The sequence below is a fragment of the Melospiza georgiana genome, chromosome 2 (assembly GCF_028018845.1).
Source record: "Melospiza georgiana isolate bMelGeo1 chromosome 2, bMelGeo1.pri, whole genome shotgun sequence".
In the NCBI taxonomy this organism is placed as follows: domain Eukaryota; kingdom Metazoa; phylum Chordata; class Aves; order Passeriformes; family Passerellidae; genus Melospiza; species Melospiza georgiana.
The window spans coordinates 1,484,701-1,625,244 of NC_080431.1; the positions used below are offsets into that span (position 1 = coordinate 1,484,701).

At 49.2% G+C, this 140,544-nt stretch overlaps 1 protein-coding gene and 1 long non-coding RNA gene across 7 annotated transcripts; one reads left to right on the plus strand and one right to left on the minus strand.

Annotated features, from left to right (window-relative positions):
• The first annotated feature begins 221 nt into the window (after positions 1-221).
• Positions 222-99,878, plus strand: GDPD5 (glycerophosphodiester phosphodiesterase domain containing 5). 6 transcript variants are annotated; one of them, XM_058018278.1, is made up of 19 exons: positions 222-334; positions 38,915-39,005; positions 41,513-41,687; positions 71,092-71,195; positions 74,593-74,686; positions 75,059-75,118; positions 77,520-77,618; positions 78,786-78,879; positions 81,234-81,379; positions 86,635-86,717; positions 89,553-89,703; positions 90,105-90,323; positions 90,931-91,088; positions 92,774-92,921; positions 93,865-93,947; positions 95,102-95,116; positions 98,207-98,319; positions 99,605-99,712; positions 99,796-99,878. In XM_058018278.1, exons 3-18 carry the CDS (start codon positions 41,571-41,573, stop codon positions 99,709-99,711), a joined length of 1,791 nt encoding a protein of 596 aa, XP_057874261.1. In that variant the 5' UTR covers positions 222-334; positions 38,915-39,005; positions 41,513-41,570; the 3' UTR covers position 99,712; positions 99,796-99,878. The 6 variants fall into 6 exon arrangements, with proteins under 6 accessions (XP_057874261.1, XP_057874259.1, XP_057874257.1 ...); XM_058018276.1 differs by having other exon boundaries at positions 99,762-99,843; XM_058018274.1 differs by having other exon boundaries at positions 99,605-99,729; positions 99,762-99,831.
• An 8,815-nt stretch (positions 99,879-108,693) lies between these two features.
• LOC131080609 (uncharacterized) lies at positions 108,694-113,567 on the minus strand. The gene is made up of 3 exons (XR_009114175.1): positions 113,513-113,567; positions 111,775-111,849; positions 108,694-108,888 (listed from the first exon to the last, which is right to left on the minus strand). It is a non-coding gene; the product is annotated as an uncharacterized LOC131080609 (long non-coding RNA).
• Positions 113,568-140,544: the final 26,977 nt, after the last annotated feature.

Consider the following 140,544-nt stretch of genomic DNA (forward strand, 5'->3'; position numbering starts at 1 on the left):
TCCCCCAAAATCGGAACTCGTTCTGGACCCACACTTCTGGTGGGGGGTTCGCTCGCAGCCCGAAAGAGAAGAACTCCGCACGCTTGGGTGCAGCTTCCTTTTCTTCTCCTCCTCCTCCTCCTCCTCCTCCTCCTCCCGCGCCGCCCGGGGCGGAGCCGAGCCCGGCCCAGCGCCCGCCCCGCTCCCGAGCCGAGCCGAGCCGAGCCGGGCTGGGCTGCGGGGCCGCGGCAGCGCCGTCCCTGCGCCCTCCGTGCCGGCCCTGGCACTGCCCCGCCGCCGGGGCCGGGCTGCCTTTCCTGGGCTCGGCAAGCCGGCGGATCTGCCGCGGCTGCAGGTACCGGGGAGGGCGGGCAGGGCAGGGCTGGGGGCTGCGGGGATGCTGAGCGGGACAGCGCTGCCGGGCTGGGGGCACCCCCGGGAGCTGCTGCGGGCTCCGGGGCTGCGGTGCTTTACCCCAAAGGTGTGTGCTTTGCCCCCAAAGGTGTGTGCTTTGCCCCAAAGGTGTGTGCTTTGCCCCCCAAAGGTGTGTGCTTTGCCCCCCAAAGGTGTGTGCTTTGCCCCCAAAGGCGTGTGCTTTGCCCCAAAGGCGTGTGCTTTGCCCCCAAAGGTGTGTGCTTTGCCCTAAAGGTGTGTGCTTTGCCCCCAAAGGTGTGTGCTTTACCCCAGAGGTGTGTGCTTTGCCCCCAAAGGTGTGTGCTTTGCCCCAGAGGTGTGTGCTTTACCCTAAAGGTGTGTGCTTTGCCCCAAAGGTGTGTGCTTTACCCTAAAGGTGTGTGCTTTGCCCCCAAAGGTGTTTGTGTTTCCGTGCCCTGCGTGCCCCCTCCCCACCCCGCTCTCAGCATCCCGAGCCGAGCTGGGGATGCGAGCGGCGGCTCCCGGTGCTGGGGATGCGGGATGTGGGATGTGGGATGCGGGATGTGGGATGCGGGATGTGGGATGTGGGATGTGGGTGCGCACCCACCCGGGGCAGCCCCCTCCGGTCCCCGGGACCCCCCAAGTGTCCGGGGTGGATCCGGACGGCGCCGCTCCCCTTGGGGCCCTGCCTGTTTAGCAGGGAGTGCTCCGGTTCCGTGTGAGATGATGGATCTGCAGCGTCCCGCCGTCCAGGGCTCCGCACCGCCGCTGTCCGGAGCTGTAAAATCCTGAGGCAGCACAATCCCGAGAGGGATTTATTTATTTGTTGTTGCTGGTCCAGCTGGAGGAGCGCTCGGCGCCCATCCAGCTCCCTGAGGATGATGCTCAGGGATGTCCTGGATGGCTCTGGAGACATTCCCCGGCAGCTTAAAGACCCCAAATGCCCAGCGAGCACTGAGCAGAGAGGGTGGAAAAAGGTGTATATAAGAGAGTGTCACTTTCTCTTGATGCTTGGCAAAGAAACTAACTCAAAAAAAGAGTAATTGAGGGAAAATAGAGAGGGGAAATCGTCTCGTTGCTGTTTTATTGGAGCTCTCACCCACGTCCTGTCTGTTCCCCGCCCGGAAAACTGGAAAACTGGGCATGGAGGAGTTGCAGTCGGTATGTGAGCCCTGCTCTGGAAAGGGGCTGCTGGAGCAATTCCTGCTGTGGAAGCTGTGAAATTTCACCCCTGGCGAGATGGAAATGGGGATTCTCCAGCCAGGAAAAACCTGGCTGAGTGGAACTCGCCGTGCTCTGGGACTTTAGGGCTGGGTCCTTACAGCCGCCCTTGCTGTGTGTAATCGTGTTGGCTTAAGGGTTATTTTGGGGCTGGAGAGGGATTAGGGATAGATGTCAGAACCAGGCAGAGCCATGCTGCATGTGGAACTTAAAAAATAATGAATTGTGGTTCTCTTTGCTGGCTCCTTGTCCCGGTGGGAAGGAGCCCGTGCAGATTTTTCTCCATTAGAAAGTTGCATTGTACAAGGAGAACATAAATCCCGGGTGCTGGAGTCTCCTCAGGATGCTCCAGCTGCCAGGAAATTTAGATTGCTGCTGGTTAGCAAGTACAAGTCAGAGTGGTGCTGCTTCTTAAAGAGCTTTTTTGGGGGTTTGGATCACCCATGCAGGCTAACAGCCTTCTCCCTTCTTTCCCCCTCACAAATCGCCAGCTTACACTTGGCAGGTGTGGCCGGGGAAAAGCTGAGGTAAATGGATTTCCTGCCTCGCGTTTTGTCTGGCATGTCCATTTTCCTCATCAGCTTGCTATGGAAAATGGTCCATTAATTCATTAGCCAGCCTTTATCCACCTGAGCAGTGATGCATCCTGACTCCTTAAAGCCTGTTGTTTTAACATCTCCTCCTCTGCCAAGCTTTGGAACATCTTCACGCTGCTACCCCGGTAATGTGGAGCTGCAGAATATTTCTCTGTGATTTAGGAGCTGCTTCTTCAGAGGCAAATACAAGCCCTGCTTTGATGGCAGAGTTAATTTTAGAGTGGGTGTCTCTGTCAAGCTGTACTTTTTTTACTAAATGAGCGTGTTCTGCTTGTTACACTTTTCCCTGCCATGAATTCAGCAAAGCACGACCGGTGTTTGTCTTGGAAGGAAAATGAGTCTTGGTCAGATCAATTGATTTGGTGTCACGTTGTACATTCAGAAACTGCTGGCTCAGAATTAATGACAAAGGGTTTGGTTTTTAGCAAGGCAATAAATTCCTTGATAAACCAGGAAGGTTATAACGAGACACAGAACCAGCTGTGAAGGGACAGCCCTTTGTTGTACTTTTACCCATTAACTGTGTACCCTGGTGTATTCGATCTCAAGTAACTGCCTTAAAGTCACCTTGCCAAAATCAGTGTATTTAGGGGTGTTTTTAACACGAGGGTTGCAGTAACTCCCAGGTGCAAGTGCTGTTGTAGTTGGAGGGTAGAGATGCAGGGAGCAGGTGGCTCCTTCACCCTGGTTTGTGTCAGAGGCACTTTGATGCTCACAGGTGGTGGAAGTGAGGTCTGGGTGCCCTTTAACCAGACACACCTGGGGGGAATATTGTCCTTTGCCTTGCTCTGTGAGTCTTCCCGAGGGTGAAGATAAAAGGCAGTGATTGCACCTTTGAAATACTCCTGGTGCAGCTCAGGGCTGGTGGGGAAGGTGGGGCTGGACCTGGAGGGGCACTCAGGGCTTTCCTACAAACACAGCGGGGCAGGAACACGCTTTCCTTGGAGTCTGCACTGCTTTAATCTCCTTTTTCTTGACATGAAGCGCCCACAGAGGCGGTGCTCCTGTTCCTGAGATGCTTTGCACCTTCACAATCATATTTTGTGGGATGGTTTGGGTTGGAAGGGACCTTAAAGCTCCTCCAGTTGCACCCTCTGAGATGAAGAGCTGGGACCCACCTGGCAGCCACTTTGCTTCATTAGGCTGCAGCCGCTGCTAATTAGGCTCCAACGAGCTCAGTACGGGGTGTTTGAGTCTTGTCCTGCACCCCAGCCAGTGCCGGAGCTGCCGTGGGTGAGTGGTGCTTTATTTTATTTATCTGTTGCAGGGCGTTCCAGGGCTGCCCAGAATCCCTGCTGTGGGCAGTGCCCGTGCTCAGGAGAGGGCAGTGTCACCCCAAGGAGCCGTTCCCCGTCCCTGCTGAGCAGCGCAGGAGCTGCCCCCTCCTCACAGGAGCCCAGCACCGGGGTGGCTTTAGGAGCCAGGCTCCTCATCCCCCTCCCTTCTTCCCCAATATCCCCCTCCACCCTGCTCCCGGTGCCCACAGCAGGAACACTCCGAGCACGGTGCTGGGAAAAGGGGTTTAAAAGACTTCATGGCAGCTGCCTTTGCCTGCCAGCCCCTCTATAAACAGTGATTAGATACAGCTACTTTAATGCATGTCGTGACTTTAAAAAAAAAAAATGAAATTGCTGCACATTGGTGTTTGGCTCTGCTGCTTTTTCCTCTTTAGCAAACCACTGTGTTCTCTCCACTTCCTCCAGAAGTACCCACAGATACTGGCAGGGCAACTGCCTGAATATTTGCTGCAATAGTCTGTCGTTGCTCAATAGCCTGACAAACAACAAAAAAAGGTTTTATTTTTTATACGCAATTAAATATTTGTAGAAGATTTCTGCCAAGGAGTGGCTTCAAGGTACAGGGTGTTCAAACAAGGAGCTTCTGGGGTGGCAGCTGGGAAGGGTTTTGTGTCTGTGCCTCTGTGCATTCCATGTTTCACATTTGGAATCCATCTCAGGTCGGGATTGAGCTCTGACTTTTTTGTTGTTCTCCCGGTCCTTGGGCAGGATTGGTCCTGATGATGAAAAGCGAAAATGAAAATGTTTCTTTTTTGGACTGTTTTTTGTGGGTGTGACTCTTGAGCTGGTTTTATTTCTTTTTTTTTTTCTCCCTGCTGGATGAAGGATGAACTGGGGATAGGAGAGGGGTAAATTGCTCCTTTCCTGGGGTGCTGCACAAATCTGGGCCCCATCCCCATATTTGCAGAGCCCTGCTGGTGGATAATCTGTTCCTTGGGAAGAGCCTGGGCTGGTTTTAGTGTAATTCCTTGGTCCTGACAGACGTGAGCCCTCCTGCCCTCCCTGGAGCCCCACTTTCCATGAGGAGCTGGGGCTCCAGGCTGCTGGATCCTGGAGGAGATGGACTGTGAGTTTCTTCTCTTCTTGGCTGGGAATGCTCAGGAGAATCTGTTTCATTTTCAGAGTTTCACCACGTGGTGCTGTGCCACAGCAGCTTTTTCTCTCCCGCTTTCCCCCTTAGATGTCAGCTTGCCTTTGATTTTTTAATTTATTTATTTACTTTAAATCCTGCTGCAACTTGTAAAACCTCTTCATAAATGCCTGGCCCCTGTGTTTTGCTTCCCTTTCCTCCTCGCTGGGGTGAAATGAAACTTTGTCCCTCCCCCAGGCCGAGGTGAAATGCACAGAGCAGAAATATTCTGGTCCTTGGCTGTTTTTAGCTGTGCTGAGTTCCAGGCTCACGTTTGCCCAGGGAAAGCAGCTTGGATGTGACTGAAATAGTCCAAGGTGAAACCCAGAGTTTCCTCTAAGAGGTATTTTTGGGTGTAGCCTTTAAAAAGATGTAATGGACTGGTTGTACCCTCCAGCATCCATCCACGTGTTCTCCTGAGCCACTCTAGCAGATTATATTTGGGCCACTTAGCTGGTATTGATGGATCTCCTGAGCTGACAGTCACCTCATCACAAATCAGGTCTAAAATCAAGTCAGTGTTCTGCAGAGCTGCAGCAAAACAAAATGCATTCCATTTCCTGACTCGGGAATTGGCGCCTGACGGTGCCAGGGGATGCTCAGGGTGTTCCACAGGATTCTTGGGAAGCAGGGCTAACCCTGAGCAGGGCACTTGAGGGCTTGGGGAGGATTTGAGGCTCAAGGCTGGCTTTGAATTGCCCTGGACCCTGCCGGGAGGGAGGGACGTGGCCCTGGGGGTGTCCCTGTGTGTGAGCCCATCTCAGCGCTGTGTGCTGACTGCAGGGCTCCTGTCTGAGTGAGACCTTGGGGAATGGGGATCAAACTGGGATCTGTGTCCTCAGCGCTGCCCCGAGGGACGGGATGGGGCTGGGGGCTTCCCAGGGCACAGCTTAAACCCAGTCCCTGGGATGGACAGAGAGGGCTTGGGTTTGTTTACAGGGATTTACCCCCGTGCTGAGGGCACTCTCTGATACTTGGGTGGGTTTTGTCATCTGGATTGGTGCTTTTTTTGCCCTTTTTTTTTTTTTTTCCAAGTGCTAATTAATGCTTTCCTTGGGATTAAAATATTTCCTGCATTTCCCAGCTGTTGGTGTAGCAAAGAGTCATCCAACCCCTTGACCTTCCTCAGAGGAAGAAAAGGCTCTTTTGGAGAAGGTGTGGAGTGTATGTTCATATCCAGGGTGTCTCTTTCCAACAGCTTTGACCAGCCTAGGCTAGTGGAAGGTGTCCCTGCCCATGGAAAATGATGATTTTTAAGACCCCTTCCTACCCAAACCTTTCTGTGATGATTCTGTAATTCTCCTTTCTTGCACGAAGCAGCCCTGTAAAGAAATTATTCCTCAAGGCTGTCAGGTAGGTGATGGTTTTTAGGCAGTTTCCTGAGCAAGCAGTGATTATTTGCAGATATTGTGGGAATTCTGGTGTCCATCTGCCTAGTAATTATTCAGGAATCTTGTCAGTGAGATTTCAGACTGTCAGTCAGTCCTGTTGCAGTTTGAAGCCCAGCAAAGAGGCAGCTCCTGGGTCCTGTTTTGGGTGTCCAGGTGTGATTTGCTCTGTTTCCCTCAAGCATTTTGGGCTGGGATTTCTCCATCCATGGTTGATCTTAGAGATCTGCCCAGCAATAGTGCCTGAGCAGCCCTTCAGATCTGTGCATTTGGGGATCTGGGAGCCCTGGGATTCATCAAGCCATGAGGTGAGGTGAGACTTTCTCAAACACCTATTTTTAGATGTGTTCCTGTTCACATGCAAATTACACTCATCATCGAGGATTGCTGTGCACTTGGGACACGGGATTTGTAATCCCTGTTTTCCAGCTCTGAGATACCAAAATGCCTGCCAAAAATACAGGTATTGCTGTCTCCTTTTTCCCTGGGCCCTGGAGCTGGGGACTGGGAGCTCCCACCCCCCTTGCTGTGCTGCATTTGGTGCTTTGTGAATACAGAGTGGTGGCAGGCTGTGGTTTTTGGGTTGATTTCCCCTCCCTGCATGGGTTTTGGCATCAGTTGGTGGTGGCTGCAGCTTGCAGGGTCATCTCCTGCTTTCCTGGGTGCTGGGGGGAGGCAGGATCTGCTGTCAGTGAAGCAGCTCAGCTCCTCTTTAGCTGCGAGTTAATCACCCGGAGGCACAGAGCTCGCAGCCCTCATTAGAAGGCTGATTTGAAGTGCAAGGTTGACAGCTCGGCTGGAGATGCTTTCCCTTATCACAACTGGTCCCTAATCTGTCTCCTCTGCACAGGGATGTGTTTGTTTTGGGGTTTTTTTGATTTGGATCTCCAGGCTCCTGCTCTGGGAGAGCTGAGCGCTGAAGGAATGTGCTGTGAGACAGCTGTGGATGCTGAGATGTTGGTGTGGTGGGGACGAAGCTGCTCTGGTGTGCCTGAAGCTGGCAGGGAGAGCCCTCTGTGCCTCACAAGGTCACTGTGATTCCCCAAACACAAACCCTGGCACGGTTCTGCTCTGCCAAGGGAAGTGAATAAAGCTGCCTGTGGGCTTAGAGGGATGGGCAGTGTGGGAGGGGATCGTCCTTCCCTGGCTGTGCACCTGGGCAGGTGTCAGCTCCAGGCCTTGTGCTGGGCTTGGCTGAGCCCCAGCAGCTGCAGGGAATCGTTCTGCAGGGTGCTGGGAAGGGAATCTCTGCCTCAGTGTCCCCTGGGGCAGGGGATGGCTCCTCTGGATGCTCAGGGGCGTCAGGAGGAAGGCTGGCTTGTCCATGGCAAGGACTGGATTGGATTGCATTTGGGAGCTCCTGCTGGGCTGGGAATCCCTCCTGGAGCTGATGTGATGGCCACCCCAGGGTTACAGTGACAATATGGCTCAGGAGAGAAGCCTGGGCGCTTGTTGGGAAGCTCTGACCTGGTGTCCAGGCTTTCAGAGCTGCCCTGTGATGAGCAGGTACAGATCCACTTCTAACAGCACAATAAGCCTTAATTTTTGAGTCCTCTGTGTTTCTCAAAGACTCAGCTCACTCTCATGACAGAAGGGGTTCAACAGAGTCCTTAAATCCAAATTTCTGGGGTAATTGGTTATATTGAGCTGTATTGGACCCGTGAGGAAATCACTTTGCTCTTTTGACTTCTCTCCCAACTCAGGGGAAATACTGGCTCTTCCCTTATTTCCCTGAACTCTGCAGCTCACCTGCAGGGTTCCCTGGCAGGACAGATCCCAAAGCCTGGCTTGGATGCTGCTCTGCTGCTCTCCTGGAGCAGATTTGGGCTTGGATGTGGAGCTGGGGTGAGCACCCAGGGCAGCTGAGGCCGAAGGAGTCACAAACCCCAGCGCGCCCGCTCCACTCTCTGCACCTTCCCAGGCGTTTTGTGCCTGCCCTTATCAGGGCTGATATTTGCAGTGCTGATAAGAGAGGGTCTGTAACAAGTGTGCTGTGCCTCAGATAAAACCTGCAGTGCGTAAGAGCTGTTCCAGCTCGCCCTTATCAGCTCTATTAAACCTGAATATCAGCAGGGCTTCGGGGATGGGGCTGCCCTGGCTCCCTCAGCACAACACAGCCAGGCAGCAACTGTGCTGCTCTGTGAGTCCCCCTCCAGGGTGCCTTTCTTTTATTTTGGTTTTTTGGGGGGGGAGTTTTTTGTTGGTTTTTTGTTTGTTTGTTTTGTTTTTTAGGGGGTTTTTGTTGCTTTTTGGGGGTTTTTTGTTTGGTTTTTTTTGTTTGGTTTATTTTGTTTGGTTTATTTTGTTTGGTGTTTTGGGGGTTTTGGGGGTTTTTTTTGGGTTTTTTTGGTTTTTTTGTTTTGTTTTAGGTTTTTTTGCGGGGGGTTTTGGGGGAGGTTTTGGTTTTTTTGTTTGGTTTTGGGACTTCTGGTGGTTTTTTGTTGGGTTTTTGGGTTTTTTGAGCTTTTTGGGGTTCTTTCCTTTAATTTAAATTTTGACATCAAGGTTTGTGAACTGCAAGGTTTCAAATACAGTTTTGGGATCGAGGTTTGTGAACTGTAATGTTTCAGATCCAGTTTTGGGATCGAGGTTTGTGAAGTGCAGGGCAGCTGGTTGTGCTCTCTGTGTGTGGGTGATGAGGTGGTGGCTGCTCTCAGCATGGATTGAACAGGCTGGATTGGAGGTGTCACATCTCCAAAATGAGGTGCAGGTGTGGCACCTGGGGACTGCAGGTGTGGCACTTGGGGACGTGGTTTATTGCTGGACCCGGCACAATCAGGTTGCTGGTAGGACTCAAAGATCTTAGGGGTGTTTTCCAAACTTAAGGATGCTGTGAGTTAAATTTAGGGATTCTTGCATCTCTCCAGGCTGCTCTTTGTGCAGCCACTAAATACCAGTGCAGGGAGCACAGATTCCCTGCATCACCTTGGTGCTGCCTCGGGGCTCTGACCTCTGCAAGGGTGAGCAAACATTGGATTGAAGCTGCCAAAGGGTGAAGTGGTGGAGAGTTGGACACTGCCAGGGACCCAGGGGCAGCCACAGCTGCTTTCGGCACCCTCACATTCAGGAATTCCTTCCCAAAATCCCATCTGGCCGTGGGAAGCCATTCCCTGTGTGCTGTCCCTCTCAAAGCCAGGCTTTAGGCTGCTGAGCTGGGCTCAGTCTGAGCAGAATCCGCCCTGCCTGGAGCTGCTGAGGAGCTGGGTTTGGGCACAATTGGGAGCCAGTGCTGGTTGCTGTTTCCTGCTGCTGTGCCCAAGGTCAGCCTGACCCTGGAGCTCCCACACTGTTCCCAATTTCCCAGCCAGCCCTTGCTGCTCTCAACCGTGTGAGCAGCTCAGGGGCTTTATCAGCCCCTGGTGCCTCTGCCTGGGCTGTGTCACAGCAGCCTGCAGTGAAAATCCGTGGGGACAGGAGCTCCTGGGGCTGTGCAGCTCCAGTGCCTGACCCAGCAAGGCCATCTGGTGTCTCCCAGACTGGATCTGCTGATGGTTCTGTCTGCACTGACTGTGGAGGTGGGGAGAAGGAGCATCCTTGGTGCTTCTGGCAGCTCCAGCCCCTCAGGACTGAGGCACTGCCACATTTCCCTGGTCTAAAAACCACAGCCAGGAAACACCAAGGGAAGGGGTTGCAGTGACCTCAAATCTCCTTTTAACATGGAGAGCTGCACACTGGACCCCTGACCCAATTCTTCCTTTTTGGAAGGGGTTTTGTGCTTCAAGCTGGAAGTGAAATACAACTGTGGGGCAGCCTGGAGTTTGTCTTCTCCTGCTTGCTTTTGTCTGGCCACCCTAAAACTTCTTGCTGTGTTTCAGCATTGCCTGAAGCTTATGAGATATTCTGCTCCCACATTTGGTGACTGATCCCATATGTTTGATTCCAAAATGCTGTTACATTTTTTCTGTTTTTATGTTGTTTTTTGGTTTTTTTGGTTTTTTTTTTCCTGTGAAGGAAAGGTATGAAATAAATCCTGCCTAAAAGACTTGTGGCTGTCAGCTCTTGGACAGGGCTGTGAGGAAAACCCTGTTGTGTCTCATGCCCCATCGGGTTTAATGCTTGCTAAGTGGCAGAGCTGTGGAGAACAGCTCTGGGGCTGGGATTACCAAAATAAATATTGCTGCAAGTGGCTGAGCTTGGGAGTAAATGGTGCTGGGAGTGGATGTCCAGGGACTGCTTGGGTGTCTGGATTCCCCCCAGGATTGGGAATTTGGGAAGGCAGCCTGTGGGGAAAGTCCTGTGTCCCAGCAGTGATAAATCCTCTCCCTGCTGTGCAACGTGAGGGCTGTATTTATATATTTTTCTTTTATTTTTCTTTTTTTTTCCCTTTTTTTTTTTCTTTTTTCCCTGTTTTTTTTTTTTTTTTTCCCATGGTTTTCTGGTTTTTGGTGTGGTTTTTTTTTTTTGTTGTTTTTTTTTTTTTTTTTTTTTTTTTTTTTTTGGTTTTCTTTTTTTTTGGTTTTTTTTCTTCATGCTTTTTTTTCTGTGGTTTTTTTTTTTTTTGGTTTTTTTTTTTTTTTTGTGTGTGGGGGGGGGCATTTTCTGTGGTTTTTTTTTTTTTCCTGGTTTTTTTCTGTTTTTTTTTTTTTCTTTCCTGTTTGTTTTTTCTTTCCTGTTTTTTCTTTTTCCTGGTTTTTTTTTTTCCCTGTTTTTTTTTCCTGGTTTTTTCATTTGGTTTCTACAAATGGTTTCTAGAGCTGAAACCGTTTTTGGAGTCTGATATTTTCATTTTGCCCATCATTTACAGATGTGACAAAAAAAGAGAGAAAAAAGGGTTTGCCACTTGTCTGGCTTTTAGAGAACTCCAAAGTGATGGAAAATCGAATTAAGACCTGTCTGCCATGGTCATCCTGGAGCTCTGGGGGCTTTGCTCTTGCTTGTGCCATCTCCCTCCTGTTTCCCCATGGGAACAGGGAAGCACTGAGCTTTTTGTCCTGCCTTTTAAATGGAGAAACATTGGAGCGCCACAAAGAAATCATTTATTTGTCCTCAGATAACGTGACATCGCTCAGGGTGATGCTCTGATGATGACACTCAAAGGAAAGGTGTCAGACATTGAAAAGATTTGGGATCATCCCTCTTTTCCTTGGTTTGGCCAAGAAAATAGGTGTATTTTCTAGTTCCTTAGAAAAAAATAAAAATCAAGGGCATGGCAGTGCTTTGGGCAAAGATGGGGGTGTGAACTCTTGGATGCTGTAGAAAGGCAGACATGGAGATTGATTTCTTCCTTGAGGTTTGTTCCTGTTAATCCATCTTTGTGGGTGCTGCTCTTTGCCTTCAGAACCCCTTTGATTGTGATGTTTTTAGAGGGTGGTGCAGGCTGAGGTGGGAGAGAGGGTCTGGAAAATGCTGGGTGGGAGCCTTTGCTTGGCTCCAGCATTTTACCACAGAAATTTTGCTCTGCTTTAATTGTAATCTCAGATAATGTTAATTTTTGCCACGATCACCGGCACAGGCCCTCTGAGGAAATGGAATAATGCAATCTGTGGTGGGTTTCCTCCTTCCTTCCCTTTTCCTTTCCAGCAGTTTTTCCCCAGTGCAAAACCCCGGAGATGAACTCTTGTTCTCTGATTGTTTGTTCTTTATTTCCCTGCTGTGATGGACATTGAGCAGGCACCAGAAACTCCCTCAGCTTTGGCTGAACCTGCCCTGAACAGCTCTGGGGGCTCTGCAGGGGGACGTGTTTGGCACAGGGATCTGGTTTATCCTGAGCCAACATTCCCAGCTCCCAGAGCATCCTGGGGACCACCAGGCTGTGGAGGTGGCAATGGGAGAATTCTGATGCAGCAGTGGCACAGCTTCTCCACCTCTGGGATGCTCACCTGGGCTGTTGTGCAGCTAAAACCCATCCCCTGAGTGTTGTTTGTGTTCATCCTGAGTGAGCTTTGGTGCCCTGGGAGTGGAACAGAGCTCTCCAAACCCGCTCAGCTCCCTGCTTGCAGTGCCTGAGGGCTGTGGAGGAGGCGTTTATCCCATGGATAAATGGGAGAGCAGTAAAATCCCGGTTTTATGGGGCTGGGTGGAGGTGTCTGAGCTGGTTTTGGCCACTTTTCCCTGAGAGCCTTTGGCACATGGAGGTGTCTGGCAGCTGAACCTGCCCCTGCTGCTCCCCCAGCCCTGGTTCCCAAACCCTGGGGGTGCTCTGTGAATGGTTTGGGAGCAGGGGATGTGTTGGATTTCCATCTGGAAGTGGCCCTTTCCTGTGAGAGGGGGATGCTGAGCACAGGAGATCCCAGGAATAACCTCCCTCTGGGGGTGGAACACCAACAGCATCACTCAGCTCTCAAAAAATGTTCTGTTTCACACTGAACATGGGTCTCCTTAGGACAACCTGGGAGCTGTTGTGGGGGAAAAAAGAATAAAGTGAAATTTGGTATGTCAGGACAGAGTTTGAGGCTGCTCTGGGTCCAGTCCCTAAGGGAATATCCAGTGTCCCCAAAGTAATCAGTCCAGCCAGGCTAAAAGGTGAGAATAAAGGAAGTTTCCTCTCGAGATGTCGTTTTCCCTGTGGTGTGGGTTGGTTTGGTGCCAGGCTGGGCACAGCAGTGACAGAACCCTGTGTGTCATTCAGGTTGATGTTCTCCTGGCAGTTCAGGACCTCGCGCTGCTGGCCCAGCGAGTCCTGAGCTCATCCCTGCCCTGTGGCACGGCAGCCATTCCCTGTGTCCTGTCCCTCCGTCCCCTGTCCCCAGCTGCTCTCCTGGACCCCTTTGGGCACAGGGAGGGCTCTGGGCTCTCTTTGGCTCGTTCTCCTCTCCAGGTGCCCAGCCCGTGGGTGGGTGCTGCCCCACAGGGCTGCTGAGAGCATCTCTGGAACTGTCAGTGCTGATTTGGGCTCTGGAGGAGCTGGGGGTGCAGCAGAGCTCCCCACGAGGTGCTGGGACAGGGACAGGGACACGTCACCTCTGAGCTTCAGTGACTCTGCTGCTGGTTTGGGCCGTGGGCAGCCTTGCCTTGCCTTGCCTTGGCTGTCCTTATTTGCCCAGCACAAATGGGTTTGTCACCCAGCTCCTGGTGGTGCTGATTTGTGTCTCTGGATCAGACCCCTGCCTGCCCACCTGCTGTGCTGCTGCTCGGCTTTCTCCGCTCCTCCAGCTCTCCATAAAACCCCTCTGCTTTCAGAAATACTCCTGGAGTCTCTTTCATCCTGCTTCTTGTTGGGTACAGAGATAATGCTGCTGTGGCATTCGCTTCTTATCCTGCTGTTGCACCTCTTGGTGGTTTTTAACAGCTGAATTTAAAACAAGCTCTGAATTAAATCGTGTGGGTGGGATGCTTCTCTGACTCTGCTGAAACTTGTAGAAATTCCACGTGGCAAAAAATGGCTTTGGGAAGAGGCATCTCCTGAGATTTTCCTGTCATGGTTGTGCTTTTCTCCTTGCTCCAGCCTCCCCACTTGCTGATGCTGAGCACTTAAAAAGCACAAAAGCTCTGCCTTGCACCCAGCCCAGAATAAACCCTGAGCTGGGAGCCGTGGCAGCTCAGCACAGCAACCTCAGAGGAGTCCTTATAGTGGTGGGAGCAGATGGAGCTTGACTTGGTGTCAGTTCTGGGCTCAGAATAACTCAGTTTTACAGCAGGGGAGTGGAAAGGTGCAGTGCTGCCCCAGGAGGAACTGAGCTCTGTGCAGAGCCAGTCCCAGGCAGGGAATATTCCCACTCTTGGGAAGCCTGGCCATGAGGAAAAGCTCACTTGGATGTGTTTTGTACAGGTTTTGTCTTGGGAAGGTGCTAACCAAGGTGTCATAAAGCATCCTCTGGTGCCTGCTGGGGAATCCCATTTCCAGAGCACCTCTGGGAGCTTGAGAGCGTGGAAAAGGAGTGGGATCTCTTCTGGTATTGCTGCTGTAGCATTGGAACACAGGATGTTTGTAGGGAAGGGTTTAGAGATAATGGGGCTGGTTGATGATAAGCAGATGTGTCCACTTTGCTTTGGGAAGAGGTGCACAGATTTGGTGTTTCCAGCACTGGAAAAAAGGAAGTGGTGAAGAACTTGGGAGGCTCCTGCAGCGTTTGAGATCCATTAAATCCTCTGCTTTGAGGGACTGGGAATCACGGAATCACAGACTGGTTTAGGTTGAAGGGACCTTGAAATCATCAAGCTGAACAGGTTTCTCCAAGCCCTGTCCAGCCTGGCCTTGGACACTTCCAGGGATGGGACAGCAGTGACCCAAGGTAGGGAAGGAGGCTGGGACAGGGCTGGGATGCAGCAGGGCTGGGCAGCTCTGGGATTAGCACTAAATTCTGGGCACAAAAAGAAGCCTCAGATGCCTTGGATGTCTGGCATTTCAAGGATTTCTCCTCTGGTGAGGTTTTTGCTGAGCCTGCCAGTGAAAATCCCCAGAATGTCACAGTTATTGCATGAGATTTATGCACTAATAGGATTTAATTTCTGCAGAGCTTCTGGTGAGGGGAAGAAGTCCCTCAAAGGAGCACAGGTATTTTGGGAAAGGCTTAAGTGGAGTAAAATTCAGCTGCAATCATGCAGGAGCTTGGAGATGAGTGAGATGGAGCCAGGAGTTTGATCCCCTCCACAGAGGATTGCACAGCCCTGTCTCTCCCAGCTGTCCCTGAGCTCTTCCCTGCTGGAAGGAGAGGGATTGTCTCAGTGAGAAGGGTGTTCTGGATCTGCCTGCTTTGCCATGGAAGCTCCTGCAAGGCTTGCAGAGGTGCTGCTGTCCCAGGTTTGAGTTCCTGGCCCGTGGGGAGCTGCTGCATTCTGCTCCCGTTTCCTTGCCCTCTCAGGGCTCCTGGGGGCTGCAATGAGCAGGGGCTGGAGGGGAAGGGGAGTGTGGAAGGTTTGGTTTCCTTCCTGGGGAAAAGGGCTGCCCATGCAGCTCGGGGGGAAGACAACCAAACAAAGCAGCTTCTCTTCCCTTCTGGCCCAGAGAGGGGTGTGATGTCAAGGTGGAGCTGAGCCTGCCCCAAGACTCTGGGAATGTTTTTCTTTCCTTTTTTTGAGGGATGGGGGATTGGTTTATGTGCTTTTCTGTGAAACCTCTCAAACAATGCTGCTTCCCCTTCCCTGGAGCAATTGTTCCCCACGGCTCCTTCCCCTTCCTCCCCATCGTGGGAAGAGCTCTGTGGTGATGATGGATGGGCTCAGATTGAGTCTCTGCTTTACCTTCCTTTGTCCTGCTCAGCTCTCTCATTTTCCTTTGTTATTTCTGCCCAGATCCTCATCGCAGGGCGGCCAAACCCAGATGTGTTAGTGCTGATGGAGGGAATGAAGTGTCAGAGCAGCTTCTGCCTTCACCTTGAACTTGGCAGGGCTGGGTTAACGACTCCATGGTCCTGGAGGGATTTTCCAGCCTGTGATTCCTGATTCTACAAGTGACTGCAAAGTCTGACAGACTTCCTAGGTTTCATCCCTTGAGGCCATGTAGTCTCTCCTGGGAGAGCCAGTTTCTTCCTTAGAGGGGTAAAAATGCTCTTTTCGTGGCCAGCCTAATCTCAAACCTTTTCAATTGCATCCATTTTGGGAGACAAGGTTAATATTTTTAATTGGTGTCATTTTTCAAGGCCCAAAAATCCCAAGACAGTGGCTGGGCCCTGGCACAGGTTGTCCAGAGAAGCTGTGGCTGCCCCATTCCTGGAAGTCATCAAGAGATCAGATTGGATTTGTCCTTCAGGAGCATTTCCAAGGAAAATCTGTCTTAGCGTTGCATGGGAGAGATGCTGATCTCTCCACTGGGACTTCACTGTGAATTGAAGTCAGAACTGAGCAATTCCATGTGCCACATGCAGGAATGATAAAGCAGTGGATATTCCAGGCTTAAGGATATCAGTAACCACCTGATACTGCAGTAACTCCACTCTGGCCTGTTTCTTTGGGAAAACATCCCCCAGACTCCAGATAAGAACTTGCAGGTCCTTCCAGCTCTATCAGAGGAGCTTCCTGCAGGGAGCTGTTGGTGATCTGTGCCAGGGAGGAAGGGGAAGGGCAGCTGGGTGAATATTCCATGACTGCTTTGGAGGGCTCATGGAAAGGCAGCAGTGCCCTGGGGGGCTCTGCCCTCCCTGCTGAGGTGGAAATCATGTGGTCTGATGAAACAACAGCTGATGAGAGCCTGTTTGAGGGGATTCTGTCATGCCTCAGCAGAGCCAGGACAGTCATGCTGTTGATAAGGCCAACACCCACTGTAAATACAGTAATTAAACACCGTAATTAACAGTCTGAACTTGTGAGAGGTGCTCTGGTGGAAACCTGGCACTTCAGGACAAAATGTGGTGGATATTGAAAGCCTCTTTCCCTTTGGCAGTGGTAAAGGATGTTCTTGCATGGAAATCTGAAATAAAACCTCCTTTCTGTGCCCTTTGCACAGGCTGTGGTTGGGAACTGCAGGTAACCCCCTGAAATGGTTATTGACTGGAGAGCTGCCTGGCAGTGCTGCTGTTTGCTGACTTGACAGATGATAACAGCCTGTCCCAGTGTGATCTGAGCCTCTGTCCAAAGCTGTGTTTTTGGCTGTGTTTAGTGTCCAGACTGTTTGGTGCTGTCCCAGGGGACAGGAGTGGATGAATAAATCACGTTTTGCCCTGAGAGCTCACTGAGGGGAGCACAGGAGTGATGCTGTGGGAGCTGGGACTGTGGTGGCTGCTGCAGCAGAACTGTTGGCTTGTTCTCTGTGATTGCTTAGTGCTGTTTCTAATTACGATAATAAATAAAGAAATTGCTTCTGGGAGCAGTTTTAGAGGAGATCTGGGGGAAGTGGTGAATCTCTCTCCAGCAGGGGTCCAGGCACTGCCGTGTTGAGCTGGTGCTGGCCAGGCAGAGGATCTGGGGCTCTTGGCTGACTTGAGGGAAGCAGGGGGAGATCCCTCCTCCCCTCCACTTGGGACACCATAACTCCCGTGGGGATGTTCCCTTTGGCATTCCTTGCTGGAGGAAAATGCAGAAATTTGGGGCTGTGGACACTGGGCACTCTGCTAAGCCCTGCTGCTTTTGTCTGAGGGATTACAGCACTGGAAATGTCCAGAGATGGCAAATAAATCGGGGCCTGCTTTGGATCAGCAGTGCTCCACAGATCCAGCTGTGGCAGTGGTGATTTTCTGAAGCACTGATCCTCTTCCTTCCGTCCCAGTCCCTCAGGAGAAAACAAACCCATCAGTTCAGGAGCCAGAGCTCGCTGCTGACTCTGCACAAGTTGTTTGCACTTCTCTCGTGCCCCTTTTATTTTCTCGCCCCAGGGAAGGGACCTTTGGAAGGTGTTCAATGCAGGGCTGATTCAGAGGCGTAGGGAGGAGCAGAGTTAACAGATAAACATCCCCATCCCCGGTTGTTTGGAGACCTCTTGCATTGGTGTGTGATTGTGGTGTCCCAAACATAACAAGGGACAGGATGGGAGGAAGTGCTGGGGGAAGTTTAGGTTGGATGTGAGGAGGAATTTCTGCCTCGGAGGAGTAGTCAGGCATCGGGGCAGGCTGACATGGGGAATGGTGCAATCACAGCCCCTGGAAGGGCTCAGGAGTTGTGGGGATTTGTGGCACATGGGGACAACGCTGTGGTGCTGGGTAATAGTTGGACTCAGTCTTAAGAGGCCTTTCCCAACCTTAATGATTCTGTTTCAATACAACTTTATTTCTTATTTATGCAATAAATTGAGGTGGGATCTGCTCTTAAAAGCAGCTACCCATGAAAAATCTAGGAAACTTGGCCTTCCTAGTGAGGGAACCTTTAGGCTTTAAAAGATTATCAACATTTCTGCCTTGGGGCTGTGTGCTGGCTGTGTTGCTCTTGGTGGCACCATGTGAGGGCTCCCGGAGGCTCCTTGGTGGGACCATGTGAGGGCTCCAGGAGGCTCCTTGGTGGGACCATGTGAGGGTTCCTGGAGGCTCCTTGGTGGGACCATGTGAGGGTTCCTGGAGAGAGGCTCCTTGGTGGGACCATGTGAGGGTTCCCGGAGGCTCCTTGGTGGGACCATGTGAGGGTTCCTGGAGAGAGGCTCCTTGGTGGGACCATGTGAGGGTTCCTGGAGAGAGGCTCCTTGGTGGGACCATGTGAGGGCTCCAGCAGGCTCCTTGGTGGGACCATGTGAGGGTTCCTGGAGGCTCCTTGGTGGCACCATGTGAGGGTTCCCGGAGGCTCCTTGGTGGGACCATGTGAGGGTTCCCGGAGGCTCCTTGGTGGGACCATGTGAGGGTTCTCAGAGGCTCCTTGGTGGGACCATGTGAGGGCTCCCAGAGGCTCCTTGCCTCTGGTGGGTTTTGTTCTTGTTTCTGGCTGCTGTCCTGTCCCTGCTGTGGTCCCAGACAGCCATGGCAGAGGTGCCAGCCTTAGCTGGTGCTGCAGGAGAACCCTTGTGTCACATCCTTGGGATGGGCACTGAGCTCCACGGGGCTGCAGGGACTGTGGGCCAGCTCCTGTTTGTTCGGGCTGCCCTTGGCCCTCTGGATAACCCCCTCTAATCCCTGGGCTTACACAAAACCAGTGGCACCAGAGAGTGTCTGAGCGGAGATTAGCCGCGGCCGAATGCGAAAGCGCCCAGGGGAAACCGAAATATTTCTGCTGCTAAAAACGACTCCTACGCTCTTAATTTGTGTTTTGGTTTTCAATTTATTTATTTTTTAGCTTTGTGTTCTGAACCAGAGCTGCTCAATGCCATGGGTCCCTCATGCATCCCCTCCATCCCACACCAGAAGCGTCTCTGTCCCTGCTGTCCCCTGTGTGCTGCTGGCACGAGCCAGGTGCCCTCGAGGTGGCAGCTGGGGGTGGCTCTGTGCTGCTCTGGCTGATCCCCCTAATGCAGTGTTTGGAGAGCCTGGCTTGCTGAGGACAGGCAGCTCTGAGGGAGATAAACACCAGGCTGACCTCAGCTGTGCCCAGCTCGTTTGACCCAAGGGCTTGTGGTGCATCCTCTGGGAGAAATCAGATTTTAAACTGAACTTTTGGAAGGGGAGGGGTGCTTAAGAAGCCCACAGGTGTGCTGGTAGCATCTCTGAAATGTTCACGGAGTACTCTGAATTGGGAGGGACCCGTGATCTGAGCTCAGACAGGCTTGGCTTTGTGCTGGCACAGGCTGGATGGAGCTTGGAGCAATGTGGGACACTGAAGGGTGTCCCTGTCCATGGCACAGATGGGTCTGGCTGGGCTCTGAGGTCCCTTCCAACCCCAGCCATTCCATTTTTCTAAGTCATTTTGCCCCTGAGACCTTCCCAGCCCTGTGGGATGGGTGCCAGGAATGCCCCATGCCACGGGTGGAATGCCCAACCCACCACCACCAGCTCTCATCTGCTCTTCTCAGTGTTTGCAGCTCAAAAAGCAGCCTGGGAACCCTGACTCTGCCTCCTGGTTATGAATTTAACATGAAACAGGGCTTTGCTCATGTTTTAAAAGCTGCCTGCAGAAGGGCTGGGAGGAAAGCTAACACCAGGACAAACTTCCTGGGAGATAGGAGAACATTTGTTTGCTTTTCCTTTGGTGGAGAACCTCAGAGTGTGTTTGTGAAACTACACATTGGTTTATTCACTCCCAGAGGCAGGTACTTCCTGGGCTGGAGGGATCTGTTCTCCTCTGAGGAGTTTAGATGAAAAAGCAAGAAGTAGTCTGGGAATATTACAGCAAGGAAAGGCATTGAGCGAGTGTTTGCCAGGAATAACTTCTGGGGTGCCCTTGTCTCTGTGTTATCTGCTTGTGCCTCTGGAGGAATGCTGTTCCTGGAGCAGCACAAGGTCGCAGTGACACGTGTTGGGCTGCCAGGGCTGGCTGCCTTGCAGGGTGCTGCCTGAGGGAGCCTTTTTGTTCAATATCTCACTGACAGCAGCAGGGCTTTTGTGCCACAGGAAACTTTGGAGAATTTGTGTGAGTGAAGCACCATCTTCTGTGGATCCTGTAACTGGAATTGTTCAGGGATCAGAGGATAACAGGTTGGAATGGGCCTTTAAACATCATCCACCAGTGCTCCCAGTTCCTGCCTTGCAGGCCTCTCCCTGTGTCCGTCCCCAGCAGCTTAGGCTGAGTCTCTCGAGGTGTTTGGGGTGCCACAAGGCTTTAATCCTGCCTTGTTGTCTGGGCCAGGAGCCCTGTGAGCTCTGAGCACTGAGGAGGTTTGTTCCTCTGCTGGGTGGAGGAGCTGGGGCAGGAGTTCAGGGTGCCAAGGGCAGCTGGTGCCACTGCCTGTGTCCCAGCAGGGAGGGCACTGCAGGGACGGTGGCACATGGGCACCCGTGAGGGCACAGCTGAGCTGCCAAGGCCTGCCTGGGCTGTGGGTCAGCTCGGGGCACTGTTTACATCCTGTAATTAACAGCAGCAGTTAATCAGCGCCTGGCACGCCCCCAGACGCTGGGCTGGAGTCACAGTGTCTGCTGTGGCCCTTGGATCCCTGTCCCAGAGGTGACAGCAGGCCAGGAGCACAGATGTGTCAGCTTGGGCTGTTGGTGCTGATTTATCCTCCTGCCCTACCCGGTGTGTGCCTGCAGCACATAAATCACCAACTTTATAAATCACAGCTTTAACTTCTTCCTCTCCTTGGCCTCTTGAAGAACCTGCTTCGTGCAACTGTGCAGTTTTGGGGCTTTTTTTTAGAACACATGGAAAAGTTTGGGTTTGGAGAGACCTTAAAGCTCATCCATTTCCATGGTCAGACACCTTCCACTATCCCAGGATGGTCCAAGCCCCATCCAGCCTGGCCTTGGGCACTGCCAGGGATCCAGGGGCAGCCACAGCTGCTCTGGGCACCCTGTGCCAGGGCCTGCCCACCCTCACAGGGAACAATTCCTTCTGATTATCAACCTCTGGGGCAGATTAAGGAGCACTTAGCAAGGGCAGAGCCTTGAGCACAGCATTTCTGGTCCTTGGTGGGACACAGAGCTGCTCACAGAAGGCCAGCCTGAGACTTTGGTGGGTTTCACAGTATTTCACTGACTCTTGGAAACTTGGGTGTCCTAATTATTGTCCAGTACAAGTGAAAATGTAGTATTTGGCTGGTGAGTGTTCTGGAATATGCTGACAGGCTGCTGGAGGGATTAAAGTGGCAAAACGGGGGATGTTTGTGCTGTGTTGGTTCCCCACTACCTCTGTCTCTTGTTTGGCGAGTGCTGCTCTTTTTGGGGGTGCAGAAAATGGTCATTGGTCCTCCTTGGTTTAATGAAAATTTCAGAGGATGGAATGAGTCTGTCTCAGAAGGATGCAGAATGGGAAATGGGGATGGTGACTTAACATCTCCTCTTCCATTGTGTCCACAGCACAGCATCTTGCTCTAAGCTGTGTGAAATGACTTTAATTCTGAGTCTAACAAGGCTAAAAGTGGAGAGGAACAAAATCCAGCTTTCTTAGTAGATGCAGAAGTGACCTTCTTGTTAAAACCTGAGGCAGTTCAGGTTCCTAAAACTGCCAGGTCTGTAGGAGACACAGTTAATTAACATTGGGGAGTTAATTTCCATCCTTATCTCCCTCAAAATGTTATGGAAGGGTTGATGTGCCTTTGTCTCCCAAGTGGTGAGGGAGGTCAATGTCTTCTCCCAGGTAAAAAATAATAGAATGAGAGGAAACAGCCTCAAGTTCTTCCAGGGGAGGTTTAGTTTGGAGATGAGGAAAATATTCCTCATGGAAAAGATTGTCCAGTCCTGGCACAGGCTGTGGGGAGTCCCAAAGGCAGCCCGTGTGCATTAGTGCCTGAATTCAAATGCAGCAGTGCAAGTTCTTTGGAAAAGGCTGGGAAAAGATCCCAGCTGAGTGGTGGGGAATTTGGAGAAAAGGAAGGATGGTTATGCAGCCTTATTTCCCTGAGAACTGGTCACATTCCCTGGCTGAAGGAAAGTCTGGGATCACATGGAAGAAGGGACAAGTGCCCAGCCTTGTGATGGGCTTGTGGCTCTGATTTCCAGCTCCATTTCTGAATCTGATAGATTGGTGTGCCTGAAATCCTCACTCAGAGCCCACAGCAGCTGCAGAACTCTGCCTTCAGTCCAAGCTCTGCCTTCAGTTGTGGAGAGAAGCTTGAGGACACGACCAGGGCAGAGTGACCCAAAGCTTCTGGCAGTGTTTTGTCCAGCAGGCACAAAATTTCCTGTGGCACAAAAACTGCTGTGTCTTCCCTGGAGCAGCAATTGCCAGGTTTTCATGGAGCAGGATCAGGGTGATCTTGGCCTTGCTGTCTCCCTGGCTGCTTTGAGCTGTGCTGTTGTGCTCCTCTGTCACGTGGTGCTACAAGAAAAGAATTTTTTGGGGGGTGATTGGGGTCTGATTGTCTCTACTTTTTCCTCAGTGGATCTCTTGCCATCTCCTTAGAAATGAAGGTGCTTCACTTTTCATGGAATGCTTTGTTCCCCCCTCCCATTCTTTATACACAAGTTGGGTGTCTTAAACTCCTCCAACCCAAAGAAAATCCACATGGAGTTAAATTTGTTCACTACCCAATGTCTGGTGGGACAGATCTCCTTGGGAACTCTTGCCAGCAACAGGGGCTTAAAGTGCCTGGGGACTCCAGCCTGGAGCTGAGAGCTCCCTTCCTCTTGGGCTGTGTAGGAAATCTGTTCGTGGATTAGGCAGGAAGTTCACCTGGGGAAAAAAAAGGTTTGGAAGTCTCGTGCACATCCCAGGTGCTTGTCCAAACCCTCAGGCTGTTTACAGTCTGGTTTTGGTGGGAAAGATTAGATGCTTTATTTCATATTCTGCTCTTTTTTTCTGTAGGGTGAGGGAGTTTTTTGCAATCTGCATCCCATGGAGCTGGACAGAGTTTCCCTGCCTGCAGTTGTACAGAAAAGGCAGGAACAAGGGAGTTATTCAGGAGGTGTTGGAGTGTTCCAAACCCTAGGGAGAGGCCAGAGGGAAGTGAGGAATCACCTGGCAGGGTGTGCTCTGGGTGTCTCCATAGGTGCTGATGGGCAGGATTTCTTGGATGTTTGGGAGGCTGGAAGAAACCCAACTGCTGTCTGTGTGTTTCTGGTTCATTTAGACATCAGAATTACGCCACACATCTTCCCGAGCCCAGGGTATGGCAGATGTGAATGCTGGAGGAGAATTCTACAGCCTTGTAGTGATTCACCTGCTTTCCTTTAGGATAAATCAAATCTTTCCTTAATCAGTGCTGATAAACAGACTGCAAATTGAAATGATCTTATTCTTTATTATGTTTTTCATTGATTTTTTGATTTTCTTGCAGTACAATCCCTGAACAGCCTTTAAATCTGAACCACGTTTTTCTGCTCCATGCTCCTGTGGTGCTGATAATTCTTCTCTCCTTGTCATTCTTTCATCCCTGGGTATTTATGTGTGTACAAACAGAGAACAACAATTCTGACTTGCCATCCCAGGGCTCTGTGACCATTTCAAACATAAACTCAGCTTACATCTCAGTTCTGCCTTTCCACATAATAAATTACCAGCATTTATTGGTCTTTTGACATACAGGTTTCCTAAGGGAAAAGGAGGAGACTGGCTGAACAAAGCCTTCTCTATAATCTGAGTTTGCAGCAGGCTTTGGGCTGAAATTGCAATTCCCAGCCAGTGCAGCAAGGATTTTATGGCTCTATCTATAATTTCATTTATGCCAAGAGGAGGCTTGGGGGATGCTGGATCCTACGCCTCAGACTGCATCATTAAAAGATGAATGTGTATGATATATTACAGGAATTGCAGGATGAAAACTCAGTGTTTCTATGGAAATCCATCACTGGGGACAGCTTTAGAGCCATGTAGTAATTTGGGTTGGAAGGGACCTTAAAGACCATGGCGTTCCATCCACTCCCTGGCATGGGCAGGGACACCTTCCACTAATCCAGGCTGCTCCAAGATGGTTGTGGTGACACTGATGGCTCCTCTTCTGGGCTGCTTTTATTGTCACCTTGTGCTGCCACAGCTCAGTGCTTTGATAAAACCCTTTTGCAGTGACACATCTTGGATTTTCTGCCCTAAGCTGGGGGTTAACCTGGCCAGCTCCTCTCCTGTGTGAGATCAGATGGGATTTTTTGGCACCTGAAAGAAAATTCTGTAGTGGGAGGAAGACTTAAGGTCAGTGGCTCCTGGGCAGGCAGCTCATGAAGGTGTGGCTGAGGGTTTGGGTAACAAAACTGGGAATCCTCCTCTGCTGGAGGGGCTGCTGGGCCCAAATTCCTTCCCTCTGGAATTTCCCCTGCCCTGGGACAGAGGGTGACCCTCATGGAGACCTTGGCTTCCCGTGCAGCTGGCACTGCATCAGCCCAGGGTGTCCATGGCTTTGGCCCTGTCCCCTTCCCACCCTGGGGGCTGGCTTGGAGGGAGGTTTGGTTTTTGTTTTGTGGGAAGGTTCCAGCCCTCCCAGCTTGTTCCCTGGGCACAAGGATGGATGGTGGCCTTCGCCTTGCAGAAGGGACACGGCTTGGGGAGAGAGGAGCAGTTCTGGCAGGGCTCCTCTCCTGCGCCTGCAGAGCAGCAGGAGCAGCTGCCTCGTGCCCTCTCCCCGTCAGGAGGGAGAAGTAGGTCAGAATTTGCATTCTTTGCCCAGATTCTCCACATAACTTGGACATTTTTTCCCTTTTTTCCCCCCCTCTTTTAAACTCCTTGTTCCTGTGCGTGCGTGTGTTCCTCAGGCTCCCCTGAATCAGAGGGTGAAGGCTCAATTTCAGATGTATAATTGCTCTTTAATATCAGCCTTCCTTTCAAAATCACTTCTGGGAGACTCCTCACATGCTGACAGACCAATCCCAGCATGTAAAACTCTGAGAGAAATGCTTGGGGCAGCGTCTTCATTTTTGGCTGCTGTGTTGTCTGGAGCAGGAGTTGAATTTTCTCCTGTAGTTCTTGTTTTGCATGACAAGAGCGAGTAATTGGGGTGAAATCATCTGTGCTGCAGACTGGCATGGTGAGATTTCTTTTCAGTGCTTCTCTGTATGGTTTTTTTGGGGTTTTTTTTGTCTGTTTTGCAGTGTCTGATTGGGTGGGGGAGGAGAGATGGAGCGCAGAAAGCATTGTGGCAACCACAGAAGCATCCAAGCGTTGCTGCAGGGCAGGCAAGGAAGATTTTGGTGTGGTTTTGTGCAAAAAAAAGAGCTTTGATGTGATGGGACAGGAAAGTTGTGGCTGCCCTGGATCCCTGGCAGTGCCCAAGGTTGGGTATTGGGGCTTGGAGCACCCTGAGACAGTGGAAGTGTCCCTGCCATGGCTGGGGTGGGGCTGGATGGGCTTTAGCATCTCTCCCAACCCAAACAATTCCGTGATGATTCACGTGTGATTCAGCATCTCTGGCAGATTTTTCTCTAGTCTGGCAAAGAAAAATAAGTGAATGTAACATCCTGAGACTGGGTGGTTTTCCTGAGGGTGATGGCAAGGCAGACCTGCTGCACGATTCTGGTCTTTCTCCATCTGTGGAGGTGATTCTTGTGGTTAGATCCTCCAGAGGCTTCATGTGAATAATTGTCAGTCTGAAATGAAGTAAATTGTGTGGTCTGAAGGCAGGTGGATGGGTAAAAGGGGCATAATTGCTGTGACACAATCATTATTTTAATGCATTTTCACTACATTTTTAAAGTCGTATTTTAAAACTATTTTAAATACTTCACTGAGATTTTGCTTTGTGTTTCTTGTAACAAGTGCATGTTTTCAGCCAAAAACTCTCTTTTCCCGAGGAGATTTCAGGCAGTTTCTGCTGTTTCTGCTTCGTGCTGGTGGAGCTGCCACCTGGATGTGTCTGAGGCTTGTGCAAAGAGCAGGAATTGTCATCTCTGCTCCCACTGTGCCCCCTTCAGCTGCCAAAAAGTGTCAGCAGCTCTGCACAGGGATGATCTGCTGGGAGCTGAGCTTTTCCCCGTTCTGCCTTTGCTGTTTGATCTCTTTCCTTGGAGCTTTGGTGTGTTCAAGCCTTGGCAGTCAGAAAGCTGAGCAGAAGTAAACAGAAGGTCGAGTCTTTTTCAAGTTAAATCCAATTTTTTTGGCTTAACTTTTGAGTTAAACACTGCTTTTAAGTTGGATGAACTTTATTGGAGGGTGGATTTGGGAGCTGCAGTGAAATCACTTTTGGTTTCTCAGTTCCCTCCTGTACCTGCTGTTTGCATTAACCCCATGGATGTCCTGCTGTTCCCCTTGGATTTTAGGCCGTAATATTCCTCCTCCACTGTGTATTCCTGCTTTCAGCGACCCAAAGGGGAACTGAGTGTTGTTTTTTGGGAATGTGGGATGTGGCTGGAATCCCTGGATCGTGCTGTGGTCAGACCAGAGTGCTGCAAAGCTCTGGTTACCCTTCCCTCAACATCCCTGTCTCCATGAAGAGCTTTCCTTGGGCTGTGCTGTGCTGACCTGCTCTTCACCTCCAGGTGGGGTTTAAGTAAACCACTTTATCCTCTGGCTTAAACTAAATGTAGACCCCAACCTGCCATCCTCTGCTTGGGTCTGGAATCTCCTCTCTGTGGGTGACAGCAGGCACAATGCTGGGGCTGCTCTGTGGTGCAGCCCTGGCCACCTTGTGAGCAGAATTCCAAAGCCCCACAAGATGAAAATGCACCATGAAACCTTTTCTGTCTCTGGAACCTGACTTTAGCAGGAAATCAATGTGAACTTTGGCTTCCTTGTGCAGTCTTGTCTTGTAAGTGAGGGGATGATGAATGGGTATCAGCTCAGCTCCTGCCAGGCAATAACTGCAGATCCTTTGGACTAATAAACTGTAACTTAAAGCAGAAATTCAGGCTTGTCAGAATACAGAAATGGGGACGATCCTGAACACAATTTATGGATCCTGAAAATGACTCTTGGCTGCCAAGCTAAAAATGAAGAGCTCAGTAGTGAGAAACTCCTGGGGAGAGTGTTTGCCCCATAAAGGAGGAGAAAAGGTGCTGACAGCTCTGGTTTGGGGAGTGCAGTGCTTCACCTCCACAGCTGGTACAAAGCATGAATGTGAAATAAAAAATGAAAAATGAAAATCAGCTGGGATTGCCTGGTGGGTGTGGGCACTGGCTCTGCTGGAGCTGATCCTGTACCTGATGTTATTTTTTTGCTCTTTGAGGTGGTGAAATGGTTTGGGTTTTCACACTTCTCATGATTTGCTGTCTCCTTTTTGCTCTGCTCCTTCCTCCAGTAATATCCCTGGTTTTGGCAAAGGCTTGGAACTGAAGCTCTGAGGTTGTTGCTGTTGGTGTATTTTGCTCATCCTAAAGTGATGTCAATAACAGGAGGAAGCTCTGAAAAGTAGAGAGGTTGGCTCTTCCAAGATGCTTAAGTTTGTAGCCACTTAAAAATAGTAATAATGAAGAAATATAGATAAAAATATGAATATAATCCCAGATCTCCACCCTTCTCTCCTTATCTTGACAAAGAATCCCATTACTCTGCATCTTGTCCTGTTCCTGAAGTCTCTGAGCAGGCAACAGGAGCTGGGGAAGCTGAGGTGGAAGCTGCTGCCACAGGGTTGGGGTTTCCCAGCTGAGGGCCAGCCCAGCCCTTTAGATCTCACTGCAGAAGAAAGGAAAAGCATTTCCCTGGCATCACCACTGGCTGTTCCTGTCTGAAAGCCGAGCAGCCTTTTCCTTCTGGAAACTTTCCCAGAGATCAACCTGGAGCCTGTGGTTCGTGGAGTGGAGAGGCTAAAGCAGGGCTGGAAGCTTTGAACACCTTCATGGAGTGGTTTGGGTTGGAAGGGAGCTTCAGGATCATCCCATTCCACCCCTGCCATGGCAGGGACACCTTCCACTGTCCCAGGCTGCTCCAAGCCTCATCCAGCCTGGCCTTGGACGCTTGCAGGGGCAGCCACAGCTTCTCTGGATACTCTGTGCCTGCCCACCCTCACAGCCAGGAATTCCTTCCCACTATCCCATCCATCCCTGCCCTCTGGCAGTGGGAGCCATTCTCTGTGTTCTGTCCCTCCAGGCCTTGTCCCCAGACCCTCTCCTGGAGCCCCTTCTGGCCCTGGAAGGGCTCTGAGCTCTCCCAGCATGGCTGCAGCCCCTGGAGCATCTCTGTACCTCTTTCCTGGCACCCACCTGTGCTGGAATTCTGGGATTTTGGGGCTTTTTGAGCTTTCTCCAGCACGTGGCAGGGAGCTCCCTGTGCAAGGACTTTGGGATGTGGCCTCCTGCAGCTGTTCTGTGGTGTGGGCTGGATCTGGGGCTGGGATCAGCCACCTTAGCTGAGGAGAGAACATTCAGGAGCTGGTGTCTGAAACGCCTCTGCTGAGCTGAAGGAGGGATCTCAGAGGAATCACGCTCCAGCCCCCACAAAACCTGAGCCACCTGTTGCAGGGAGAGGCCTGTGGGGCTGGGCTGAGCTGTGCCTTCACACCTGGGCGCTGAACAGGTGTTGGGTGGCAAAGGACGCTCTGGTGAGGGGGAGGAGATGTCCTTAAGCTGTGAAGGAGCCTCTTGAGAGACAGAGCCAGACAGAGTCGGAGCCGCCTGCGCGTCCTCGCTCCATCAGCGCTGTGGATCCGGGCCCCCGGGCGTGGGTGGGCTGTGAGGAAAGCACTCGGGCAGCGTCCCTGGAATAGAAACTCAGCCCAGCTGTCTGCCAAAACACAAATGGGAAAGGGTTTTCAGGGCTTCAGGCACTGCGCACGAGCTGGCACCAAAAAAAAAAAAAAAAAAAGAGAAATCTTGAAATTCTCAAGGGCTGAACAGCAAAAAGTCCTTTTGAGAATACCTGGAATCCAAGTGGATTTTACCAGAAATACTGGGACAGTGTGTTTGTTTTTAGCTCAGTGAACGTGTTCTCACCCTCTTTAAAGCGCTGCTGAGGATGAGCCGGGCTGGGGCTGAGGACCTGAACTGCACTCTCACAGGCTCCTCATAGGAAAAATGAACCTTCTTGGAAGGCAGCACGGCCCAAGCCCTCAGCTTGCTGGAGTATGTAAAACTCCTCGAGAACTGAAAGTGAATAGCCAGGGTTAAAGAGGGAGGAGATGATGACTTGCAGCACTTTGGCCAATTGCTGGCATGAGGGGTTTCTGTTGGAAAAAAGAGATTTCCAACCCGAGCAGCCTCGGTCTGTTGGAGTTTAGATATGGGCTGTAAACCTCAGGTTGTCTGAAAACTTGAAAAAAGGCTTAGCTCCTTTACTGGAAGGAGAGGGGTAAAATACAAAATTCCTGCTTAGTCCTCTTCCCAGTCACTTCCTTACATTCCTTGAAGAAAGTGATTGCTGCTTGTAGAAAATCACAGAATAAATAGTTCAGCTTGGGAGGGAGCTCAGCACTCCAACCACCTGCTCAGGTCAGCTCTGGAATTACCTCCAGAGCAAGCTGGTGGAATAACCTTGGCAGCTGGATCCTGTGGATTGCCAGAGCCTGGTGTGATGATGGATGGAGGATGTGCAGGCTGACTCCAGCAGCACTGGATGGAGGATGAGCAGGAACCACCCCAACCTCACTCTGTATCAAAAGAGCGTGAGCCAAGGGGTCTGAGTCTGTGTTATTTTATTTTTAATTTTTAATTTTTGTATTTTTATATTTTAGGTGGCTTTTTTTAGTATTTTAAATTTTATTTTTACTATAGGCAATTTCCAACAAAATTCAGAGAAATACACAAAATTAAATCATGAATTGGTTGAATTAAATCAAGAATTGGTTGGAAAAGGTGCCTTCCAGCAGCTGCATAGTTTTCTCTCCCTTAGAGATAAAAATAGTAAAATCACTGGATTTATTTTTATTCCTTTCCAGCTTTTTATTGATCTGGAAAGGACAGAGAGAACACAGAAAGTTTAATTCATATCTCTCACCTGTGGGCTTAGAGCCAAGGAAGGCAACCAGTTTAACTCAGTTGCCCTTAGCTGGTACAGAGAATAATATTACTTTTTTTCTTTTCCATGAGTTGAGGCATCTTCTGTCTCGTCCATCTTTGGGATTTATTGGTGTGGTTCTTGCTGCCTTGAGGATCCATGGATTTGTTTCTTCTCAGCTTTCTTGGCTGAAGAGCTGCACTGGGCAGAGGCAGACTCTGCCTCAGGTGGTGCCTTTCAGGAGGATCACAGCCTGCCCAGGTAAATGCTGTGACCTAATGCCTCAAATCCTGACTTTGGAAGGTGAAATGTTTGGTTTCTGTCTCTGAAATAGTAAGGCTGGGGTTGGTGAAGGTCTGGCAGAGGTGCTGATGGTGCCAGCATTGAGGTCAGGGAAGAAAGTGCCTCCTTCCCCTTGTGACCCTGCAGGACTCTTACACAACTGTGCTAAACCAGCTTAAGGGAGAGCTGCCGTGGGCAGGAGGGGAAATAAAAACAGCACACCAGGCAAAGATTGCTGATAAGCCCAGAGAGCCCAAAAATAGGATCAGGCTCCAGGGAATGAAGGAGAACCTGCTGGAGGTAATAACCCGGAGATTGACAGAAACTCAGGGGACTCACATGGCCCTGAGCCAGACAAACCCGATCTTGGGTTCTGATCTTGATGTGAGGATACCTGGGGTGTTTATAAATTGTGTCCTGGTTAGGCAGGACAAATAAAAACCTGCTCAAGCTCTGGCCATGCCTCACCTGGACCAGGATGCTCCCGTGCCAAGGGATGCAGGGGGAATTGAGGCCTGGCACTGGCTGCAGTGGTAAAGGAGAATCAATGTTCAGATCCAGAGGATCAAGGAATGGGGTGGGCTGGAAGAGACCTTAAAACCACCTTGTTCCCACCAGTGCCTTTTTTGTGCCTTCAGCTAGACCAGGCTGCTCCAAGTCCATCTTGTCCTTGAAAACTTCCGTGGATTCCTCTTTTCTTTTGAAAATTATTCCTGAAACATGGACAGAGACCTACACTGACAGATTTGGGAACAAAAAAGGGTTCATGACTCCCCCCCTTCCCAATTACTTCCCTTTTTTCCCTTTCCCTATGACAGGTTCACCTGATAATTTGTTGTGCCATTTCCTTCTGCTTTCATGCAGCAAGAAGATTTCTCCTATTTTCTGCACCCAGTTATACTTTGCTAGTCTGGAAATTAACATTTTTCAGGAAATTAACATGTTTTCACTTCTCTACCTTTCATTTTCTTTCTTTCCTGGCCAGCTCTTTTCCTGTGGAATTCTGGTTTATCCAGTCTGGATACTGGTGGCTTTAAACTCTGGTGCTTAAATTTTGAAGTTGATTTTCAGTAATGTGTGATAACCATTCTAGCAAAAAGAAGGGTATTGCTGATGTTCTTTTTTTGTTTCCTTTGGGTTTAGGTGGGGATTTTTTGTTTGTTTGTTTGGGGTTTTTTATTTGTTTGGTTGGTTGGTTGTTGTTTTTTTTGGTTGGTTGGTTGTTGGTTTGATTGTTGGTTTTGTTTGTTTGTTTATGTTTGGGTTTGGTTTTTTTAATTTGCTTCTAGTGCTTATAAAGCTTTATCCTGAAATTTCGTGCTGAAATTTCCATTTCCCAGCCTGAAACTTCTCGCTGAAATTTCCCACTCACAGCAATCATTTTTTTTGGGTGCTTTCTCTTAATTTGATGAACATCCCAGTATTTTTCACTCTGTTTAAAACAGTGGCAGGAGCTGGCTTGGCCAGCAGATTACTGAGTGTGAAGTCAATTATTCAGAGCTCTTGATGTTTTCCTGCTTAACCAAAAAATATTGACTCAAGAGCAAGCCCAGCCTGGTTTCTTTGGGACCTATTTCAAATCTTTAATCTTCCCACTTCCATCCCTTCCCCTTTCCAGCTGTACTTGCTGATTAGTCTGTGACAGCAGCCTGGGCTGGAGCTGCCTTTCCTTTGGGGGAGGTTTATTTGATGTTTTCCCACCCAGCAGCAGCTCTTGGAGAGCATTCCAGCTGGGCTGGAGCTCCAGGGAATCGCTGCCTGGGCAGGGAAGCAAAGGTGGGAGACAGCAAGGAACAGGAACAGAGGCACTTATGCAATCACCCTGTGTTTTGGTAGGGAAATAAGCTGGAAATGAAGATATTTTGGCTGGTGGAAGGAAAAGCTGCTTGTCTCCTACCCAGACAGTAGCTGCTCTCAAGGCAGGATCTTAATCTGATGGGATGGAAACCCAGGGTGGCTTTCTGGAAGTGGGATGAAAGCCATTGAATCCTGGAAATGCTATGTTTGTGTGCAAGTTCCACAGGCTTATTTTCCTGAGAACCTCTTAAATAAATCTGCATGGGACTAATAATAATAATAATAATAGCTTTTCTGTGAGAGTTCTGTGCTCTGGCAAGCTCCTCTCTGCTTCCCTGGGATGTGGCTGCTTTTTGGTCAGTGTTCCAGGGGGGGGAGATGCCTGACCCACCTGGGCAGGGGGTTCTGGTTTCAGAGCAAGTGTAGCCTTGAAAATTTTACTTTTCTCATACTTGCCTAGGGCTGGCTCATCCCAAGATGCGCAGGAAGCCTTTTTATTGAATTCCTTGCTTGAAGATCTGCCCTGGGCAGTGTGCTGGTGCCATGGATGTGTTTCTAGGATGGACAGGGAAGGTCACTGTGGTGAAGAATGGATGTGTCCTTGTGGTCAGTCTCACTGACTGAGGGATGTTTGCACAGCTGGTGTGGAGTGTGTGCTGCTGAGCACCCTGCCCTGCTCCAAATCTCTTGGATATTTGTGTTTATTTTTTGCTCCTCCGATGTCACAAAGCTACTTTTAAAGAAATGGGCTTCTAAATAGGCCTTTTCCTAGAAAGCTTAGAGTGGTGCAGAGAAGGAGAGAGAAATGCTGTTGCACCCTGGCCTCTGGGCTCCCGTGGGATGGAGCTGCTGCAGATGTTTGGATAAACTGCTCTGGGCTGGCAGCAGTTCCCACCAAAGTGCTGTGGGTTAATGGACCCTTGGGGGTCCTGCCTTGAGATCATCTTCTCTGGAGATCATAATAATGCCCTGGAATGAGAGCAGTGCTTTGAGGGGTCCCAGATGGAGAGAGCTTTGTGCCAGCATCTCCAGCCTCATCCTAACCCTCAAAGGGTTTTGAATACCTTGATATCAATCCCAGAATGGTTTGGGTTGGAAAGGACCTTAAAGCTCTCCCAGTACCATGGGCAGGGACACTTTCCACTGTCCCAGGCTGCTCCAAGCCCCATCAGAGCTTGAACAATTCCAAGATTGGGGCAGCCACAGCTTCTCAGGACAGCCCGTAAGAGAACCTGACTACGATGTCTGCAGGTATCCCTGTTTCACTCTAACCCTGATTATATTGAAAACCCCATGGTGCTGATAATGTGCCAGGCTGGAAGAGTGTCACTGGTGCTGGGAAAAGGGCAGCAGGACACAGTGAGTTAATGCTCAGAGAATCAATGCTCATCCTATTAAAAGCTCTCAAAGATGACTGAAAGCACTTGGCCTAATAGGCCTTGGGTTTGCATCACTAAATGAGTTTGTGAATCCCTCATGACTGGGCCTCTCCATAAGGAAAACAAGCTGGGAGCTGATGTAACTGGCAGATGGAGCCTTGTTTTTGTGTTTTTGTTAGAGCAGGAGCTGGACATGCCTGTGAGCCTCCTGTGCTCGCTCTGGGAGTGCCCCTGTGGCTGCAGGGCTGGGTCCCTCCCTGGCCTCACCCTCTGTCCCCGTCCCTCCTGTGTCAGGGTGACCTTAGCCCACGTCTGGAGATGCTTTTTGGAAAGCCAGGAGCATTTCAGACTGATGCAACTCCTTGCCAGGTCAATTGAGAAAATTCCTTCCTCCTGAAAGATTTATGCTGCAGCAAACAGAGTGAAATCCTTTTGCCCTTATTCACATCCTCCTAAAGATCAGCACCAGCTCTTGGCAGGATACAGGAGTCCCGGTCAGGACAGGCATTTACCTGAGCTGCGGGACTCTGGAATGGGGTTGGGGTGGTAACCTGTCTCTGGTTACCCCTTTGTTTCCTTGGATGCAATTTTCCTTTCCCTCACGACAGGGAAGCTCTCCTGTCTGTCTCCTTGCATTGAGCAGAGCCTGATTTGTACAGAGCTGGAAAAACCCCAGTAAGAACTGGGCTGAGGCTTGAGGAACATGAGGCAAACCTCTGCTTCTTGGAACAAAAGAGGGATAAAGTGGATATTAGCCTTTCTCTGGTATAAATTAAATATCTTCTGTGCCACAGGAGTGGAGGAGGGGATGGGGAGCGCATACATCTCATTTTTCCAATATCATTTTTGTTTCCATGTTTCTCGAGCAATCACAAAGCTGTAGTGGAGGTGATGAAAGGCTGACTTTACTTCTTGAACCTCTTCTGGACTTCATCAGTTACTCCATGGACCTCAAAGCCTGCCCAGTTTCACCCCTGCCATGGACAGGGACACCTTCCACTACCCCAGGTTGCTCAGGAAGGCAAAGCAAGTTTTTCTTCTTTATTTATTCAGCTCCTCTGCTACTTGAGAACGTTTATTTTCGTGAGTAATGTCTCCTGCAGCCGTATGGAAGGAATCAATCATAGAAAATAAAGAGCTTGTAATCCATTTAACTAGGACTTTCCACCTCTCATTAAGCCAGAGACATTCATGCCTAATTCTCTGGGTAGCAGTTGCACAGCAGATGTGCAGGGTATCGACTGGAAAATGGCTCTTGCTGGGTTTGTTTTCCTTTTCCTTTCTTTCTTGCCCTCCCTTGCTGTTTCCATTCCAGCGCCTGCAGAGGGTGTGGAGGCACTTGGCTCCCTCTCAGATGAGCCTTGCTGGGGCTGTTGGTGCAGTTTGCTTTCCCTGCTGGTTTTCAGCAGGGAATGTGTGGGACAGGCTCCTGCTCCACTGCTGGCACCATCCGTGGGCAGCTCCTGGGGCTGTGTCTGGAAAGGGAAAACCAGGAGAGGGAGAAATGCTTGTCTGAAGGGGAGGCTGCTTCTCAGGGTGGGCATGTTCAAACCCAGCTCTGTTTCCACTTAATTTCTCAGCAAAAAGGTGAAATTGGGGCAGGCTTCTGGTTTGCAGCTTGGTGAGGATGGCAAAGCTCCTGGAGTCTGTGGAGAGGAAAAGTGTTCTGTAGCGTTTTTCAAGTCTTTAAACACTCTTTAATTCCTTGTTGGTGCATGGCTTTTGTTTAGCATCCAGCTGTTGTCTTCTCATTCTTCCTGTGATGGTTTTTCCTGTCTTTTTCTCACCTGGGCCATCTCTGTGGAGCCCTGCTGATTTTTTTGTCATCACCCCGACCATACCATACCAACATCACAGGATGTTCTCTGCCTGAGGTTCTTCATGGGGTCTCTTCCTCAAGCCACTCCCTTGCCATCCCTGTTCTTTCCTGCCTGTCCCTTGGGGTTTGTGGCTCGGATTCCCTCCCCTTCCCTGCCTTCTGCCAACACCAACAGCCCTGGCAGGCTCCTGGGGGTGTCTCACCTCACCTTTAGCTGCTGTTTTAGATTTTAGCTGTTGAACTGCTGCCTCCTTGCGCTGCTCTGAGTGTCTCTGGAATGCTGTCCCAAGGGGACTCCACCTGACACAGACTTGGAGAGGTGGAAGGGTTTGAATTTCTCTGCCAAAAAATGTAATTTCACGTACTTTGGGCTGCTTCACATTTCTCTTTGCTGCTTCTAAAAGCCAAGAGAATTATTATTAGAATTAAAGATATGAGAAATTCACAAGTTGTTGCCCATCTCTCCAGCAGCCCCCAGAAGATTAAACTCTTTTTTACTCAGGTTGTCAGAAATTCTTTGGCAGAGGGGACCTGAAGTTTTCCATGTTTTCCTCATGTCCCACCTGTGCTTTGCTGCTTGGAGTTACTTCACAACCTGCTTGTGTGGACTCACCTGATATTTTTGGATCTGCAGCAGAATTTGGATTTTCAGAGCTGTGCCAACACCTTGGCCTGCAGGGTTGGTGCAGAAAGCAGCGATTGTGTTTAATTATTGCTCTGCCAGAGGTTTATACAGGTTTTTCCTGTGCCCTGTTCCTCTTCTTCCACCCTTTCAAAGTTGCAGGCACCCAGTCCTGCCTCACTTTGTGGAAAACATTGAGGAGCTCTGTTGCAGAGGGCGTGAGTCCGTCCTGTGCTTATTTATTTAGGGAGATTAAAGTCTAAGTTTTTCTTTTGTAATCCCTTTGAAGTATTTATCTTTTGAAGTCTGAATTTTCATTAACTGGAAGTGCACAACCCCCGAACTACACGCTGCCCTAGTTTCAAAGCTGTAATTTTTTCATTTTGGTAGAAAACATTTAAGAGAAATAAACAACAGGTCAGACTCACAGGGGCTCCACATCAGCCAGATCCTATTTGGGATGTGTCTGTTTGGGTCATCCCTTGCCACTTTGGGGACTCCAAGTGGCTCTGCAGGCTCTCCCTGGGTTGGGATGTGTCCATGGATTTTTGGGATCTCAGGGATGTTCCCCTTCTCAGTGCTCTGCCAGACCAGCACATGGTCTCTAGACCTTTCTTCCATTTTTTATATTTGTTTTCCCTCCCCTCTTATTTTCTGTGATTGAGGCAGCAGCACTCAGCTTTAAGGACAAGGCTCTTGTGCTTTCCTGCCTCAGCTCTCATCCAAAATATTCCATATTTCCATATGCACATGGCAGTGGATACTTTCCTGCAGTTCATCTTTTTTGTTTGTTTGCCAGGGGGAAAAAAAATAGATGCTGACTGGAGTTTTGATAGATCTCTGCTACTTTTGTTTGTGCAGTGTTATCAGTGTAAAAATGAATGCTTTCAGCCTGGAAAAAGTGGGTGGGAAACCTCTGGCCCAACCTGGTTTGGGGAATAACAATGTGTGGGGAAGAATAACCCTGCTGGGCATCCTCCACCCCCAAAATGAATCACCTGAGGCTGTTTTCTGGCTTTGGGGTGTCCCATTCCTGCCTTGAAATGAAATCTTGGATCTTGCAAGCTGAGATGCTTTGGGTTTGTGCCAGCAAAATGTGGAAAATGGTGCTCGGTGTGTGTGTGTGCATCTCAATTTCCTCCCGTGGGAGTGGCCAGAGCAAACAGCCCTCAGTAATAGCTTGTTGTTAAACAGATGTGGATATTGACCCTCTCCCATTTCCATCTTCCACGTTGGGGAAAGTGAAATTGCATTACTTTGGCTTGGATGAGTTCAGTGTATTAATAACAAAATGTGTATGAAAACCAATGGAGAGTGCATTGCAAATCCCAAGAATTTAGATAATGATTTCAGCCCTGGCTGGGCCACAGAGATTTCTCTTCCATTTTTCTTTTTTTGTGTGCAGAGCTGTAGAGTTTGCTCTGGAATAGGTTAATTTTTTAGAAAGCATTTAAGGAAAATCAGGATTTTCCAGTATAATTAGGGAAACGAGTGACAAGCAGCCTTACAAGCATATCAATAGGGCTAATTGATTATCAGGCATGTTCTCACCTAATTGGCAGAGGAAATTATTTGCTTAACAGGGCTTTAAGCATAATTAGATTGATACAAGTTTTAGTAGAGATAGAGATGTTGAATTTACAGAGATTCTTGATAAACAGTGATCCCAGGAGTCACCAACAAGAGGAAAAACACTTCTTTTAATATGGAAATCAGTAGAATCTGCCAAAGCTCCTTTTAAAACGAGTTGACATAAAAAATTAACCTCAAATACCTCTGTATTTTTTCATGTTTATTTCTATTGCAAGTGGGGTGAATTTTGGGAGAAGGGAGCCCGTGTGCTCAGGGCTTGCTTTGGTTTAGAGGCTCTCCAGGTGTGGGGGGAGCAGGTGCTGCTTCCCCTCATCCTCCCCACAGTTTCTCCTCTCTGGAACCTCGTGGAAAGCCAAGGTTTTCCATTGGATGGGCCTTCCCAGCCCTGCCTTGGCAACTGGAGATCCCGTAGGTGTCATCCACATCTGCATGGCTGGTGGGGTTGTTGGAGCAGATTGTGTGTCTGCCTCTCTCCAAATGCTCAGCTCTGCTCCAACATCTCCTGAGGCTTCAGGATTCCGTGGGCTGGTGTGGGCCTGGCAGTGCTGGGCTCGTGGTTGGACTCTGTCACCTTAGGGGGGCTTCCCCAGCCTTAATGATTCCCTGATTTCATTATTTGTAAGCTTCCATTGAAGCATCTTTGTTTATGTTGTGGGTTTTGTTCTGGATGTGCTGATCCAAACCCTCCTGAGCAATGCGTGGTGGGTGTTCAGAGCAGGCCTCTCCGTGGTGTGGCTGGAAGGGCAGGAATGCTGCTTGGCTTTTAAAAACCACAGGACATCCTGGGCTAGAAGGGACCCACAGGGATCACTTCCAACCCCTGGCCCTGCACAGACACCCCAATAATCCCACCCTGGGCATCCCTGGGAGCTCCTGAGCTCTGTGCCCATTCCCTGGCAGTGCCAGCACCTCTGGGGACAGAACCTTTCCCTAAATCCAACCCGACCCTGCCCTGGCACAGCTCCAGCTGTTCCCTGGGTGCTGTCCCTGTCTCATAGAGCAGAGTTCAGTGCCTGCCCCTCCTCTTCCTCCCTGGGCAAGTTGTGCCTGCAGTGAGGTCTCCTCTCAGCCAGCCTGAAGGGGGATCCAAGGGGAGCTGCAAGCCTTGGGAAGGGCTGTTAAACCTGCTCCTCTGGAGCTGCATCCCCACTGTTTACTCAGAGCACTTCAGGACTGGGGCTGTTGCTCTTCCCCTCGCTAAGATGAGGGCCTGAGATGCTTTAGTGGTTGGTCTTGATTGCTGCCTTCCCTCTCCAGTCCAGCTTTCTGAATATTGTCCTGAGACTACAGGGATGGAGCAGTTAACCCAGAGAGACAAAACTCAAAAATTTTTAGGCCAGATCTCCCCAGAGAGCTTCATTTTAAATGTGCAACTCCAATTCTCCCTTCTTTTTTTTTTTTTTTTTTTTTTCCCCTCCAAAGCTGTTTGGAAGGGAATAATGTGTAACCAATACCTCCACTTCAGTATCTCAGAAGTGCAGTGTGTGCTAATTAGGCATCCTGGAGCCTTTGGAAAATGCTCCCTTGTATTTCTAGATGGAATCTGCCCTGCTCCCCCTTTTTGGATAAGTGAGCTGGTTATTCAGCTCTGAGAAGCTCACAGCCATTGGCAGATGATGCATCTTGAAAGTCAAGGTTGAGAGCATGAGTGGGTTTGTGTTTTCTATTTTATTTCTTTCCCCCCTCCTCCCTCCCTCCCTCCTGGTGCACGTTGCTGGATTTGAATAATTAATGCCTGTTGTCTTGCTTCCTGTTTTCATTTCTGTATGTAATGCTAACCAGCAGTGGGCTGAATCATTCATGGGCTGCTCTCTGCCCCTCTGCAGCTGGAGATGGCATGGGAGCAGTGAAACAGTGACTGGGAGGTGCTGCAGGCTTTGTGCTGCTCCCTGGACCCTGGTTCTGGCAGCAGGAGCAGTAAGTATTGAGCCCATGCTCCTGGCCAGGCCAGGCTCTCTGGGCAGATGCTATCAGTGTGGTTTCTCTCCCTGCAGCTCCTGTTACTGCTCAGGTGTCCGTGTGCATGGAGGGGAGGGTGGCTGCTGGGTGCTGTCCTTTCCCACCTGGTTTGGGCTTTGATGGAGCTGGTTGTGATGCTCATGGAGAAGAGGGAGTGATTTTAGGCTTGTTGATTGTGCCTCATGCAATTACACTGTGTTTACGAGTGGATGTTTTAAAACTCATCTTAGGTATTTTTTTTGGTCATTGTGTTTTCCCTGAGTTTTTGTGGAGAGCAGCCTGGAATTCTGGGCTCCTTTGCAATGAGAGGAACCAGGGTGGGAGCTTCACTTACAGAGCCTTGTCATCTGTCTTTTCCCTTGGGCACTGCCAGGGATCCAGGCACAGCCTCAGCTCCTCTGGGCACCCTGTTCCACCCTCCCAGGGAAAGAATTCTCTCCTGTCAAAGTGATCAAATGTAATTAAATTAAAAAAAAACCCAGTGAAAGCTTCTGTGGATGGAGCTGGCCTGTCTGCCCTCCTGCCTTGCATGAGTAAAGCAGGAGAGATGCTGTCCTTTGGAGAGGAATTAGTGCAGGATTACTTGGAACAGCTACAGCCTTCTAGGCTTTCAGGCTGGGAATAAGGGCTTTGGCTGGGGAGTTGTTAACAGGCTGTGAGTGATTTTTACATCTTGCACAGAGCCCTCAGCATCTCGTACATCCCTCCACACTTGGAATCTTCAGGGCAGAGAGCGAGGTTTGGCCCAAGAGCTTTAAGCAGCATCTCCAGTTTTGCCCATCCCCAGTGCCCCACGGTGACAGGTGTTGTGGGGAGGCAGAGGGGAGGCTCGTTTCCTGGGGATGCTCTGGAAGCTGAAGATGGGCAGGCAGCTTGAGCAGGGACTGATGCTTTATGAGCTTTGTGAGCAGCAGGAGGAGAGGGGGGACGCGGGCACCGGGAGGTGACCCCAACACGAGGCCATGGAGGTGGCACAGCAGCACGGGGGGCCGTGAGCAGCAAACAGCTCTGCCAGGCTGGCTGTGCTGTCCCTCTGTCCTGCCTGTCACCCCAGGGGACGAGCAGGGCCACGTGGGGAGCTGGGCTGGCCACACAGGGACCCGTGGGTCGTGCCCACCTCGTGTCAGTGCCCCGAGCAGCGCAGGGAGCTGTGCTGAAAGCACAAAGCTGCCTCTGTGTCTCAGGAGGGCACGGGGCTCTGGGGACAGCCTGGTGACAGCTCTGGAGCCACAACAGCCTCTGGGATGCTGAGTCCTGATTAAAGTGTCAGGGCAAGGCTGCCCTGGGCTGTCAGCACGGAGTGTGAATGGACACAGACAGACAGGGGCTGGGGGGGGTGAGCTCTCTGTGTCCCTGCTGACATTTCCAGACTCCAGCACTGCCTGCAGCATCCCCTGGTGCAGCAGCTGGAGTGACAAATACAGTCAGCCCTGCTTTTGGAGGCTTCTTTCCGTGGGATGTGTCAAGGAAAAGCTTTTAGGTGGCTGGTTTATCTCCATAAGCCCAGCCGTGCTTTCTTGATCCAGTTGCTGCTCAGCTGTCACAGCTTTGCCCCAGACCTGAGCCCTGGGAATCCCACATGTAAGGAGGCAAAGTGTTTCCCCTGGAGAGGGTGGATTTGCACACCCTGCACACAGCCCTGCCCTCTCAGCAAAGGGGAGCAAGCACTGTGCAGGCTCAGCTGCTGCCAAACCCCTCTGCCAGCCTGTGGTGATGCACACAGCAGCTGTGTGGGGCTGTGGGTGCCCACCTGGGCTGCAGGAAGCTGTGGGAAACGTGTGCTGTGGGACCAAGCACAGCATCCAGCTCTGCATCCTGCGAGTGCTTGAGAGGCTTATAAAGGGAGAGGGCAATACCTGTAGCACACATTTTGTGTATACACACTCTGTATTCCATTTTCTTGGGGCTGTCCAGAAGTTTGGTCCTTGCTGGATCCCTTCCAGCTCAGACAGTCCCTGATTCTGTGATGCTCCTTCTGCATGGAAGTGTTTATTCCTCATCTGGGGCTGTTTTGCAGGCTCCATGGGATGCTGACACTAAACTGCTTTAGCTTGGCTCAGCCTCAGCTCTGTGGAGGTCTCTGAATTGATTTTCAGGTGGTTCTTGCAGCAGCTCTGTCTCTTTACACTTCAGTCATTCATAGGAACCCAATCACCTCATCCTGCAGATCCTCATCCTGCTGTTTTTGTCCTCACGTGGCTTTCCCTGATGTGCACTTTGCTTTTGGTGGTGTGGGAGAAGCTGCAGGAAGAAACCAAACCCGCAAACTAATTAAACTTCTTGGTCTCGTTGAGTAACGAGTGGGAGATGTTGGCAGGGCTGGGAACAGATCTGATTCTCATCCCTGCTCCCAGCAGCCAGAGGACACGGTTAATTATTAAATTGCTTGTTAACGTATTGAAATATCGCCGGGGATTTTAATTTCCTTTTTTTTTGTTGTTGTTGTTCCCTCTGCTTTGCCCCAGGGCGCTCCCAGGAGCTGATGGATTAGCGGCAGCAGGCTCGGGAGGGGCTGGAAGGAGCATGGTCAAGCACCAACCCCTGCAGTACTACGAGCCCCAGCTATGTCTGTCCTGTCTGACCGGGATCTACGGCTGCCGCTGGAAACGGTACCAGCGGTCACATGATGACACCACCAAGGTGAGCAGGGACGGGGCTGCTGCCACCCCGTCCCCCTCCCGATGGCCTGCAGCTCTTGCTTGGGGCGATGGAACATCTGGGGTTTTTCCTTATTTATTGGTTTGGATGTTTGATGGGAGCTGTTGGCCACGGCAGCAGGCCGTCCCCACATGGTCGATGGGCACAGTGAGGTTGGTCGTGGTGCTCCAGGGGACTGAAAGTGCCCAAATCTGTTGATATTGTGCTAAAGGAGAATGCTTTCCTTGTGTTTTTTTTTACTCCTGCTGCTGCTTGCAGCACCTTTAGCTGGATATGTAAGTTCTGTGTTTCTGCAGCTTATCTGTCTTCGTTGTGTGGTTTCAGTGGGCCCAGAAGGGACTTGGGGATCTTGGGAGGTCTTATGATTCTGTTCTTGATGGTGCTATTTGGCCCCAGAAGAGATTTGGAGATCTTAGAGGTCTTTTCCAACCTTTATGATCCTGTTTCTGTGTGTGACAGTGAGTTTGTAGGTAGGGGAAAAGGGTGCCCAGAGCTGCCCCTGGATCCCTGGCAGTGTCCAAAGCCAGGTTGGACAGGGTTTGGAGCACCCTGGGACAATGGAAGGTGTCCCTGCCATGGCAGGGGTGGCGCTGGATGATCTTTAAGGTCCCTTTCAGCCCAAACTCTTCTGGGGTCCAGTGAAAGGCAGCAGAAGGTGAGAGCAAGCTGGGGTGGATGGGAAAGCTGTTGGAGCTGCCTCTTCCCTCCCCTGGATAAATACAGATTGTAGGAGCTCTGCCAGAGGGAATCCAGGCTCAACTTGCACCTCCCCTCTTGTTCTGGGCTGGGAGATGAGGTCTTGTGATTTGTTGATAAGGAAAAGCGTGAAAATATTGCTGTCCAAAGCACCCTGTTACATCAGCTGGGTAAGGATTTTGTTTGACTGTTCTCCTGTACTCCCATGTTGCCTGGGATGGATTTTTAAAGTGTGCTTACAAGCTAAATTCGGGGGTTTTTTTCCTTCTTTAAATCCTGCTTCATCTGCAAGTGCTCCCAGGGGACCCTTTGGTTGCCTTTTGAATGCCTAATTTCGCTCTCCTATCGCTTGGCTCCTCTGTTCTGTTTTTAAGCCTACAACCAGGGATCTTCTTGGCTCTGGAGTGCTTTTCCTCTTGCAAAAGCAGCTGTGAAGGAGCAGACAGGGCTGTGTGGCAGATCCTGTGCCAGAAATGCTCCTGGTTGTGAATTGCAGCCGTTGGTGGTGGTGCAGCTGGGCCAGGAGCAGCTCCCCTGTGATGGGAAAGTCACGCCTGGAGTTTGTGCAGCCTAAAAACAATTTTCCTTTTGCGAAGTAGGAATGTTGGTGCTGTTTTCCCTCTGCTTCCAGCTTGGTCTGGGTGACCACTTCAAGCCAGCAGAACATTGCAGTTCTTAGCTAAAAATTTACAGAAAAATTGCCATGAATTTTTCAGTGAAATCTACCTCTGCTTGCATTACCAAAAAGTATCAGTGGCAACTTTCCAAGCCTGCCAGGAATTTCCATTGGTTTTTGCTAGTGCTGGAAAGGAATTCATTGTGTTTAAAGGTAGCTGATCCAGGCTTTAAAATATGTCCAGTGTGAGCTGGTCTTTGTGAAGTCTTTGTGAGGCCTCTGCTTCCACTTTGGTAAAGGGAGATGGAGAAAGCAGCAGGAGTAGGAGAAGAAAGCCTAAAATGAGCTGCAGGCTGTGTTACCTGCTTTCTTGTTAAAACATCAAACTCCCCAGAATAAAAGGCTTTCATCCAAATTTAGATCATGACCCAGCCTTGCCTCCGTATCTTCAGCTGATGCCTGTGAATGTTTGTTGTCTGAATTGTGCTACACCTCAACAGCCAGAATTTTAATGATTCCTCTCTTTTTCCTTCAAATTTATGTACGTCAAGCTTCCTACTCCACGTTAAGAAATTACATGAAAATGAGAATTTTAATTGGACACCTGAGTTCTAGGGGGTTTTTTGAGAGGCAGCTTGCTGGAATTGTCATTATCCTTTGCTTTTCTCTGACCTTTGAGAATGAAGAGAGGGGTTGGAGGCACACAACCAATATACTCTGATCTCCTTTTAAAATTTTGAACATTTGCAAAATTCCTTTTTTCTATTGTGGGCCCTCAGCTTTAATGGCAAGATCCCCTTTCACTTTTTTTTTTTTTAATGTTTTTTTAAGTGAAAGGCAGATGAAGGAGGAGAAATGGTCTTGCTGAGTTTCAGATCATTAAAATCTCTGTAGCTGGTGTGAGGAAGGAATTGGTGATCTAACCACAGCTTGTTCATCACATATTCAAGCAAGGATATTATGAAGTCAGTGCATGGAAGCATATTTTTATTATTATTGTTTCCAAACCCCTGTTGTTTGTACACAGCAAATATCATCCTGGTGGATGATATTGGGAGAGGGGACAAAGATTTCCTCCCAAAGGAAACAGCAATGATAATTTTTTAATCTATCCAGTAAAAAGAAGCCACTTTTATTGACTGGCTGGGCTGAGCTATCAAACATGGTCTTGCTCTCCAACACAAATCTCCTAATCCTCTTCTTAATTGCAAGTTGTCTGAACTGTGAGGATGTGGGAGGGGGAATATCCAATGAAGCCTCTCCCTGCCTTTGTCTGCTGCTGCTCACGTAGCTGCAGATCTATAAATGATATATCAACCCCTTCCTTCCTATGAGTTGGGCAGTCCCTGTCAGGATTTATGCCCCTCAAGTGAAATGTGTGTGATTCCAGATAGTCCATTTGGTTAAATGCATCACATGACCCCCAGCTGAGGCTTCTGAGGGCTTTTTGGGGTCCTTTTGTGCAGAGATAAGCGAGGAGCTGTGATCCATCAGCATAATGAATTGCAGGGCTGTGTCTGGGCTGTGTGTATTAATTCACTCTCTGGTGAAATGCTCTTGTAATTCCCGCTTGGCCAGAGCTGTGAAATGACCTGAACAGATGATCTAAGCCACGGGCTTTGGAGCTGGGACTTTGTCAGGGCCCATTCCCAAATGGCCAGAGGTCACTGGGCACAGAAATTGCTTGCTTTGCTGCAATCTGCTATTAGAGGATGGCTTCATTTGCCCTTCTCCGTGTGATTTTCTATTTGTGAGGGTTTCAGCCCACGGGCCTGAAGGCACAGGAGCTCTTGAGGCAGAGGGGCTCTCTCAAGGTTGTTTGATTTGAGGCTGGGCACTGAAGCATTGGATGTGAGCAGTGACTCAGAGCTGAGTCCCCATGAATGGATGTGTCCAATCCTGTTGGCTTGATGGGCTAAATGCAGGGAAATCCAGTCATTCCATTAAATATCAGTGTGTTTTTTCCTTATTGTTCCTGAAGGTGCCCCCCTCATTAGAGGGGTCTGGATTAGACGATCTTTAAAAGTCCCTTTCAACCCAAACTATTCTGATTCTATGATTCTGTTTATTCCCCACGACGCTTGGAAATGAAAGGCTGTGTTTAGGGTTTTCCACATCACTTAAAGATCCTGTAAAATTCACCTCTGACCCCTTCACTTTACAGGGAGGCTGTGAGGTGGATGATTGTCAAGGGAAGCTGTGACAGCTGAGCCAGGCAGCAATTGCATTTGCTCTGTGTGGTGCCTTCAGACCAGACCTGGCAGGGTGTTACTGGTTTTAACTGGGAAGAGCACATTTTGGCCTTCATGAAGGAGCAAAACCTCTCTTAGACGGGGCAGGATCCTGTGGAGGACTGGCAAGGAGCAAAGAGCTGCTCCAGCCTCAGGAACTGGGATTAACCTGCCAGGACCTTGCTTCTCTTTGATTTCCACACCCTCCTAGAAAGGCTGGGATGAAGCTGCCTGTTCTGTGTCAAAAATGTTCCCCATTTCAGCAAACTGCTTTGGAGGATGGGAAATCCCAAATCCTGGAAACCCCAAAAAGCCACAGGGTTGGAGCCTAATTTAGTGGTGCCCCCCCAAATATTGTCAGGGGAGGATGTGTGACTGATGCTGAATTTGTGGTGCAGAATGCCAGTGGGGGAGAGTCTGCAAAACCCATTGAGTGTGGGGCCTGGGCTGGGATTATGGGCTCAGACTGGTGATTAACAGGCCCTGGGATTTGTAAAGCTTTGGAGTTGTCAAAGGTTTTTCCTGCAGAGCATCTGCAAAACGTGGCTTTGGCTCTGAACAGCCAGCTCTGCACTGAGCTGCAGCTGGACAAAGGGGGGAGAAAAGGGGGCAAGGAGGGATTTTGGGGCCCTTAGAGCCAGCCACGTGTTTTTACAGGGATTTCTTCCCTGGGTACAGCAATGCTCCTCCACTCTGAGGTGCAGCCATTCTCATAAAATCCTGACTGGTTTGAATGTGCTCCATCAACTCCTGGTCTAACCCATATGGGAAGGCCTTTCCAAACTCTCCCTGTGAGTTCCCTGTACTGGTTTTGACTGGGATACAGTTAATTTTCTGCACAGCAGCTGCTGTGGTGCCAGATTTTGGGCTTGTGAATGAAACAATCTTACACCCATTGCTGGAGATTTTTTACACAGCATCAAGGTACAATATTTTCTGAATTCCCTCCAAGAAGGGGAAAAAATTGAGGTGGTTTTTCTGCTTATTTTCCTAAACAAATGTTTTTTTCTCTCAACTGTGTAGTTGTTGTTATAGTTAGACTTTTACAATTGAATTATATAACTCCCTTTTCCAAAGAGGCAATGGGAACCTGTAATCCTGTTAATAATCCCAGGTTAATTAATTGTGTTGGTCTTTACTTAGACATTTAGTCCTTTCCCATGTGTGGAGCCATGAGTGTGAATTTTGAGGAGTGAAAATGAGAAAAGTGAAATGGCATTGACATCATGGAAGTTTGACTTGTGGGAGTCTCCATGTCAGAAGTTCTCTCTCTGTTCTTGACAGAATAGTGAAAAATTGTGGCCCTTTTCCAGAGGAGCCTTGATTTTCCTCACCCAGAGGGAAGTGAATGTGACCTTGCTGCCCTGGAGCTGGGCTCCAGTGATTCACTTTCCATTTGGGGTTGAATTTGCCACTCTCCTCCTTCACCAACTCTGCTTTTCCAGCCTCTCTCGTGAATTCCTAAGTGTCCTGGAATAGATCCAAGCACTGTTGAGCTGTGGCAGAGCAGAAAATGTTGGAGAGCAACTTTGCAGTGTGTCATTGCTGGGTGGTGGATGCACTGGGAGGGTGCAGGGGCCAATGGAAAAAGCTTCTTATCATCCTTTCTTTTTTTCCTATCCAAGTTGAAGGTGGTTTATTTCTGTCTCTCATAAAAGTAGACTTTGTGGAAGTGCCTCAGGGATGCTTGTGGCTCCAAAATGACCACAAAAATGAGCTAGATGAGAAGGCAACCTGGCCCCAGTGGGCGTAAGTGAATGAAATGGAAGGAATAGGAAGGAGCAGGGTTAGTGTGTGGTGGTGATCCTTGAGAAAGTGTGCTGAGGAAAAGGTGGAAGCTGGGGAAGGAACCAGAGTAGACAGGGTTGGGCAGGGAAGGACTTTAAAGATCACCTAATTCCACCTCCCACCATCCCAGGCTGCTCCAAGCCCTGTCCAACCTGGCCTTGGACATTCCAGGGATCCAGGGGCAGCCACAGCTGCTCTGGGCACCTGTGCCAGGGCCTGCCCACCCTCTCAGCCAGGAATTCCTTCCCAATATCCCATCCATCCCTGCCCTCTGCCAGTGTGAAGCCGTTCTCCTGTGTCCTGTTCCTCCAGGCCCTTGCCAAATGCCCCTCTCTGCAATAATGGGTGAAATCTGTGAGGTGTGGCTTTCCTGGCATTGGTCACAGGGCGTTTCAGCATCTGCCAGGCTGTTGTTTTGGAGAGGACTCTGCTGCCTGTGAGGTCTGGGTGGGGATCCAGAGTGCTGGGGTTCCAGGAATGCTTGTGGTTTCAGGAACTGGGAACCTCTGTGCTGCTGACATGTCTCATTAACAAAATTGATTAGCAAAGCTGAAAACTCTAATGACTCTGCTTTGTTGGCTGTGAAGCTGATCTGTGATTTTTGTTCGCTGTCTTGTGTGTTTCTTTGGGAAAGGAAACTTGGATTTAGGAGTGTTTGGTTGCAGATTTAAGCTTTTTCTCCAGGTTGTTTCCAGAAGAAGTGTGGCCAAGTTCCAGAGTGGGATTTCAAGGGTATAACCAGCCATGGCTAGAGGTTTTAATTGTTTTTTGGTTGCTTCTCTTTGTACTCATCTCAGCCTTGAAAATTATTCTAATTTTTTTGCCTTTGTGCCATGTCTACAGTGAGGTGCTAAAAGCAAAGCTGTTGAACTGATCTGGACCCATAATTCCCTCTTGATGTGCAGTTCTGAGCCTTTATTTGGCTGATGCTTGTTTGCAGATGATGTCAGCAAGCACTTGAGAGTCAATTGACTTGAGTGAAGTCAAATGAGGCCCTTTTGCAGGGAGAATTATGGAACAAAAAAAATGAAACAACTGAGGCTTTGTTTGAAGTGTGCACTTGCAGCCTGTGACTCCTAGAAACTGAATCAATTTCCTGGTGAGCTCTCCTGAAGCTGGCTGTGAAATCAAGGTTGACTTTTGGGTGGCAAAAAGCAGTGGCACTGACCAGCAAGTGGAGTTTGTTGTTCAGATCATGCAGCCTGTGCCAAAGATGGCCCTGGGTCCAAGGAGAGCAGCTCTTATCTCCTTGCCCATCAGTCGGGGGTGTCTGAGGCCGCTGGGCAGGCACCAGGCTCTTGGTTTGAGGGTGATGTGAACAGCAGAAGGTTGGAGACTTTAACGTCCCCCTTATGCCAATTGGTGTCCTTCCTGGACTCAAATTCTCAGCCAAATTCCAGTGGGATCAGATCAGCTGGATGCTTAGCAAAGGGAAAGAGACCCCAATCCTTGTCCCTTTCAGCAGAAACCAACCCTTCTCTTGATTGTAATCAAGAAGAGGCCTCAAAAATGAGGTAATTCCAACCTTTCCCTATCCCAGGTTGCTCCAATCCCCATCCAACCTGGCCTTGGATATTTCCAGGGATCCAGGGGCAGCCACAGCTGCTCTGGGAACCTCACAGGGTGGAATTCCTTCCCATATCCCATCTGATGATGCTTGAGGGGGAGAGATGGGTGGTTTTGGTGTTGATGTGTTGGCTCTTTGCTCCTTTCACCACAAAGCTCTTTCATTCTGGCTCACTGCTGCTCCTTTAGGTTTGACATTTTCTCACGTGACTTTTTGTGGCCTTTCTGGAAAAACAGACCTGGTTCCTGTAATTCAGAGCTTGCTGAGGTGCCATGTCTGGTTTGTCACCGCTCAAACCACCCCGCATCCTGGCAAGGCAGCCCTCTGTGGTGGCTGTGCCTCTTGTCTGGGTCCGTTCCTTCCCCAGCACGCTCAGGTTGTGTCACAAGTGGGGGTGTAGCTGAGCAGTGTCTGGAAAGGATCTCTTATTTCACTGCTTTATTTTCCCCATTGAGGTTGATGCAGATTTGTTCTGTGTGTGTTTGCAGGATTTAGTAGCTCTGTACTCAAGTCTGACCAAATTTTTTTTTGCTGCTGCCATCAGGGATTTCTGCTTCTCCAGCCAGGAGGGAAGGATAAACAGCAAAGTGGAACCTGTGATGGACCAGTGGGCTTGAAATATCAAAGTTTTTGTGTGATGAGCCAGCTCCAGCATTTAAATTTGCTCCCAGGATGGCTGATTGTTTATTTCCTTTCCCCAACACTTCACCCTTGAGATTTAAAAAATAGCAATGAATAAATGAGCCAAGCTTCTGCCTGCTCTCCAGAGGGATGCTGCCTTTGGACACTCAGCTGCTGCTGGGCCTTGTGGCTTCATTTGGTTTCCCTCTGGCACTGCACTGAGCCCATTTAAATCTCTCTTAGGGAAAAATAGGTAAATCCCTTCCATATGTCATGTATTAGAAAAAATACATGATTTCTTTGACTTGCACAAAGCATCTCCTTGTCTGGCAGATCCAGGAACAAGTGCACCCTTGTTTCTGGGAAGACAAGCCCTAACCTCAAGCTGGTAAATCTGCCATGTCCACTGTTTCAGGCAGTCTCTGTTGGAGTCAGCTGTGCCTGTGGAAGCTGGGGAAGACCCTGATTGCAGCAATTTTCCCCCGGAAAGAGAGAGGCACTCCAGTTTTGCCTTGCTCTAATTCTTTCTTTATTTGAGGCCTTCAGGTCACTGGGTTGCCACCAGAGCTGGGGCGGAAGGCCTTTGTGTGGCACTTTGGCCCATTGAGCGGCTTTTGCCAGCAGATGTGTCTCTGCCCTCTGGACCATCCTGGGGATCAATGAGGCTGTGTTGGGATGGGGCAGCGCTTTGTGGAGCAGAATGTGAGCGCTCAGGGCCTGCCAGCTTGGTCAGAGTGGGGGTCATGCTGCCCCACGTGCTGTCTGTGCTGCTCAGGGCTGGCTTTGGGAGCAGGAGGACATCAGCTCTGCCCTGCTCTGGGCTCCCTCCTGCTCCCTCCTGCCCTGTGGCCATCCGGGCTGGAATGCAGAGGGCATTTTGGGCAGGAATTGTTCCCTGGGAGGGTGTGAGGCCCTGGCACAGCTGTGGCTGCCCTGGATCCCTGGCAGTGCCCAAGGCCAGGCTGGACAGGGCTGGGAGCAGCTGGGACAGTGGCAGTGTCCCTGCCCATGGTAGGAGATGGCACTGGATGATCTTAAAGGTCCCTTCCAACCCAGCCCAGTGTGAGATTCTGGAAAATAAGATTCTGGAGAAACATAATACATATCCTAGGAAAGAGGAAGGGAGGATGAAGGGCAAGGAAATGAAACAGTGCAGTGGCTGGATCCAATCTGATCCAAGATTTGTTTGTTCTTGATTTTAATTAACTGATGTCCATCAGCTCCCCTGAAGAGTGGCTGGAGACGCCTTTCCAGTGTAGTAGATAAAACTTGACAAGCATCTTAATTGGAAAAAAAAGATATTTTCTGATGAGATTGCTTTGGCTGGACACATGGGCCTCTTGGAGAGATAAAAAGGAATTGCAGTTATTCCTGAGCACACTCCCTCTGAGAAATGAGAATTGGAGGTGGTCCCAGGGACCTCCTTCCATATATTATATTTTCACATACATTTTCATTTACAGTGTTGTTCAGCTGCTCTGAGTCTTTTGCAGGACTCAGGCAGAGCTTACCTGCTTGGGAGTAGAATCTAATTCAGGATCGTTACCTTTTGGCTGTGTTTTTGCTGGATTTCTGCTGTTGACGCATAAAGGTATTTTTGTTTGTGGATTGTTTTTTATTTTGGAATGAACTGGCCCCAGATAGATAATTAAAAAATTCCTTTTCCTGCTTTCTTTGAGTTGGACAGCTAATGATTGTGGAATGTGGGAATTCATTTGAAAGAAAAGTGTTTCTGAAGTTACAGTTGATTTTCACCACCAGTAGCTGTTGAAAACTGAGATTTCCACTGCTTCAAACTTTATTACTGCTCTTGTGATGGGAGAATTTATGGATGGGGCCAGTCTGCCCTCTGCAAATATATTAAATCAAATGTATTGGGAGGTGGCTTGGTGTGTTGCATAAAAGGAAACTGAGAAAATCAAATAAAAGGAATCTTTCTGCTCAGCCTGGGCTGATAAGACAGCCAAAAATTTAAAGCAACCTCTGCTTTTATTTTGGCATCTTTGTACCAGTTTGACTGGGATGAGCCCACAGGGCTGAACAAAGGAATGGCTGGAAAATTAATTTCCTTGGGATTGAAGACAAATTCTGCTCAAGAGTTGTCTTTCAGTTTCTCAGTGCAGCTGGAGTGAGCCTCTTGTTGTGCTTCAGGGCTTTAATTGTCTTCAGTGGGAATAATTAATTAATTGGTGTGAGTGTGGTATTTACTTTTAGAAGTTTCACATTTGCAATAGTTGTTAATTACAAAGCAATATCTGAAGGAGCTTCAAGAGAGGTGGAGAGGGACTTGGGACAAGGGATGGAGGGACAGCACACAGGGAATGGCTCCCAGTGCCACAGGAAGTAGATGGGATTTGGGGCAGGAATTCTTGGCTGTGAGGGTGAGGGCCCAGATTAGAAATTGGGATTAGAAATTGTGTAAGTAACTGCTGTAGGAGCCAATCCATCACCTGTAAAAAGGTCAGCTGTGCCTTTCCTCTCCCCCCTTCTGGAATGTGGGCAGAGCTGATGCAATGCATTTACTGGGGTTTCCACCCCCCAAGTGCTGCTTTGGGCGTAGGATGATGCTCTTGATTCAACAGCCCACGTGCTGAACTGGCACCATTTCACATCTTGGGTGATGTAAACCCAAATGTTTGCATTTGGTGGTTCCTTTCAAACCAAGTTCCTTATTCGGTTTTCTGGGTGGGTTTGGGATTGGCCATTGTGTGCTGGTTTTTGCGATATTTAGTATAATATTTAGTATAATATTTAGTATTCTTCTGGACTTTTTTTTTTTTTAATTGTACTAAAAGCCCTGAATGATGGATGTGATTAGATGAATTAAACACAGGCTTGCTCTGGCCCTTACCTCACCAACCTTTGGCTTTAAAGGTGTCAATTTAATGTTCCTTCTTCATGTCAGTGAAGTGGCATTTGACACTTTCAGTCCCCTTCCAGTGCATAAAGGAGCTCCAAAAGAGCTGGAGAGGGACTTGGGACAAAGGACAGGACACAGGGAATGGCTCCCACTGCCAGAGGGCAGGGATTTGGGGGATTTTGGGCAGGAATTGTTCCCTGTCAGGGTGGGCAGGCCCTGGCACAGGTGCCCAGAGCAGCTGTGGCTGCCCCTGGATCCCTGGCAGTGCCCAAGGCCAGGTTGGACAGGGCTGGGAGCAGCTGGGACAGTGGGAGGGGTCCCTGCTCATTGCTGGGGAGGTTGGACTGGATGAGCTTTAAAAGGTCCCCTACAACCTCAAACTCTGTTATTCTCACTCCTTTTTCTAGAAAATCCTGCAAAATTCAGGAAAACACTTTTTTTGTGCTCTTGGGTACAGAGCTTTCCTGGGCTGGACTTGTTCCCTCACAGCAGATCTGTGTGAGAGCGTGAAAGCAGCTGGGGAAAAGGGCTGGAGAGGTGACCCAGGCCACACAGAGCTGTCAGGATGGTCTAAGGTATTAAACCAGCTGCCAACCGCTGCTCTACAATTCTATTTTGCAACAGGGTTAAAGTTTAGGGGGTCTTTACCCTCTGTGTCTGGGTGTGATTCGTGACTTCATACACTGCCTGTGCTCCCAAATTGTTTTCCTTATCAATTCCCACTTGTTCTGCAGGCTATCCCTCCAAGGGAGGCAGATGCCTCTGGGGCTGCCTGCAGTGCTGGATGGGCTCACCTGGAGCCAGGTGCTGCCTGGGAATGCTCCTGTCACTCCCAGAGCTGAGGGATGGGGTGGCCTTTGTGCAGCAAAATGCAAATAATGAGTGTAAAGGGTCATTCTGACTGTACCAAACCAGCACCAACAGTGCCACAAATACTCACAAGCACTGCACAGCACATTGCAGCCATAAAAGCTTGGGGCACTAAGGGAACAACGCACAAAATCCCAAGGTTTTGCAAAATTCTGACTTACCAAAATCCTGAATTTATGAAAAGATAAACTTGAAAGAGCCATTGGGGCTCAAACAAAAACTGTTTTAAAAAACCTTGCTGCTGTACAAGTAGAGCCCGTTGCAGGCCATGTTTTAACTATAAAAAACCTAGTTATTTTAAAAAGAGTGTTATAAAGCAGTGAAAATGTAAAATTACCTAATATTTACTGTCAGTGAAAAAAAAAATACATTATACAAACCACTGTCAGTGTGGAGGCTGGAGTGAATTTCTGGGCTTTTTCTGAGCCCCTTTTTGGGTTCATTTCTCTGCTGTGCTTGAGATGCTCTTGGATCTGTTTTATTCTCAAGCCTTGCACCCCTTCTAATCACTGAGGGCTTGCAAAGCACTCCAGGACAGCTTTGGAAATGAAGAGTTGTCTTCTCCTCTTTTCTGACTTATCTCCAAATGGGAATTATCATTTTACCCCTGAGATGCTGCTCTCACCTGTGCTCTGTGAATGGATCCCAGCACCAAGCTGGATATTGCACCCCAGGGACAATCTGGGAAGCATCTGCTGCTGCTGCTGGCACATTAAGTGGTTATGAGCACTAAAACAGCTTTATGAGAAGCCAGCACTCAGCTCCTTATTAGTGCAGTGCCTCTGTGGCTTGAAAACAAATTAAATTTGAGATTTTTCCACACCCGCGACCAACGTTTAAAGCTATTAGAGAGGTAAAAAGCTGAAATGGCTCTAAAGCCTGCATTACAATTTTACCACTGACTGAAGGGTTTTTCAGAGGTGGCAAGAGGGAGTTTTAAAGCTGCTGCTGCTGCTGGGGTTGCCTTCTTTAGAAGCCTCGGTGGATGTGAGGCTTCCAGAATTCCAGGAGGGATTTCTGCCAGCCCAGGTGCTGAGATGGGGATGACAGAGCCTTTGGAGCCTCCGGGGTGTCTGAGGGCACAAAAACCCACAGGAGGAAAGGAAACTCTCCAGTTTCTCCATTTCTGCATTGCTTCCACCAGCATAGGCCTGTTGACAGCTAATCTTGCCCTGGGTGAACTTTTTTCTGCCTTTTCTTGGCAGTGAAATGATTCATGTCGCTTTGTGGCTTTTATTTAATTGGTGCCTCTTTCCCTCCCTTTTTAACCTGTTCTGGTTTTCTTCCTCTTTCTGTGATCTCCTTTCTTCTATTTGCTTGAAAGGAGAGAAATAGCCCAAAATCCCTCTCCTCAGACTGCTCAAAGGCTTTAAATTCAGATATTTCAGAGCTGGCTGAGGACAAGGAGTTCCTGTCCTCTTGCTCCTGATGATGCTGATTTAAAGACAGCACCAGGCTAAGAAAGAGATTTTGTTTTGCCCTGCTTTGAGATCGATAAAGAAAAGATCTGGGTGAATTTCATGGTGCTTCTCAGAATCAGGTAGTGTTCCTTCTGCTATTCATGTTTTTATATATTTTTTTCTCCTGTATTTGCTTTCTCAGGACTGACTTTCTCAGTGGCTGCTGGGTGGGAACTCCTGGTGGAGAACAGAAAGTGAAAATTTCAGATATCATTGTTTCCTCTGGCCGTGTTTTGTCCTCTTTGTTGGAGCAAGTTAAAGCTTGAGGAATCCCTTCAGAATCAGGAAATGCATTAAATGCCACCCAGTTACCTCTGGAAAGTCATTTCCCAGGTGGAAATTTGATATTTTCTGAATTATGGTGCCTTTTTTATGGAGATCTTGATCTTGGCAGGCCCCACCTTCTACAAACACCTCCAAGATCACAAGGAAAGGAGTTAGTAAGGGGAGAAAAAACAAATATGTGGACGTACTTTGGGGAAAATCATTCAGTTCATGCACTGCCCGATTTTTGGACTCTTGCCTCACTTGTAGGGTTGGGATAAAATACTTTTTGCTTTTTGCACTGGTGGAAAAGAGGCTTTGAGCTTAATAATTCATGTAAGGACATCTTGAGCTTTGTTTAAACACTTTTGTCTGTCATCACAGCACTGGCTTCAAATAGGATTAGGGTTTGTTTTCCTTGGCTTCCCCAAATTGTGCTTAAGGAGGACTTCAGCTCTGTTATTAAGCCATGTTTACTGTGTAGGGACACTGACACTGGTGAGGAAAGCTTGTGAAATAAATCATGTGCTCCCTGTGTGTTTGGCTGCTGCTTTCTATTTGTTAGGACTTCCTACAGTGGATTTGCTTTCATATAATTTGGTGGGAGGGGGGTGATTTAAATATGAATTTGATTATTTCCAGTGGTAGGAAAGGAGCCCTGTGTAGCTGTGTGCTGTCACTGCTGCCTGCAAAATTGCAGCTATTTATCCTCCTCGGGGTCCTGTTGCAGTCAAATTCCAGATGTCAGAGTTTGCTGGGGTTTAAAAATGATTTTAATTTTCTCAGAGGTCTGGAGAGGGTGTCAGGATTGATTTGCTGCCTGTGAACAGAGGCTTTGGTTTTGTGGCCTCTGAGCATGAAAGACAAACTCAGGGTCACTGTTTTATCTCTTCTGATGCTTTGTGAATATGGAAAACCAACTTGTCCTGATCAGTCTCCTCTTGGAAAAGCTGCTTTTCCTGTAGGAACAATGAGAAGGTTGGTGGGGAAAATGGGATGAGTTGGGTTATCCTGATGGAATTGCGTTTGTCTGTATCAAGTAATGGCATCAACCTGAGCAGGAAATATTTTTGTTTTCAGGGCTCACAAAGAGTATTGTGCCTTTTAGAGCCAGAGAGATGGCTGTGAACCCCTGAAAAATTCCAGGTTTTCCCTGCTTCTGAACTGCAGGATAGGGGCAAAAATAAAATAGGGATGCTTAGGTGTTGTGTGAAGTTGTTGATTGTAATGATTCCTCTGTAAAAGCTTTTGGGAGTGACTTTTAGGGAAAATCCCAGTGTTTCCCTGGCCTCACTGTGTGTCCAGGCATGTTCAATCCAGTTGTTTCCTGTCACTTTTAGGCTGCTCCCTGAGCTTTGGTGGGGATTGACTGATTCCTGTGCCCTTCCTGTGACTTTCCCTCAGGAGCATCTGGTGATGGTTCACTTTTGGAAAGGCTGAGGTGTTTTATTTGAATATGTTACACAAAAAAAAAAAAAAAAAAAAACAACACTGAGGAGTGCAAAACTGTGCTAAAAGAACAGGTAGCTGAGGTGGTGGAGGTTGGAGCAGCTGAATTCCTGGTAGGGAATGGAAAAGTGGAGAGCTGTGGACTAAACAAGCCCTGACCTGTGGATGCTGGTCCTGGTGCTCTCAGCCAGCAGAGAAAGATAATTTGGTTTAAAAAGATGCTGTTGGAGGGAAGATTCCCAAACTGCAGGATTCTTTAAAAAATTTAATCTTAAATCTTAAAAGTTATAGCCCAGCCTCAATGTAAAGAGGAATAAAAGAAGGGAGGTGCAGTGTGTCACTATTTATGGTGTTATGGTAATTCTGCTTCCAAAGCAGATCTTTCATTTGTGCCCTGCTTGAGTTGTTGACTCTAATTTATAACCCAATAAACCTATAGATTGTTGCTCAAAGCAGGCCAGGGATATTACATCAGGCCAGATCTAATAATTTAGGAGCAGTTTATTAAGCTTTATAGCATCTAAGGTGCAATTGCTTTAATGGGCTGGCTTATCCCATGTTTGTTCCAGGGTGTTTCCTGAATCCACGGCTGCAGCCTGGTCTGGTTGCTCCTGATGGGGGAATTGTGCTGTCCAGTGGTGATAGGAGTTGTTTTCCACCCCCTCTGCCCCATGGCAGGGCTTTGGAGCTGGATTTTCCAACCCAAACAATTCTGTCATTCTGAGTCTATGACTGGTGTTTGTTGAGTTTTGGTTTGTGGGGTTTTTATGTTTCTGTGTGGTGGCTTTATCATTTTGTTTAGGAATTTTTTTTTTGTCTGTTTGGTTGTTTTTAGAAGCTTTTTTCTGTGTGTGCCACAGGCCATGGTTTTGACAAGGTACTTTTGATAAGGTTTATTTGCTTCTTTTAAATACCTGCCAGCAGGAAACAGAGTTCAGCCTTCTCTGAGCTTCTGTTTGATTCTGTCAGATTTATTTTCTATTCCTGCCCGACCTCAGGCAGCTGCCACGTCTGTCTGGTGGTTTCCCACATGCATCAGCCCTGGGAGCTCGGCATGTTAATAACTCACTTTTGCACTCAGCATGGAGCACAGCAAGAAGAAAAAGACTTGGCCACAGAAATCAATCTTCCAGCTCCTCTGAAGTCCCCATTTTCTGCTGGAGACCTTCTGATGCAGGGGGAGAAAACTTCAGGCTGTTCATGGGCAGAGCCCAAACTTCTGGACAAGATTCTCCAGGCAAAACCCCCAGAGGGCCACCAGGTCCCCCCTGAGCCTCCTTTTCTCCAGGCTGAGCCCCTGCCCAGCTCCCTCAGCAGCTCCTGGGGCTCTGTTCCCTTCCCTGGACACACTCCAAAATGTGATTTTAAATACTTTTAAATTTTTTTATGGATCATATAAGTGACCTCAAGCTCAATCTGCTGCTGTAAATGGTCCAGATCTGTTCTCTTGGCCAAACAGGATGGTTTTGTGCCTGCTTCTGGCAACCGTTCTCCTGCTGGGAATGCCAACATCCATCTGCACTTCTCCCTGTGGTTTCCTAATTTGAGGTTGGGGGGGAGCATATTCCACCTTTTTCCTGTCTCTTGCCTCCTGCAAGCTCAGCTGTAAATCAGGTTGGCTTGTGGCCACAGCCTGCTGCCAGGAGATTTATTGAGGTTTATTAAGGTTTTTTAGGGTTTTTTTCACTCTGGCATAGTGCAGTCATTGCTTTAGGGAGGATGTTTTGGAGGGGTGGGCCTAGGCTGGAGAAAATCAGTTCTGATGTTGTTGCTTTGATGGTAAGAAAGCTTTGCTCATCAAATATTTGTGTGGTGGAAAAAAGTAATGTCAGGCCTCCCTGGTTTTGTCCTCTCCATGCTTTGTGTTGCTCCCAGAGCTGCTGGCCACAGCTGGGAGATGCTTTGGAAAATGTGATGAGACAGGTAAGGGCCAAATCAGCCCTGTGTGGGTATTAAATACAGCAAGACCATGTCAAAGCCCACATCCCTCAGGGAGAATGCTCCTGCTTGGCTTCAGAGCTGCTGCTTTTCCTTTCTCCTGGCTCTCCTGAGAGCTGCAGCCTGTCTGGTGCTGGAGCAAACCCAAGGCAAGGTTCCTCTGGAGCCTGTGGGCTGAAGCAGCAGATGCAGCTCCTACCCCTGAGCTTCCTGGGCTGCCTTTGGAGAGGAAGGAACAGAGAGTCCTTCTGCATCTCTGTGGAATATTCCTGATATTCTCTCTGCAGATCTGGAGCAGGAATAACCAGGCTGCTGAAGAGGCTGCAAAAAATAGGAAATGTGGCTTAGCACGTGCTATATTTAGAAATTCCATCAGTCCTGCTGAAATGGGAGCTGTGGATAATTCAGATATTTCCTGTGGCAAAGGATTGGGTTTTTTGGGGTGGGTGTCCTGCAAGGCAGACAGTTGACACCCTCAAGTGGGTTTGTAAATGAGATTTTACTTTTCCTGTGCTTTGTGTAGGCAATGCTGGCTGTATTCTCATTTTGAAAAATAAACAGGTGTCTTATACCAAATGTGCCTTGATATAATTAGTCATAATTAAGAGCCAGGACTGCTTTAGCTGCTGATTGAAAAACTGGGTATTTTTCTCACCAGCTGCTTCTCACTGAAGCAGTTTTGATGCTCTGAGATGCATGGAAAAAACCCAGCCCAGCCAAAGGCAGAACAAGTTCAAGGCCATTCCTCCCCAAAGTTCCCTTTCTCAGTGGCTCAAACCCCTGCTTAGGGATTGTGATGACAAAGCTCACAGAGGTGACAGATGACTTTGCAGTGACTCTGCAGATGACTTTCCTGCCATGGCTTTTGCTGCACGAGCAGTTTTTGCTCTTGCAGGAAGAAGGAGAGAAATAGGCTGGAAAGCTTTCTTTGCAGGGCAGGTAAAAATTCAATTACTTCAGAAAATTCAATTTTTTTTTCTTTACTCTGCATTTATCTTACCTTCCTTCAGGTCCAAGATGTTTGTTATTATCTGAACAGAGTAGGAAGAGAAAAAATTGGTTGTGAGTGTGGTCAGCAGCCTTTAAAGCATTTTGATGTCTGCCAAGCTTCCCCTCCAAGCAGTAGATTGAAGAGCTGCTTTGCTCCACGAGAAAGATGGAGAAGGATCATGGAATGCAGGAGTTATGCCTTGGTATCACACAGGTTGTGCCTCATTTTGGGCCATATTCTGTTCCATAAGCAGGAGAGAGGTTGTGTGGTTGGGATAAAACCCACCCCTTTTGTTGACACTCTGGGTATGATCTATTTCTGTGCTTAGAAATATTTTTTATGAGCATCTGTCCCAGATGTGAAGCCAAAAGCCACATTTCCATTGTCTGTAAAAGCCCAGGCTGCAATCCAGTGCTGCTTTGGGAATTCTTTCCTGCATTCTTCCCCAAGCTGGGATCTGTCTTGGTCCATCCTCTCCAGGCCACCACAGGGGCTTTATATCAACTTTTATCTCAACTTGCTGAATCCATGTTGGGTTGTGCAAAGAGATGGAGTTGTGAAAAGCAGTTTGCTCATCCAGATTGTCCTCAGTCACGTGGCAGAGCTGCAGGATGAGCACTTTTTTCCTGGCATGTTTCACAATCAGTGAGTGATGGGAGTAGGGAAAATCTTGAGCTTTGGGTTATTTTCAGTGCCAGCTGTTTGGAACTTGCAGAAAATGCCCTCTCCAGGTTGTCCTCTGAAAGGGGAGTGGAAAGTCAGGCTGGCTGTGCTGCTGCTTGGACAGACTGTGGAGTGCAGGAGCAGCAGATTTGTTATTTCTGTGCCGCCTTCCGTCGCTGTAATCAACGTGCAGCTCTTGAGCAGAGCAATAATTATCCCCATTTCCACAGAGCTGACAAGATCAGCCACATTAAAATGCCTTTTCTGGAGCTGCAAACGATTTTGTGGTGAGGAAATAAAGTGAGTTTTCTCTCCAAAGAGCAGCCACCCATGGTGCTGCTTTGCTTCCAAGGGCACTCACTGGAGATTCCTGGGCTGATTCCCCAGTATGGGCAGCAGGAAAAGGGGGATTGTGTCCCTGAGCCCAGGTGAGAGCCCACCTGCAGCCCTGGGAACACAGCAGCAGCACCTGGAGCTGCTGCAGAGAGCCCAGAGGAGGCCATGGGGATGCTCTGAGGGCTGGGGGTGCTCACCTGGAGAGGAGAAGCTCCAGGCAGAGCTCAGAGCCCTGGCAGGGCCTGAAGGGGCTCCAGGAGAGCTGCAGAGGGACTGGGGACAAGGTGGAATGGCTCCCAGTGCCAGAGGGCAGGGATGGATGGGATATTGGGAATTGTTCCTGTGAGGGTGGGCAGGCCCTGGCACAGGGTGCCCAGAGCAGCTGTGGCTGCCCCTGGATCCCTGGCAGTGCCCAAGGCCAGGCTGGACAGGGCTGGGAGCAGCCTGGGATGGTGGAAGGTGTCCCTGCCCATGGTTCATTCCGTCCCAAACCATCCTGTGGCTCTATGAAATGTTAAATTTGCTCTGGTTCCGGAAGGGTGACTCAGGAATTCCTCCCTTGGGAACTCCTCATCTCCCTGGCCATGCCTCTTGCTCAAAGCCTCCTTTGTGCTTTTGCTGCAGATGCTCCAGCTTTAAATGAAGAGAAATAAACCAGATTTCATAGAGCAGGGCCCCTCTTTTGGGCTGGGCACCGTTCATGGGCTGCCCTGGAAGGAGCAGGGAGGGGATGGAGCGGTTCCAGGGCCTTTTCCACAGTTCCAGGGCCTTTTCCAGTCAGGCACTGAGGCATTTCAGGTTTCCAGCACGGGGGCTCTTGCTCCTGCTTCAAACAGGATGGTAACAACTTGTTTCTCTTGTCTGCACGTTGGCTGCTTGCCTCTCAGCCCTGGTGATGGCACTGAGGGGAAATGGCTGCAGGGGAGGCCCTGGCTCCTGGCCAGGCACGCATGGCAGGGTTGCTGTTACATAACCCAACTTTGCCATGCCAGAGTTTGTAAACATCACAGAAAATGCAACAGCAGTGATGTGAGTGTGATGTGTCAGAGCTGCTGGGAAGTGAGAAGGGGACCTTGTGTAAGTCAGACCTTTCACTTCTTGGCTGCAGCTTTTATTGTTCTATAAATTTTGCTTATTTTAGCCCTCGCTTTTGTGCCTCCCAGTGGTTTCTGAATAACACATGCATTTAGACACCTCCTGCTTTAGCATTTTCCTTGCTGCTGTCCTCAGCTGGAGACCAGCTGACCCTTCAGGCAGAATCGCTCAATGATCAACCCTTGCAAATGCTTTTTTAATATGTCATTGCCTGTCACTTGTGCCACTGACGGAGAGAGAGTAGAGAAGCTGTGTGGGCTTCCATGTGGGAGATGTTCTGGTTTGCTTTTTGGTGTTGATGCTCCTGGTTTAGCTTTGTCCTTCTGTGGAGGTTCCACAGGCTGCTGTTTGTTGGTCATACCAATCAAAGTTTTCTTAGACCCACACTGGGTCTAATCTGGGGTTTAATCCAGAAAAATTGGATATTGGTACCAAGAATGGCACCCACTGCCTCTTCTGTAGGGATTTTGTCTTCCAGCTCTGGCTGGTGATGCTCTTGCCCTTTCAACCAGCACAGAAATCCTTGGTTTGTTTTTGTCCCTTTTGTGCCAAGCATCATGACAAGATAGTATTTTTAGAACTTGTCTTGCAGACATTTGCTGCCAAGGGTAAGAGGCAAGGGAAAATTGTCCAAGGAATAAACTTACTGTTTGTTTCTTCTCCCAGTCCAGTCATTTGCCCTTGCATCTATTTGACATCTATGTCAGATTATTTAGGATATTTTATAGAACATTTTAGGGCAGAAATCCTGTAAGCAATTCTGAAATGCAGTAGTTCTCTTTAAATAGGGATAAATATTCAGGATTTCTCTAATTCAGTGTTCTTCCTGTAAAGCTGTGCTTATTAAACTCATAAACAGCCAAGAGGAGAGAGCTGGGGGCACATCTGAACCTGAGCTGGACCAATGACAAAAGCAGTCTGGGGCCAGGACAGAAATAGGATCAGTACAGGCAAATTGGAGCTGCTCCCCCGGCACTGAGTGATCCACTGAGGTGCAGGGTGGTTGGGTCACAGCTTTGCTGGGCTTTTTAGAGACTGCAATCTTTTCCAGGCTTGGTATAGGGCCCAAATGTCCTATTTCCACCTGGAGCCAGAAGCTGAACATTAAGGAAACACCTTCCAAAATCCCCAGGATGGGCACAAAATGTTCTTCCTGCTGATAATAATTTTTTTCTGAGATTACTCGAGTAAAATGTAATGCTGAGGCCATTACATTTAACAGCCTTCATTGGCTGTTTTCTTAGGTAGATTATAGAGTCCTTTTTTTTTTTTTACTGAGCCTGCTTTTATGAAAGCTGTTTTTAATCCCGACCCCCTTGCCCCAGGATGCTGGTGCTTTAATTAAAGTGAACCATCAGCTGAATGCAAGTCGAGACCATCATGTGCCTTTGCTAAGGACTGTCAGGAGCCTGGCGTGAGTTAGCAGGAATGACACCCTGAGGAGGCTCTGAGCATGAAATCCTCCTGCTGCTTGATGCTGATGAGAGCTCAGCAGGGATGCTGTGCCCAGCAAGGTGCCCCACTTCAGGCAAGCCTTGCACCTCAGCCACTTGGTCTCTGCAAGGACCTTGGGTTGTTTGGTTTTTTTTCCTTCCCTAGATAAGGCTTATCAGTAAAGAATGGGAAAAAAATCTGGACCTATTTAGTCTGGAAAAATTAGCTGTCTCCCCTTGGCCTCCAAGTATGAAAGTAAAAAAGGAGGTTATGGTGCTTTATTAGCATCAGGAATAGGTTTGGAATATTTGGATTATTCCATGAGTTTGTCCAGAAGCACTGGTAACGTTGGCTGGGCAAAATCCAGTAGGTTAAAAACATTATCAGGAGCTGTGGGAGTAGAGTAACTCATGCTGTGGGGGATAGATTGGGGATCCCCTCTCACTCTCTTCTGTTTCGTCATGAATCAGAGGCTCCCTCAGGGATTTTTGTTTACCTCTGCCTTGAATGAAAGAGCAAGGATGTAATTGCTGGAAGCAGAGCTGGTCCAGGAGGTGATTATTGCTGCAGAAAGTCCCCAGGGGCCTCCAGCAGCCAGAGAGAGCCCTGGCTCCAGCTGTGCTGCCGTGTGAACAGCACAGGAATTCCCATCCCTGCCATCCAGGCTTGCCAGTGCTTCGTGTGAAGGATGCTGGGCGTGCAGTGGAGTGCTGCCTTTGGTGGGTGGTGGACACCTGGAGAGAAACTGGTGCTCTGACACAGTCTGTGGGGAGGGAGGCTGGGTTATCCCTCAGTTTGCATCCCTCTATCCCTCTCCTTGCTGGTCAGGCAAGCAAAACTGTCCCGTTGCTCCCAGCTTTGCAAGCCTGGAGGGAATCAGCCCTGGCCTTTGTGGTTGTGTTTTTGGAGGCTGGGAGCTGGAGGTGTTTCACAACGTGTAGCAATGGTAGTTTTAGAGCTTTGGCTCTCTTTGAGTTGCATCTGTTGTGCTGCAGTTCAGCTCCAGCAGCCCCAGCAGGAGCACATATTTCAGGAATATGTTCTCTGCTCCTTTCTGTGACCTGCTAAATGGAATTGTAAATGGAGCATGTCACAGCTCAGGAATCTCATTCATGGCCTCTTCTAACAAGGTGTGCAGAGAGCTCTTAGCCCAGGCTTTGTAATAATCAAACAAGATGTGCCTGAGATGTGCAGTGACTTAGTTCAGGAAACATCTGGTGAAGTGTTGAAGCCTCAGCATCAGGGCTTTCTTTCTTTCTCTCTCTCTCTCTCTTTCTTTCTTTCTTTGCTCCTTGCTTCAGACCCATTGTCTGTCAGACCCAATTTCTTCCTTTCTCTGCCAATTTCTTTGATGACTGGCAGGTGCCTCTTATGCAAGACCACAGGGGTTACCAAGGAGTAAAAAGCCTCTGCAGTGTTTCTGAAGTGACCAGACTGGCTCAAATTTGTTGTGCTCCCAAATTTATCCTTCCAGTCACTCCCTCTCCTTCCTGGATAGGGCTGTAGCAACTGGGGAAAGTCCCATTCCTTATGAAATATGAAGTACTAAGCCAAGACAGGGGGAAGGCAGAGAGTTGAGGATGAGGAGTGAAAAGCAAGAGGGGGAGGAGGAGGAGTTCAAGCAGAGCTTTGCACCAGATGGTCGCGATTGTTGGATGGAGAGAAAACAAAGCCTTTGGGCATGTTACAAAGTCCTGTGGGAGCTGTGGGGTCTTGCAGGCTCCTCCTGCTCCCTTGGGCTCCTGAATCTTCAGTCCAAGAGAGGGATGAAAGCCTGATGCCTCTGCAGCCTTAGGTGAGGGAATTTCAGCCCAGGCGCCTCGGGTGTGCGTGAGGTCTGTGAGGCCAACGTTTGCTACTCAGTTCTATTGATTTGCTCACTTAAATGCTTCAAATCCTTGGGGTGCAAGATGCTTTCCATTAGTTCTGCCCCTCAGCAGTGCCAGATGGAGCTGCTGGATGTGCTTTTGGCAGCAAAGGCTGATTGCACCCTGGGCTGTAACAATGGCAGTGCCAGATGTGGGATTTCCTCTCCAGGGACCCTTGAGGGAACTCATCTGAGCACTGAGGGCTCCCTGTAACCATAGAACAGACAGAAGTGAGCCCACTGGGGCCACCAAACTGCTTGTAGCAGAGGAGGAGGGGTGGAGAGCTGGGGTTGTGCAGATGGAGGTAGGAATAGAGGATTGTGCTGCTCCCAGCACCTAAGGAGAGGATAGAGAAGGTCACAGAATGATAATTCTTTGGTGTTGGAAGGGACCTTGAAGATCATCCTGTTCCAACACCTTCCACTGGACCAGGTTGCTCCAAGCCCTGTCCAGCCTGGCCTGGGGAGCTTGAGCCAGGATGGCCCTTGGCAAGAGGCAGTGGGCACAGCCTGCATGGGGGAAATTGCAGCTGCACAGAAGGGAAATTTCTCCCCATCAGGGTGGTGGTGAAACCCTGGAGCAGAAGCCAGAGGAGGTGGGAATTCAGTACAAGCCACTGCTTTAAGGGCTCTGCATTCACATACTGAGAGTTAATAAGGAGAGTTTGTAATTTCTCCTTAAGAGCTCAAGTGTTCCCATAGACAAAACACTCCAGCTGACACTTGTTCCTGGTGATCTTCAGTTTCTGGTTCTCTTGGGAAATGCAGTCATCTTTCATCCTCAGAGATGGTTTAATAACTTGCTTGAAGATAATGTTTTGTTTGTTTGGACAAGATCTGATTGGGTAATCCCGAAATGAGGAATTGTCCTGTCAGTTTTCCCTTTGTGTTTGCTGGATAAATGTTACCTCTCCTCCTTTCCTCTCCAAACTAATACTGATAAATGCCTGCAGCAAATTGATTCTTGAAAATGCCAGAAAACAGCGGAGTGCAGACTCCTTAATAAACTCTTTGTTGGATCCAGGAGTGAATTAGAATGATCTGAAAACACACTTGAGTGATGGTGCTGGTGCTTCAGTCCAACTCCAGCTCCTGGATTTGCTGCTGAGGTAGAGAGCAATTGTTCAGGACTGATCCCTCAAAAACCCCATTGAATTGCTAAAGGCAGGTGCCTGAGCTAGTGGATATTTAGGGATACAAGGATGGAATGCGCTGCAGGGAGATAAAACACCTTTTGACCTTGTTGCATTTCCAAGGTTGAAAGTGTGGCTTTATTGAATATCTCTGAATGTTGCCTGCGCACAGAGCTTCCAGCAGGGAGATTTACAGTATGGAGCTGGAGGAAGATTCCCACACTGGGTTTTGTTGGTGTGGTCGGATCCACATGCTGCTGTTTTCCGTCTGCTTGTGCATGCCCTGCACAATGTGCTGCCAGATTTGTGGGAGGGCTCAGGCTCCTTCCAGATTCCTCTCAGCAGAAATTCCATCCTCAAGCCAAGATGCCCTTCAGCAAGAAATTGCTTTAAAATATTAAATTTTCTCTAAAAGGCTTCTGTTTTTCAAAACTGGAGATTTTCTGATTAAAAAAAAAAAAAAAAAAAGGGGGGAGAGGAGGGGTAAGACATTGTTAAACAGCTTCTTCCTGTTCTAGTTAGATTTTCATTTAGTTATTTCATTATTTTAATGAATGAACAGGAGGTTCACTGTGCTCAGGAGGCAGAGAATGGGTAGGGTTCACCACAGGGACTGAAAGCCATGGATTCCCAGAGGCACTTGGGCTTCAATAAGAGCCTTTTTTCTGGTCAATGACTGGCAGCTCCAGAAACAAGAGGGTCAGCTTCCTCCTCCTCCTCTCTCCTCCTTTTTCCTCCTTTTTTCTTTTTTTTTTCCCCACAGTTTTTTCCCTTTTTCCCCCTCTTTTTTTCCCCTTTTTCCTTTTTTTTTTTTTTTTTAAATAAAAATGTGCCCAATTGCTGCACTCATCTGACTTAAACATTTGCACAACTTTGGGCTGTGTCCTCTGCCCAGTCTCAGTGGTGGCTCCTTGTAGAGTTCACAGAACCACGAATGGTTTGCGTTGGAAGAGACTTTAGGGATCATCTTCTTCCAACCCTTGCCATGGGCAGGGACACCTTCCACCACACCAGCTTGCTCCAAGCTATTGATGCTCTCCAGTTCTCAGTCTTTTGAAGAAAATACCTTTAAGTGAATAAGATCCATCTGCTCTGAGGTGGATCTCCTCAATTCCAAGCACCCACAACCTCCTCCCTGTGTTTAGGGTGGAAGCTTTAAGTGGAGTCTTTCTCTCTTTAGGTAGAATCTTTCTTTTTCTTTGGGTGGAATCTTTTTCTTTGGGTGGAATCTTTAGGTGGAATCTTTATGCGGAGCCTTTCTCTTTAGGTGGAATCTTTCAGTGGAAGCTTTCTGTTTAGATGGAAGCTTTAGGCGGAATCTTTCTATTTAGGTGGAATCTTTCAGTGGAAGCTTTCTCTTTAGATGGAAGCTTTTGGTGGAATCTTTCTCTTTAGGTGGAATCTTTCAGTGGAAGCTTTCTCTTTAGATGGAAGCTTTTGGTGGAATCTTTCTCTTGAGGTGGAATCTTTCAGTGGAAGCTTTCTCTTGAGATGGAAGCTTTAGGTGGAATCTTTGGGTGGACTCTGCTGTGGTTTCAGCTGCTCTGGGAGAGCTTTGGGCACCGTGGGTTTGTCGTGAGCCAATCCCCACAGGTGGATGTGACTCCAGGAGGGAATACAGAATCCATCTGTTCCCCTCTGAGCTGTGCTGGGGTGACCTTCAGCACGCTCCAGCAGTGGCATTTGGCTTCCCTCACAGGAAAGCTCCTGAGGATGCACAGGTCCCTGGAAGGGACCCAGCCTCACCCACGCTGATGGAATGTGTGCTGTGAGCTCATCCCTGTGGGAATGGAGCCCTAACCCAGGCAGCAGAGGCATTTCCTCAGGCCCACTCCCAGTTCAAAGCAGGTTTCTCTCCTCCCAGTTCCTCTGCAGCTCTCTGGGTGCAAGGGAGGATGCTGGGGGCGTGGGTTTGCTTTTGGGAAGGGTTCTGCTGTTTCATCCCAAGGCTGGGACACGTAGGTGGATCTCAGGGATGCTAATCCTGCTTGGGATGAGCTGACAGGGACTCCAGCAAGCAGCACAGGTGCAGGATGGCATTTCAGGGCTGCTGTCAGCTGGGGTGACTGCAGCAGCTTCTCTGGAGCAGAATCCTTCTGCTCTCTTGGCTCTGTCAGGGAATCAGCTGGCTCTGGCCTTGCCTTTGCTTGGCTCCCATGGAGCAGACCTGGAGCCAAGAGTGTTGTGCTGGCCCTGCTGCCCAGCTGGGGCCAGAGTGCAGCAGCCTTGGGGACTGGATGTGGTAAAAATAAGGAATTTAATGTGGCCTCACGTGTTGAACCCTCTGTTATGTGGTAAAAAATAAGGAATTTAATATGGCCTCACATGTTGAACCCTCTGTTATGTGGTAAAAAATAAGGAATTTAATATGGCCTCACATGTTGAACCCTCTGTTTTGCCTACGGGGTTTGGGACAGAGTTCTGATAGAGCCAGCTTAATTATGTAATTTAAATCAATGTTAATTATAAATGTATTGAATTTATTTATATATCCTATCATTACATAAATATTAATTCTAATACTCTTAATATATAATATGAAGAATATTAATGATATGGCTGATCTTGAGTTCTTTTCCAGCCTTTCTAATTCCATGATTAATAGAATTAACCTCAGGAAGAGAGGCACATGTAAATGCAGTGATGACCACTTCAGATCAGTGCAGTCTCACCCTGGTGGGCAGTCTTGATTTTTAAAGATCTTAAGCGTTGATTATCTGTTCTAAGTTCACATCAGACTCTGAATCCTGATACAGTGCTGATCTGCTTTTTGGGAGCAAAAGAGGCAATTTAGGTAGCCTGGATTTCCTGGTCAATGGATTTTTTTAGTTCACAAATGGTTCCATGCTGGGAGGTGTCTCCTGGCATATGTGTGATCATCTGGAATGAAATAGGTGAGAAATTCCTGTTTCTAATATAGAACTGAGAAAGTCCTTGTAGGAGGGGCTGGTGGGAGTGTGTGTATGGTGAAACCTCACAACATCTCCCACAGATCCTGCAATAAATGAAATAAACTTCCTGAGCCTCTCTGCTTTCCTGTGCACTGCAGTAAATAATGCTTTGTCTGGCTTGGGGAGCTACAGCAAAAGAGACTGGCAGAGCCTTCAGTTAACCAAAACTAATCCCTAAAGTGGAAAATCTGTCCCCTGTGATATGAATTTCAGTGCTGTTTTAAACAAGGTTAAATCTTCAAGCACAGGAGTGGGGAAAATCCATGAGCCAATGTCACAGATGAATCAAACGCTGGCTTTTCTGAAAATTCTTTCAATATGTGGGTTGGTTTTTGTTCCCCAAAACCCCCTAACCTGGAGCTGGAACAGTGTAGGAATTGGGGATGTGCAAAAGTGGTGGAGAATGTGTATGAAACACTGATTTATATATTTGTTTGTTATTAAGGATTCTGTGATTTTAATTAAAATTTTAAAATCTGGCAATCTGCAACTTGGTAGAATGTCTGTGTTGTCATTAATTTCCTTTTGGGGCCCTTCTGATTGTGTCTGTTGATCACTGAATCAGAGAACGGTTGGAAGGGACCTAAAGATCAAATATTCTGTGTTTTTTTTCCTGGAAGCTCACTGAGAAATGTGCCTGAACTCACTGAAGGATGCCTTGAGACAGAAGAATTTGCCTGGGTTTTCACAAAACCAGCAAGGCATGGCAAGGGCACCCTCAAGGACAGACCCAAAATAGCTTTTGGAGAGCTTGCCACAAGCTCTGCTGCCTGCATGTAAATAAGGGGGGGAATTATCTTTATATATACAGGGGGAAGAGCTCAAAGGTTTAAAATGTTTTCCTTGGCTTGTTTATCAAATCAGTGCCATCCAGTGGATGAATATCAGCAAAGCTCAGCCCAGAGTGACCTTTAAAGAGCTGGAGGGTGGGATTTTTGTAGAAATGTTGGTCTTTGGCATAAAAGGGACCTAAAACCTCCCTTCCCTTGGAAAACCCCAAATATATGTGGGAATATAACCCATATTTAGCTTATGTGGGTTAAATATGCAAAAAGGTGTGAGACCCCAGTGGAGAGGGGGAGAGAAAATCCCAACAAGCAGTGGGAAATTGAGGTTTGGGATCTTGGGGATGTGCAGAGTGGGAGGCACCCAGAAGGAGGGGAATGGTTTGGGTTGGAAGGGACCTTAAAGCCCATCCAGTGCCACCCCACCATGGGCAGGGACACCTTCCTTGTCCCACACTGCTCCAAGCCCTGTCCAGCCTTTGGAACCATTCCAGGGATCCAGGGGCACCCATGTCTTGATTTGGCTTTTACAGCCAAGAATTTGGAATTTCTGTGAGAAAACATCATTTTTGGCACAGCAAAAGCAAAATCATTCCAACCTTTTTATTGCTTCATTTTGGCTTTTTTTTTTTTTTTTTCCTGTGATGGAAGAGCTGTATCACAGTATTAGTATCCAGGGTGATACATAATAAAAAATAGTCACAGTTAAAAATAATTATAAAATAATTCACAGTTAAGGAGGTAACTCCAGCCCTTAGCATGGAAAAGGAGGCAAAACCTAGTGGTTTTTAATGTTTCTATTGTCACTACATTGGTTACCTTGTTTTGCATAATTAAAAAGCCAGGATAGTTCACCAGAGAAAAGAGCATTTTCCAAAAAAAAAATCAATGTGTGCTCAGGATCTGGAAGGGAATTACAGTGGTAGAGTTGCTCATGGTCTTTTCCAGTCTTCATCCTTCCTTGCTCGTTGGGAAGAGAGGATTTGTTGGAATATTTTCCGTGCAGAATTTATTTCAGTGTTTTCCCTGTTGAAATGAAAACACCTGTGGACTGTTTAGGGCCAAGGGGTAAAAACCAACCAGGAGCCCATGGAAATGGTGCTGGTGGGAAGCAGTTTGAAGTCCCTGATTGATGTCCTTGTGGTTTGGGATTTTACCCATGGCATTGGAGCAGGAGCACTGAACAGATTTATTTGAGGGATTTCTTTTGTGTGTGTGTGTGTTGAGGAGAATTTGAAATGCTCCTGCATGCTGAGTGTTGGTGCTGGTGTGGTCTGTTTGCAAAATACTTGAAATATGTGGTGGTGGGAAGGAATAAATGTTGGGGATGGGTGGTTTGGCTCTGCAGGAGCTGAGCACCTCAGGGGAAGGAATAAGGAGCAGGAACATCCCTAATCTGCTGTGTAATCTTCACCATGTGATAGCTGCTCATTCAGGCAAAGCCCACGGGAGGGGAAGATGCATGAGAATGCAAAAGGTAATTAAGCAATTGCCTCAAAAAACCCAAAAAACCCCACCTAAACAACAAAAAATCCTCAGCAAACAAAAACCCAGCTCCATATCCAGAAATGCCCCTCTTCCCTGGCAGCTGGAGAAATGCTCTTCCAGCCCTCCATAAGGTGAATCTACGTAAATGAGCCCTCAGCCCAGACCTGGGGAAATGTGGAACATTTCCAAATCTGCCTTTGGAAATGCCTCTTTACTCCCCTGAGTCTCCACAGCTGGGACCAACTGGGATCCTACTGACACTGATTTCTCTTTTCCTCCACAGTGGGAGCGCCTCTGGTTCCTCATCCTCACCTCATCCTTCTTCCTCACCCTGGTGTGGTTTTACTTCTGGTGGGAAGTTCACAATGACTACAATGAAATCAACTGGTGAGTAGAGCTTCCCTCAGGAGATTTGGGGTTTGGCCATCATGCACCTGCTTGATGCAGCTTGGGGTTCATCCAGGTCCTTTGGATGGAGCTGTAATGGTGAGAAAGGGAAAATGGGGTGGGAAGTGGGGCTCAAGGAGAGCTCCTTCTGCCTGATCTGTGTGTAGATGTGATGTGGCCTCACATTTCCACTTGGTGGCTGGGTTTTTCTTTGTTTATCTTGATGGTTGGCTGGATTTGAAAGTGACTGAGCAATTTGGCTGCAGCTATTCCACAAAATACCCATGGCAGAAATTCAGCCTGAAGCACATGGGTGTGGAAAATATTACACAAAGTTGGAAGGAGCTGAAAAGGAGCTTTGCAGTGGGATGTGCTGGAATTTAGGGTGTTGCCAGCTGCCTTCCAGTGCTGGAAATTATTCTCCCTTTTATTATCGGCAGCATCTTAAAACATTTTGACAGCACCTTGGGCTGTATTCTAACCAAACTGCTTTGACACCATCTTCTTGTCAAACATAAGATGTAAAGTGGATTTTAAAGCACAGTGGGGAGCTGATCCCTTAAATAAATCATCTGCTTTAGATGCTGGAGCTGTGTGAGGGAGAGTGTTTACCAACATGGTGATGTGAGCTGGCTCCTCCCAGGAGAAAATGGGTTTTTTCTCTTTGCTCACACCCACACGGTGAGAAGTGAAACCATTACTGTGGTTCTGTATTATTTGTAACAGCAGCATGATAAAAATGCCTTTTTTAAAGTGGTGTTTTGGAACCCTTCTCTTCTTCAGTTTGTACCCTCAGTAAAGGATGTGATTGCTCCAGTGCAAAACCAGCTCTGTCTGAGCACAGAGTTGTGAGAGGGCAAAAACATTCCTTCAGAAATGAAGGAAAGCCCTGGGAATGCTGGGAATGGGCACTGCAGCTGCAGTGCTGCCAAGTTTTGGGTCCCCAAATATTCTTTATTCTTGCAGGAGTGGGGGGAGATGTGCAGCTCTGCTCTGTGCATGCAGGAGGCATTAGGGATTTAACACAGATGTCACCAAAGTCCTGTCCCTGCCACGCATCCCTGGGTGCTGGAAGCACATCCCAAGAGGGAAAGGATTCCCTCCTGTGCAGCACAGGGCTGGAAGGGGCTCTCTGGATGAAAACAGCATTTCAGGCACAGCCTCTGTGTGTGCTGTAAGCCCAGCTGCATCCCTGCTCCACACACCACCAGAGGTCGAGCAGGGTTCTGGAAGACAGCTGTGGAGAGGCTGGGTAGGAGGAGGAGAGCACAGGGTGAGGCTTTAATTACAGCCATGCCAGTTCCAGGCAGGGGGAGAAATAATTTCCATTGGGTCCATGCAGGCTGAGCCTGGCCCTTCCCTTCCAGCACAGCTGCATGGGCTCCCTGAAAACAGAGCAGTCTGGGGGCAGACAGGGTGAGAAGGACTTGAAAGCATCATTTTATTCCCAGCAGGGCTGTGAACCTGTTGCTGATGAGGCACAGCGAGGTCCTGGTGTGTAGAAGCAGCACCTTTGCTGTTCCTCTGTCGTCGTCATTTCTGGGTGGTGGTTTTGGACAAGGTTTCTTTGCTGCTTGCTCCTGCTGCCTTCCTCGCTGCCCCGCTGATTTCTTGGCAAGCTGGGAGCTCCTCCAGATGGTAGGAAGGGTTCTGTGGGGCATGGCACACCAAGCTAGTGCACCAAGCCAGGGCCTTGCAGAGGAGCTGGGAGAAGGAGTTGCTGTGATATTGGTGAGGAGCTGCTGTGATATTGGTGTGAGGAGCTGCTGAGCTCCTTCCTGCCCTCCAGAGCTCATCCCTGCAGCCCTCCTGGCTCCTGTCACCTTCAGCCTGTCCCACCAGGTGGAGAGGGACTGGAGGAAGAGTTCCCCCCTCTTTGGGACTTGCTCCAGCTCTGTACCACCCTCCAGGAGGAGATTTTTCAACCCAAACCTCTGAGGGCCTTTTCCCTCTGCCACCCTTGAGGAGATTTTTCATCTTTTTACCTGTGTGTCAGACAGCTTGGACAGCAGCTGGGTCATTTCAACTTGTGAGGACCAAAGGGCTGTTCTGGGATTGAAATGGGTTTTAGGAGGACAAGGCAGAACTGTGGGCCAGCATGTATTGCTTCAGGCTTTTAACACTGAGGTCCTTGTAAGTGAAGGTGCTCTGTGCCTCTTCAGTCATTTTTTTTTAACTTATTGCTTTTAGCATTTTCCTTTTTGGTGTCTATACTTGATTTCATTACAGTATTACAGTTCAGCCCTGCACTGTCTGAGGTTTGTACGCACCAGAACCTTCACTCTAACTCAGGCAGGCTGAGGGGGATGCTCTGATTTGTGACCCTGCCCTGTTCCCCCTGCAGCAGGACCATAAATGCAAGTCTGTGTAGCAAAGGTTTTCCTCTTTTGTTCTGGAGAAAGCTCCTCTGCTCCTTAGCTCCCATGGACCCAGCAGTTTAAAACAATCATTTGCACATCAAGTGAAGGCCTGGTGCTTTCAGAGGGACACTGAAGGGACATCAGAGCAAAAGCTTAAATGGCCCGAGAGCCGAGGAAGCTCTGGGTGGTGGCATCAGCAAAGACTTCAGAGGAGCCCTCTTTCCTTTCTTCCCCCTTTTTTCCTAGCAGCACGTCTGGATCCCTGCAGATCCCTGGGTTTGTGCTCTTTGGCTCCCTGAGCAGGGCCTGGACCTGGGCCTTGCCTGTTGAGCCCAAGGATTTGCTCTCCAGGTCCACAGGGGAGCTTTGCTCCTGGACAGAATTAGAATCAGAGAATATCCTGAATTACATCACGGAGTCCAGCTCCTGGCTCTGCACAGGACAGCCCCAAAAATCACCCCAGGGTTTGTCCAAACAGACCAGAGCTTCTGGCTGATGAGTGATGCTGGGTTTGAGTGCTGGGGAGGAGATTGAGTCTTTGACCTGCATTTATATAATGCAGCATTTCTATCTGTTGTAACCAAAAAATAAAAAAAAAAAAATTAAAAAATTTTGAAAAGGCACTAAGAGGCCAAAAAAGAAAAAAAAAAAAACCAGCCAGTTCATTGATTGAGCTGATTCCACCCCAGGACCATCCTGTCCTTGCTGTGCCAAAGAGATAATGTCAACCCTGATCCAAGGCAATTTAGGGATGTTGTGTTGTTTTGGGATTTTTTTCCTAAAAATCCAGAGGCAAAATTTGAATCCAGGTCAGGTCTGAGCTGTCAGAAGCTGCCAGAAGGGTTCTGGGGTTTCGTTGCCTCTCCCTATCCATTAATTTCCATGAGGGATTAAAGCACTGGGCTGTCACTTGTGCTTTTTGCTGCTGCCATCTCTTTTCTAGAGAAAGATCTGTTTTCTAAAGTCTTGTCTAACCCCAGTGAAGCTGTTCTGGTGTTGAATCCCTTCCTAATCTGCCCTTCCCACTTCTCCCCCAGGTTTTTGTATAACCGGATGGGATACTGGAGTGACTGGTCCATTCCAATCCTTGTAACAACTGCTGCTGGCTTCACCTACATCACAATGTTACTGGTGAGTACAATGAAATCCCATTTCCTAGAGCTTTGTGTGTTGGCTTTACAAAGGCCACGAGCTCCTCAGGCCATCAGCAAGCTGAGGAGTGATTTCTCTCTCTTTCCCTTAGCCTGAAGTTGCATAAAATTAAAGGGGAAAATTGATGCTCTTTGAGCTCAGATGCTCAAAAGTAAAAGACAGATACCGCAGTTTTGTTACCCATGGTATGGACCAGTTTCCACTTCTGGGCACAGCTGGCAGTAGTTTCCCTTTGTCCCAAGGTGTTGGGACTTCCAGGGAGGCGTCCATCCAGGTGGCACTGTCCCTGCATGCTCAAACCCTTCAGGGTGGTGATGTGCCTCTGTCTGACTGTCTGTTTGTCCCTGCCAGATCCTGGCCCTGTGTCACATAGCTGTGGGGCAGCAGATGAACCTGCACTGGCTGCACAAGGTAAATCTCAGCTCCAAAGAATTTGGTGAAATGCTTTTGGTCCTCGATGATAGAGAGGCCACACGTAGAGATGGAGGGACATCAGTGCTTAGAGCAGCCTGATCCCCAGCTCAGGGGCTCCAGGAACCTCCCTGGGGCTCCACTCTGGGCTGAGCCCAGCCTGGAGAGGGGCTGAGCAGAGCTGAAGCTGTTCAGAGCGTGCTGGGAGAGCCCTGGGAGAAGGAGATGCAGGAGTTGCAGCTGAGGGTGTGCAGGGCGAGGTTTGCTGCGCCCAAGGGGATTTGTGTGCGGAGCAGTTGGAGAAACGCTGCTGTGAAACACAAGGAAAGATAGTGGGAGCACAGAAAGGGAGGGAAAGGTGTGCAGGGACAGAAAATGGGTTGGCAGGATCCCATTGCAGCTGGCAGTCTGCTGACTGGGAATGAAGGGAGCAGTCCTGACTCTGCCAATGCCCAGCTCCTCCTGAAATTCTGCACGTGATGTAGGATCAGAGCCTGAGCCTCCCAGGACAGGGACAGCAGACACTTCCCCACCCTGCCTTTTCCTTTTCCTCTTTTTTCTTTCCCTTTTCCTTTTTTCCCTTTTCCTTTTTTTTCTTTTCCTTTTTTCCCTTTTCCTTTTTTCCCTTTTCCTTTTTTCCCTTTTCCTTTTTTCCTGTTCCCTTTTTTTCTTTTCCATTTTCCCTTTTCCTTTGTTTCCTTTCCTTTTTTCCTTTTTTTCCTTTCCTTTTTTCAGTTTCCTTTTTTCTTTTCCTTTTTTCTTTTCCTTTTTTTTTCCTTTTTTCTCTTTCCTTTTTTTCCCTTTTCCTTTTTTCCCTTTTCCTTTTTTCCTGTTCCCTTTTATTCTTTTCCTTTTTCCCTTTTCCTTTGTTTCCTTTCCTTTTTTCCTTTTTTTTCCTTTGTCTCTTTTCCTTTTTCCATTTTCCTTTTTTCTTTTCCTTTTTTCAGTTTCCTTTTTTTCTTTTTTCTTTTCCTTTTTCTTTCCTTTTTTCTCTTTCCTTTTTTTCTCTTTCCTTTTTTTCTTTTCCTTTTTTTCTTTTCCTTTTTTTCTTTTCCTTTTTTTCTTTTCCTTTTTTCTTTTCCTTTTTTTCTTTTCCTTTTTTCCTTTTCCTTTTTTCCCCTTTTTTCCTTTTTTCTTTTCCCTTTTTTTCTTTCCCTTTTTTTCTTTCCCTTTTTTTCTTTCCCTTTTTTTCTTTTTCTTAGGGATGGTAGAAATTATGCTTCCTCAGGGCAAGAGGATGCAATCAGAGAGGGGGCAGGGACTGTCTGACTGCTGCTGCAAAAGAAGTTATTAATTCTTGAGTCTGACATATGTTTCTTCATCAGGAAAAATGGTATTTTCAGATAAGCTGGTGGGCTTAGATGAGTAAGTCCAGAAGAGGGGATGTGTTGGTGATCAGTTCTACCCTCTGGACTCCCACCCTTCCTCCCCTTCCAAAGAATCCCCCTTCTCATCTCATCCCATCTCAGATGTGTGGCTCTGTCTCTTCCCTTCCCCACACCTCCCCCAGCTTCCTAAGGAGGCTGAGACACAAGGCTGGAATAAGTTAATATTTTTCTCAGAACTATACTGAATTAACTTCAAATATAGATTAAAGTGTGTGGGAAAGGCTGGTGTGGGCAAAGCACCCAGCTCCTTCCAATTTTCTCCTGCAATTCTGTGCAGAGGGGTGTGAGCCAGGTGGGAGATGAGTGTGAGGGGAGGAGAAGAAACAATAAATTGGAGCTGATGGGAGGAGTGGAGATTTGTGTCCCGACACAGGATGGCCACACCAAGGGGAAATAGGGCTCTAGAAAGAGGAATCCTGTTTACGTGCACCAAAGGGATTCTGTAAATGTTGGCAATGTGGGATTTGATTTGCTGGTCTGGATATTAAACCTGAAATGGTCCTGGAGGAGCCCTGTGCACCTGACATGATCCAGTCATTTTTGGGGATCAGTTTTCTGCCAAGTCTCCCCTGCAGATTTTGGACCTGCAGCAGCATCCTTTGGCTCTGGCAGAAGAGCAGAGCCTGAATACCAGACACAGGCAGAGAGTGGGGAGTTATTTTTAGACGGGCAGCCCAGATTGCCAGTCTTTGCAGCTGGAGGTATTTCTGTGGCACTTTTCCATGGTTTGAACTCTTTACCTTCACCACAGAGGTTGTGTTTTCTTTTTGACTGCTCTGCTCTGACCTCTGAGGGCTGAGGTCTGTCACCTCAGTGCCACCACTGTCCCTTCCCAGCCCCAGGATCTGCTCTAACATGAGCCCAACCTCCTTCCCCATGAATCGCTTTTTTCAGACCTTTTATTACATGCAAAGCTTTTCTCTCTCCATTTCCCAATGTATAATAAATAACCCAACCCAATTTTTATAACAACCACGGTCCCCAGCCTGTAAATACCCCCTGGTTTCTTGCAGATTGGCCTGGTGACAACCCTGATAACCACTGTGGTGACCATGTCATCGATAGCACAGCTTTGGGATGATGAGTGGGACATGGTTTTTATTTCACTGCAGGTAAGTTGTTTGCATGGATGCTTCCCTGGGGGAGGAAAGGGGCCAGTGCAGCTGAATTCCATGGGATTTATGTATTTCTGTGTGATAAAACTCTGTCTTGATGGTTGTCACAGCCCAGATTGAAATCTTGCCAATGAGAAAATTGTTTTAAGGAAGACTTGTGGTGTCTTGCAGGGCAAGAAAAGTATGAAAGGAAAATACCTACAAATTTGATTTCTCACAGATCTACTCTCTGTTCCTTTCCCCCTGTTCCTCAAAAAAAGAAGTCCAAAAATATTTTCCCCATTTTGCTTAAGAGGTGACCACTGACGTGCATTTGGGAGTATGCAAATCTATGCAAATGCAGGGGGTGGAAATGGCATTCACACAAATGACTAACATTTCTCAGAAGTGCTTCATTTTATTGGGGTATTTTTAAGATTTAGGCAGGGAATTGGAGAGCAGAATCACGACTCAGATGATCCATCCCCAGCTTTGTGTCATGGTGCTGCACCCTGCTGATACAGGCCAGTGTGTTCAGAGAATTCCAGAAGAGTTTGGGTGGAAGGGACCTTGAATTCCATCCAGTGCCACCCCTGCCATGGCAGGGACACCTTCCACTGTCCCAGGCTGCTCCAAGCCCTGTCCAGCCTGGCCTTGGACATTTCCAGGGATCCAGGGGCAGCCACAGCTGCTCTGGGCGCCCTGTGCCAGGGCCTGCCCACCATTATCCTGAAATTTTTTCCTCATATTTAGTCTGAGCCTAGACTATTCCAGTTTAAAACCATTCCCTCGTGTCCTACTGCAGCTTACCCTGATAAAGTCTGCCCACATTTTCTTACCCTTTAAGTCCCTAAAAGGTCTCAATAAGTGTCCCTGGAGCCTTTTCCAGGTGAACTCCCCAGCCTGGTCCCAGAGCAGAGGGACTCCAGCCCTGGAGCAGCTCTGTGGCCTCCTCTGGACTCCCTCCAGTAGCCACTTCCCCAAATATCTGTTATTGAGGGAGAAATTCCCCTAAAAGGGGGTTAGAGCTTTCCTCCCTTCTCTTCAGAGCAGCCTAAAAGCCAGAGGCCCCATCAGCATTTAGAAGAAAGCAATGGCCGAAACAGCACCTGCCAAACCAGCACATTTTCAAGGTGCTGGGCTGTTTTTAATCCCATTTTCCTCTCCTGTTCTTATTCCCTGCAGGCCACAGCCCCTTTCTTGCACATAGGAGCCCTGGCAGCTGTGACGGCGCTGTCGTGGTTGGTGGCAGGGCAGTTTGCACGGACAGAGAAAGCCAGTGAGTACCTCCGGGTCCCTGCAGGGTGGGCACTGGCCGCTCCTCTTCTTTCTCTCTTGTTTCTCTCTTTTTTCCCCCCTTTTATCTCTTTTTTCCCCCCTTGTTTCTCTCTTTCTCCCCCCTTGTTTCTCTCTTTCTCCCCCCTTGTTTCTCTCTTTCTCCCCCCTTGTTTCTCTCTTTCTCCCCCCTTGTTTCTCTTTCTCCCCCCTTGTTTCTCTTTCTCCCCCCTTGTTTCTCTTTCTCCCCCCTTGTTTCTCTTTTTCTCCCTTTGTTTCTCTTTCTCCCCCCTTGTTTCTCTTTCCCCACCTTGTTTGTCTTCCCCCCTTGTTTCTCTTTCTCTCCCCCTTGTTTTTCCTTTTCTGCCCCTTGTTTCTCTTTTCCCCCTTGTTTCTTCTTTTCCTCCTTTTCTTCTATTTTCCCTCCTTGTTTCTTTTTATTTCTCCCCTTGTTTCTCTTTTTTCCCCTTGTTTCTCTTTTCCCCCTTGTTCCTTTTTCCCTCCTTGTTTCTCTATTCCCCCCCTTGTTTCTCTATTCCCCCCTTGTTTCTCTTTTTCCCCCTTTGTTTCTCTTTTTCTTCCCCTTGTTTCTCTTCTTTCCCCCTTGTTTTTCCTTTCCCCCTTTCTCTTTTTCTCCCTTTGTTTCTCTTTTTTCCCCCTTGTTTATCTTCCCTCCCCCTTTTTTTCCCCTTCTTTTTTCCCCCCTTGTTTCTCTTTTCCCCCCTTTGTTTCTCTTTTCCTCCTCTTGTTTCTCTTTTCCTCCTCTTGTTTCTCTTTTCCTCCTCTTGTTTCTCTTCCTCCCCCCACCCCATTTCTCTTTTTTCCTTTTCCTAGTCTTTTTGTTTTATTATTATTTTAATAAGCCAGGAAGCTGTTTTCCTTCTCTCTTTCTGTTCCTGGATTCTTTTGTTTGTTTTTAACAAAAAACAGTGCCATCTCTTGATCTTAAGATTATTTCAGACTCATTTGAATCACGGAATTTACCTTACCTGGAAGAGTTTGCAGCCTTTTTAGTACAGACGTGGTGGTTTAGAAATAAAAGGAAAAAACCCAAATCATCTGTGAGAACCTCCAGTCACTTTTAATGGAAAACAGGATTTTAATATTTTGGAAACAGCTGCAGGTCTTGGTGCAAGCCTATTCTTGCCCTTTCTTTTGGCATTTCAGTTTTCTTTTTTTGGGTTTTTTTTTTTTTTCTGAGCAAATTTTTATGGGGTTTTTTTTTTGCTCTGGTTAAACTGAATGTTCAGAGCCTGGTCAGGATCCCATTCTGTGTTTGCCTGCAGGTTTGGGTGCTGGTGACAGCTTTAAGGTGCAGGACACAGCATGAGGTGTCACTGAGTTCCTGGAGTGCTCCCTGAGTGATGGAGGCAGAAATCCCTGGCAGAGTTCCTGGAGTTGCTTTCTGCCTTGTAGGAACATGTGTGAAGGAGCCTGTTGGATGCTGGAAGCCAAAAGGAGCCTATTTATGAGTGAAACCAGATGAGCTGTGGCCAGGAGCTGAGCTGGGCCTAAAAATAAAAAAACCACCACCTTCTCTATCTTGCATCCATTGCAAATATTTGTTTTAAATAGTTTGGGGGGGTTTTTTTCTTTTTTTTCCCCTTTTTCTTTTTAGTTTTGGAGGCTATCCCTTGAGTTCCAAAGCCTTCATCAGTTTGCAAAATAAATAATAATTTTTAAAAAATTTTTTAAAATCAAGTCTTTTGCTGTAACATCTGTGGTTTCAAGTGGCTCCAGATGTCTCAGGTGTTGAAAGGATTCCCAGGGAGCCTGGGCTTGCTGGGAAGTCACTGATAAATGGAATTTGGGTGGCATGGGAGGCAGAACTGCTCCTCTGGCCCCAAGCACTGCAGCCCTGTCACAGCCCAGGGATTTATTGAAACATCTCCAGCCTGCTCAGTAAAGCATTATTGCATTTCTCTGGTGCAAATCTCAAGGCGGGAGCAGCTGAAGTGGCTTTGCCCTGGCTGAGGTGGGTGGTGCTGGTGAACCACCAGCACAAACTTCCAATGCACTGAGGTGGTGCCACGGCTTCTTTTTAGCTGTGTGTGGCTGGTGAATTATTTCTCTTGTCAGGCAGGGCAAAGTTTGGTGCTGTCCCACCCAAAGGGTGGAAAGGCCAACAACGTTTTGAGCTCCATTTCTGGAGGTTGAAGCAATTCGCTTTATTTATTGTTTCCCTGATACGAAATGAAGCGAAAACCTCTTTCGGGACTTGAATTTTTATTTTTTTTTTCCCTAAGCACTGACAGCAGATCAGTGGAGGAGGACAGAGGGGCCTTGCCCTTGCTGCTGTGCTGGGAGGGGGTCGGGGCCAGCCTTTTCACCATGTCTCTGTGTCTCTGTCCCCCCCAGCCTCGCAGATGCTGATGTTCTCTGCATACCTGGCAGCTGTGGTTGCGCTTTACCTTGTGCCCCTGGCCATCTCCTCGCCCTGCATCATGGACAAGGCAGCCCTGGCACCCAGGCCAGCCATCCTGGGGCACCGAGGGGCTCCCATGGTGAGTGGGGACCCTGCCACCATCTCTTTGGGGTGGCTCTTTTTTCCTGCAGGCTTCTAAAGAGCTTTGGGTTGTGCTGCTTGTGCAGGGGAAATCAAGAAACACTGGCTTTGCTTTACATAGTAAAAATAACAGCAGTTACCCTGCTGGCCTGATTGATAGCAGCAAACCCTGACAATGAACATCTTCTGCCAGAGCAGGAGAAGGGCTTGTCTGGGAAATAAATCTGTGTCAGGTCAGGTCCTCTCTCATTAAATCAAGCTTCAGCTTTCTTGTGTGGGCAGTACAGTAATGAGGTCTCATTGCTGCATGTACTTATTCAATCCCTAATGGCTCTTGCTTATGAGTGTATCCTCTTGTCCATTGTAGGGTTGGTGGTTTGTTTTGGGTTTTTTTTTTGTTTGTTTTTTTTTCGGGTTTGTTTTGTGTTTTTTCACTTCCTTTCAGTCAGGTTGAGGAATTTACTGAAAATTTGGGTGACAGAAGCCCAGAAGTTTTTGTAGGAAGGGACCTTGAAGACCATTGAGTTCTGAGCCCCTGCCATGGGCAGGGTTAGTTATGGATGCTCTCTAAAATATGGGGATTAAAGACACGTTTTATTTGCTGTTTTAAACAGAAATCTTATTGTCCTATCCTGGCATGATGGGACACTAATGCTGAAATCCAATGGCCTGGCAGATCCCACACTAAGCCCCACACAGGGAACTTCCAAAGGGCAGTGTTGTACACAAAAGAAAATGCTTAGATAAGATTTCATTTCTAAGGTTTCATTTCTTAGATATCACTTTAATCCTTGTGGGGTTTTTTGGTCCAGTTCATGGCTCACAAGGAGATTAATACTGGAAAGGAGAGATAAAGAGAAAAAAAATAATAAAAAATAAATTGAAATGATGGCCATATTTCCAGAAGCACAAGAAAACACCTTTAAAACTTGTTGATGAAACAAAATATCAGATCCTTTAGTGCAGAATCACAGCATCCCAGGATGGTTAGGGCTGAAAGGGACCTTCAAAACCACCTTGTTCCCTTGTTCCAACCCCTTGCCATGGGCAGGGACATTTTCCCCTAGACCAGCCAGAGGCTTGCAGTGGCTGCAATTAGTTTGGAATAAAATTTGGTTCTTCTGTCCAGGCTTCTTCATTAACCTCCCCACCAAATTATGCCATGAGTTCTTTTTTAAGCCCTTTTAATTAAGGGAAAAACAGAAATGTGGTGATGTCCAGCTGCAGCCAGGCTGTGCTGCTCTAACACAGTTTGATAATCTTCTTTAAGGAAGGTCCCCAAAGCTCCTGTCTCTGTCTGAATGCATTTGCAATGGATTTCTAAGCACAAAAATAACCAAAATGGGTTCACTTGCTGTAATTTTCTAGAAATCACTTGCTATGTCTCTGCAGCAGGAAGAAATGAATAGTAGCCTGATTTTTGCAGGGGCTGAGTCTCTCAAGCCAAGCACAGAGAGGAGGAAGAGCTGCTGGAAATCCTGAGCTGGGTCTGCCTGGCTCTCAGTACCTGGGCATGGTTTATGAAAGAGAGGAGCTTTGGAAATCATTGCTTTGTGCCCCAGGGTTTCTTTCCCTTAAGGAACTGGTTGTATCCCTTGTTATAAACCTGGATTTAGGTTTTAGACATAGCATAGCTGAATATATTGTGCCAAGCAGGTATGCCTTTAAAAAAGCTGGAGAGATACAGAGAGAAATACAAGCAGAAAGGCTGTATATTTTTTTTTTTTTTTTTGCTTATGGGAGTTTAGCTGTAAAGCCTTTTTAAGAAAATACAATTAAATCCCAGCAATTAATTCCTGTAACAGGATGCATCTTTGCCTTAAACATGCTTAATCTGGGGCTTCAGCTCTCTCCTTCTTGGAGGAGCAGGCAGGCTGGAAGGATGGGAATGCCTGTATCTCAGATTTTCCTTTCTCACAAAACCCCTCACATCTCAGGGTTTATAAACCCCTGGTACAGAGCAACCCTGCCTCCAGAGTGGTGCCATCTCTGGGTTAAATTTGCTTTCCTGGCGTTCTGGTTGATGTTTGCTGAGTTGTGTCGTGGTGTCAGTGCCTCGTGCAGAGGCTCAGCAGCTGCACAGGGAGGTTGGGATGGACTCACTGGGAAAAGCAATTATTTCTGTCTTTGCCTGAGGGGTTCTGATCACAGCTTCACAGGATGCTTTGGGATGGAAGGGATCTGAAAGCTCATCTCATCTGGAATAGGCAGGAATACCTTCCCCTGTCCCAGCTGCTCCCAGCCCTGTCCAGCCTGGCCTTGGGCACTGCCAGGGATCCAGGGGCAGCCACAGCTGCCGTGCCAGGGCCTGCCCACCCTCACAGGGCAGAATTCCTCCCCAGTATCCCATCCATCCCTGCCCCCTGGCAGTGGGAGCCATTCCCTGTGTCCTGTCTGTGTGAAACGTGCTCTCCTTTTTTCCAGCCCCCTTCAAGTACTGCAAGGCCGCAGTGAGGCCTCCTCAGAGCCCCTTTAGGCTGAATTTCCCCAGAATCCTCTCTTCCCCAGGCTGCACAACCCCTGCTCTCCCAGCCTGCTTTGGAGGAGAGGTTTTTCTGGGATCATTGCAGGGTTACCCTGCAGAAACCTGGATCCTTGGGAAGGGACACCCGAGCTGCTGACAGCAGCCCAAGGGGATGTGAGCCCGTGTGGCTGGGACTCTCCAGCTCCTTGTGGCTGCTGCTCTCTGCTGACAGCTCTGGGAATGTGTGAGAGCTCTGGGGATGTGTGCAGGGCTCTGGGATGTGTGCAGGGCTCTGGGGATGTGAGCAGGGCTCTGGGGATGTGTGCAGGGCTCTAGGGATGTGTGAGAGCTCTGGGGATGTGTGGAGATCTCTGGGAATGTGTGCAGGGCTCTGGGGATGTGTGCAGGGCTCTGGGAATGTGAGCAGAGCTCTGGGGATGTGTGAGAGCTCTGGGGATGTGTGAGAGCTCTGGGGATGTGTGCAGGGCTCTGGGGATGTGTGAGAGCTCTGGGGATGTGTGCAGGGCTCCGGGGATGTGTGAGATCTCTGGGGATGTGAGCAGGGCTCTGGGGATGTGTGAGAGCTCTGGGAATGTGTGCAGGGCTCTGGGGATGTGTGAGAGCTCTGGGGATGTGTGCAGGGCTCTGGGGATGTGTGCAGGGCCCTGGGAATGTGTGCAGGGCTCTGGAGATGTGTGCAGGGCTCCGGGGATGTGTGCAGGACTCTGGGGATGTGTGCAGGGCTCTGGGAATGTGTGCAGGGCTCTGGGAATGTGTGCAGGGCTCTGGGAATGTGTGCAGGGCTCTGGGAATGTGTGGAGATCTCTGGGAATGTGAGCAGGGCTCTGGGAATGTGAGCAGAGCTCTGGGGATGTGTGAGAGCTCTCGGGATGTGTGCAGGGCTCTGTGGATGTGTGCAGGGCTCTGGGAATGTGCAGGGCTCCAGGAATGTGAGCAGGGCTCTGGGAATGTGTGCAGGGCTCTGTGGATGTGTGCAGGGCTCTGGGAATGTGTGAGAGCTCTGGGGATGTGTGCAGGGCTCTGGGAATGTGTGCAGGGCTCTGGGGATGTGTGCAGGGCTCTGGGGATGTGTGCAGGGCTCTGGGGATGTGTGCAGGGCTCTGGGGATGTGTGCAGGGCTCTGGGATGTGTGCAGGGCTCTGGGGATGTGAGCAGGGCTCTGGGGATGTGTGAGAGCTCTGGGGATGTGTGAGAGCTCTGGGAATGTGTGGAGATCTCTGGGAATGTGTGCAGGGCTCTGGGGATGTGTGCAGGGCTCTGGGGATGTGTGAGAGCCCTGGGAATGTGTGGAGATCTCTGGGGATGTGTGCAGGGCTCTGGGGATGTGTGCAGGGCTCTGGGGATGTGTGCAGGGCTCTGGGAATGGGTGCAGGGCTCTGGGGATGTGTGCAGGGCTCTGGGGATGTGTGGAGATCTCTGGGAATGTGTGCAGGGCTCTGGGAATGTGAGCAGGGTTCTGGGAATGTGAGCAGGGCTCTGGGAATGTGTGAGAGCTCTGGGAATGTGTGGAGATCTCTGGGAATGTGTGATAGCTCCAGGAATGTGTGCAGGGCTCTGGGAATGTGTGCAGGGCTCTGGGAATGTGTGCAGGGCTCTGGGAATGTGTGAGAGCTCTGGGGATGTGTGCAGGGCTCCAGGAATATGTGCAGGGCTCTGAAATCAACCTTGGCTGACCCAGCTGGGCTCTGGGGCTGTGCCTCTGCCCTGGCCCAAACAAGTCTGGCTGTGACTGGGAGCTGCTGTGGGGAGATAAGGTGGCTCTGTGCTGCCTTTGTTGGGCAAACACAGAAATGAACTTGTGCTGGTGTGTGGTGGAGCCAGAGGAATCCCGCGCTGAGATACCAGCGCTGGGTGAAGGTTGGCGCTGACATTTGCTCTGATTATTTTATTTTACCCCAAAGTTTTGCTGACCTGAGCCTGTGGAGTGATCAGAGAACACATGTCTCTTACAGCCACTCTAAGTGCTTAAGCCAATTTTTATGCCTATTTTTATTATTTTGTTATTATATCTTGATTGTATGGTGCAATTGGGCCTTTGCTGGTAATTATTTCCCTTTGCAGTAAATCATGGGATGTGAATGCTTATTGTGCCCTGATGGAACTTATCCTGCTGGTGGAAAAATAGGGTGTTACAGGTGCTCTAAACCTGAAAAAAAAGGGAAAAAAGTAATTTATCTTTCAAAAATAACTTTATTTTGATGTTATTCAGTGCCAGGTTTTCTCTCTGTAGTTGTCAATATTTTTTTTTCTGGTCTGCTTGTTGTTGTTTCATGGGTGTTTTGGGAGCAGCTACACTGTGCTGCTTTTGTGGAACAGCAAAGTATCTGTCTTCACAGCATTTTTATTTTAAACAAACCCTAATTCTGTTGCCATCTGCTCCATTCAACAGGGAGGAATTTCAAATAAAATCTGAGCCCTTCTCCCTGATAGCCACAGGGATACATTTCCTAGGCTTAAGGCTATTTTTTAAATTGTTGGTAAAACTAACTAGGACATTTGTTATTAGAGAAACTCTCTGATTTTGAGGCTAATAGATGACTTTATGGAGTAAGTAGAAGTGGGAGTAAAATGTATCTTACAGAATGTGTGGTTCTCTGTGGTATGGAAGAGACAGGAATTTTTGGGCACAGATTGATGTGGAGTAATAATATTTTAGGTCCCTGATATCTCCAAACCGTCCTCCCAGCATCCTTGCTGACACTGCTTTGTAAACTTCCCTCATGCTCCTGATCTCTCATTGATTTTTTTTTTTGATGTTTTCCTGACAGCTGGCCCCAGAGAACACTCGGATGTCCTTCCAGAAGGCAGTGGAGCAGAAGGTGTCTGGAGTGCAGGCTGATGTGGTACTGAGGTGGGTCAGGGCTGCTCTGTGGATGACCCAAGCAGGAATGGGCAGCATTTCCAGAGTCTGGGCACTGCAGCTTTGCCCTCTGGGAAGGGCTGACCTGGAGAGCTCATCCAGTGGCTCCTGTCTGTCTCTGGCAGATGCTGCTGATCATTTCACTGAGGGGTGGTAAAGGGTGGGCTTGTCCATACGAGGGAACCTGGATCTCTGTGTTGTCTTCATTTGCAAGAAGGCTGTAGTTCATCCTAGAGCCTGGTTTATTCCAGTAAAACACAGCCAGAGCTGCTTAAATGTGACTTCTCCTGGGATGCCCCAGGTGCAGAAAGAGCAGAAATTCCCATTGGACTTTGTGGAAATTCCAACTGGACTTTGTTGCACAGCAGAGTTTTCACCACCCTTGACAAACCATCCCAAGAACACACCAGGAGGAATCTCTTCCTTCTCCCCTTCCTCTGGCATGACTCTTTAGGGAAGGAGGGTGCTGACTGTCAGAAACTCATTCCTTGCTGGCAAATGTTGAGCTGAGTGGCCAAGACCAGTTAGAATTTAGAGAGGGCTATTTCCAGAACTGTGCTTTGTTCCAGGAGTTTGATAGTTCCTTAATATTCCTTAATATTCCTGCTCCCAGTTTGTCCCAGTACCACTTACAAACACAAGAAAGACTCAAAGCAGATATTTTAGATTTCCCTGACTGCTTTGAAGATTTGTGTTGATGGACAGATATTTTTGCCTGCTAGAAGGAAGTTTTATTTTTAATTGCTTTCTTTTTACTTCGTATAATTTTTTTTGGAGAAAAAATTATTTAAAAACAAGGAATTTCTTCCCACTGGTGAGTGGAAGGTCACTGTGGAAGGGTGGAGTATGAATTGGGATGTATGTTATGCAATTTTTGTTTTTTCCAAAATGAGTTTATCAGCTGCTGTGAGGGGACAATACTTGAGTGTCCAGCTCCCAGGTGAGCACTTGGCTCTCGTGGCTGCATCCATTAACAGTGGCCAAGGAGAAAGGTGGGCTTTGGGAGGAGGAGAGCTGGAAAAGCTCCAAGATCCTTCCCCATTGCCATCCCAGAGGAGCACTCCAGGCTTCAACAATGCCCTTGATGGCCCAGCTTCCTCAGCCTTCTCCAAGAGACCCAGGTGCCTTCAGAAAAAGAGGATCCATTGATTTTGAGACTGAGAAGTGGGAGATGGGTGCAGTTGGCCTTGGGGAGGGTTTGCAGCACAACACCCCTTGCTGTCCTTATCCTTCAGGAGATGCTCTTTGCTCCTGTGGCTGGATGGCTCCATCCCTCCTGGAAAATTTCCATGTTCTTCTAGGCATGTACCAGCAGGGGTGGTCAGCTTGGACAGGCACTCAGAGCCATCACCTCCTGCTGCACACCCACCCCACACCCCAAAGCACTTGGAAAGCCAGCTTTGCTCCACGCAGCAGGAGCCCAGAATTGCTGCCTGTTCCTCTCCCTCTCCCACCCCCTCCCACATCTCTTCTTCTAAAGCTCAGCTTGCTGTCTCTGAATTCCTGCTTCAAACCTGGGCCTGCCAAGACCCTGTGGTTGGCCCTGAGTGGCGCTGGGAGGGAAGGATTGGAAAGGATGGAGCAAATGTCGAGTGCCCCAGAGGATTTCTGCACTGTGGTTAAGGCTTAGCAGTGCTCTGCTCTTCTGTGAGATGTTAAACTCGAGCTCCTGGCACTTTTTAGCACTCCACACTCTTCATTCTGCAGTTGCTGAGCTTTTTTAATTTTTTAATTTTATTTTTAACTGTATTTATTAAGCCCTTTGACTGCAGCAGCATGGGATTGCCGTGTCAGCGGGTTGCTTTGGGCTGGGGGAAGGAGGTGCCACAGCACAGGCCAGAAATAGCAAATAAAGGTGCCAGTGACCTTTGTCAGAAGGGACTTCTGACAATTTTACAGGATGGAGCAAATGTTGCCGCAGTGGTAAAGCTGAGATGACATTTGCTCCATCCTCTAAAACTGGGTTTAATTTTCCCTCTGGGAAACAGCTCTGGGTTGTCTCCTAATTCAAATGGGATTTGTTATTTCACCCCATCATTTTTCAGGCTTTTTCTGAGTCTCCTGTTAGGAACATGGGCTCCTTGCTTTGGAAAATGTCGTTGCCACCAGGCTGGGTTTGTCCTGATTCCTGGGTGCAGACAGCTGCACCCCTGCCTTTGATAAAAACTGTCACTACCCTGTGTGGTTTCACCACTGATCTGGTCACAGAAAACGGAGTGGAAGAAAGTTTAAAGAGCTTTTTTATGCTTTCCAGACCATTATTCTGTAATATCCAGATGACTTAAAAACCCCAGGGCATGCATTTGCCTGCTTAGTTTCATCTGAGAGGTGTCAGGTTTTTTTTCTTTTTTTAAGCATGAACTTAACTCATGTGGGCACAAAACCAGTTTTCAATTTGAGAAGGCAATTCCAGAGCATTTTTGGTAGTTTGGGAGCCTTGCATCTTGCTGAAAGCCTGATGTGAGAGGCTTTGAAAATTCCTTTTCCTGCCTGCTGTGTGTTTGTGTGTGTCCGTGCATCCAGGGAAACCTCTGATGGTTTTGGGTGCTGCAGAAGCTTTGATGAGCATTCAGGGCGGGTGTTCTTGTCAAACCCACCTGAGTTTTACATATTTTAGGGGGTAATGGGGAGAAGTGGAAGTGGGGAGGCATGGACAGTGTTGTGTCAGTGACTGCCAACCCCCAGCAGGTATCTAAGAGAGCTTTTGAGAACGCTGGGGTGGTTTTAGGGTGCATGAGACCTTCCCAAGGATTTTGATGTGAGAGAGACTGGAGTGGGAAGGGGAATTTCTCTCCTGCACACCTGTACGGGGTTCTGTGTTTGCAGCTATGATGGGGTGCCCTTCCTGATGCACGACAAGACTCTCAGGAGAACAACCAACGTGGAGGAGGTGTTCCCAGAGCGCGCCTACGAGCACTGCTCCATGTTCAACTGGACTGACCTGGAGAAGCTCAACGCTGGCGAGTGGTTCCTGCAGGTGGGTGCCATGGAGCCATGGGATCCGTGGGATCACAGCTCCTGCCAGGTCCCCTTTGAGGGGGAGTGGTGTAGGTCCATCTCCTTGGTGCTGTGGTGCAGCTGGACCATGTTTAGTTCTGTCTCTCCTAAGCTTAGGCGTAGTCTAAACCATTTTGTCTTTCTGTGCCTCTTCTGGAAAAAGGGGCCTCAAGCCTGGCTGACACCACAAAGAACTTCAAGATCTCCAGTTATAATCATTTTTTAATGTGATTATAAAAATGACAGGAAAACCAGCATGTTATACACTGTTCCCCTTTGTTTTAATTTAATTTTGGGACCATCATCTCCACAAAGAGAAAGCAAGAAAGTCTTTGCACTTTGGGCTTTGTGGCAGTAATCCTGGGATTGCTTTGCTTCCAGAATGACCCTTTCTGGACAGCAGGGTCTCTCTCAAGGGCTGACTACTTGGAGGCTGCCAACCAGTCAGTCTGCAAGCTGGAAGATATGCTGGAGGTGATCAAGGACAACACATCCCTGATCCTGAACTTCCAGGACCTGCCAGCAGCTCATCCCTACTACAGCACTTACATCAACATCACCCTGGAAACCATCCTGGCATCGGGCATTCGGCAGCAGGCTGTGAGTTCTGTGGGCTTGGGGAAATTTCCAAAATCCCTATGGTTTCCATGAATGTGTCTCCAGTGGGGCATCACTGGAAGTTGTGCTGGGCACAGAGGTTGGAATGGAGCACCTGCTACAGCTCAGGACAGGTTCTTTCTCTCTGGGTATAAGGAAACCGGTTCTCCCTCTCTTTTTAAGTCCCCCAAAAGGCTACAACAGAGATAGAGATGAAGAGCAAGAGAAGGATCATTGAAATGTAGATGTGGGGATGTGAATGAGGATTTCTCCCTCAGGTTTTTGGTTCCCTGTTGAAAATGCACATGGCTGCTTCTGTGCTGCTCTGCTGCTTTGGTAGATGAGTGTCACTGAGTTGTTAAGACTAGGCTGCTTGGGGCTAGAGAAAGGTGTTGGAATGGCAAGGGGCTGGAAAGAGATGACTTTAAAGGTCCCCTTGTACCCAAACCACCCTGTGATTCCATGACCCACTTCACCTCTTGCAGCCGAATGCGAGCTGTTGGTGTGACGCGCTTCGGAATCGCGGCGTGAGCTCGGGGAACTCCGTGCCGTGGGCTGGATTTGGGAGCCACATTTGCCATACCCTGTGCCCTTTCTTGCTGCCCCACAGGTGATGTGGCTGCCAGACACGGAGAGGCAGCTGGTCAGGCAGCTTGCCCCAGGTTTCCAGCAGACCTCTGGCCTGAAGCTGGACGCAGAGCGCCTGCGGGAGAAGGGCATCGTGAAGCTCAACCTGCGCTACACCAGGGTCACCAACGAGGAGGTCAGGTACTGCCAGAGCCCTCAGCATCCCTCCCTGAGCGTCCCAGCCTGTCTGCAGCACACGGGGATCTTTCCAGATGGATTTGCTCCTGAAAGCTTGAGCTGGGCAAGCTTTTCCCTGCCCATCATCCGGAATCCAGGCTGTTTCTGGGAAGGCACAGCTGCCTCTGACATCTCTACATGCTGCCTCAGGATATGATGGGCCTCTTTGAAATACAAGTGTATGAATTGGCTGATTCTTACTGCACTCACAGTTCTGGGAAAAAGTGAAGGCCTTTCACACTGAGTTCCCTCAGAGTGCTGCTTCATCCTCATTTACAGCTGCCCTTTGTCTGCTCCAGAGCTGCTAGCATGGAATTTTGATTAGCCCAAAGTCTGGATATGCTTTCAGAAATTTCTCTTTGCAGAAAGAGAAACTCCTGTTCTGTATCACCTATTTAGCTCTTCTCTGTAATGGCCCTGGCACAGCAAGGTATTCCTGTGGTGTTTCAGCTCCCAGCTTTGCCCCCTTCCCCAGGGAGGGCAGATTGTTTCTAGTAGGGCTTTTCTGTTTTTTGAAATTTAAATTAAAGAGGTTTGCAGCAGAGAAATATCTCCAGAGGAGCTGTCTGGCTGCATGTCAGAGCTGAAGTAGGGAAGAGCTGAGCCTGCAGCTGTTTGGGAGCGTGGCCCTGTTTGGGGAGATCCAGCTGTGTCTGTCTGCCAGCAGCCAGTCCAGCTGCTCACCCTTAAAACCAACGTTGTGCTTTACCTGCAGGATAATCCCTGCTTGTTTTTCCTCCTGTTTGCTCTGTCCCATGGAGAAGGCTCTATGCCAACTCACTCATCTATCCCAGTTTAGCCCTAGTCTCCCATCAACCCCACCTGAGTTGTCTCCAAAATAAGAGCTGTCACTGAATGTTTCTTGAGCCCAGTGGTGCCCAGCCAAATGTTGCTGCAGCCCTGATTTAACACAGTTCTCTCAATTCTCCCCAAATCCAGCACCTGGATGCAGCATTGCTGCAAGCACCCCTGCCCTTGAGCACCCCTTTGGAGCACCTTCTTCCTGCTGAGTTGGGAGATGTCCATGTCTTGCACTGGGTGCCCTTCCACCTCAAAGTGTTCTGCCGGTGCTAAATTGCAGGGATTAATCTGTGCTGCCCGTGTGATGGGGATTGTTGATGCTTCTGCTTCAGACATGAGGAAACAGAGCAATTGATGTCAATTGTCTGGGTACCAGGTAATTGCCAGTGCTTGGTTTGCTGCTGGCAGTTTTAGCTGCTTGGAAAATGACCTCAGGAGACTGTAAGCTGTAAGTCTGCAATTGTCCCCAAAGCAAGGGCATGGAAGTTGTAGGAGGTGATGTTGGAGACAGGTCTGCCAGTGTTTAATTAAGCAGATTGCCCCCAAAATGTTCCAGGCGTCTGAGGCAGATGCTGATTTTGCATCAGCACGATGAGATGGTTGTTCCAGGAACACACCACGTCCATCATTCCTGGGGAAGCATCTGAGATGGTCTGTGGCCCGTGCCAGACAGCAGCCAAGAGGTGAGGGAAGCTGTCAGGATCAAACATTGCCCTGCAGCGCTCACGAGGTGCCCACACCCCGTTAAAAACTTCCCACAACTCAAACCACACAAACCCAGCTGGGGCTGATGGCGAGAGATGGGGTTTGGTGGGGTCCTGCACGTCACCCTGTGTGTGCCCTGGCAGGGACTACAGCATGGCCAACCTGAGTGTGAACCTGTACACGGTGAACGAGCCCTGGCTGTTCTCCATCCTCTGGTGCGCCGGCGTCCCCTCGGTCACCTCCGACAGCTCCCACCTCCTCCGCAAGGTGCCTTTCCCCATCTGGCTCATGGTAAGCACTCCCCGGCAGCCTCTGGCACCAGCAAATGCACTGGGGGGCGTGGGGGTGAGAGGTTTTCCAGGCAGGTTTGGCTGGGCTTGAGGGTTTTCCCTCTCTGTCCAGCTGAGCCCTGAGATGGTGATGAATTGGTGCTGCTCTTGCACAATCCCATCAGTTTGGGTGGGATCCTTTTGCACTCCCTGTTCAACCCACATGATTTTTCCAGTTCTCCTCTGAGGGAAGAGCACCTTTGCAGACCTGCTGAGCAGCTGTTAGGAGTTGCAGGAGAAGCAGGAGCACAGATGAACCAGCAAACCAGACCTCTGTGTCTTGGCCATATTGTTTTTTGCATGTTCTGAGTGTATCATTTTGCCAAAATGGGTTTTTTGCTTGTTCCGAATCCCAAATTGAGGATTTACCTCTGGTTACCCCATTGCTGGACAATAAGCAGAGACCCAGTGATGATGCCTCAGCTGGTGTGCTGACCACTTAGTGTGGCGACTGGAACCAGACCTACCAGTGCCTGAAAGGACAGAAATCACATTTACAGCATGGGGCTAAAGGTCCCGTGCCTAAAAGCTCTCATCTGCACTTAAAATGGACCCTACATGGATATATTTCCCTGTTTTCCCCCAGACTTGGATTCCCAAACTGCATCTTGCCCTCACCCTGAGGTTCAGCTGAGATAGGAAACTTTCAGCCCAGGGAGCTCTGAGAAAATGTCAGCACGCAAAAAGGAGGGAGAGTTTCAAATTGTTCCTGTTTGCAGTTTCCCCTGATAGTTTTGGATGACAGCCTGGCATTAGGAAGGTCATAAATATTGTGATTTATACCTAACCCCTGCAGCTCTGTGCTTTTCTTGCTCCTCAGTGGTAACTCCAGCCATGTGTGGTCTCCCTGTGGTTGCACAAACCCAAATGTTTAAGGTCTGCTCCTGTTTTCTGTTTTCTTGCAGCCTCCAGACGAGTACCACCTAATCTGGATCACGTCTGATCTCATTTCATTTCTTGTAATTGTAGGAGTTTTTATATTCCAGAAGTAAGTTTGTTACAGCTCTGCTCCTGTGTGTCTGTGACCTGTGGTTTTGTCCAGATTGTCGGGTGGAGGTGGGAGAGAGGAGTACCCCGAGCCTCAGTTCTTGGATTGCAATAGCAGGGGAAATTTTCATTAAAAAATCATTGCAAACAATAATTCCACTCCCAAGGTGGGATGGAGAATTGGATGCACCTTTTAAGAATGAGAGGTCACAAGTTAGTAGTGTCAGATGCCTTCCTTGACTCCTAAAATATGTGGAAGAGAAACTGTAAATGCTTTGGGGAAAAGGATGTTGACAAAGACATGACAGTGCTTTAAAGGAAGAACAGGGGAGGGATTTTGAGATTCCACCACTACAGTGTTCAAAAAGTTGTCTTAAATCAGTTTGTTCCTGTTTGGATGTAGAAATATTATGGAATCATGCAATGCTTTGGGTTGGAAGGGACCTTAAAGATCATTTAGTTCCAACACCCCTGCCACAGGAGGGAGTTACTATGGGAAATGTTGTGATTCTGCAAATCAAATCTGGTGCTTAGTTAGAAGGAAGAAAGAGAAGCTCTGCTCCAGAGGTTGGACTTTTCTGCAGCAGAGGGCTTGCTCTCCCAAGAGCCCTGTGCAGGACAGAGCCCTTTCCCTGATCTTGCAGTTTCTCCACCACATGAAAGAGTTGCTAGCAGGGTTGAGGATGTCTCAAAACCAAATCAGAGCAGAATTGCCCAGCTGGCACCTGCTGATGTGATTCAGCTCTGGGGAATGGGGCTTGGCATTTGGCCCTCAGTGTCTTGGTTGATTTTTTTTTTCTGTGTTGTTCATTGGTTGGTTGTTTTGGTTTTTTTTCCCCAAGTCCTTTTTGGGGCACACCAGAGCTGCTTCCTTCATGCAAGGATGAGGGCTGGGTGGGAGCAGAGGCTTCAGTGTGCTCGTGCTCTGTCCTCTGCATGGCTTCTCTCTCTCAGCCAAGGTAGGGACTGCTGCTGCTCTTCTGCTCCAGCCCCAGTGACAGGATCCTGGCAGCCTCTCCAGAGGGGGAATACCAACTGTGATGACTTCTAACTAACCTTTTTTTGCCTCTTTGCCTTGTTTATTTTCTTACTGCTCTGACTGTTGTGCATGTTCCTCCTCTCTCTCTCTCTCTGCTGCATTCTGGCATCTCACAGCTATCACATGATCAGGTAATTCTGGTGCTTTCCTCCTCTTTCTCTTTTTCATTCAGCCTTCCTTCCTCTCTTTCTTTCTCCCTCTCTGCTATGGCTTCACTGCAGATGGTCAGGGCAGGATGCAGCTTTTCTGATGCTTTCCAACATCTGGCTTCAGCAGGGGACTGTGAGGGTGTGAACATTGCACAGGCCACAGCCATGAGCACCAGGGAAGCCTGATGCTGAAGCCAGTAGATGTTTTGGAGGCAATCTGACCTTCTGTGGCAATGATCTAAGTCAGTGCCTTTTAAAACAGCCCACTTCTGAGGCCACACTGTAACTGGGAGATTCCCAGAGGATGTAATGCTTTCTCTGTGGAAATAATCCCATGTAAAATACCCCTTCCTTTCTGTATTTACCAGAGATGTTCGAGACCAGCCTCTATCCCAAAGAAAATCATGGAGTCTATTCAATTATACAAAGTAGGGCTTGTCTGGATGAGGGGGGCAGATAGCTGGAAAGGTTTGGCTCATCAGTTGGGATCTTGCTGAGTTGCACCATTGTGAAGCTGGAAATACAGTGTGGAAACAAAGAGCTCTGCAGCAGGGGAGGGAGCTGAGCCTGGGGTGCTGGATTTGAGGTGCCATCAGTCGGAACCCCAGATTGCTCCTCATTTTGGCCCTTCCCTCAGCAGTCATTCCCAGCCTTTGGAGGGAAGTGCTGGCTCTTGTCTGCACTAAAGCCTTCACTGCCTCCCCACCCAGACTGAGCTCTTCATGTGTTCCCTTCTCCACTTCTCCTGCTCTGGGCCATGGCCTTGCACCCTTGAGCATTTGGTTGCCCCCATTCTCTGCCTTGGGTTCAGGGTTGGTCCCTGAGGTGTCCATGAGGTGCTTTGGTGTTCTGGTCCCGTGGCATCTCCCAAACCAGGGCTGGGCTGAGCCCTCCTGTGGGTGCTCTCCCCTTCCCTCTCCCCTTGCCCATGGATGAGGAGAGGCAGGCTTTAGGCAGGAGCAGGCACACCAGGGGGACTCTGCAGCTGGCTTGGCTCTGTGCTTGCTCCATCTTACCACCTCAGTGCCAAACAACCCCATTTTTCCTCTCCCACGCCCTTCCATGGCATCGAGCATCCCCCCTCGGCAGCCCCCGGGCTCTGGCCGTGGCCCTAACCCAGTGTATGCTGTCTCTGTGTTGTTGTCCCAGTATTTTTTAGTCTGTTCCCACCCCGTGTCCGTCTGGTCTGCCCTGACGCCAGCCTCCCAGAACAGGACCTTCCTGCTGTCTCTGGCCTTTTTGCACGCTGCTGTCCCAAACCTGGGCCACCACAACAGAGTCCAAGGGGGTAGGAGAGGTGCTCTTTTCTATTCAACCGGCTTTTTGGAGACCCCAAGGCTTCTGAGCACAGCACAGAGTTTTACATGGTGTTGGTTGGAGTTGCATCTGGTTAAATGTCCTGGTGGCCCTTCTGAGAGATTATTTCAGAGCCATGGGGTGACCCTTTGCTGGCTCACCCCTGTGAGAGCAGCCATCCTCTCTCCCTGTGTGTGTTTTACCCCCCTGGCTCTGCCCACAGCCACCACGGGAGGTGGAGAGCACAGAGCAGTGCCTGCTCCTCTGGGCAGCAGGAGAAAAGCCCTTGGGCCCTGCACGTGTTTGGGGCTGGGCTCTCTGTGCCTCAGAGGGACCCCTCTCCTCCCTGGGATAGCTGGGGTCTGTGGGCAAGGGGTCACTTTTGGCCACAGAGTGACTTGATGCTGAAAATCCTGGTGTGGTGGGCAGAGAGAATACTTGCACCGATGTGTTTTGGTCCTGATTTAGAGTTTGAGGAGGATCTTGTACTGTGACATCTTGCAATCACGTTAGTGGGATCTAAAGCAAAAAATGCAGGGGATGCTAAGGCAAAAAATATGTTCTTCCAGGTCAGAGTGGCTCAGTTTAGATGATGATGATAGAAGAAAAAAAAATATTTGTTTTATACTTCAATGTTTTTGCCTCCTTGTGCTTCCTCTGCATTGCTTCTGTCCATGGGTCTGTGAGTTGTGTCGTGTTGCCATCCCACCCCTTCTTTTCTGTGTGGCCTCCATCTGTACCCTGCTCAAAGCCTGATTCAGGTCACTCAGTGTCAGGCACTGGGACTTGGGAAGGGGTGGAAACCCTACAAAACTGACACCAGCTGCATTTACGTGGGAAAAAAAAACTGCAGAACCTCCTTTGTTGGTGTTGATTTGTCAGGCTGATGCCGTAGATCCAGGCTGGAGATTTGTGGGCTCCTCAAATCTTCTGCTCCTGGGGCTGGCTAGAGGGTTAGAAATAGAAAAGGTGATTGTTTTGTCACCTTCTCTTGTGTGGGTGAGCCACTAGATGGTGCCAGCAGATCAGAAACCTCATAAGCCACCCTAAATCCCTGCTGTGTCCTTATAAAATAGTTTCAGGGCATCCCTGGCTCTGGCAGGGAGAGCGGGGTTTGCCGATGGCTCGGTGGGGTGTGGGCTGTGAAAGCCTGGCCTAAACACCATCCCCTTGTGGTGGGATCTTGGGAGCAGCTGCCTTGGCTGAGCCCACCAGGCTGTGTTCCCCCTGTTCCACCTTCCCCTCCTCGTCTGCCACAGGGCTGCTCTGTGTCCCCAAGTGCCACATCCACGTGGCTCTTAAATCCCTCCAAAGTGGGCGCTCCACCACTGCCCTGGGCAGGAATATTTCCTGTACCAAATCTAAACCTCCCCTGTCACAATCTGAGGCCACTTCCTTGCTGTGTCTCAGGTTTGAAAGTTTTAAATTGTCTCTGAGCTCTCTTCTCCCACAAGCCTGACCGCGGTGAGGAAAAATTTGTTGTTTCTTTACTTGGCTGGTTCTCTTGTTCTGTTCCCTCTAAAAGTTTAAACACCTCTGCTCCTTTGCACAACTGGAGAGGGCTGTGAGACAGCTACTTGTGGAACTAGTTCGTGGATTTGTGGATCCATGGGTCTAATTCCCAGGTGGGAATAGGGTGCTTAAAGATGCCTGAGGTCACTCATCTCTGAACATGCTCCTCCACGAGGGGCTGTGCAAGGGAGCAGAGGGTCCCTGGCACTGGGGGTGCTCCTGTTGTGCAGAGGCAGCCCCTGAGATGCTGCTCCTGCCTTGCAGGTGGCGCCTGGGCAGCATCAGGACCTACAACCCCGAGCAGATCATGCTCAGCGCCGCCGTGCGCCGCTCCAGCCAGGACGTCAAGATCATGAAGGAGAAGCTGATCTTCTCAGGTAGGGATGGGGCTGCCGGTGCCTCCCCCAGCTCTCAGCCCACTGAGGGAGGAGCTGCTCTGATTCAGGGGTTTTCCTGCTGCGGGTCAGGGGGCCGGGCTGACCTCGGGATATGGGCATGGCTCATGGGGGTTGGAATGGGATGGTCCCTAAGGTGCTTTGCAGCCCAAACTGTTCTGTGATTCTGAGGCCCATCCCAGCAGTGATAAGCTCAGAAATCCTGCATTTAGCTTCCCTGGTTATCCCATCTCACGCTGTCCCACATCTTCTCCACTCACCGTTGTCAGAGGCCAAAAAATCCACTGATAATGGCACATGTGACCACAAACATGGTGATGAGATTGGGGTAGACCTGGAATTCAGGGGCATTCCTGGTATCCCCATGCTCCTCCCAGAGTTTATTTCTGTGGGAACACATTGACAATGTGTCCATCACACTCCACCTCTAAGAAAGACAGCAAAACCGTGAGCAAAGATGGAAATGTTTAGCTTTAAAAGGTTAAATGTGGTGCATGAAGCTGGAAAGCTCACCTTTGAAGGAATGTGAATATAATCCCCCCACCCCCTGAGCTTTGTTATGGGTTTTCTTTTGTTGTATTTAGGGTCTGGAGATGCCCAGCGGGGATCAGGGTTTAGTGCTCTGGGCACAGACAGAGCAAAAAGGCAACACTGCTTGCTGTGTGAAATGGCAGCCAGAGGGGCTGAAAATCAGGTATAAATCCAGGGAACCCAGACAGGGAAAGCAGCTTGGCACAGCACAATTAAGCTCCCCTAACATGTCCTAGGCATAAATCCCTTAGAGGTGGGGGGTGCAGAATGAAGTTTTGTGCCTCTGAAACAATTCTATTCCTGCTTGCTTAGGGTGGATGTGAAACATTAGAACCATTAAAACATTGGTGGGTGCAGGTGTTTCCCAGTGAAACCAGTGACTGGAGGAGCCAGACCTTTTCCAGGGTGGGCAGGGATTAGGTTCAGGTACTTTGTACCACTCTCCCACTGGTGACTTGCCCAGCCTGTGACAGTGACATCAGGTGTATGGGATGGAGAGGGGATGGCAGGGGACATCCAGCTCTGTTTTGGTGGTGGCTGGGTTTTGAAAAGCTGAAATGTAGAGCTGAGCTCCAAACTGGAGGCAGTATGTTCAGAACTGGCTGTAAATGACAGCAGGTTCCTAATTCCCTGTAGGATCACAGGGATGCCATGTGCTGGCATTGCTCAGCACCTCAGCTCCCCATCCAGGGGGAGGCTCCTGGGATGACCTCCCTGCTTTCTGTGCCCTTCCCAGAGATCAACAACGGCGTGGAGAGCACGGATGAGCTGTCCTTCTGCTCCGAGAACGGCTTTGCCAACGAGCTGGTGACACCCACGGACACCAAGCTGCGCATCAACTGAGGCTCTGCCATCCCTGAGGCTCTGCCACCAAGAGCTCTGGCATCCCTGAGGCTCTGCCATCCCTGAGGCTCTGCCATCCCTGAGGCTCTGCCATCACCTGAGGCTCTGCCATCCCTGAGGCTCTGCCATCACCTGAGGCTCTGCCATCCCTGAGGCTCTGCCATCACCTGAGGCTCTGCCATCCCTGAGGCTCTGCCATCACTGAGGCTCTGCCATCACCTGAGGCTCTGCCATCACTGAGGCTCTGCCATCCCTGAGGCTCTGCCATCACCTGAGGGCTCTGCCATCCCTGAGGCTCTGCCATCCCTGAGGCTCTGCCATCACTGAGGCTCTGCCATCCCTGAGGCTCTGCCATCCCTGAGGCTCTGCCATCATTGAGGCTCTGCCATCACTGAGGCTCTGCCATCCCTGAGGCTCTGCCATCACCTGAGGCTCTGCCATCCCTGAGGCTCTGCCATCACTGAGGCTCTGCCATCCCTGAGGCTCTGCCATCCCTGAGGCTCTGCCATCCCTGAGGCTCTGCCATCACCTGAGGGCTCTGCCATCCCTGAGGCTCTGCCATCCCTGAGGCTCTGCCATCCCTGAGGCTCTGCCATCACTGAGGCTCTGCCATCACTGAGGCTCTGCCATCACCTGAGGCTCTGCCATCCCTGAGGCTCTGCCATCCCTGAGGCTCTGCCATCACCTGAGGGCTCTGCCATCCCTGAGGCTCTGCCATCCCTGAGGCTCTGCCATCACTGAGGCTCTGCCATCACTGAGGCTCTGCCATCACTGAGGCTCTGCCATCACCTGAGGCTCTGCCATCCCTGAGGCTTTGCCATCATTGAGGCTCTGCCATCCCTGAGGCTCTGCCATCCCTGAGGCTCTGCCATCACCTGAGGGCTCTGCCATCACCTGAGGCTCTGCCATCACCTGAGGGCTCTGCCATCCCTGAGGCTCTGCCATGCTCCTGCAGTGAGAGCCGTGCTCTCCTGCCTCCCTCCCTGGGATGGGAAGCTCTGAGGAACTGCTGCTCGGGCAGAAACCCGCTCCCACTCCCCACCACTGGCTGCTCCACCTCCCTGGTTGTGAGGCTGGGGGGCTTGTTTTTGTAAATATGTAGAAAATCTGAAAATTTTTTTGTCTTTTTTTTTTTTTTGAGTGTAATTTTTGCAGGGCATGAGTGGAATTACTGTGTTCATTAAATCCTCAACCTTATGGCTGAAGTTCTTGGATCTTGATGTGAGAGCCTGAGTCCCCTTGGGGGGTTTTGGGAACAACACATTGGACCTGTGTCCCATTGTCCCATTTCTCCCCCTTTCCCTAATCCAGTCCTTCCCCCGGTGCAGCGACTGTGTAGCTGAATGTTGTGGTGTTCTTGTGAAGTGTTGATTTTGTTATGGTTTCTTTTGTTTTGTTTTCCCCCCGTTCCCCTTTTCCTGGGCAATGCAATTGTAGCTCTGGTGCAGCAGGAGGCTGTTGGGAGAAGAGAAGCTTGCCTGGGAGAGGAATTCTGGCTGCTCTTCCCTGCTGAGGTTCAGAGCCAGGGAAGGGCTTGCACTGGCTCTGTCACTTGGGCACCTGCTCCTTGTCCCACCCTCCTTCCCCAAAGCCTGGCTGCTCCATGGGGAATGGCCTTCTTGGAATGTCCTGCCAGACTTTTGAAGGCCAATCCTGAGCACTGGCTGCAGATTGGTCTCTGCTGGCAGCAGTTCTGGATTTCTATTTTTTCCCCTTTTTTTCCTCTCTTCTCCCCAGGCTGGGCTCTGCTGGGAGCCCCCATGGCTTGTGACTGGCAATGCCATGGGCACCAGCAGTGCTGGCATCTGGCTGAAGTGCCTGCCACTCCAAGTGGCATTTGCAGTCACTCCTTGCTTCCCTTCTGGGAGGGGAGCTGCTGGTGCACTGGGAGCTTCCCAAGGAGATGTAAATAGTCTGGAAGGCAAAGCAGCCCTGGGATATAATTTATTCCTGCAGGGAGACCTTTGCTCCTTGCTGTAAAAGCAGGACCTTTAAAGCTGCACACTCGTGTCCTCCAAAGGAGGGATGGTCTTGCAGCAGATGCTGATGGGATCTCAAGGCAGAGGCTCCCATCAGCAAATTTCCAATGCAAAAGGCTTTAACCCAAACTCTTAGACCAGAGTAAATAAATAAAAGTAAATAAATAAAATTAAAAAAAGGTAAAACCTGAAAAAAAATAGGAGAATGCAGTCTGGGGAATGCTGATATACATCACATTCCACACCCAAAGCACGAGAGAAACAGCCCTGAGCAGTTTCTTCTTGTTTTGGAACTGCTCTGTCCTTTTAAGCTGAAGTCCTGTGGCATTTTGAAACCCTGAAGTTTGGGCTTAGTGTCTAAAAGTTGGGGGCAAAAGTGGCCAACCTCACTATGTGGAAAAAGACCTTCTTTGAATATGACAATGTGAATTTTGATGCTCTAAAAAGCACCACCCAAAATCAATTGCATCTCCCCCAGTTTTTATGAGTGTAAGTGGAATAAGTTCCTCCTCTTACCTTCCCCAAATACTGTCCTTCTCCATGGTACTCTCCAGTCCCTGAAATGCAGCGTGTCTTGCTCTGCAGAACTGCAACATTTTGGTGGGTTTGAAGGGATTTTGAGAACTAAGTTGCTTCTCCCTTTGATGTGGTGCTGTTCTGAACCATTCCTGGTGGATTGTCATTGCCAAGTGAGAGATGTTCAACCTCAGCATCTGTTGGTGATCACCTGCATGTTCTGTTTCTATCCTTGGAGATGACTTGATTGAAAGGTTAAGTGCTTAAGAGCTTGGAAGTGATAAAAAAGCAAACCAACAAAGAGTTGTTTTCACAATTAACTTTTTCTTTTTTTTTTTAAACAAGACCCAAATTTCATGCATAATGCACTGACTGTTATTGTCCTGAATATTTGCTACCTTTTTTTTGGAAAAAAAAGCAGAGGAAGATACTTTTTGAATTAAACTAGAGCTAGATCAAAATAAACTCTGCATTGCTCTGTGAAATAAACTGTCAGTATTCCCCTGCCAGTCTGTCCTTGTTTTGTGTTATGGCACTACAGAGGCTCCCACTGCCCAACCCAGAGAGTTCTTCCATTATTTTCTGTATTGCTCAGCACTTCATTTTAACCCCAGAGGTTTAAAATCCCTGGGAGCAGTTGGAATCAAGAGCAAATAACACAAAAACCAGGCTTGGAGAGAATATGAAACCTTCCAGAGATTTACTTTTCCTAGTGCTTTTTTAATTTAACCCAGGACCCCTCTCTTCCCCCTAGACCCCATATTTTTAACTCGGGTTTTTTTTTCTCAAAAAGAATTCCCTGCCTAGGCTGGGAAAAAAAACCCCTCCAAATTATTTAGAGGATTTGGTATGGGTCCAGTTGGTCAGTAGGAGCAAAAACTTGGCAAGAAATTCCTTATCTCTTGGGTTCAGCGAGAGGCTCAACGTGAACACGAGTGAAAATAAATTGAAAAATAAGAATAAAACAAATAAAAATAAAAGCAATAATAATATAAACAACAATAATATAAAATAAATTTTAAAACAAAAAAATTGTAGCTATTGAAGCCCCAGTGGCGCTGCAGTCCCGCCGCCGCCCACCGGAGGGCGCTGCTCTGCACCGCCGCGCTGTGTCCGCCAGGCGGCGCCCGCGGGGCTTGGCGGGTCCCGGGGCCTCGCCCGTTCCCAGCCGCGATCCCGGTCCCGATATCCCGGTTGTGATCCCGGTCCCGATATCCCGGTTCTGATCCCGGTCCCGGTATCCCGGTTCTGATCTCGGTCCCGGTATCCCGGTTCTGATCCCGGTCCCGATATCCCGGTTCTGATCCCGATGGCAGGTGAGCACGGCACAGGGAGGGGACACGGCCGGGCGCCATCCCTGTCCCTGCAGCGTCCAAGCCCCGGCTCTGCCCGCCCTCACACACCGTCCCGTGCCACCCCGTGGCCGCCTTCGGTGCCGGGTTCCGAGCCACGGCGGTGGCGTCGCCGGCGGACGTGGTGAAGACGCGGTCCATGAACGGCAGCCCCGCAATGCCCTGAGCTGCCTGCTGGCCCTGCTCATGCAGGACGGCCCCGCCGGCCTCTACAAGGGGTGAGTTCAGCTCCTGCGGACCGGCTGCGGGCACCGCCCGGGCCGCGGCACGGAGCCCCAAACACCCCGACCCGCGGGCAGGATCTGGGGGATCCCCGCTCTGGGGATGTCCCCGCACGTCCCCTGAGCCCCGCTTGTGCCGGCACAGCTTCGTCCCGTCCTTGCTGCGGCTGGGCTCCTGGAACGTGGTGATGTTCGTGTCCTACGAGCAGCTGCAGCGTCTGATGGTGCTGGCACGGCCGGCGCTGGCCTGAGCCCCCGGCGCCCCGGGCCGCCCGGCGAGGCTCACATCGATTACATTAATCGCATCCATTCTATTCATTGCCGGAGCGCCGGGGAGCAGCGGAGCCACAGGCCCGGGGAGGGACCCCAGAGACGCGAGGAGGAGGATGCTGTAGGAGGAGAAGCGCGGGAGAACAGAGGCTGTCGGAGAAGAGTTTTGACGGACGGAGGAAAAAATGTTTGTTGGCTTTGCAGCCGGGAAGAGCAGCGCTTCCCGAGGGCGGCGGTGTGGGCAGGCGGGACCAAGCTGAGGGCCAGGGAATTCCCGTTGTTCCTCACTGGCGCTTCCAATAAATCGCCCCTATGGGGTCTGATCACAGCGTGGCTCGGGGTTTCTTTGCCTTTTTGGGGTGTTCAGGGTCATTGTCCAGCTCTACGTGTGACACAAGTCCAGCACATTCTCTATCACTGCCGGTGCACTGAACAACTTCCCACTGATCTTTGATTATTCGGGTCATTGTCACAATCACCAACAGCAGCTCCACCTTCTGCCCTGCCGAGGCAGCAGGTCCTTTACCCACGGGTCCCAGAGAGAAGCTGCTCCTGTGGCCGAGGAACAGCGGGGAAACTGAACAGTCCTGAGGGAAACCGATGGAAAAACAACTTTGGTTTGGTTTTGGACGTGACATTTTACTCCGGCCCCCACCTGATCCGGGTGATTTGCCTTAGGGAACAGGAGACAGAAGGGGAAATGGGGAAACAGATAATTTGTTACCCCAAAAGGGACGAGCTTATTGCTGTTAATTCCCGAAACACCTGGAATGATTTGGGTCTGGGAAGCACCTGGGCGCCTCCCTTTGAATCCTGGGTGGAGCCGTGGTTATAAAAGGAGGAAAGGATGGAGGCAGGGGGGGTTCGGGGGGGAGAGGAGCAGCGCTGCCTTGGGGATCTGCATCTGGAAGCGGCCACCAGTTTCCTGCTGGGAATCCGGGAAAGAGAACTCGGTGAGAAATGCGAATGCTGCAGCTGGAGCGCTGAGAGGGGAGACTGCAGGGAATGTGTCTGGTGAGTCTCCTCATGCCCCATATCTGATGCTGGGCTGGCACCAGGGCACCTCATTCCCATTGAAACTCTCTTGAAATGCACTTCAATTACAAATTGGGCTACAAAAGGCACGTGGGAAGCTTTGTGTCCCTAAGGGAATGCTCTGGGGCTGTGCAGACTCTGACCTGCACAAATAACTCCTGCTCCCACAGAAACCTGCTGGCTGTAGGGCAGGAGTGCCAGCAAAGTGGCAGCTCCAGCGCCACCCCAATGAGTGACTGTCCTTGGGGCTCTCGGGGCCGGGAGGGAATGCTGTCCCTGCCCCTCTGGGAAAGCAGGAGCAGGATCAGCGCTGCAGCCGGGTCTGTTCCTGCTCTCTGTCTGCAGGGTGCCCCGGAGGGCTCTGGCTCGGGATAATCTGTGTGTGAGAGCTTCCCGCGCCCGTGCCAAACCCTCTGGGGACAGAACGTGCCCAAAAGCTCCATTAACCCTTTCTCTGTGTGTGAGAGCTTCCCGTGCCCGTGCCAAACCCCTCTGGGACAGAACGTGCCCAAAAGCTCCATTAACCCTTTCTCTGTGTGTGAGAGCTTCCCGTACCTGTGCCAAACCCCTCTGGGGACAGAACGTGCCCAAAAGCTCCATTAACCCTTTCTCTGTGTGTGAGAGCTTCCCGCGCCCGTGCCAAACCCTCTGGGGACAGAACGTGCCCAAAAGCTCCATTAACCCTTTCTCTGTGTGTGAGAGCTTCCCGTGCCCGTGCCAAACCCTCTGGGGACAGAACGTGCCCAAAAGCTCCATTAACCCTTTCTCTGTGTGTGAGAGCTTCCCGTGCCCGTGCCAAACCCCTCTGGGGACAGAACGTGCCCAAAAGCTCCATTAACCCTTTCCCTTCTGCTGGCAGGGCAGTGTGTGAGCCCAGGCCCTCCTCCTTGGAGCAGGGACAGCTGAGGATGAGCCCCAGGGATTCAGCCATCAGAGCAGGTGAGGATGGATCTCTTTGTGCTTGGCAATTGCTTTTTTTGGCTTTAATGTCACTGCAGGGCTCCTCCAGCCCCTGTGCCCTGCAGCAGCACCCACAGCCCCTGGGCTGGGCAGGGAACAGCTCTGGGAGGGAAATGGATGTGTAGGAAATTTCCAGAGTTTGACAGAAGGCTCACATAGTGTGGATCTGTATGGAAATTCTGAGATAAGAAATGCTGACTTAGAAATGCCACGGAATAGGACAGACATTGCTGAGAGAGAACTGGAGCTAGAAACAAGTTTTAAAGGGTGACTTTGTAAATAAAACTGGATACCTTAGAGAAATAGAACTATGAAAGATGCATTGTAATAAGATTCACAAGGGGTAATTTAGATGATTGGCTTTAAGGCATTTACAGCATGGTGTGGCAAAAGCTGACAGGCCAAGAAACACTTACAGTGTATTGGAATTAGGAAATAGTTGGCTGCTGATTGTGATGGTGAATTCTAACATCTGTATTGTCTCACCCTTCACATGAGACTGAACATGGAATCCAAGTTTTTAAAATGCCTCAGTTGCCCCATGTCTGGGTCAGAAAGGAGCATAATCTGATAAACTGGAGCTTTGTGTGAGGAAGATTTATCAGACTCCTCCCAACCTTCTCTGGGGTTTTTGTGCCAAAGGGGCTCTGACCCCAGAGCCACACAGGGTGTCTGTGCCTGCATAAGTGTCAGTGACATTTGCCAAGTCTGGCAGGAAAGCAGAAACATCCTGGGGCTGTTTGGCCAGAGATGGAACACGGAGATGTCTGTGCCAGCAGGGTGTGAGTGCTGCCAGCCTGGGCTCTGTGGTGCCTCTGTCCCTCAGCAGTCAGGGCAAGGGGGGAAGCTGCAGCTGAGGCAATTTTGGCTGTTTCAGACTGCTTGGGCCAGACCTGGCAGCACTGGAGGAACAGCTTTCCTCCTCCTTTCTGTCCATCCCTGAGCAGAACATTGAGATGGTGCTGCACTGAGCCCTCTCTTTTGTGGCTGTTGTTTGGTTGGTTTGTTTGGGTTTTTTCTGTTTTTAATGTATTTCTAAGTGGTGCAGTGAGGAGCAAGGCGCTGGTTACATGGTTTCTGACTGACACATCACAGAAACGGGCACAGGTGAGTGCATGTGCTTCCTGGCACATCCAGTGTGCCATCCTGAGTGAGGATTTCCAGCCCCAGCTGCCCGTGGCACAGCTCCTCACTGCTCAGTCACTGTGAACAGCTCCCTCCTTTCCTGGGCACATCCCTGGAGTGGGAGCAGAGTCCCCTGACCCTGCAGGAACTCCCTGCTCCTCTGGAGAGGGGTGAGGCCAGAGCTTGGGGGCAAAGGACAACAGCCAAACCAGGCCATTGTGTCCCTGATGCATCCAGGACAGCGTGTTCTCCTTGTTCCCAGCACTGGTGAATCTAAACAAGATTTATTTTTGACAAGATTGCCTGTTCTTCACTTCTCCAGCACTCCCCCCACACCTGGCTCTGCAGCTGTAGCTCACCCTGCCCTGGCTGTGGCTGATAAAATATCATTTTTGTAGCAGCAATCCATTCTTTTAAAGAGCACAGAGTGTACAGTGCAGAAGAGACTTTGGGAAATCCATCCAAGTAAGGGACTCTGCCTTCCCTCTGTTCCTGTAGCTCTCCTTCCTGCTTTCACCTGGGCTGGCAGGATGGGCAGGGCCCATATTTATCATATGAAAGTGCTGTTACTGAATTTGTCCAGAAGCTCTGATTGCAGACACTCATTTTCTGACAGTAAACATTTTCACTTTGCCTTTCCCCTGCTGTTCCCAGGTGCTGCCCAGGCTGTCTCTCTGTGCTCCCTGGAGGAAGGGCAGCCCCTGCCTGGCCTGCCCAGCCCAGCTGGATGGCACAGGGCTGTGTGGCCTGGCAGGGCAGGAACAGCTGGCTGTGCTCTGGAGTGCCTTGGAACCTTGCCCTGGCAGCTTTGGAGGGGTTTCTCTTTGGGATTGCTTGTGAGGCACCCTCCCTTTGTACAAAGCCCAGTGCTAAAGGACTGACAAGTGAGATGGGAGATAAAAATGGTTCTGTTCAAATGAGGCAAAGAATGCAATAAGAAAAATGAGCTTGCTTCTAATGTCTGAAATGGTTGGGAATAGAAATGCTGGCAAAGGGCACTGATATGTTTGAATTGGTGTCACCTCCCATGGATAAAACCCCACAGTGAGCCCTCAGAGCAGAAGTGTGAAAGCTGGATCCTTTGACCTCCACAGTGCAATAATTTTCTTTTCCTCCTCTCTTTCAGGCCAGGACAAATCACCAACCTCCTGCCACCTTTGCCAAAAGCTTTGGTGTTGGAGCAGCCCCAGGCACGAGGCCCCAGCACAGGCTCTGCCCTGGAGGGCTCAGGCCCTGCCCTGCTGTGGGTGAGTCAGGGGCACACAGGGCTCCTCTTGTCCTCTGTGCTGCATTCCCTGCCTGGGGATGCCATTGCTGCCAGCCCAGCCTGGGACTGCTCACAGGGGCCGGGGTGAGGGAAGGGACCAGGGTCTCACTCCAAGGGTCACAGGGCTGATTTATTATTTTATGGTATGTATCACATTAAACTATACTGAAAGAATAGAAGAAAGGATCTCATCAGCAGGCCAGCTAAGAGTAGAAAAGGAAGGAATGAATAACAAAGGCTTGTGGCTGGCACAGAGAGTGTGAGCCAGCTGAGTGTGATTGGCCATTAATTAGAAACCATCACAGCTCTACCTGCTTTATGTATTATTTTCCTGTTAATGCCTGTGTGTTGTATTTCTACATCAATACAAGCTTCTTCCCAGGCTGCAGATCCAATCTTTGGGTGTCTCTGCAAGTTTCTGGTTTTCCAATTCCCACATCTCCCCTCTCACTCTGTATTAAGAAATTTTTATTAATAGGTTTATATGGATAATTTGTAATTGGTATATTGATTAGGTAAGTAAAGAACAGATTTTTTTGAGTAGTGACAAATACAAAGTATTTAAACTTGAAACTTTATTTGAAGTTATTTAAATGTTTGGTTTCGGCTGGGTAATTAGTAAAGTTGTATACTTAAAAGTAAACAAACTAAATAGAGGCATAATATTTGGTTGAATTTTATATTTTTAAGCTATTATGTAATAAGAATTTTATACTATTGATTTTTATATTTATAAAGACACGTAAAGTTAATAGTTTTTGGTGGGTGTAATACAAGATGTTAGGTGTAAGTTGGAATTTTTGTGTAATTTCCATTTGTATTTACATTGATTTTTTAGTGCTGGAGTGGTCAGTGTGGTTGTTTGTGTGATGTTGTTTTATGTTTTCTATTGAAATTTACCTGGGTTTTTGTACCTGTTGAGATGTAAGTAAACTTTATGTTTTCATATGAGAAATAAACAGTTGATACATCTTGGTTTATAAAATTGCATAGAGATTTGTGAGATACTTATTTAAGATATTATTATTATAATTTTTTTTGTTATAAGTATGGAGAAATATTAGATTAAAATAATGTATGCAGTAAAGAAAAAATAATTAGGAATTATTTTGATTATATATAATTAGTAACATGTGAAATTATACATTTCTTAAGTATTAAAATATTGTATATTATTTTAGACTTAGTAACAGTTCATAAATTTTAAATTAGTGGAAGGTTACACAATAGTTAAAAATAGGTTTAGTTGTCATATTGATAAAGTTAAATTGTTAAGTTAAAACTATTAGAAATTTATTTTTGATATAGCAAACATTTGGGATTGTTGTTAATGATTTTATTTAGGTAGTGCTAGTGTTTGATTATAGTTTAAATTGTAATTGGTGCATGTTACTTAATACATTTTTATGTGATGTTTTTAAAAATAGTAGTTATGAGTAAAAAATTTAGGATTAAAGATTAATTAAATCATATAATAATTGGGTTTTTAAAAGTATTTTTAGAATAGAGATGTTTTGAGTATAGTAAACTTATTTTTTAAAGATTTGAAAGTGGTTATAGACAGGATTGTGAATTTGGATTTGGATATTGAGTGTGTGAGGGTGGAGGAAATGTAGTTGTAGGGGAGAGGCTGAATACTTAGTATGAAACTTAGAAAAATAAATTAATGTTGTAGTTGGATTTTTTATAGAAGTGTTTATGTAATAATAACTGAGGAAAGTTATAAGATTAATAGTTTGGAGGAGGTTTTTAACAAAGTTTTTTTTAACTTTGAAAAATATTTAAAATTATGAGACAATATTAGGTTAAATGACAGGGTTAGTGTAGAGATTAGTTAGGGAGTTCACTTGGTTTCAGAGATGTATAAGTAGTTAGAGAATAAAAAAGTGGGATTTTGAAATTATGTGGTTTTGGTAATTATATAAAGAGATGGTGAAGTATGTGAAAGACAGTTGTAAATATTCTAATAATATGTTATAAATAATGTTTATTATAAACTTAATAATTTTCTATAATTAGTCTATTAGTACTAAGTGTTTGGAGAACCTAAGATAACTTTCTAAAAAGATTTATGTATTAGGGAAATAGAGTAAAAAATTTAAAATAGTATTATATTAATAGTAATTGCTACTTTTTTGGTGTTATTTATAAAAGATAAAAACTAGACCTTGTAATGAAGAATAGATTTTTTTATGAAATGGATGATGTAATAAACTGTATTTTTTTACTTATGAGTAGGTGTTTGTTAGAGTTTTATTGTAGTTGTTATAATTGGAGTTGTTTTACTTTTTGAAGAAAATTAACTACATACTTTATAGTTTGGAAAAATGATTTATAATAAAATTTAGGGTAAGTTTCATTAAATAAGATTTAGAATTAATTCTGATAGTAAGGAATAATAAACCTAATTTTATTAGACCATTACAGCGATAAAATGAAATTTAAGACTATTTAGACTTAAATGTAGTGAAATTTATTTGTGTTTGATTTTATTAATACTTGATTTACTGAAGGTTGTTATTTATAAATATTGAAGTTTTGAAAGTGTTTTGGAGAAACCTTAGATTGTTGGGTTACTATTACTACCTATATCTTTACATGGTATTTTTATTTATTGGGAGCTACGTTTCTTGGTAAAAGATTTTTCTTTATGTTCTATTTAGAATGGTACTAATTTGTAAAGTGGGGTTTTTTTTTGTATTTAGGATATTGATTAGAATATTCTATATTTTTGTGGGCTTTGAGTAATATTTATTTATAGGTTTTTGATATTTGAATAATTTTTAATGGTTTTTGTTACTTTTTAAAGAGCTTTTGATTTAGAATTTGAAGAGTATTTGGTGTTTGGAGGAAATAAATTTGGAGTTCTTTTTGGATATGGTTGAATTATATTTTTAATGTTAATAATGTCTACTTTTGGTACATTAGTTTGATTTTTTTGTTTCATTATGGGGCAGGTCTCTTGTGTAAGCCTGAGACTGGTATTAGGATTTTTTGTCTAATGTTTTATGAGTCTGCTAAGGAGGAGGTGTTGTTTTAAGTTTTATAAAATGTACTGAGAATCAGTTAAAATCAAGGAAGAAACATTATGGTAATTGAAGGGTGTTGTGTTTAAAGAGTTCTAAATCTTTTTTAATAACTTGAAATAAGGTGAGCTCAATCTACTTTTTCTGCCCCCACGAATGGCATGACCTGTGCCCACTGCTCACGATTCACTCAACCAAAATCAAGACCAAATGTTGGCTGGGCTCTAAGAACCTCAAATAACTTATAAGCAAAATAAATCACATTTTTTAGCCTGTGTTTTTTTTTTTTTTTGTTTCAGATGCTGGACTTACCTCTGTGGACGCGCGCTGAGCTCTCACTGCAGGAACCCGTCAGGCCTCGGTGGCTGTGAGTTCATGTTCTTCTCACTGGGGAGTTGGAAATAATTAATTAATTGCAGAATTAATTAAATTAATGAACCCTTTCCCCTTTTGTGCCCCACTGTGTGGGACAAGGGCAGAGAGAGCGAGCAGAGGAGCGGCCGGGCCTGGAGAGGGGCAGGAGAAAGGCAGAGGGACCTCCCTGGTGTCACCAGGGCACTGTGGGGAACAGAAGGGACACCGTGAGGGCAAGGGCAGGTGAGGAGGGGACAGCTTGGGGCAAAACCCGGGGTCACCTGCAGGGAAATGAGTCAGGGATGTTTTGGAGGGAAGAGCTGAGGGGATGAGTCCGCCCAGCTTGGCCCAAGGGGGAGCAGAGGTGAAGGCCAATCCAAAGCCAGCCCTGCTCAACCCCGGAGTCCCAGAATAAATACTACAAACTGCCCATTGAGGGACTAAAAATACACAAAAACAGACCCAGAAGCAAACCAGAAGGTTCCTGGGAATCCCACTACAGTGTTGTCACAGCCTTTTTAACAGGTTCTTTGTCACAACACTGCATTTCTGTGTTGGGATCGTTCACTCTGTGGGCTGTGGGGTTTTTGGGCCTGAGCTCCCTCACGGCGGCCCTGACACCCTCAGGAGCTGGGAGGGAAAGCAGAGTCAGGGCTGCTGGCAGGGCAGGGGGTTCTACCCCAGAGCAGACCCAGCAGCTGCCCCCCAGCCTGGCCAGGAGGGATCTGCCCTGGCTCCTGCAGGAAAGGAATGTTCCCTGCTGATTCAGCCGGCATTGCAGCGGCCTCACCTCCCGATCCAGGTGACATTCCAGCGGCCTCACCTCCCGATTCAGCCGGCATTGCAGCGGCCTCATCTCCCGATTCAGGTGACATTGCAGCGGCCTCATCTCCCGATTCAGGTGACCTTGCAGCCCCCTCATCTCCCGGCACTTCCCCATGCCGCTCCCACCCCTCCTGCTCCTAGCTCCTGCCCATTCTGAGGGGAATTTGTCCCACCAGCAGCAGGGGAAGGACACCAGCTGCCACCCTGGAACTCGGATTGTACCCCTGGGGAATGCTGGCTGCTGGGATTTAGAGCATTCCATGTATTTGGCTGCTGAAATTTCCCAGCCCAGGGGTTTTAGCTGACAGGGCAGCACAGAGACTGTTCTCTATGTGGTGTCTGGATTTGGGGTGCCTGGATTTGGGGTTTGGTATCAGCTTTACTAGGTCAGGTGAGTTACACCCACAGCCCCACATTCCCTGATGAATTCCTGCTGGAATAACCTGACAGCAACTCATGGAGAGTGGAAATTCCCACACAGAGCTACCACTTTTACACCAGCTGTATTAGGAGCCAGCAGAGGTTCCAGGGAAGCTGAGTGGGATCAGGACAAGGACAGGTCTATATTCCATAGAACTTGCTGTTTAAAACCCTCATCCCCCGGCTCCACTGATGTCCCTGGGGTCACTGGACAAAGTTCCCTGGAACCCAGCTGATTTCACTCCCCACCCCTGGAGCTCGGGCTCCAGTTGATGTTTTAAAGCAGGACAAGGCAGTGGCTGGATGCACTCCCAGCCTGTGCTGAAGCAGCACACCTCTCCCTGAAGAAGCCCAGCTCCTTTCAGAGCTTCAGCAGCAGCCTCTGCACATTTTTTCCCCTCAGGAAAGGGATGCACATCCCTGCCTTCAGCACACCTCCAGTGGGACCCACCTGCAAAAGTTTTCCTTCACTTCTGCACTTCAGCTGGCTCCCTGGGAAGTTCCAAACTTCATCCTGCTTGAACCTCTGATTTTGAGGCATCTCTCAGGTATACTGCTTGGGATTCAATATCCCAAGGGAAGATGGCTTTGGTGTTAGCGCTGCTGAGGAACAATAGCCTCAGGCTGGAAAGGAGAGAGAAGATTTGGGGTGGCTGAGACATACCTGGGAGCTGTGTGGGAGCTCTGGGAGGTCAGAAACGGGAACTGCTGTCTGAGCCCCTCTGCAAACGGTCCGTGCCTCCATTCCAGGCAATGCCCGCTGCTCCTCGGGGTCCTTCTGGGCTGTCGGTAGCGTCTGTCCGGGCTGAGGTATCTCCGTGTGCCTGTTCAGAGCAGCCCCTGGCTGCGGGGCCACAGGCAGCGCTTCAGCCGTGCCTGTGCCAGCGCTGTCCCGGTACCCCGGTGCCCACACCGGGACGTGTGTTCGGCACGCTGCAGGCACAGCTCCTCCCGCAGATCCCAAGGGACGTGAGGGCTGCCAGGGGCTTCTGGCCTCCTCCAGGCCCACACCGGGCACAGCCGCAGCGGGAGCAGCGGCCCCAGCCCCGGTCGTTCGGCGGGGATCCCCCGAGGATGCGGACACGGAGCGGGGGGATGCGGGCGCTGTGGCTCTCACAGGGGAGTGCGGTGTCCCGGTACAGGGGAGCGCGGTGGCCGCGGCGCTGCCGGGCCGTGAGGGGGGCTCGGTGTCCCCGCAGAGCTGAGGAGCGGTGCCGTGTCCGCCAGGGGGCGCCCTGCGGGACGGGCGGCGGCGCTGAGGGAGCGGCGGGGCCCGGGGGGTCCCGGGGCTGCCGCAGGCGGTTCCCCGGCCCTACCCGTTTCCAGCCGTGATCCAGGGGCTGCTCCAGGGAAGCGCCGTCTTCCTGGCGGCCCGGCACCACCATAGCCCCGGCTCCCCACGGCCCAGAGCCCAGGCGGGACCCCAGCCCCGCACCGGCCGGAGCAGGAGCGGCGGCTCAGTCCCAGCACCCGTCCCGGAGCAGCTCTTCCTACCTGTAGCGATGCCGGTCCGGTCCTGGTCCCGATCCTACCTCGATCATCCGGCCCCGGCGGGATCCCAGTCCCGCACTGGCCGCAGCCGGAGGAGCAGCACCAGGCTCGGTCCCAGCAGCCATACCGGAGCGGCTCTTCCCCCCTGCAACGATACCGGTCTTGATCCCAGCCCCAGTCCCGCCTCGACCATCCAGCCCCGGCGGGACCCCAGCCTCGCACTGGCCGGAGCAGGAGCAGCAGCGCCCAGCTCGGTCCCAGCGCCCGTCCCGGAGCGGCTCTCCCTATCTGCAGCCATGTCGGTCCGATCCCGGGCTCAGTCGCGCCTCGACCATCCAGCACTAGCACCCACACCCTGCCCGCCTCCCACAGCAGACACCGGCAGGACCAGGACCCGAGCCCCCAGACCCAAACACAGATCCCAATCCCACCTAGCACCCACACCCTGCCCGCCTCCCACAGCAGACACCGGCAGGACCAGGACTCGAGACCCCGGACCCAGAGCCCGATCCCGGTCTTACCTGAGCACCTCGGGCCCCACGCAGCACCAGCAGCACCCCCTGATCCGGATCTCCTGTAGCGCTCCGACCGTCGCTCCCGCAGCATCCCGAGCCGAGCATCCCCCGAAGAAAGCGGGACAGACGCGGATCCGCCGGCTTTTATGGGCGGGAGGGGGGGCGGGGAGGAGGTGTGTCCCCGGGGGCGGGGCCGGCACAGGTGTGAGGGGCGGGGTCTGCACAAGTGCGAGCGATCCCAGTGCGGCTGCGCGGGGCGGGGCCTTGGGGGATTTAAGGCACGGGGAGGGGCCGGCGGAGCCATTTGCTCCTCGGAGGTCGGCGGGGTAGGTTGCTGTCGGTCGGGGCTCTATATCTCTGTTTCTCTGTATTTTCTTCTGCGTTTCTTTTCTTTAGTATTTCTGTTTCTCTACACCTCTCCTTTCACCCCTCCCTTCCTCCCCTCCCCCACCCCCCACACCCACCCCCCCCCAAACCCCCCCCCTCCCTCTCCCCCCTAGCCCTCCCCTCCCTCCCCCCCTACGGCCGCCCCCCGCCCCTCGCTCCCATCCCACCCCCCTATTCCTTTACTCACCCCTACCCTGCTCATCCCTACCTAACCCTACCCTATTCCTCCATCCTCTCCCTTCCCTCCCTACCCTGCCTTCCCCCCTGCCCCGTCCCCTGCCGCCCTGCGCACCCCGACCTCTCCCCGCCTTCCCCTCGCGTACCCCCCCGCTCCCCTATTCTCGTTCTGTATTCCTCCCTTTTCTTCTCTCCTCGCAGCCGCGGGGCGCGGGGTGCCGGGCAATAATAAAGCCCTGAGGGCCGGAGCCCGGCGCCCCCGCCCTCGCTGGGGTCCCCACACGGGGCCGGAGCCGCTCTGCGGGTCCCCCCATTGCAGTTCAATGCACCGCCCCACACCGCCGGGGTTCCGGCTGTCCCTACATCACACTGGGGGTCCCGGGGTGGGGGTTACAGCGGCCCCCTCATTAGGAGGGGGTCCTTGGGGGGTGGTGGGGGGTTAGGAAGGGCCCCCTCATTAGGAGGGGGTCCTTGGGGGGGTAGGTAGGTAGGGCCCCCTCCGGAGGAGGGGGTCCCGGGGGGGGCGGGGCGGGCCCCCTCCGGGGGAGGGGGCCCCGGGGGAGGGGGGCGGGGCGGAGGGGGGGCATTCCCCCCTCCTGGCCCCGCCCCCCTCCCCCGGGCCCCCTCCTCCGGACGGGGGCCCGGCCCGGCCCCCTCCCTGGGACCCCCTCCTCTGGACCGGGGCCCAGGGGGGGAGGGAGGGGGGCGGGTGGGGTGGGGGGGCCGGACGGGGAGGGCCGTTCGTGTGTGTGTTTTGTTTTACACGTGTACGTATGTGTCACGGCGCAGAGTGACGTGCCCCCCTCTGCTTCCCCCCCACCCCACCCGCCCCCCCCTCCCCCCCCGGGCCCCGGTCCGGAGGAGGGGGTCCCCGGGAGGGGGCCGGGCCGGGACCCCGTCCGGAGGAGGGGGCCCGGGGGAGGGGGGCGGGGCCAGGAGGGGGGAATGCCCCCCCTCCGCCCCGCCCCCCTCCCCCGGGGCCCCCTCCCCCGGAGGGGGCCCGCCCCGCCCCCCCCCGGGACCCCCTCCTCCGGAGGGGGCCCTACCTACCTACCCCCCCAAGGACCCCCTCCTAATGAGGGGGCCCTTCCTAACCCCCCCACCACCCCCCAAGGACCCCCTCCTAATGAGGGGGCCCCTTCCTAACCCCCCCTCAGGACCCCCTCCTAATGAGGGTGTCCCCCACCCCGGGACCCCCGCCAAACAAGGGGGTCCCCAAACCCGATCCCCCATCCCCGGACCCCCTCCAAACGAGGGGCCCCCGTGGGATGGGGGAAGCGGAGCCCCGGCGGCGCCCCCTGCGTTCAACCGTGGAACTGCATGGGGACACCAGCGGGGCTCCAGCGGGGCCGGGGGCGCCGGACTGCGGCCCTCTGGGCTTTATTATTGTCCGGCACCCCCAGCCCCGCGGCTGAGGGGAAAGAAGGAACGGAGAGAACGGGAAGAGACGAGGGATAGCAAGGAGGAAAGCGAAAGGGAAGGGAAAGGAAAGGCTGTGAAGGGACAGAGGGACAGCGGACAGAGAAGGGAGAGGGGGAATAGAAAGGAGTAGGGGGAAGAGGAGGGGAGGGTCTGGGGGACAAAGAAGAATACGTGGAGGAGAAGCAAGAGTAGACGAGGGGACAGGAGGGGAGGCCGAAAGGGGAGGAGAGGAAAGGGGAGAAGAGAGAGAAGGAGAATACAGAGAGGAAAAGGAACGGCAGAGGGGGAGACAGGAGGGGAGGCCGAAAGAGGAGGGAAAAGGAGGAGAGAGGAGAGAAAAGGGGGGAGAGAGAAAAGCAGAGAAAGAAGGGGAATACAAGCAGGAGAAAGGAAAGGTAGAGGGGGGAACAGGAGAGGAGAAAAAGCTGCGGAGCGGGGACGAGAGGCACCCGTCCGCAGCGTGCTCCGAGTGAGCAAATGGCGGTTAACGAGATTACCGGATCTTAAATAACCTCGGCCCCGCCCCGCGCAGGCGCGCTGGGGTCCCGCACACCTGAGCCGGTCCCGGGCCCCAACCACGCACACCTGAGCCGGAGGCGGGACCCGCCCCTGAAGCTCCGCCCTGGCCCCGCCTCACGTACCCCGACCCCGCCTTCACGTAGCTCTGGCCCCGCCCCCGAGCCCCGCCTTCACGTAGCTCTGGCCCCGCCCCCGAGCCCCGCCTTCACGTAGCTCTGGCCCCGCCCTGGCTCCGCCTCACGGAACTCTGGCCCCGCCCCCGGCCCCGCCTCACGGAGCCCCGGGCCCGCCCCGAGTCCGCCCCGCCCTACCCGGGATGGGGGCGGGGTCATCGCTCGCGGTCCCGCCCGTGTCCCGCACACCGGCCCCGCCCCTGCCCCTCAGACCGGCCCCGCCCGTGTCCCCCACACCGGCCCGGCCCGTGTCCCGCATACCGGTCCGGCCCGTGTCCCGTACACCGGCCCGGCCCGTGTCCCGTACACCGGCCCGGCCCGTGTCCCTCACACCGGCCCGCCCCTGCCCCTCAGACCGGCCCCGCCCGTGTCCCCCATACCGGCTCCGCCCGTGTCCCGCATACCGGTCCGGCCCGTGTCCCGTACACCGGCCCCGCCCGTGTCCCCTACACCGGTCCCGCCCGTGTCCCTCACACCGGTCCCGCCCGTGTCCCGCAAACCGGCCCCGCCCCTGCCCCTCACACCGGCCCCGCCCGTGTCCCCCATACCGGCCCCGCCCGTGTCCCGCATACCGGTCCGGCCCGTGTCCCGTACACCGGCCCGGCCCGTGTCCCTCACACCGGCCCGCCCCGTGTCCCCTACACCGGCCCCGCCCGTGTCCCCTACACCGGTCCCGCCCGTGTCCCTCACACCGGCCCCGCCCGTGTCCCTCACACCGGCCCCGCCCGTGTCCCTCACACCGGCCCCGCCCGTGTCCCTCAGAGCGGCCCGGCCCGTGTCCCCCACACCGGTCCCTCCCGTGTCCCTCAGACCGGCCCCGCCCGTGTCCCCCACAGCGGCCCGGCCCGTGTCCCTCACACCGGCCCCGCCCGTGTACCCCATACCGGCCCCGCCCGTGTCCCTCACACCGGCCCCGCCCGTCGCACCGGGCCGAACCGAGGCTGCTCCCGGCGCTGCGCGGAGCCCCGAGCGCTGAGGCGGGGCCGGGGATGGGGCCGGGGTTCTGGCTCGGCTCCTGTCGGTGTCGGCTGCCGGGGGGTCCCGAGCGGTGCCGCCTCTCCCGCGGCGGGCGCGGTGTGGGCCGGGGATCGGGGCCGGGATGGCCGCGGGCGGCGGGAGCTCCAGAACGGAGAGGCTCCACACGGACGGAACCGGGAACCGGCCGGGGCGGGGGGAGCCCCCATGCCGGCACCAGGACCCCCAGACCCCGCCGCTCCCCCGGTGCCACGGAATCATTTCCCAGTGCAGGCCGAGGAGTCTTTATGAGAAAACTCAAAACTCAAGGATACGGGATCTGAGGGGAGGGGAGAGATTCTGGTATAAATTCAAAACACATTGTAAAAACTAAATCTATGGAACAGCCCGTGTCCTCTCCCAGCCTGGTTTCTGTGTGCTCGTCTGTGATTCCAGCTGCTCCGATGGGATTTTCAGCCTGTGGGGCTGTAATGCCTTGCCCGGTGCTAAGCACGACAGGAAGCAATGGGAAAACCCTCGGGATCAGGCCGTGGAGCCTCTCAGTAGCCGTGTCCCAAAAGGCTGGCAGTGCCCAGCGCCTCTGGCTGCAATTTGAGGGGTCCTAGCACAGGCCCCCGGCACAGGGCCCCTTGCTTCCCCAAGTTCCTTTAGCCAGGATGATTTTTGGGCTAGGGGCACCCAAAGCCAGCAGAACTGGCCTTAACCACTTTTTGTGGGACCTCTGCTCTCTCTTCCTCACCAAATTCCCTCTGTCAAAAGCCATCCCCTCAGTCTCTGCAAGGAATTGGGCTTGGATTTCCCAATCCAGCAGGGCAGAAATGCTGCTGTCCTTATTGTATATCCTAATTGCAGTAATCGCTTAAGAAATAATTGAAAGGAATTAAAGAAATGAAGAGAAAATAAAGAAGAGCTGCCAGCTCCAACCCCTTATCAATAATTTGCTTTAATTAACCAACTCAAACAAAGTAAATAACACCACATTGATACAGTATGACTCTTTTTACTGGAGTTACAGATAAATATTCCAGAATGTAAAAACCTTTATAAACCCAGAAACTCTTTTAAGAGATAGTGTACAGCTGCAGAGAGTCTTGGGATTCAGGAGAAAAATCCCCAAGTTTTCAGTCTTTAGCATCTTCCACTCTGTGGTCACTGACAGCAAACGTGGCTTCAGCCTCAGGAAGGCACGGGGAGCCAGGGGTTTCACAGGCCCTGGTGTCACCTCAGCCTTTCAGCAGGTACAGTCTGCAGGGAGAGGGAACAAACGGGTCAGAATGGACAGCCTAATTCCAGAAAATCATCCCAATCCATACAGCACTGGGCAGAGCTGTAAGAACTTGCCAAAGGTTCATTTCCCTGAGGACTGAGGGCTCCAAGCTAAAGGCACAGGCTGCACCTGCCATGGACAGACTACGGGAAGCCCAGAAGGAAAAGCTACTGGGCCAATTCCATCAAACATTCCAAAATCAGGCTCCTCACCTGGTGGTGGAAGCACATCTTCCCTCCTGTGGGAAGGAAGGGGAAAAAGGATGGAGGGGCAGCTCCTGGGGTGAATAACTGGGATCCAACCCCTCCAAACCCATGGAAGCAGAGGCTGAGGGACAGAGCCCTTGGGCCCAGTTTGGGATTCACAGGAAAACTGCTGGGTTTGACTTTGGCAGCAAAGCCCAGCTGGTTATCACCTCACCACCAGGTACAGCAGCAGCACCCACAGGGACCTGGCCAGGTGTGGAATTAAGCTGTGTGGAATTAGCTGTGGAATTAAGAAAAAAAAAACCCAGAAGCACCATCCAGAGCATGAGGGTGAACATCCACAGCAAAATGAATGGGAACTTCAGAAAAAAACAGAGACATTGAAACAAGTTCAGGTGAACACTGTCCATCAGAACAATGCTTGCATAAAGGAACTCTGGCACAAAGCCTTGATTCACTCTATGGTTCTTGAACAATACCTTAAGACCACTTTTAAGTGCTATAAACCGACCAAGCCCAAGCACACTTTCATTTTCTAGACAGATTTTAAACGTCTGAGTGAGAGCCTCAGGCTCATCCTCAGCTGTCAGATTTGCCTTGCCCACCCTAGAGACAGAGCAGATGTGGCCAGCACAGGGCAGACCTGCCCCGAGTCCTGCCTGGGCCCCTCTGGCCACGCTGCCTGCTGGCAATGCTGACCCCAAAGGGGCTCCAGACAGGCCTGTCTGCTGCTTGGCTTGTGTACTCCTCAGAGAAAAGGAGAAGGAACCCTCCTGTGCCCTGGACCTGCTGGTATTTGCTTGGCAGGAATGCAATTTCTCATACCAAAGGCAGACCTGGCTGGTTTGGTGTGTTTTTTTCCCTAGAATTTACACGGTGATGTTCCTCAGAACTGAGCACTGTGATGCCAACAGCAGCAATACAGAAAACCCCTCTGGGGCAGAGCAGCAGAAAAAGCCACCTCTGCACTTCCCAGAGATATAACAGGAGAGCCCTCAGTGCAATGCCTGTGAGTGCAGTGGGGCTGGCACACAAACATTCTGTGCTTACCTTTCAATGGAGTCAATAGTGAAACAGAACAAATCTCTCTTGTAGTCCAGGCTCCTTGAGGTGCACCTGTAGATGCTGCCGAGGGTCTTTGAGCAGCCAGAGCAGAATAAGGTTTCTACTAAGCTGTAAGTGAGAAATAACATTGATTCAGAAGAAAAGAAAAGGAAGCACCTCACCCCATCCCTTTCCTTAAAAAAACCCAAAAAACCCAAAAACAAAACCCCAAACAATCATGCATTATCATTTTTGATGCATTCATTCTTGCTTTACACGGTGTAAATTATGAGCACTCATCTTTCAGCCTGAATTTGCAGCAGCTCCTCAGGCTGACTGACCTCAGCAAGCCCAGATCAGAATCACTAAAGATCAGAACCGCTAAAGATCAGAATCACTAAATTGTGGTAGGGAACTCAAAGCCCATCCCATCGCACCCCTGCCATGGCAGGGACACTGCCACTGTCCCAGCTGCTCCAGCCCCAGTGCCCAGCCTGGCCTTGGGCACTGCCAGGGATCCAGGGCAGCCACAGCTGTGCCAGGGCCTGCCCACCCTCACAGGGAAAACTTCTTCTGACACTGAATCTAAACCTGCCTTCCTTCATGCTGAGGCCATTCCCCTCGTCCAGCCCTGCCTGTCCCTGTGAGGAATCCCTGTCCCTCAGGCCACACAGCACACCCCACACAAATGAGAGTTCCAGGCCCACACCGGCACTGCGGGCCCTGCACCGGGGCTGTCCCGGGATCCCCGCCCGCCCCGGGGCTGCGTGAGCAGCAAAGGCTGGGTGTGCGATGTGAGGCACAGGACAGGCTCTGGTGTGCGGTGTGAGGCACAGGGACAGGCTCTGTGTCCGTGTGAGGCACAGGGACAGGCTCTGTGTCCGTGTGAGGCACAGGACAGGCTCTGGTGTGCACTGTGAGGCACAGGACAGGCTCTGGTGTCCATGTGAGGTACAGGACAGGCTCTGGTGTGCACTGTGAGGCACAGGACAGGCTCTGGTGTCCATGTGAGGCACAGGACAGGCTCTGGTGTGCACTGTGAGGCACAGGACAGGCTCTGGTGTCTGTGTGAGGCACAGGACAGGCTCTGGTGTCCGTGTGAGGCACAGGACAGGCTCTGGTGTCCGTGTGAGGCACAGGACAGGCTCTGGTGTGCACTGTGAGGTACAGGGACAGGCTCTGGTGTCCGTGTGAGGCACAGGGACAGGCTCTGGTGTCCGTGTGAGGTACAGGACAGGCTCTGGTGTCCGTGTGAGGCACAGGACAGGCCGTGCTGTATGGCACAGGGACCATTTTTGTGTGCCCTGTAAGAGATAATGTGTCACCAAAGCCTGGCCTGACACACAAAGGGTCTCCAGGCCTGCCTGCAGCTGGAGCTGACAGCTGTGGGCACAGCTCTGTCACCCACAGCCTGAAACCTCTTGGACACAATACACTGCATTTTGGACAGCTGCCTGGGGCCCTGCATCCCTCATTGCAGCTCTTACAGCACTCATCAGTGAGGTTTGCCAAAACCCTTCCTGCCTGTCCCTCAGTGCCTGCTCTGGACATGCATGTGCTCCTTTCTGTGCCTGCCCCTGCCCCCATGTCCCCTCTCCTGTGTCCTGGGCAGCCTCAGGTGCCCTGTGCACCTCCAGGTGCCAGCAGCACCCAGGGGAGCTGGGCCCAAACTGGGGGCACCAAACTGGGCCAGGCACCCCCAGCCCCCCCGGCCACGAGCTGGAGCTGGGCAGTGCCAGGGTCCCAGACAATTCCCCACCTGCCAGGAAATGCCACAGCTTTGTCCCAGAAAGGAGAGAGTCCTGCAGTTTAGTCCAGTAAAGGGAGAGGCACTGGGCAACGCACCCAAGGGGTTTTCCTTCCCCCTTTCTTTCTCTCCCTCTCTCTCCTGGATTTTTCTCTCATTCTCTCGCCCGTTTTTTTCTCTTTCTCTCTTTCTCTCTCTCCCTCCCTCCCTCTCTGTCCCTTCCTCTCTCCCTCTTCTATTTTTTCTCTCTCTGCCTCCTATTTTTTTTCCTCTCTCTCCCATTTTATTCTCTCTTTCCTTCTCTCCCTCAATCTCCCTCAGTTTTTTCTCTTTTTCCCTCCCTCCCTCTCTCTTCTCTCCTATTTTATTCTCTTTCTGTATCGCTCTTCCCCCTCCTGTTTTTTTTTTCTTTCTCTCTCCCTCTCTTTCCCATTTTTTTCCCCTCTCTCTCTCTCTCTCTCTCTCTCTCTCCCCGGGGTTTTCCTCTCTTTATCTCCCTCTCCTGATTTTTTTTGCTCTCTCTTGTTCTCTCTCTTTTTCTTCCTTCCTTTCTCTCTCGCTCTCCCTCTCTCCCTTTCTCTCAGGGCTGCAGCCTCCTTTAATCCCAAACTCCCAAACCACCTGCCCCATTTCCCCCCTGACTCCTCTCAGCTGCCCTGAATTACCAGAGGTGATGAACCCAGCAGCCCCAGGGACTGACAGGACAATGCTGCTGCTCAGTTTCCAAAGGCTGCTGGGGACAGGAATCACCTCCAGAGCCCAGCAAACACTGCCTCACACACTGGCACATCCAGTGGGGTCCAGCAAGAGCTGCCAACACAAACTCCATGTGTGGAGGCCAAGGATGCCTGTGACTGAGTGCCTCCTGCAGGGCCAGGCTGCCCTGAGCCTTTTGGGACACCCAAAATCCCCATGGGGGATCAGGCACAGCCTGCACTCCCTGATCCTCTAGGTCTTTTCCAGCCTGAATGGTTCTGGGGTTCCAAGAGGTTCCTGGGGAGCAGAGGCACGGTGCAGGTGCCCAAACGTGAGTGCTGCTGCCCCAGGATGGCTCCAGCAGCTTTCCCTGCACTCCCCAGCTTTGTGCACATCTCTTGAACAGCCAAGGGCAGGGATGGGCCTGCACCCATCAGGAAATGGAGTTTGTGCACCAAGGGATGTGTGCAGGGCCATGAAGCGCTGCCTGTGCAGTGTCAGGCCTGGCACCCATCAGGAAATGGAGTTTGTGGAACAAGGGATGTGTGCAGGGCCATGAAGCACTGCCTGTGCAGTGTCAGGCCTGGCACCCACCAGGAAATGGAGTTTGTGGAACAAGGGATGTGTGCAGGGCCATGAAGCACTGCCTGTGCAGGGATGGGCCTGGCACCCATCAGGAAATGGAGTTTGTGGGGCAGGGGATGTGTGCAGGGCCATGAAGCACTGCCTGTGCAGTGATGGGCCTGCACCCATCAGGAAATGGAGTTTGTGCACCAAGGGATGTGTGCAGGGCCATGAAGCGCTGCCTGTGCAGTGATGGGCCTGCACCCATCAGGAAATGGAGTTTGTGCACCAAGGGATGTGTGCAGGGCCATGAAGCGCTGCCTGTGCAGTGTCAGGCCTGGCACCCATCAGGAAATGGAGTTTGTGGAACAAGGGATGTGTGCAGGGCCATGAAGCGCTGCCTGTGCAGGGATGGGCCTGCACCCATCAGGAAATGGAGTTTGTGCACCAAGGGATGTGTGCAGGGCCATGAAGCACTGCCTGTGCAGTGATGGGCCTGCACCCATCAGGAAATGGAGTTTGTGGAACAAGGGATGTGTGCAGGGCCATGAAGCGCTGCCTGTGCAGTGTCAGGCCTGGCACCCATCAGGAAATGGAGTTTGTGGAACAAGGGATGTGTGCAGGGCCATGAAGCGCTGCCTGTGCAGGGATGGGCCTGGCACCCATCAGGAAATGGAGTTTGTGCACCAAGGGATGTGTGCAGGGCCATGAAGCGCTGCCTGTGCAGGGATGGGCCTGGCACCCATCAGGAAATGGAGTTTGTGGAACAAGGGATGTGTGCAGGGCCATGAAGCACTGTCTGTGCAGGGATTGCCTGGCACCCATCAGGAAATGGAGTTTGTGGAACAAGGGATGTGTGCAGGGCCATGAAGCACTGCCTGTGCAGTGTCAGGCCTGGCACCCATCAGGAAATGGAGTTTGTGGAACAAGGGATGTGTGCAGGGCCATGAAGCACTGCCTGTGCAGGGATTGCCTGGCACCCATCAGGAAATGGAGTTTGTGGAACAAGGGATGTGTGCAGGGCCATGAAGCACTGCCTGTGCAGTGTCAGGCCTGGCACCCATCAGGAAATGGAGTTTGTGGAACAGGGGATGTGTGCAGGGCCATGAAGCGCTGCCTGCCCAGCCCTGCCTCAGGGATTTCCTCTGCTGGGCTCCCCACAGCCAGCAGGGTTTGTGTGACACCCAGAACCTGTTTGCACATCTGGAAACCCTCCCCTGGCAGCAGGAAGCACTCAGGGATCCCATGGCAAACTGGCTGTGCCCCACTGCCTTCACGTGGCACTGCAGGCCAGTGCCATTCACACACACAGAGCCCAAACATCCCTGCAGCCCTGGGATGGCACAGAGCCACAGGGATGGCAGGGCTGGCACAGAAATGCTCTGGCTGTTCCCCTACACCCGGAGGAGGGTGAAGGTCAGGGGTTACTGCAGCCCCTGCAAAGGTCCTTGCTGTCACCAGCTGATCTTTAAGGTCACAAGTGTCAGCCCCAGTTAGAGCCACCCTGGGGCATCTGCCAGGAGCCCTGGGGGTGTTGGGCTGCTTGTGAGGGGATGGACACTGCCCTGCAGCCCTGGGGATGTTTGTGAGGGGATGGACACTGCCCTGCAGCCCTGGGGATGTTTGTGAGGGGATGGACACTGCCCTGCAGCCCTGGGGATGTTTGTGAGGGGATGGACAATGCTCTGCAGCCCTGGAGATGTTTGTGAGGGGATGGACACTGCCCTGCAGCTCTGGGGATGTTTGTGAGGGGATGGACACTGCCCTGCAGCCCTGGAGATGTTTGGTCTTTGTGAGGGGATGGACAATGCCCTGCAGCCCTGGGGATGTTTCTGAGGGGATGGACACTGCCCTGCAGCCCTGGAGATGTTTGTGAGGGGATGGACAATGCTCTGCAGGCCTGGAGATGTTTGTGAGGGGATGGACAATGCCCAGCAGCCCTGGGGATGTTTCTGAGGGGATGGACAATGCTCTGCAGCCCTGGAGATGTTTGTGAGGGGATGGGCAATGCTCTGCAGCCCTGGAGATGTTTGTGAGGGGATGGACAATGCCCTGCAGGCCTGGAGATGTTTGTGAGGGGATGGACAATGCCCTGTAGCCCTGGAGATGTTTGGTTGGGGTAGACCTGGAATTCAGTGGCATTCCTGATATCCCCATGCTCCTCTCAGAGTTCATTTCTGTTGGAACACCTTGGCAATGTGTCCATCACACTCCACCTCTAAGAAAGATAGCAAAACCGTGAGCAAAGATGGAAATGTTTAGCTTTAAAAGGTTAAATGTGGTGCATGAAGCTGGAAAGCTCACCTTTGAAGGAATGTGAATATAATCCCCCCACCCCCTGAGCTTTGTTATGGGTTTTCTTTTGTTGTATTTAGGGTCTGGAGATGCCCAGCAGGGATCAGGGTTTAGTGCTCTGGGCACAGACAGAGCAAAAAGGCAACATTGCTTGCTGTGTGAAATGGCAGCCAGAGGGGCTGAAAATCAGGTATAAATCCAGGGAACCCAGACAGGGAAAGCAGCTTGGCACAGCACAATTAAGCTTCCCTAACATGACCTAGGCATAAAATCTGAACTGCAACACTTTGGTGGGTTTGAAGGGATTTTGAGAACAAAGTTGCTCCTCCCTTTGATGTGGTGCTGTTCTGAACCATTCCTGGTGGATTGTCATTGCCAAGTGAGAGATGTTGTTCAACCTCAGCATCTGTTGGTGATCACCTGCATGTTCTGTTTCTATCCTTGGAGATGACTTGATTGAAAGGTTAAGTGCTTAAGAGCTTGGAAGTGATAAAAGCAAACCAACAAAGAGTTGTTTTCACAATTAACTTTATTTTTTTTTCAAAATACCCAAATTTCATGCATAATGCACTGACTATTATTGTCCTGAATATTTCCTACCTTGTTTTTTTTTTTTGAAATAAAGCAGAGGAAGATACTTTTTTGATGAAACTAGAGCTAGATCAAAATAAACTCTGCATTGCTCTGTGAAATAAACTGTCAGTATTCCCCTGCCAGTCTGTCCTTGTTTTGTGTTATGGCACTACAGAGGCTCCCACTGCCCAACCCAGAGAGTTCTCCCATTATTTTCTGTCGGGCTCAGCAGCTCATTTTAACCCCAAAGGTTGAAAATCCCCTGGGAGCAGTTGGAACCAAGAGCAAATCACACAAAAACCAGGCTTGCAGAGAATATGAGACGTTCCAGAGATTTACTTATCCCAATGCATTTTAATTCAACTCAGAACCACTCTCTTCCCCTTAGACCCCATATCTTTCAATTCGTTTTGGTTTTTTTTTCTCTCAAAAAGAATTCCCTGCCTAAGCAGGGGGAAAAACCCTTACAAATTATTTAGAGGGTTTTGGATGGGTCAGTAGGAGCAAGAAATTGGCAAGAAATTCCTTATCTCTTGGGTTCAGTGACAGGCTCAACGTGAACACGAGTGAAAACACATAAGTAAGTAAGTAAGTAAGTAAATAAATAAATAAATAAATAACTCGATTAAAATAGAATAATAATATAAATAATAATAATATTATAAAATAAATAAATAAATATTTATTTATTGAAGCCCCAATGGTGCTGCCATTCCGCCGCTCTCCACCGGAGGGCGCCGCTCTGCACCGCCGCGCTGTGTCCGCCAGGCGGCGCCCGCGGGCCCGGCGGCGTCCCGGGACTCCTCCCGGTCCCGGTCCCGATCGCCGTTCCGAAGGTTCGGGACCCGCACCCCGCCCAGCCGGCAGCGGCAGAACCGGACCCGACCCCCCGGCCCCATTCCCCGCCGCGCAGAACGGGAATTGCGGCTTTTCCAATGTCAAACCTTCAACTTCCAGCAGCTCTTGCCATGAAAAGCTTCTAAAAGACAAATCCGAACGCTCCGCTGTGCTTGGCACTTCCCTTACAGCTCCCTGACAGCCACACATCCCAAAATACTCCCAGGATTGCAGTCTCAGTCGGGCTAAACCAAATCGTTTCCAGCTAAAAACCCGACAAGGAAAACGTGCCAGCACGGGGATTTGTCGCTGACCTTCCCCTTACAAGTGATAACTTGAAAAGTTCCCAGCTACATCTTGCAGAGATAAACGAGGACAAAACCCTCGTTTTGCCCATAACCCTTATATGTGCAAACCTGTGTTCACCCCACAATCAAATGACAATTTTCCTTCCTTCCCAACCTGTAAACTGCACACATCCCCACCAACACTCGGATTCCCAGAGCCTGGCACACTCCTCGCACACAGAAATGTTCCAGCACACACACACACAGATGCTCCATCTCCCTTTGTCCTTGCAGCCTTCCATGAGCACACCACAGCCCGGGGCTTTGCACCTTCCTTCTCAGCTCTGCGCATCTTGCTTTTTTCCACTGTCAGATCCCAGTTTCTAACCCTAAAACGGCAAGAAGGTGATCCCAATAATAATTTTTAAATGAATTAAATATATATATTTGAAATTGAAATATATATATATATTTGAATTTGAAATTAAAAATGAATTATATATATATATTTATACTTTTATATATATTTTTATATATACATACATATATATATATATAAAAGTGGTAGCACAAAAAGCCAGCTTTGGCATTCCCCTGCTGCCCATAAACAGCACCAAAGAAACTCCTGTGCACTTTCCCTCTCAGTTTACTCATCAAGCCTTCGCAATCAATCCCAACTGAAAATTGCTGAGCCACAGCTGGCACAGATAAACGGCCAGGACAAGGACCTTGCCCATTGTGTTGGGGAAATTTTAATTTGCATCACAAGGCAGTGACAGTCACCCTGTCCTTGCAGGTTGGAGCTGCAGTCACGCTCTGGTGCTCGGCTAAATGTGCTCAATGTCACCCAATTTCTGTCACCCAATTTGTGCCAGGACAGAAGAAACCAGGAGGGTGATTCTTTCCCCTGGCACCACCCTTGGGGTTCTGCGCCTTCCCCCTCAGCTCGATTCCACCTTCAAAATTCAACCAAAATCCAAGAATTGCTCCCACCAAACAGCCACCACCAACAACCTCAAAATTCAATATTTAAAGTCCCTTTTAGTCCAAACCATCCTGTGATGATTCTATGAAGTATATGTGGGGGGTTTTTGCCCATAGGCATCAAGGAAAATTTAGTTCCACAATATGATAGGTTTGCTTTCTTTCTGCATAAAATTTAGCTCCTTAACACCCAAGTAAGAAAGAAAACAATTAGAAGAGAGTTGAAATCAGAAGTGAGTGAAGAAATTGAGGTGGAGCCTGAAATGCAGCTGTAGGAAGGGTACAGGAGGGAGGCAGGAGTAAGAAAATGAGTAAGAAATAAAAAATAATCATAGGAAGAATAAAAAAATGTAATAAAAAAGACACAGAGAGGAGGGATGGAGAAATCCAGACAGTTTAGAAAATGAAATGCCCTCTTAATTCCCTTTAGGTCAGCTTCGAAGAATCCCCGCAGAAAATGAATTAAACTTTGCACCTTTTCAGATTTCACTGAGGAAAGAAGCCGCTGCATTATTTTGGCAACATTTTTAAACCCCAAATTTACCCAAAAACATTTTCCCGGCCCACATCATTTGGGTTCCTACCTGCAGCTTCAGAGATGTGTGGCTCTACCAGTCCTACCTGATTTGCCAGCTCCAAACTGCCCTTACAAGGAACAAAAAAATAAAATAAAATACACTGAGGACTGGATACTTTAGCAACTGAAACCTGCCCCAGGTGTTCAGGGTGCACATTTTATCCAGGAGCACGCTGCAGGCAATCAGGAGAATGCAGTGTCTTCACCAGGTGCTCCATTTAACTCATCATCTCTCTAAAAACCAGCCTGTAATGGGTGGCTTTAAATTTAGGAGCTGAGTCTCAGCCTAAACAAAGCATATTATGAAGGAGATGTGCCAATACCTTCTATTGCTGTGAAGATCTGGAAATTTCATATTTTTCTGCCTTAGGGAAAACAGCAAGGAAAAAAATTGTAATAATAAAAAAGCCCATAAATAAAAAAGTTAAAAAAAAATCCCAGACCTTGAAAAACCAGATCATAGTTCCTGTTCAGTTTTTTAAAAATTATTTTATAGGCAGTATTATTCTCTTTCTAGTGAAGTATTTAAGTCAGAGAACACCGACAGCATAGGCGACGTCACTTATGTAACTTTAATTTGTTTCCTTCTTTGCTTTCATTGCACCAGGGTGAGTTGTCCCTTGCATGATGGTCATTCCAGTGGCCTTAAAAAAACAAACAAAAACTCGAAAAACAAACCACCAAGAAAGCCCCAAAACACCCCTAAAACCAAGGCTGCAAATTGACAGTTGTCTAAACAAAAGGCAGGGACCAATTATTCTGCTACCAAGTACCAAATGATATTTTAAGTTACCATGCATGTCTGCATACCTAAACCTCAAATTTTGCAGAGAATTGCAAGCAAAGAAATAATAAAAAAAAAATCTCTATTTGCTTGGTGTATAAATACACAGATAAATAAATAGATAGATATCAGAACTAGAGAAAGGAGGAAAAAATAGTCTTTCTTGCAAGTGTGTACAGAATGACTACTAAGAAACACAGACTTTTAAAGAAATAGCTGTTAGAAATAGCTTCACATTCCCAGATGATCAAAGGAATTTTAAATGCTGTCATCTAATGCAAATCTGAATGGACAGTAGTACCGATTAATAACATCAATTAATCACTGCTTTTACATCAGATAAGCTGAAAAAACACCAGATACAAACCCAAACCAACGAAAACAAAAAAACAACAAAAAACCCAACAAAACAAGAAACAAACCAAAAAGAAAAAAAGAAACAAACCAACCAACCAAAAAAAAAAAACAAACCACAAAATCCCTCCCTTTTTTGCACAAGTTTCGAAGGACAGGCTGTTTTTGGCTTATTATTGACACTTTTTAAATGAATTTAAAGCAGAAATAAGAGCGCCGCGCCCTTGCTGCCCTCTGGCGGCCGCGGGCCGCACCAGCACGCCCCAGCTAATTAAAATGTAATTCAAGTGTCTTTCAAATGTCTTTAAAATGTAATTAAATTTTAGTTTAAATGTAATTAAACGATAACTAAAATATAATTAATCACTGGCTGCAGGAACGAAGCCTGTGGTGGGACCCTGAACTTTGCCCTGCAGTGATGCTGCACATGTGCTCTGTCGTCGCTGGTCCAAAACCAGCTGGATTTTGAAAGGAATTTGTCTTCTGTGCGTGTTAGTGCTGTGTTTGTTTATTTATTAAAGTTTGTTCGCGTTGCTGTGCTCAGGACAGCAGGGGCAGGAGCTGCCAGGGTGGATGCAGCAGAGGGATGCAGGGATGCTCAAGGGCATCTCCCCGCCGAGGGAGCTGGGCTGTTTCCAGCTGCTTGTGCAGCCTCTCGAGCAAACAATGCAAATTCCAATGCACAGGAACCTCTTGCTTTATTTATAGCCGTACAAATCATGCAGGAGCTTTTATTTTTGATAAACACCGGACGCATGATGCTTACCAAATATCCTGTATTCAGATTGCTTTGCTAAAAATAGCTTCAGAGAAAGCAGGTCCAGCACTGGTAGTGATTATTCTGAGGAATCCCTGGCTTGGCTGTAGCAGAGGATCCTTTCTGAACCTGCAAATTTCTCCCAGCACTCTGTTTTTATTAACTGCACCCACAGTGCTGCTCAATCAGGTGTTACATATTAATATTAACTTTGCTTTCCCCCACCTTTCTGTCTCAAAAAGAAAAGAGGCTTGACTTTGATTTTCTCAGAAGTATTTATAGTACAAAGTTAAGAGCCCAGAGCATCTGCTCCAACACTTGTCCTGTATATTTTCCCATTAAAAAAACTCAAAACAAGCAAAACTCCACAAGCAAAACCCCAAACAAGCAAAACTTTCAGTGCTATCTTAATGTCCTGTTCTATCCCTTGATACTCACATTCAAAATATTACACATGTTGTTACACATGCAGGTAAATAGCTGTAAAAAGAAATAAATGGAAATAGAGTAATGTATAATATGACTTACATGTTGATAGAGAACCATAGTGATCTATAATGGCAGAAAGGCTTATTGAGAGATTATTATCTTTTACTAGAATAGAGGCCTGGAAAAAAAACCCACACAGGCTTTTCTTCAGGTTTGAAATGTGTAAAAACCTTTGCAGCCCAGACTAAAGTTGGCAAATTTTACCAGCAAATGTTGAGAAATTCAATTTCAGGGCAGACGAAACCCTTTGCCAAATCTGAATTATTCAGCACCAGTCAGAGCCAAGAAGAGAAAGAGCTAGAATGTCAAAAGGATTTATCAGATTTCTTCTGAAATGGAAAGAGTGACTGGAGTCATAAACAAGAGGCTGACACAGACACATGCAAACGTTCTGGTTCCATTCACAAAGCAGCAGGCAGCGCTCCACGAGCCAGAGCAGCTCGGAGTGTCCTCCCCGCTTTTGGGACAGCTGATTTTCCATGCACAGCATCCTGACTGTCCCTGGGCAGCCCTGGGGCGCAGCCTGGCTGCTCGCACTCCTAAATTATTGTGTTGCATTTTAACCTCACCAGGGAAGGGACTGAGTCAGGCTCAGATTTTGTGTCACACACCCAAGAGTGGGGAGGCGGGGGGAAGAGGTAAAACACCCAAACTGATGGCATTTCTGTGCCCCAGCTTTTAAAAAGATCCTTTAGCTTTAAAAATAATATTAATCAAAAGTAAAATACTTCAGAAACTTCAGCTCTTACCTCCCTTATGTTTAAAATCCCCGTTTCAACATGATGTTCTCATATATATGTGCACCTACCCTCATGCAGCAGCATTTCTTGCAGAATTAAATAGAGATTTTTGAAAATTGTCCATTTCCAAGCCATGATTTGAGCATTTCCGTATGATTGGAATCACCAGAGAGCCAAGGTGGACCAAGAAACAGTGTAAGCAAAATACATGTTTAGATGACATCTAAATGTATAATATATTAAATAAGACTGATTTACTTAATAAGACTCAGGAATATAGTATCTATTATATTACACATACTATATAATTAATATAATATAATTAATATAATATAATTAATATAATATAATTAATATAATATAATATAATAGGCAATAATATAGTATATAATATATTATATAATATACTTAATAATATCATATCATATCTAATAACATATGCTGTACTTAATAAAATAATTTATTGCTTAAGACTTAATAGTATATTCAATGAAACTGATTTACTGTTTGCAATTTATAAAAAGAGAAACAATCCCACCAACAGCGCTGTGCATCTTGGTCTCTGGTGTGTTTTTACCCTCGGGAGATGAATGCTGTACAGAATGAACTCCTGAGTTGCTAACTCTTCTTGAGTTGATAACTGATGAGGTTTAGCAGGGTTAAACGCTCAGGAACACAGATTTTTCCTGGGAACACAGCAGGGAAAAGTGCAAGGCAGGGCTGAGGAGCTGGCAGATGTTCCTCACACCCACAGGAGCTGCATGAGCCCTTGCCACCATCCCCATCCCCAGCTGGGGCTGGCTAACACTCCCAGGATTTGGAGGGGTCAGCTCAAATCCATCTCTTTCAGAGGTACCGTTGCTGAGTTTGTGATGCTTGTTCTTTTCCTTCAGGGTAAACAATCAAGAGACATCAGGATGGTATCAGTTAATAGAAGGGGAAATTTTATCCCATAATTTTCTTTTTGGACTCCTAACAGCTCATTTTCAGAAGGGAGAGCAGTGACACAGCAGTCATGCCTTGTTCTCAACACCTCCAGCATGCATCAGACAGGGAAATCAGCCTGCAACACACAGAAATATTTCCTGACCCAGATTCAGGCGTTTTATGAACTCTGAGCCTCTTGCTGGCTGCAGAAATAAAATGCTGAGCTGAAAGTAAGGAACACTGAGAGCTGTCAGAAGCAAAGGTCTTTGCCCTCCCTTGCTGTGCGCGGTTAAGGAAATTTACATGGGATTTCACAACAAAAATTAATGCATTTTTCTGTCCTGAGAGCCTCTCCACTTGATTTGTTCCATTGTCTCTGCTGGGCAGCGCAGCACTGAGTGCAAAATGTGGCACGGGGAGAGTTTGCTGAAGGACGCCTGAGCAGAGGGGTGGCATCCTCCCAAGGGACATGTCCTCCCAAGGGACAGGCACCAAGGCAGGGCCCTCACACTGGAGAACCAAAGACCAAGAGGTGTCTGAAACAGGAATTTGGGGGGTTAATTAAAATAGAACAAGTCAGTGTGAAATAATCCCCGTTTAAACCCAGATAACAGCAGATAATAGAAATTACCCTGGACTGTTGCACTTTCTTTTGAAGCTAAGGAATACATTTAATTTTACTGCATGTGAAAGTATCCTAATGTTTTCCAGGAACAGATGTTCAGTTTTTTTGAAGCAAGCAATGTGGTTCATTACTGGCCCCATTCACTGCCCATAACAAGAGGGTCTTTATACATGACTACAACATGAATCTATTAAAAATTGTATGGAAATGGCTTCAGAGATTGTTTATTTGTTTATTTGTTTGTTAACAAAGTGTTCTGTATTCATTCCTTCTAAACTGAAATGGTTCCTTCCAAAATTCAGATGGCAGCTCTGGTGTGTCACTTCACAGTCAGTGTCACAAGGCCATCTGGCCTGCTGAATTTTTCCTGTCACTGCTAAAATAAAATGCACCCCTTTATCTCAGCCAACATGAATGATAAAGTTCGGTTTCCCACTTCCACATCCCAAATCCTTTTCCTTTTTCCTGCTGAAAATGCTTTTTCTTTTTCCTTTCCCTGCTGCCCATCCCTGGGTGGTCCAAGCTCTGTCCTGTCCTGTATGGGATGAGCCCCAAACTCCCTCTCTGGCTGGGGGGAGTCTCTGTCTGCCCTGCCCTGCTTTCCAAAGGGAAAATAAACCCACCTGAGCCAGGAGGGTGAAAATTCCCCTTGCTTTCCCTATGGCAGGGTTGTGTTTTTTAATAAATTCAGTAAAAAAAAAAAAAAACAACCCAAAGAACCAAAAATGCAGCAGGGGCTGAAAATGACCTAGCTGAAAGAGTGTAATTGGATTTGGAGAGGGGAAGTCTGTTTCAAAAGCAAATTCTTGGGATGCTTGTTTTTAAAGAGGTAGCAGCAAGCTCCAGAAAACAACGAAGCAGCTGCTTGAAAATGAAGGAAAATGAAGGGTACAGCGAGGTCTGACCTCAGGACCTACCCTGGTTCTGCAAATCTCTCACATCCTTGGGAGGAAAATAATCCCGAGCTCAGCAGAGCCCAGGTGAGCGGCTCCAGAGCAAGAGATCCCCACTGAGGTAAAAAGGGCAAGAGCAGAACAGGACAGGGAATCAGCTTCCAGCCACCTGAGGCAGGGAACATTTCTGGCACGACTTTTTAATGTGATTTTGTAGGTGCTTGCAACTTCAGCAAGCTCCAGTGCTGCTGGAAGCAGGTTGTTTGCAGTTGCAATGCACAGCTGAAGGAGCAGGGCTCAGTTTATGCAAAATTCTGTGGAATCACCAGCTGAACACACTACGGGACAAATCCCAGAAAAAATTCATAAATCTACACAAAAAGACAGGCAAAAAAACCATTACCATTAATGCTTCATCTTCAGAGCAAGAGGCTGCAACAGTGCCTGCCTTGAATTGAAATTAAAAAGCTTCCAGGAGCCTGCATAGTTTTGTTCAGGGTGAGCAAAAATTAGAGGCAAATTAAGAGATGGCAAAGTGCTGAATGTCTCCATTACCCAAGCAATTTCTCCAGAGGGCCAAATTAATTCTAACCTCTGGGGGATTTTGGTCTGCTCTACAGTATCCATATTTTGTACAGGAAAGCCACAGTTAAAATCTGCCTCACTGAGGGTTCAGTGAATGCTTCTGCAGAGCAGCCAGGTTTTTTGGAATTTGCCTTTTTTTATCAGTTGATTTGCTTTCAGATCACAGATGGTAACTGCAGGAGGGATTTTTACTGTAAAAATGTACATGAAAAGCACACAGAGGAAAAATTTCATTGCTATTAGGCCAGATAAATGTGGGGGAAAACTGATTTTCCTCGTGATATTTGTTCTCCAGAGGCCATCACTTTCAAGTCAGCTGCATCTGCCACAAACTGTGCTAATTCATAAAGGGTTTCATCAATTCATCATGCAAATTAATTTAATTAAAGAATTTCTGCACAACAGTTTCCAGCCTGGACACAAAGATACCCTGTGTTAAATACCATTTCCTGGTGCCAGGGGACAGCAACGAAAGAAAAAACAATAGATGGATATATTGCAATATACAGACATAATAAAAAAGAAAAGGCTGATAAAATCTTTTGATTCCAGCAGTTCCAGTATATGGTTTATGTTCACTTTTCACTACACCCTCTTCCTGTTTGCTTGAGAGCTTATCTTTGACGAAAAACATCATTGTTTAAGGTCTGACTAATACCCACAAAAACAAGGACAGGCTGAGAAGGACGCGAGAACTTCAGATTTCTGTACAGCAATTGCATAAGTTAGACTTTTTTTTTGCCTAGAATAGGACCACTTTTTACATATACGGGTAAATTTTATCACCAATTATACAAAAGCAAACAGTTCCTATTGGGTTACTTGCAATGGTTAATGATAAGTGTGTCCCTAACTCTCTTGGGTGTGGATTTGGGCTCATGTATAAAAAAGGCTTTTGCTTTTCTTTAAGACCTGAGGGACATTTAAAATCAGGCATCTCAGCAAGCTTTTGTACTATGGATTTCAGTATTTACTTTCCCTAAATAACCTCTTTAAATGTTTCTGTTTCTTCGCACATTTCTGCAGGAAAAACAATTTGCTAATATCAAGCATTAAGGGAAATTTGCACAGGAAGAGGCAAATCAAATCTCTGATTTGTTCAAACAAGGCACTCCCTTCCTCAATTTCCTACCTCCTTTCATTGAAGACTATTACATTCAAATTACATCCTACAAATTGAATGAAACCGAATTCCTCTCTTACCAGTTCCAGCTTCATGAGTAACCCCATAGAGACGCACACCCAATCATCTCAAAATTTATACAAAGGCTTAGCTGCAGCTATATTTGTCTTGTGTCTAGATGCAAATGGTCCCAAAACACTTAAAAATCAGAGGTCTGAGTTGCCACAAGTGCTTCTTTTTCCTTTTCTTTTCTATGGAATTATTCCTATCCTCCCTGGTACACTAAGCACATTCTGCAGGGTCAAACACTGCCCTGCAAAATCAACTGGAATGGGACTTTTCTCTCTTTGCAGCCCTCACAGGACACGTTGGGAGAGCACCCAGCTACTTCACCAGGAGTGAAAAAAGGGGTTGAAAAGAGTCTGATTATTTGGACAACTCATCACCAAAATCTGTCTTTAGAGTATAGTTAGAATTTGCCTCACAGCTGATCATTGGTTATTTTATGGGGATGAAAAAAATTACTCAAAAATACTATTGCTCAATTTACTCAACAATGCTGTTTCTCTGCAATTTTACAGTTTAGCTTCTGCACTCCAACATCTCTATTTTTTAATTTTTTTTTTTTTTAATTACTCTGCATTTTCCCAACGTCTGTCTTTGAGCGGACAGGAAAGCAGGACTCTGGTCCCCTATAACTCATTTGCCAAGCCGTGCTAGCAAATCCCTTTAAAGAATAACCCGGCTGGCCCGGGCTCTCGTGGAGCACAGCGAGGATTTGGCGTTGCCAGCCCGGTGGAGCATCCAGTTCAAGGGGCCAGAGGTCAGCGCTGAGCCTTCCCCTCTGTGACAGCAGAACCAATTTCCTCTGGGCTTTATTTAGCAGGCATGTGGCCAGCAGGGGAAGCAGCCCTTCCCCCAGATGTGCAGCACAAAAAGAGTTATTTATTTATCAGTGAGCTCCAGGGCCAGGCTGTGCTCAGAGCACAGCTGGCTCCTGTGGGGCACAGCAGCTCTCCTGTTCCCCGAGACAATCAATGCCTTGCAGCACAGCAAAGCTCAGCTGTGCCTGGAGCCTCTTTGGGGGCATTGTTCTCCTTTAGAGGACACTGATTTACACCCGTTTGTCACCAGCATTCCTGGAGAGTGGGAGGGTTCACAGGGAAAATGTGGCACTGGCAAGGTGAGCAGCTGAGGGGGCCTTGGGCAGACACCAGGTCATCTCTGCTGACCATTCCAGCAGTTCCTTAAAGACAAGCATTTCTCTTCCCACAAAACCTCCTAAAACTGTGGCCTTCTTGCTTTCATTGTTAAAAAGCCCCAACAAAATATATATTAAATAATTCCAGGTTCCTTTCCCAAAACAATTGGCTTTCTCCTCTCCCACTCTGTTATGGGAAGTACCTCTGCACTTGTTGTGCATAGAAAAAATACCTCAGATGTAAACCATGACATTCTTCTGGGACTAAGGAGACCACAGGTATTAATCCATGGTAAACTGTGGGATTGGGCAAATTCTCTCCATTAGGACTGTTTCAATATTCTTAATTCTGTCCTTCCCTCCAAAGCCACCTGTGTCCTTTACAACCACAAAGAGCAAAAAATCTCTCTTCTAGAGCCTTGCAATTGTAAGAAATAAAACCAAACATCTACTGATTTACTGAACTGACAGACTGAAAACATTGTAAAATCATCCCTCCAGCACTTGCAATTAGAATAGTAATAAAATAAAAAAATCTGTCTGGAGCAGGCATCAGTCAAAGCAGGACATTTCATGTCTGGGACTGTAACTGAGCCATCCTAAACCTGGGCACTTTCAGAGCCTGGGTTTTAAAACAAGTCCTTGCAGATGGTTTTGAGAAATTTATGTATTTTATCCTCATTTTACTGAATTCTAGAGATTTTTTAAAAACTGTAGAGCATTTCAAAGCATCCAGGCTTTGGGCTGAGTCAGAAAATTAGAGCTACAGAAATCAGTCTCCTCCCTCAGTCCCATCCTTTTTCTGGGACAGCATGACACAATTGTCTTGAGAATGGATTACATTTTTTTTTCTTTTCTATTTTTTTTCATACATGTTAAGAAACCACACCAATAACTGTAAAATGAAACTGCAAGTATTCACTGACTGAGACAGAGGCTCAGCACAAGAAATTTCAGAGCACTGGGAAATAATTTACCCCAGCAGGAGCAGGATTTTACAGGGGAAATTATTGGCCAACTGCAACTCTTGGCAGCGCTGCCAGCTCCACTTATAAGAAATTATGTGCCCAAGCAAATCAGCCAGCTCTTGAAAATCCACAATCCCCAAAAGCTGCGCCTCAGTCGTGCAGCCAAAAGGAAAGGTTATTCCTTCAGTGTTAGCCATATTTGGAGTCATTTCCAAAATGACTGAATTAGAATGAGGGCAGGGGGATCTTGACACCCTAATTCTGCTCTCAGGCTTTCTGCAGTGCCACATTTCTCTCTCCCTTGCTTCTGAGGCCACACCTTTAAGGTGGTCAGGGTGAGGGCACGGGGTCCATGGGGATGGCCATGGGGATGGGGATTTTTGGCACTTTGGGATTTGCGTGGCCGAACTTGCCTTGTCCCACCTTGTCACACCTGAGCAGTGTGATCCCATGAAGAGAGAGCAGATAGGAGTGAGGGGAGGCAGGAATTCTGCTAGTCTGAAATTCTACACCTCCCTCCCCTTCCAACACGCCCATCCTTCTCCCCTGAGGACACTGGGAAGAGGAATTTAGGAACAGAATCATGAAATACCTCTGTGCAGCCTTCCTCCCCTCCTGAACGTAAGTGCCTGCCTCGCTCTCCATGCAGGAACAGCTGAGGGATGCTTGGTTCAGCTTTTCCTCCGTCCTAAGGCCTGAATCTCTGTGAGTTTGGATTTGGATGCTGCTCCATGTGGATCCTCTGCAACACAGAGGCACGAAGCAATCCCTGCTTCCCTTCCAGCCCCAGCCAGTCTCTGAGAAGTCGTCATATCAAGATACAAATTAAAAAATGAAAGCTAAATTCTTTTGCAGCATCTCAATAATTTTAAAATTAAACTCATCCTTAATCTCACCAGGGAGTTTGAATTTTTGCTTCAAAACAGTTGTCACATTATCTCACCTTAAATAAATGAATTTTCTCTCACACACCTTTTTATTTAGCACTCTTTGCCCAAGAAAAGTGCAAATTTCATGATGGGAGGAAGACAAAAGATAAAAAGAGAGCAAGCAGAAAGAGAATGGAGGAGAAAGAGAAGATCATACGTCTCAAATACCAAGGCAGATTAATGTTCTCCTCGTGTGCTCAAATAACACAAGGACATTTTGTTAATGTAGAGCCCAGCATATCTGAAAGGCCTACTCAGCTGTGCACAAACGTGAAAAAATCACCCTCACCAATTTTAAACTATAAATAAATAAATAAATATAAAATAATCAAAATAAAATGCTTCCTTTGTTGTGCCACTACCGAGATTAAT

Coding starts and splice junctions, on each gene's coding strand:
- GDPD5 (XM_058018278.1), top strand. CDS start 41,571: ATGGTCAAGCACCAACCCCTGCAGTACTACGAGCCCCAGCTATGTCTG. Junction 78,880..81,233: donor TGCACGGACAGAGAAAGCCA/GTGAGTACCTCC, acceptor TGTCCCCCCCAG/CCTCGCAGATGCTGATGTTC. Junction 81,380..86,634: donor GGCACCGAGGGGCTCCCATG/GTGAGTGGGGAC, acceptor TTTTCCTGACAG/CTGGCCCCAGAGAACACTCG.